Here is a 123,617-nt window from a genome sequence, read left to right on the forward strand (position 1 = left end):
TGCCTCGCCAAAGCACATACATTTTAATGCTGTAGGGAGACAGGTCTCCTTACAGCATTAAAACAAAGTTTTGACCAAATCAACGTTGAATCTTAAATCTGAATCTCGATTCGCCCAACCCTAGAAATGGCCATCACGCTCGCTCCTTTTTGCACTGGAAAGGCCTAGTTCACACTTCAGTTATTTGGTCACTTATCTCCATCAGTTATTGTGAGCTCAAACCAGGTTCAAAAACACAGAATAAAAGGAAATATTTCCATTATACATTATCTCTGTATAGGCTCCACTACTGGTATTGGTTGACAATCACTGATGGAAATAAATTATCAAATAAGGGCTCATGCACACGAACGTATGCCCTCCGAGACATACGGTCCGTGAGCGGGCCATATGTCCCGAAGCGGCAGAGCATCATGAGTTACTATTATACTGTGTGCATTGGGCCATCCGTGGGGCTAATTTCCCACATTCATATGATCATATGAGTGCAGGATATTAGTCCCGCGGGCGGCCCGATGCGCACAGTATTATAGTAACCTATGATACTGTGCGCTCCCGTGTGCACGGTGTGCACGATGTATGCTGCTCCGGGACATATGGCCCGCTCACGGACCGTATGTCTCAGAGGGCATACGGTCGTGTGCATGAACCCTAACTGAAGTGTGATCTAGGTCTTAGACATTTTAGCAACTCAGACCCCCAGGCTTTTTTTGAAAGATCCAATGAGTTAACAAACATTGTGATGGGGACGGCAAGTTTCAGCAAACTTGCACCACTGCAGAAAAGGTTCAAGTTCTTAATTAAAGGCCATCATAGCTCTGGTTGATCCTAAACACTTTGTTACTGGGTGGCGAGATCCTGTGCACAAGTGCGGTAATTGGATCAAGGATCATGAAAAAGGAAAATTAGTTCCTGTGACCCTCATGTGCCGATTTAGGCACACTGGTCTACCCAAACAAGTAAGTGGATAAAGGGGTCACTCTACAGACTGAAGACTGGTAGTTGTAGGAAAAGATGAGCTTTTTCAAAAGGGAGGGCTTTCTACCACTTTTCTACTGACAGTGACCAGTATGAATTGCCAGATGAGGATCACCAGACCCCTGTTCTCCTGTAAGCTGAGAGTCCTCTAGTTGGAATGCCACTTTAAAGACCTAAGTATTATATTTATTTTGTCTTTTTGTTTTACTTGTTTTAACATGTTTGAACATGTGGAGTCACTGTGGGTAGAGATACATGGCGCTAAAAACAATAATAAATTACTAATAGGAGTTTACTATAAACCACCTAATATACCAGAGTCCACAGAAAATCTACTACTAAACGAGATAGACGAGGCGGCAAATCATAATGAGGTGGTTATTATGGGGGACTTTAACTACCCAGATATAGACTGGGAAACTGAAACTTGTATATCTCATAAAGGAAACAGGTTCTTGGCAATAACCAAAGACAATTACCTCTCCCAACTGGTTCAGGACCCGACTAGAGGGACGGCCATACTGGACTTAGTATTAACCAATAGGCCTGACAGAACAACAGACGTGCAGGTTGGGGGACACCTGGGAAATAGTGACCACAAAGTAATAACCTTCCAATTATCATTCAAAAGAGCGTTTCTACAGGGAGGAACAAAAATACCAAACTTCAAAAAAGCTAAATTTAGCCAACTAAGAGAGGCCATAGGCCTAACTAACTGGGATAAAGTCCTCACAAATAAAAATACAGCCACAAAATGGGATATCTTTAAAAGCATCCTAAAATCTCATTGTGAGAGGTACATACCGTATGGGAATAAAAGGTTAAGGAACAAAAAGAAACCAATGTGGATAAACAGAACTGTAAAGAAAGCAATAAATGACAAAAAGAAAGCATATAAAACACTAAAACAGGAAGGTAGCACGGGAGCACTGAAAAACTATAAGGAAAAAAATAGAACATGTAAAAAACAAATAAAAGCGGCCAAACTAGAGACCGAGAGATTAATTGCCAAAGAGAGTAAAACTAACCCTAAAATGTTCTTCAATTATATAAATGTTAAAAAGTATAAATCTGAAGGTGTCGGCCCGTTAAAGAGTAATGAGGGGGGAGTCGCAGAGAGCGACGAGGAGAAAGCAAAGCTGTTAAATATTATTTCTCCAATGTATTCACTGAGGAAAATAAACTGTCAGATGACATGCAGAATGTAAAAATAAATTCCCCATTAAAAGTGTCCTGCCTGACCCAGGAAGAAGTGCAACAGCGACTTAAAAAGATTAAAATAGACAAATCGCCAGGACCGGATGGCATACACCCCCGTATCCTAAGGGAATTAAGTAATGCCATAGCCAGACCCTTATTTCGGATATTTGCGGACTCTATACTGACAGGGAATGTCCCACAGGATTGGCGCATGGCAAATGTGGTGCCAATATTCAAAAAGGGTCCAAAAACAGAGCCTGGAAACTATAGGCCGGTAAGTGTAACATATGTTGTGGGTAAACTGTTTGAAGGTTTTCTGAGAGATGCTATGTTAGAGCATCTCAACGGAAATAAGCAAATAACGCCATATCAGCATGGCTTCGTGAGGGATCGGTCATGTCAAACAAATTTAATCAGTTTCTATGAGGAGGTAAGTTCTAGACTTGACAGCGGCGAATCAATGGATGTCGTGTATCTGGACTTCTCCAAAGCATTTGACACTGTACCACATAAAAGGTTAGTATATAAAATGAGAATGCTCGGACTGGGAGAAAACGTCTGTATGTGGGTAAGTAACTGGCTCAATGATAGAAAACAGAGGGTGGTTATTAATGGTACACACTCAGATTGGGTCACTGTCACTAGTGGGGTACCTCAGGGGTCAGTATTGGGCCCTATTCTCTTCAATATATTTATTAATGATCTTGTAGAAGGCTTGCATAGCAAAATATAAATTTTCGCAGATGACACTAAACTGTGTAAAGTAATTGACACGGAAGAGGACAGTATACTGTATATATACTACAGAGGACAGTATATTGTATATATACTACAGAGCACAGTATACTGTATATATACTACAGAGGACGGTATACTGTATATATACTACAGAGGTCAGTATACTGTATATGTACAGCAGGCTGGTTTTCCAGCCTGCATTTGTGGGAGGGGCATAGGGTACTTAACCTTTCCTCGCTGCATCCATCAGACGTCGGCATTGCGTGGTGCGCATCTCGTGTTTCGGTGACGTCATCCGGGTGCGACTTCCGGTTCCGGCCTTCCCTGTGTAGACGAGCAGCGGCGTCTTTCATCTCCGTGGTAAGCGACTCGGGCCCGGTTTCGTACTGCCGCCCGTCGGTACGTCCGGCCGGCCGGCCCCAGCCTCATGACCCCCCCCCCAGTTCACCTCGCTCACCAAGCTCCCTCCGCACGCCCGTCCTGGCAGCCCCTGCTGATTCCCGCCCGGTCCCTCCCACGTCCGGCACCCTCGTCAGGCTCGAGTGCGCCATCCTCGTTTCAAGTGGCTACCGCAGCTGGGCGCCAGGGGGGCCGCGGGCAGCAGCGGGGGTTTTTTTGCCGTCCCCGCAGCAGGGCCTGCCCAAGTAATCATAAGAAACTTTGTATTATATTGCATTTTCCCATTATGAGCTGTTTTTCTGCACATGATATGATCTGACCAAGCGGCAGCGTGCTGCGGAGACGCGCGCCGGCCACACAAGCTCCTCCTCCTAGCCCGAGGCGGCCTACAGGGGGCGCTGTGCGGTCCAATACTGCACAGGGACTGTGAAAACGGGCATCCATTGCTTCCACCCTGCACGTTTTTCAATTCACGTCTACACACCATTTTGCCAGGAACAGCTCTCCTGACGGGCCAGGCAGTCTCCGGCAGGGTCAGTGACCACCGGAGCACGCCATCACTCCTCAGAGGAGCAGCCCTCACCCACCCCGGAGGGGCTGCACCCAGACGCGCACACGCAGCAGAGTGCCGGGATCCTCTGCTCGGGGCGGGTCCGCCCCGCTACAGCTCCCCCAGGGTTCGTGCACCCGGTTTTCGGTGCCGGAGCTGTGGTGGGGGGAGCTTGCCCAGGACGGATCAGCAGGGCAAGTCAGGCCCCCTTTCCTGGCTCCTGGCACGCTGCACGGCGCAGGCATGTCTTCCACCCTTCACCAGCCCCCCCTCGTCCGTCCATTGCTCCTGGCAAAAAAAAAAAAAAAAAACCTCTCCGTGTTCTGTCACCCTGATCCGTTCAGGTTCTCTTCGTGTCCTGTCACCCTGATCCGTTCAGGTTCTCTTCGTGTCCTGTCACCCTGATCCGTTCAGGTTCTCTTCGTGTCCTGTCACCCTGATCCGTTCAGGTTCTCTTCGTGTTCTGTCACCCTGATCCGTTCAGGTTCTCTTCATGTCCTGTCACCTGATCCGTTCAGGTTCGCTTCGTGTCTCACCACCGGATACGTCAGGTGCGCCTCGTGTCCCGCCTCCAGATACGTTCATGTTCTCTCTCGTGTCCTGTCTCCATGTCTTCTCAGGTTCTGTTCGGGTCCTGTCACTCTTCATGTCCTGCCACCTGATGCGTTCAGGTTCGTTTCGTGTCCTGTCACCTGATACGTTCAGGTTCGTTTCGTGTCCTGCCACCTGATACGTTCAGGTTCGTTTCATGTCCTGCCACCTGATACGTTCAGGTTCGTTCGTGTCTTCTCACCTGACACTTTCAGGTGCATTTCGTGTCCTGTCACCTTTTAGGTTCAGGTTTTCTCGTGTCCTGTCACCTGTTTTTTCAGTTTCTCTTCATGTTCCGTTACCCTTCATGTCCGGGCGCCCGATACGGTCAGGTTTCGTCATGTCCCCTTGCTTGTCAGGCTCAGTTTGTCTCCTTCACGATCCGCACGGATTTTCAGGGCCGGTTGCCTGACTCTCCCACAATCACTCAATGTTTTCCAGTCGTCCCGTCAAGGTCCTTCACCTGTCCTTGTCCACCCATGTCAACTCCCTCCCCACTGTCCTGTCACGCCTTTTTCGGCTTCAACATGCCATCACGGTCAGTTCAGGCTCTTCACCTCTCTCATTCGGGTCCCGTTGGCTCTCCGTCGCCGTCATGCGCGGGTCATGTCGCCTCGCTGGCGGCCACTCTGGTAAATTCCACGTTGACACCCAGCTGAGGCCTCGTCACCAGAGGCATTTCGGCTTTCGGTCTCGTGTACGGGACCCAACCTTTCCAAGTCACCTGTCGAGCAGCTCATGCTCCTTTCTTTAACCGACACGCTCAGGCCATTTCGTTTTCCGGCTTCGTGGGGGCCTCTCGGCCGTGGTACCATTTTCCTTTTCTTCAGCAACCATCTCCCAGCATACCCCGGGGTCTTCAGTGCGATCTTCCTGCACAATTATTCACTCTCGTTAATTCCTGGCCCGCTCAGGTTGTCATTTTTTCTTCCCTCATTCAGGTCTCGTTTCTTCCTGATCATCATCCGCGTAAGTTCCGTTTTCAGAAATATTGTTCAGCGTATCTCTTCACGCAGGTACCTGTTAAATTCTGCCTCGCTTACAAATCCCAGGTTGCGGTTGCGAGGTCTCACCCTCTTCGTGATTTTTCCCGGGCTTTTCGCTTACTCCCAGGTCGCCCCTTTTTCTCCACCCCAAATCCTCTTGACTCCAGGTAAAAAAAATAATAATTTTCGTGGGGTTATTTGCATGAGTTTTGTCACTTCAATTTAGATCCTCCCAACAGGGTCCAGCTCAAACGGGGGCCATCCTTCCCGATACCATGTCCCAGGTGTCTGACATTGAAGACTCGATGTCTATCCCGGAGTCAGCAATCTCCGAGGCAGCCAGCCGTGCTTCATACAGGCACTGGACCATCCCCAGGTTGATCACCGAACTCAAAAAGAAGGGGATCCGTTACTCTGCATCGGCTCGAAAGGCAGAGCTATATCGTCTGCTCTTTCCTGAAACGCCCAGGGCCCCTGAACCACCCAGAGCTTCCAAAGACCTGGTCTCCATGTCGACCATCCAGCTATCATTGACCCAGCTCCACGCAACCATAAACAATCTGGCATCCTCGATTTCGGACATCGACTCACGACTCCAGGTCATCGAGAACAAGGATTCCGCGTCTCCTCCCCCGGCGGAGCCCGAAGCCGTTCCTTCTACTTCCCGGGCCAACCCACCAGGTACAAGTCTTGGCACTCCCGACATCGCCCCCGCTTTCTTTGTACCAGAGAACATCAGGCGGGATATCCTAGCAGGAAAGGACATCAACTAGGCCGTTATCCTGATCTCTACCCACGACACAGTCGAAAATCGGACAATTGCCTGCGGTGACGTATCGGTGGTGCTGAGATCTAAAGACGTCCGACTTAACAGAAAACTCACCATTCCCGAGTTCATGCTGACCTTCAGCTTGTACCGTGACATTGTGTGCTCCGTTCATCCCCACCGCAGGGAAGAACTAGATACCTACCTATACCGGATCACCGAGCTAGGTTACAAGTACGGCGGCTCTGCTTTCTACGAGTACCACCGGTCGTTTTCCGCAAAAGCTGCAGCGGCGTTCCTCCAGTACCAGCATGTCACCAACTGGGCCGTCCTGGATATGGAACTCTTTTGCAGGCATTTTGCCGGCCAGAAAGCCCCGGCTTGTGCCAGCTGCCAGTCTGTCCTCCATGCTTCCGACTGGTGCCCCCATATCTCCAATCCAACTTCTGCCAGACCAACGACCAACTCCAGTGCGCCAAGGTCCAACCCCCTTACGGACAAACTCGGGCGACCTATCACTTTTTTAGGGAAGAACCAAGTTTGCAATAATTTTAATCTGGGTTTCTGCAGTTATGACAAGTGTAAAGCCTTACACATCTGCTCCATTTGCTTTAGGGCCCATCCGCAGTCCTCCTGTTCCCAGCGCACGGCCAAGCGCTCATGACTAGGCGGGGTCAACATTGACCTATTACTCTCCCTCCTCCAACAGCATCATGATCCCAGTTTTGTCCTGTTCCTCAAGCAGGGTTTCTCCGAAGGCTTCCACACAGGGTTAGTCACCCTCCCACAGGTCACCCATGAATGCCCCAACCTTCTGTCTTCTCTCGCGGACCCCGTGGCAGTGGACGAGTTGTTGGAGGCCGAATTGCAGAAGGGCTTCATGATCGGTCCGTTCGCTCAGTCTCCTTTCCTGGTGTATCGGGTCAGCCCCATAGGTCTGGTCACCAAAAAAAACTCAAATAAAAAGAGATTAATATACGACCTGTCTGCTCCTCATGCATCCAGCACCCCCAGCTTAAATTCCCTGGTCCCTTCAGACGAATTTTCAATGCAATACTCTTCTTTGGATGAGGCCATAGAGCTCATCTTACAGGTCGGGGCAGGAGCCTGGTTGTCAAAGGCTGACATTTCTGATGCCTTTAAGCTGCTGCCAATCCTGCCTCACCTGTGGAGGTTCTATGGCATCAAATGGAGGGCTAAGTATTATTTCGCCACCCGCTTGACGTTCGGGTCAAAGAGCAGCCCCTGGCTCTTTGACCAGTTCGCCCAAGCTCTCCACTGGATCCTGGTGAATCATGTCCACTGTCCGAGGGTGATCCATTACTTGGATGACTTCTTGCTCATCGAGCAGGCGGTGCACGCCCCGGACAGGCTGGACAGCCTACTCAACCTGTTCGGCCGCCTGAACGTTCCCGTGGCTTCGGCAAAGGTCGAGGGACCATCCAGGGTGATCACCTTCCTAGGCATCACCCTGGACACTGTCAAGATGGAGGCCAGCCTTCCCCTGGACAAATTAGTCAGACTCAGGGACGCTGTGGCCAGGCTTGTGGGTACCCGCACGGTGTCAAAATTGGAATCTTTATTGGGGTCCTTCAATTTTGCCGCCAGGATCATGCCCCAGGGCAGATCCTTCACCTCTGGCCTGCTCAGACTCCTCCCAACAGCCTCGGATCAGCATGCCCTCGTCCACCCATGCATTGGCAGACCTGGCCATGTGGTCAGTTTTTTTGTCCAGCTGGAATGGCATCTCCCTCTTTGTTCCTCAGTGGAACGATGCCTCCCCCTTGGTGTTCTCTGACGCTGCTGCTTCCCTCGGTTTCGGGGCCATCTGCGGGGACCAATGGTTTGCGGGTCCTTGGCCCACGCAGGTCTCTTCTGACCAGGAGGCTGCCAAGTCCTCCCCCTTACTCGAGGTATACCCCATCATAGCGGCTGCTCACGTCTGGGGGCAGTCATGGAGGGACAAGCCGGTGTGCTGCATGACAGACAACCAAGCAGTTGTCGACATCCTCGCCAGGGGCAGATCCAGCTCCCCCAAGGTCATGCGTCTAGTTCGCAAGCTCACCTGGCTGTCCTTACAACACAATTTCCGTATCATCTGCAGGCACATTGAAGGCAAGAAAAACACCGCAGCTGATGCCCTGTCCCGCTTAAACTTTAATTTGTTTTTTCAGATCATGCCGGGAGCACGGAGAGTCGGGATCACCCCCCCAGGGTTCGAAGACTTGACAATGGACTAGATAAGTACATCTCCGCAGCCCATGGTCTCATCCGCAAGTCACTCTCAGCCAACACTGCCCGGAACTATTTAACGGGGTGGAACACCTTCAGACGGTTTTCACTTCTTCACCCCAGGGGGGACAGGGACAAAGTCTCCTTCGTCCTGGCCTTCCTGGCTTACTGCCACAAGGAGCTACGACTATCCCACAATACCATCAGACTCTACCTAGCAGGGATCCAGCATCACCACATGGTCAGTCACCCCAGTCACTCCTCCTTTTTTTCCTCTCAGGCGGTCAAGGCGGTCCTGAGGGGCATCCAGAAGCTCTCTCCTCCATCCGCTCCCACCAGGCAACCGGTCACAGGGGACATTTTCCAAAAAATTTCGGCCGCCCTAGATGGTAGTCCCTTTGGCCCTTTCAAAAGCCTGGTCCTCAAAGCTGCCCTCTATCTCAGCTTCTACGGGTTCCTCAGGCCTGGGGAGTTCTGCTGCACCTCGGCACGGAACTTAGGGCCAGCAATCGGTCAGCTCCACCGCAGTCTCGACCATTTCATTTTCTTCCTTCCTTCCTCCAAGACCCCCCAAGTCGGTCCGCCAGTGCAGATCGAGTATTTCAATTCATTCAACCCTTGGTGTCCCGTGACAGTTTTTAACCAGCTGCTCTCCGCTCTACGTGACAGAACTCCCGACAGCCCCTTACTGCCTTTTCCCGTGCTCTCACTGACTTCTGCGCAGTTCATCAAACACATCCGCTCCTTAGCCTCGGGGCTAGGTTTTCACGCTGCCTCAATATCCGGGCACTCTTTCCGAATCGGGGCCGCATCCGCTGCTTCCAAACACGGCGTGCCCGCTCACGTCATACGGAAGATGGGACGGTGGCAGTCTTCGTGCTTTTCCCGTTACGTCCCCCATCCACGGGCCGAGATCGCCAGGGCCTTCTCCAGTCTGGTTCTGTAAATTCTCAACCAATAAACTGCCTAAATCCATGTTTTGCCCCCTTTTCTGGCTCACCCGCGTTACATGGCTAAAGGCACACCACTAGCCAAGTTAGGTTCCACATCTCCAGTTCTCCACCTTCGGCCAGCGCTCCCCCGGAGCCTTGACCACAAGTACAGCAGGCTGGTTTTCCAGCGTGCATTTGTGGGAGGGGCATAGGGTACTTAACCTTTCCTCGCTGCATCCATCAGACGTCGGCATCGCGTGGTGCCCCACCCTACCCTCCCTCATCTCCAGTCTCGCTCCAAGCTCAGACTCCCTGGGTTAGCCCCCTTTTCTGGCTCACCCGCGTTACATGGCTAAAGGCACACCACTAGCCAAGTTAGGTTCCACATCTCCAGTTCTCCACCTTCGGCCAGCGCTCCCCCGGAGCCTTGACCACAAATATATATATATATATATATATATATATATATACATACACTACAGAGGACAGTATACTGTATATATACTACAGAGGACAGTATACTGTATATATACTACAGAGGACAGTATACTGTATATATACTACAGAGGACAGTATACTGTATATATACTCCAGAGGACAGTATACTGCTACAGAGGGATCTGGATAGATTGGAGGCTTGGGCAGATAAGTGGCAGATGAGGTTTAACACTGACAAATGTAAAGTTATGCACATGGGAAGGAATAATGTAAGTCACCCATACTTATTAAATGGTAAAACACTCGGTAACACTGACATGGAAAAAGATCTAGGAATTTTAATAAACAGCAAACTAAGCTGCAAAAAACAGTGTCAGGCAGCTGCTGCCAAGGCCAATAAGATAATGGGTTGCATCAAAAGGGGCATAGATGCCCGTGATGAGAACATAGTCCTACCACTTTACAAGTCACTAGTCAGACCACACATGAAGGACTGTGTACGGTTCTGGGCTCCTGTGAACAAGGCAGACATAGCAGAGCTGGAGAGGGTCCAGAGGAGGGAAACTAAAGTAATAACTGGAATGAGGCAACTACAGTACCCTGAAAGATTATCAAAATTAGGGTTATTCACTTTAGAAAAAAGACGACTGAGGGGAGGTCTAATTACTATGTATAAATATATCAGGGGTCAGTACAGAGATCTCTCCCATCATCTATTCATTCCCAGGACGGTGACTGTGACGAGGGGACATCCTCTGCGTCTGGAGGAAAGAAGGTTTGTACACAAACATAGAAGAGGATTCTTTACGGTAAGAGCAGTGAGACTATGGAGCTCTCTGCCTGAGGAGGTGGTGATGGTGAGTACAATAAAGGAATTCAGGAGGGGCCTGGATGTATTTCTGGAGTGTAATAATATTACAGGCTATAGCTACTAGAGAGGGGTCGCTGATCCAGGGAGTTATTCTGATGCCTGATTGGAGTCGGGAAGGAATTTTTATTCCCCTAAAGTCAGGAAAATTGGCTTCTACCTCACAGGGGTTTTTTGCCTTCCTCTGGATCAACTTGCAGGATGACAGGCCGAACTGGAGGGACGGAGGGCTTTTTTCGGCCTTATGTACTATGTTACTATGTTATTATTTTTTTTAAGACTATAATGTAATATTTTATAGTTTTTATGTTTTTGGCTAAGCAGAAGACGAAAAAAATGCAATTAGGCCCTAACATAAAGCAGCAGACATTTGAGATGTGCTTGGTGTTGGTTCAACAGTGTTATATGAGGTTAGTGTAGATCATTGAGTTATAGGTGGGACATTCAATGACGACGTTCCTTCCCTCATAAGGTTTTATGGATTTTGTATCTTGCATTGACGTATCCCCATCAGGATCCAGTAAATATTCTGAGTGCCAAAGAGACTCTGGAAGAGGCCCAACTATTCGAACCATCTACTGGGAAAGACCTGCCGTCTCTTTCCTCATCGCAGGAGGTCTTCATCTGCTTCAAACAGGTTGATGTTCTTGACAGGATATTTATCATGTAGATAACCTAAGCGAGGAATCCACACAAGCTCAGCAGGACTTAGCACATAGAGCGCAATTACCACTTCCCGGGCAGTCTATTTTTTATTAGCCAATACATCTGGGAATCTCAGTGTTGATTGGATTTATGTTCAGGAGATCAATTTTTACATAGGGATTTTTTTTCTATAATTGTTCTACTGGATTTCAGTCAAAAGGAAAACAATATAAAACATTCATGTTTGGATAATGTCCATATAATATTACAGTCTAAGAAAGTGAGTAGATAACCACAGGAGGCCACATGGATGGTGCTTCAAAGTCTAGAGTGATAGATGAGAATATAATGCATCACATACTTGTTCCCATATTGTAGTGGGCTGAGTAAAAAAAAAAAAACAATCAAGGGACAGCACTCATTTTGTTGGAGACCACTAAATTGCCACCAAATTTTTGGTAGAAGGACAACAATGTTGGTGTTCATGGATGCGTCCTCATGAAAGATATCTTCTAGAATCTGTTGGACTGTAGTGGCCTCCACCACCTTAAAGGGGTTATCCAATAGTACAAATACCTCCCACAATGCTCGGGCCCCTCCTATAGACGATACTTACCAGGTCCCCGGCACCCGCGTCCTTTTGGATCCCAGACACTAAAACTTAACCTTTAATACATTTGTTAAAATAATAAGGAAATGTGAGCGAAACTTATAAGGTTAAAACTGTCTGATACCCTATGGCCTCATGCACACGACCGTATGTGTTTTGCGGTCTGCAAATTGTGGATCTGTGAAAAAAAAACACGGGTGATATCCGTATGGCATCCGCTTTTTTTTTCTGCGGATCCGTTTTTTTGCGGATATATTGTAATAATGCCTATCCTTGTCCGCAAACTAGATAAAAATAGGACATGCGCAATTTTTTTTTTGTGGGGCTATGGAACGGACATACTGATGCGGACAGCACATGGTGTGGTGTCCGCAGTTTTTGCGGACCCATTGAAATGAATGGGTCTGCATCCTATCAGCAAAAGAAACGGTCGTGTGCATGAGGCCTAAGAGTGCTGTGTACAATAAGGTGCTTGCAAAGGGCGCAGGCGGGGGTGCACTACCCTGCACTGCCTTCCTTAGGCAAGACTACCCTGTCCTGATTAGCGCATTAACAGTACATTGATTCATGTAGCCATATGCTACTATAGAATAATTTTGCGAGGCTTCCACGGTCCTCAGTTAGATTGTGTACAGCTCAGCACTGGATGACTACTCATATAGTCACTAGCACTGTCAGAGGTATCCAGAAACTAAAACCTAACACCTGCCCCCCCAACATGTTTCGCCAGCTAGTCTGCTTCATCAGGGGGTAATGTGCAGACTTGAAAACGGACGCTGAAGACATGGCTTCTAAAGGCTCCCTCCCCCTTGCACACAGAGGGGAGGACCAATGAGCTCAAGGGATACAAACAGCTGAGTACATGACATATAAAGTGGCCAATGAGACTCCATAAGGTAAGGGGGAGGGAGCCTTTATAAGCCATGTCTTCAGCGTCCGTTTTCAAGTTTTCACTAGCTGGCGAAACATGTTGGGGGGGCAGGTGTTAGGTTTTAGTTTCTGGATACCTCTGACAGTGCTAGTGACTATATGAGTAGTCATCCAGTGCTGAGCTGTACACAATCTAACTGAGAACCGTGGAAGCCTCGCAAGAATTATTCTATAGTAGCATATGGCTACATGAATCAATGTACTGTTAATGCACTAATCAGGACTCGCCTAAGGAAGGCAGTGCAGGGTAGTGCACCCCCGCCTGCGCCCTTTGCAAGCACCTTATTGTACACAGCACTCTTAGGGTATCAGATAGTTTTAACCTTATTTCCTTATTATTTTAACAAATGTATTAAAGGTTAAGTTTTAGTGTCTGGGACAAGAGTGGTTATAAGCCTAGTCAGTTGTTAATATATTAAAAACCCTTCCCAGACAGGGTCCCCTTGTTTTGGTGTTGTTAGTCCTTTGGATCCCTGCATGCCCACCTCTGCATCTCCCCGTCGCAAGGATCAAAACATCCAGAGATGGGGGGAGCAGCAAATAGCAGGCCATGCCGTTGACTAGCCTCCCTATCATTACGGCTGACACTAGGGAGGCTGGTCACTGTCGCGACCTGCTAGTGACTGCTTCTCCCATCGCCGGGTGCAGTGGTTGGCGTGCAGGGATCCAGAGGGGTGCGGGTGCCGGAGACAGGGTAAGTATCATCTATAAGAGGGGCCCAAGCATTGTGGGGGCAATTGTACTATTGGATATCCCCATTAAGGTTTGGTTCTATTTATATGAGTAGTGTTTTAACAGTTCACATCTGAGATCCCCTCTCAGAAAAGTGGGGATTCCAAAATGGCAGTTTTTTCTAACTTAATCTGTCAAAGGAGCGGATCCTGTCTTTTTGAAGTGTAAGGGAACCAGTGGCTTTATTATCTGCATAACTTACATAGTATTGTAGAGCCACACTCACTTCTCTTAATTCACAACTGCGGTGTAAATTCCAGGAGGCTGTTCTGGCAGAGAACAGCCTACCATAATTCTCTGGATCCAGTACTGCCAGTTACAAACTTAAGTTATAATGGGTTCCGGCACAGATCTAGCTGCATTCTGGTAGACAATGTGAAGAATTGACCAGACACAAACCGCTGCATACTGCGGTTTGTGTTCGGCCGATTCCTGGCATTGTCTGCCGGAACATCCTGCCAGAATTCACACCCTAAGTGTGAAACTAGCCTTATATTTAGCTGCTATATGGTATCAGGTGCTCCAGTTTCCAGAGATGAGATGTGGGGCCTACCATATGTTCTGGCCTTCGTGAACCCTACTTGCTTACTCCTATCTCCAGTTATTATTTGTTATTGTACCTTAATACTTTATCTTTGTTTCCAGCTGGTCTTTACTTCTCAAACTCATGCAACCCTGACTTTCCATACTATGGGACCCCCCACAGTGGTTGTCCACCTTGAGTCACACCACATTTGCAGCAGGGCAAACCTGAGGGACACAAACTTGACTACAGCCAAGTCTGGTCACCCTTGTAGAAAATAGTCACCCAGTGGTAGCCAGTCACATCATTTATGCCCTTGATATTTTGTCATGGTCCTGTCTGCTTTCACATGAAGTTGACTCTTGAGGGTTAAATGAGTAAGACCTATTGTCATTTACCCATCATGGGGTCATTGTTGGTGCCAAACAGCTAGACATTCTGATGAGGAGGAAGATTTTGGAATTAGTAAATTACTGTGGAGTAAAGAGAAGAGTTACTACTAGGGATGAGCGAACTCGAACTGTATAGTTCGGGTTCGTACCGAATTTTGGGGTGTCCGTGACACGGACCCGAACCCGGACATTTTCGTAAAAGTCCGGGTTCGGGTTCGGTGTTCGTCGCTTTCTTCGCGCTTTTGTGACGCTTTCTTGGCGCTTTTTGAAAGGCTGCAAAGCAGCCAATCAACAAGCGTCATACTACTTGCCCCAAGAGGCCATCACAGCCATGCCTACTATTGGCATGGCTGTGATTGGCCAGAGCACCATGTGACCCAGCCTCTATTTAAGCTGGAGTCACATAGCGCCGCCCGTCACTCTGCTCTGATTAGCGTAGGGAGAGGTTGCGGCTGCGACAGTAGGGCGAGATTAGGCAGATTAACTCCTCCAAAGGACTTGATTAACTGATCGATCTGCAGCTGTGGATCATTGAGCTGCTGATCCTCAATTGCTCACTGTTTTTAGGCTGCCCAGACCGTTTGTCAGTCACATTTTTCTGGGGTGATCGGCGGCCATTTTGTGTCTTGTGGTGCGCCAGCACAAGCTGCGACCAAGTGCATTTAACCCTCAATGGTGTGGTTGTTTTTTGGCTAAAGCCTACATCAGGGTGAAGCTGTCACACCAAGTGCATTTAACCAGCAATAGTCTGTTTATTTTTTGGCCATATACTACATCAGGGGCAAGCTGCGCCCGTCACCAAGTGCATTTAACCCTCAGTAGTGTGGTTGGTCAAGCTATCACACCAAGTGCATTTAACCAGCAATAGTCTGTTCATTTTTTGGCCATATACTAAATCAGGGGCAAGCTGCGCCCGTCACCAAGTGCATTTAACCAGCAATAGTCTGTTCATTTTTTGGCCATATACTACATCAGGGGCAAGCTGCGCCCGTCACCAAGTGCATTTAACCCTCAGTAGTGTGGTTGGTCAAGCTGTGACACCAAGTGCATTTAACCAGCAATAGTCTGTTCATTTTTTGGCCATATACTACATCAGGGGCAAGCTGCGCCCATCACCAAGTGCATTTAACCAGCAATAGTGTGGTTATTTTTTGGCCATATCCCAGTCTAATTCTGTCACTAAATCCATACCGGTCACCCAGCGCCTAAATACTAGGCCTCAAATTTATATCCCGCTAAATCTCTCGTTACCGCTGTCCTGTTGTGGCTGGGAAAGTTATTTAGTGTCCGTCAAAGCACATTTTTTGTTCTGGGTTGAAATACAATTCCCAATTTAGCAATTTAAAAATTTAGTGGTTTCTGCTATATCAGAGCTATTTGAAATCTATCCCTAAAAGGGTATATAATATTCAAGGTGCACATAGGGTCATTCAGAATAACTTCACACACACCCGCTACTGTGCATTTCCAAGTCTAATTCTGTCACTAAACCCATACCTGTCACCCAGCGCCTAAATACTAGGCCTCAAATTTATATCCAGCTAAATCTGTCGTTAGTGCTGTAGCTGGGCGAGTTATTTAGTGTCCGTTCAAGCACATTTCTTGTTCTGGGTTGAAATACAATTCCCAATTTACCAATTTCATAATTTAGTGGTTTCTGCTATATCAGAGCTATTTGAAATCTATCCCTAAAAGGGTATATAATATTCAAGGTGCACATTGGGTCATTCAGAATAACTTCACACACACCCGCTACTGTGTATTTCCAAGTCTAATTCTGTCACTAAACCCATACCTGTCACCCAGCGCCTAAATACTAGGCCTCAAATTCATATCCAGCTAAATCTGTCGTTAGTGCTGTAGCTGGGCGAGTTATTTAGTGTCCGTTCAAGCACATTTCTTGTTCTGGGTTGAAATACAATTCCCAATTTAGCAATTTCATAATTTAGTGGTTTCTGCTATATCAGAGCTATTTGAAATCTATCCCTAAAAGGGTAGATCATATTGAAGGTGCACATAGGGACATTCAGAATAACTTCACACACACGCTACTGTGCATTTCCAAGTCTAATTCTGTCACTAAACCCATACCGGTGACCCAGCGCCTAAATACTAGGCCTCAAATTTATATCCCGCTGAATTTGAATACAATACATTGGGCCAAATAATATATTTGTTGTTGTGGTGAACCATAACAATGAGAAAAACATCTAGTAAGGGACGCGGACGTGGACATGGTCGTGGTGGTGTTAGTGGACCCTCTGGTGCTGGGAGAGGACGTGGCCGTTCTGCCACATCCACACGTCCTAGTGTACCAACTACCTCAGGTCCCAGTAGCCGCCAGAATTTACAGCGATATATGGTGGGGCCCAATGCCGTTCTAAGGATGGTAAGGCCTGAGCAGGTACAGGCATTAGTCAATTGGGTGGCCGACAGTGGATCCAGCACGTTCACATTATCTCCCACCCAGTCTTCTGCAGAAAGCGCACAGATGGCGCCTGAAAACCAACCCCATCAGTCTGTCACATCACCCCCATGCATACCAGGGAAACTGTCTCAGCCTCAAGTTATGCAGCAGTCTCTTATGCTGTTTGAAGACTCCGCTGGCAGGGTTTCCCAAGGGCATCCACCTAGCCCTTCCCCAGCGGTGAAAGACATAGAATGCACTGACGCACAACCACTTATGTTTCCTGATGATGAGGACATGGGAATACCACCTCAGCATGTCTCTGATGATGACGAAACACAGGTGCCAACTGCTGCGTCTTTCTGCAGTGTGCAGACTGAACAGGAGGTCAGGGATCAAGACTGGGTGGAAGACGATGCAGGGGACGATGAGGTCCTAGACCCCACATGGAATGAAGGTCGTGCCACTGACTTTCACAGTTCGGAGGAAGAGGCAGTGGTGAGACCGAGCCAACAGCGTAGCAAAAGAGGGAGCAGTGGGCAAAAGCAGAACACCCGCCGCCAAGAGACTCCGCCTGCTACTGACCGCTGCCATCTGGGACCGAGCACCCCAAAGGCAGCTTCAAGGAGTTCCCTGGCATGGCACTTCTTCAAACAATGTGCTGACGACAAGACCCGAGTGGTTTGCACGCTGTGCCATCAGAGCATGAAGCGAGGCATTAACGTTCTGAACCTGAGCACAACCTGCATGACCAGGCACCTGCATGCAAAGCATGAACTGCAGTGGAGTAAACACCTTAAAACCAAGGAAGTCACTCAGGCTCCCCCTGCTACCTCTTCTGCTGCTGCCGCCTCGGCCTATTCTGCTGCTGCCGCCTCGGCCTCTTCCTCCGCCTCTGGAGGAACGTTGGCACCTGCCGCCCAGCAAACAGGGGATGTACCACCAACACCACCACCACCACCTCCGTCACCAAGCGTCTCAACCATGTCACACGCCAGCGTTCAGCTCTCCATCTCACAAACATTTGATAGAAAGCGTAAATTCCCACCTAGCCACCCTCGATCCCTGGCCCTGAATGCCAGCATTTCTAAACTACTGGCCTATGAAATGCTGTCATTTAGGCTGGTGGACACAGACAGCTTCAAACAGCTCATGTCGCTTGCTGTCCCACAGTATGTTGTTCCCAGCCGGCACTACTTCTCCAAGAGAGCCGTGCCTTCCCTGCACAACCAAGTATCCGATAAAATCAAGTGTGCACTGCGCAACGCCATCTGTAGCAAGGTCCACCTAACCACAGATACGTGGACCAGTAAGCACGGCCAGGGACGCTATATCTCCCTAACTGCACACTGGGTAAATGTAGTGGCAGCTGGGCCCCAGGCGGAGAGCTGTTTGGCGCACGTCCTTCCGCCGCCAAGGATCGCAGGGCAACATTCTTTGCCTCCTGTTGCCACCTCCTCCTTCTCGGCTTCCTCCTCCTCTTCTTCCACCTGCTCATCCAGTCAGCCACACACCTTCACCACCAACTTCAGCACAGCCCGGGGTAAACGTCAGCAGGCCATTCTGAAACTCATATGTTTGGGGGACAGGCCCCACACCGCACAGGAGTTGTGGTGGGGTATTGAACAACAGACCGACGAGTGGTTGCTGCCGGTGAGCCTCAAGCCCGGCCTGGTGGTGTGTGATAATGGGCGAAATCTCGTTGCAGCTCTGGGACTAGCCAATTTGACGCACATCCCTTGCTTGGCGCATGTGCTGAATTTGGTGGTGCAGAAGTTCATTCACAACTACCCCGACATGTCAGAGCTGCTGCATAAAGTGCGGGCCGTCTGTTCGCGCTTCCGGCGTTCACATCCTGCTGCTGCTCGCCTGTCTGCGCTACAGCGTAACTTCGGCCTTCCCGCTCACCGCCTCATATGCGACGTGCCCACCAGGTGGAACTCCACCTTGCACATGCTGGACAGACTGTGCGAGCAGCAGCAGGCCATAGTGGAGTTTCAGCTGCAGCACGCACGGGTCAGTCGCACTACAGAACAGCACCACTTCACCACCAATGACTGGGCCTCCATGCGAGACCTGTGTGCCCTGTTGCGCTGTTTCGAGTACTCCACCAACATGGCCAGTGGCGATGACACCGTTATCAGCGTTACAATACCACTTCTATGTCTCCTTGAGAAAACACTTAGGGCGATGATGGAAGAGGAGGTGGCCCAGGAGGAGGAGGAGGAGGAGGAGGAAGAGGGGTCATTTTTAGCACTTTCAGGCCAGTCTCTTCGAAGTGACTCAGAGGGAGGTTTTTGGCAACAGCAGAGGCCAGGTACAAATGTGGCCAGCCAGGGCCCACTACTGGAGGACGAGGAGGACGAGGATGAGGAGGAGGTGGAGGAGGATGAGGATGAAGCATGGTCACAGCGGGGTGGCACCCAACGCAGCTCGGGTCCATCACTGGTGCGTGGCTGGGGGGAAAGGCAGGACGATGACGATACGCCTCCCACAGAGGACAGCTTGTCCTTACCCCTGGGCAGCCTGGCACACATGAGCGACTACATGCTGCAGTGCCTGCGCAACGACAGCAGAGTTGCCCACATTTTAACCTGTGCGGACTACTGGGTTGCCACCCTGCTGGATCCACGCTACAAAGACAATGTGCCCACCTTACTTCCTGCACTGGAGCGTGATAGGAAGATGCGCGAGTACAAGCGCACGTTGGTAGACGCGCTACTGAGAGCATTCCCAAATGTCACAGGGGAACAAGTGGAAGCCCAAGGCCAAGGCAGAGGAGGAGCAAGAGGTCGCCAAGGCAGCTGTGTCACGGCCAGCTCCTCTGAGGGCAGGGTTAGCATGGCAGAGATGTGGAAAACTTTTGTCAACACGCCACAGCTAACTGCACCACCACCTGATACGCAACGTGTTAGCAGGAGGCAACATTTCACTAACATGGTGGAACAGTACGTGTGCACACCCCTCCACGTACTGACTGATGGTTCGGCCCCATTCAACTTCTGGGTCTCTAAATTGTCCACGTGGACAGAGCTAGCCTTTTATGCCTTGGAGGTGCTGGCCTGCCCGGCAGCCAGCGTTTTGTCTGAACGTGTATTCAGCACGGCAGGGGGCGTCATTACAGACAAACGCAGCCGCCTGTCTACAGCCAATGTGGACAAGCTGACGTTCATAAAAATGAACCAGGCATGGATCCCACAGGACCTGTCCGTCCCTTGTCCAGATTAGACATTAACTACCTCCCCATAACCATATATTATTGGACTCCAGGGCACTTCCTCATTCAATCCTATTTTTATTTTCATTTTACCATTATATTGCGAGGCTACCCAAAGTTGAATGAACCTCTCCTCTGCCTGTGTGCTAGGCCTAAATATATGCCAATGGACTGTTGCAGTGGTGGCTGACATGAAGCCTGATTCTCTGCTATGACATGCAGACTAATTCTCTGCTGACATGAAGCCAGATTGTCTGTTACGGGACCTCTCTCCTCTGCCTGGGTGCTGGGCCTAAATTTATGACAATGGACTGTTGCAGTGGTGGCTGACGTGAAGCCTGATTCTCTGCTATGACATGCAGACTGATTCTCTGCTGACATGAAGCCAGATTGTCTGTTACGGGACCTCTCTGCTCTGCCTGTGTGCTAGGCCTAAATATATGCCAATGGACTGTTGCAGTGGTGGGTGACGTGAAGCCTCATTCTCTGCTATGACATGCAGACTGATTCTCTGCTGACATGAAGCCAGATTGTCTGTTACGGGACCTCTCTCCTCTGCCTGTGTGCTAGGCCTAAATATATGCCAATGGACTGTTGCAGTGGTGGCTGACGTGAAGCCTCATTCTCTGCTATGGAACCTCTCTCCAATTGATTTTGGTTAATTTTTATTTATTTAATTTTTATTTTAATTCATTTCCCTATCCACATTTGTTTGCAGGGGATTTACCTACATGTTGCTGCCTTTTGCAGCCCTCTAGCTCTTTCCTGGGCTGTTTTACAGCCTTTTTAGTGCCGAAAAGTTCGGGTCCCCATTGACTTCAATGGGGTTCGGGTTCGGGACGAAGTTCGGATCGGGTTCGGATCCCGAACCCGAACATTTCCGGGATGTTCGGCCGAACTTCTCGAACCCGAACATCCAGGTGTTCGCTCAACTCTAGTTACTACTTCACAGCCAGTCGAATGACTCTTCTTTGAGAAAGCCTCCAAGAACCTGGATCCATGTAAGAGACTGATTTATCCTTTCGGTGAAATTGTCTTGGATTTTAGTCAAAAAGCAGAGATTAATATTACAGCCTCAACTGAGGTGTTAGGAAATAAATAAGAATCTAAACATTGTGATGTTGAGAAGCAATGGGGTTTCCTAGACCTCATAGACAGCTCTCAAAATGTAATATATTACTGGGTCCAAGCATTTAGTCAACTTTTTACTAAGATCAGAGTGGTTTTCTACAGGAAAACAAACTTTGACAAGTGCATAACTATAGGGGTTTATAGGTATTAGCTGCACCTTGGTTTTGCTGCCTGAGGAGTCCCAAAAGCCACCAACCACCTAAAAAGAAACGGTGGGGACCGTTATAGACTGCACTGGGGCCTATGAGCATGAAGTTACACCTTTGGCCACCAGTAGTTTCCACAGTGTTTTTTTTAATCCTACATTGCTGTATTTGACCCAGGAGAGAAAATGTCCAATGTAAAGACAGCAGACTATATCTCAGCTTCTTGGAGTCTAGTGAGTGTGACACAGAAGATGGAGAGTGAGATAATGGGGTAACTGCAGTCATCTGAGGTTCTGAGTGGAATTGCCATTAAATGGATTGTCCAGGATTACAGTGGTACACGCCTTCATGGGTTGTGATTGGTATTGCAGCTCATTTCTATTAAAATGAATGAGGTGGACAGAGGTTTGATAAAAACAATCAAGGGACAGCACAGCGCTAAATTTATTTAAATAGCTACCAAATGTGTTGGTAGAACAAACAATATGGTAGTGTTGATGGATGTGTCCCCATGAGAGGAAAATTCTTCTTGTGTAAGAGATATAGTCTGGAATCTCTCTTACCCCCAGAGTTGGATTGTAGAGTGAGCACAAGGGGGCTCCACCACTTTGTTGGTTCTGTTCATATAAGTAGTGTTTTAACATTTCATATCTGAGATATCCTCTCAGGAAAACGGGCATTCCAAGATGGTTGTTCAGTGATCCTATCCAACCTAAAGAGGTGTAGGCTCTCTTTTTACTGTGGACAAGTGTAACTCTGAGTTTGGAAGACATGAGCAATGTTTTTTTCCCCTTCTTCTCTGAATATGACAGAACCAGACACCAGCTGTCTTCTGTTTACTATTTTGATATGAAAAGGGTGACCCAATATTTACACCTGTAGCCTGTCCAGGTTGAACCAAGGCAATATCTTCCTTGAATACAGTTGTCCTTTCTAGCATGTGCATCAGCTTGCCCTAGGTTTCTTCTAAGTTCTCCAGTAACTTTTCACACTTTGGTTCATCGGCCAATGCGTCAGTGACACATTATCTGCACAGAGCTATGGAATATGTTAGTACTATTAAATGCAAGTGACAGATATATAATGTCAATGATAGCAACTTCTTTCTCCAGCATCAACTCAGACCAGAACGTGAAAAGACGGGATGACTTCCAGTACTGAGCAACTACAGCCAACTGAAGTTCTCTTGGGTTCATAATGCATCATAATGAAACCCAGCCAAAGAAAGCTTAAGCACCATGCTGGAGGAACTCCATGATGAGAAGAAAATGTATCTAACTGATCCAACCCATTGTGGTATCGTCAGGTGCCAGAATACACGCAGAGGGACACAGACGAACTACAGAAAACTCAGACCATCCATTATTCCTTACAACACATTGGAAAAGCCAACCACATGATAACAGATACAAATGTTCAATATATTGCGCTAATCACTCCCTATGGATGTTCATGAAACTGTCCAAGGGGTAGATACTTTCATGCTCTGGCTACTATGTAAATTATAGTAAAAAACTTTTCAACCCCTGGATTCCATATCCTAGATTTAGATAGATTTAGATCTGAAACTATGGGTCAGTAGTAGTGGCAGCTCAGAGTCAGCGGGCAGCAGGAAAGCTTGGCATGGACCAGGAAATCTGAGTTTTCTGGATTATCAGAGATTGACTACTTTTGGATCTGGTCTATTGTAAAGAATAAAAGCAGGACATAAATCTCTCAACAAGGAAAAGGAAACTGGAGCTGCATCATTTTGAGTAAATGGCATGGTTGAGCTCCTGCCGAGTATGCCACTTTCTCCATCTTTTCCACTTACAATATCAGATTAAATGAGTTGGCAAGACTAAATACGAATGTTGATACACATCAATACCAAGTGCAATTAGAGTGTATAAACAACTACCAAAGCCCACCAGCCCAAGATTCAATGGCTGAATAATCCTCAAAAGTGACATCATGTTTTCTGAGACGTTTGAAGAGCAGCTACCTCCGATCATTCCATCCCCTTGTCCGAATTTGTACATTACACTTCTCTGCAGGTGGCGACACTGTGCACATAAAAAAGAGGTTCCCAGGTAATAGAAATCGGTATCCGAGCCAAACTAGGGAGATGCAGAGGATTAGAAGACTACATTCACTTCAGTGGTATGGAGCTGCAATACCACACAACACATGGACAGGAGTAGGTTTCTGCCATGTTTTTCTAGTCCTGGACCAGCCCTCGAGGCAAAACCCAAATGGTCATACTACTTAGCAGGACACTGAGGGAGCCTTTATTCCAGTGATTGACATGGGTTCCAGCTCATAGAGTACCATCGATACCATCTTTCATCTCTATGACATCTAAAACACATAAAAAAGACCTACCCAACTTTTTTGCCCTACACAATCCATGAAGAACAATGCTGAGTGCTTCTGACAGTATAAAAATCAGATTCAACCAATTGAAAATGCTTTAAAAAAAATCTAAATGTATTGGGCACCTTTTTAAATTATAATGGGTTAATTATTGGAAACACACAAAGCCGCTTTGGCTTCATGGTGCAAGGTGCATCAATATACTGGCACCATATTACATATTTATTCTCCCCAAGAAATAATGCTCAAAGTAAATTATTGAAAACATTTTTGTAGGATTGATATGGCTGAAATCGGAGGCATACAAAGGTTCAGTAGGCTTCTGTGGAATACATTTTTTGAAAATGTATTATATCTATGGCCAGTTTTTTATCTATGGTCCATATGACAGAAGAAAATAACGCAATGACTTTTTTGAAGTGGGAATTTCCTTTTCATGTTTTTTGTTGTATATATATATTTTTTTTTTATTTTTGGGGGGGGGGGCAGCTCTGTTGTCCACACCTACCACTTTTCAAGATCTAATAGAAAATACCTGAAGATGTAAGTCATCCAAAAATAAAACTGATATTTTTGCTTCTGGCTCACCTGTAGGAACAGAATACCCTCCTACGAGAGTCGAATTATCATCCTAACAGGCGGAAAAACTCCTAAATCTCCCATAAAAACAACTAATTGACATTAATGGGCAATCACTCCTGGGAGGATGACGTTCCTGGCCAGGGCTCACACCATGCAATGTTTTGGATTTTTTGCTGCTCGATATAAATGACATCATTTCCCATAAAGTTGACAATGCAATTTTTCAAAATGATCTGTTTAAGTGATCCAAAAATTGTAGAAGGTGAACTGCAGGTTTCAGCCTAAATAAGGACAATGGTTGAGGGGCAGCAGCTTCCAAATGACAATGGCTCCTAGTCTGTCATACAATAAAAGAATTATCTGCCGTAGTGAAATTGTAAAGGTGAGCGCTGACGTCTCCTATAACACCGGGCTGTAAATAGATGCGTGATAAATAGGCGAGAGTCTTATCGTTGTCTATTCACTGCAGAAAAATACTCTGCAATAGACAAAGGGTCGTGCAGAGGTAGCATTCATTTCCATCCCCTGGTGTTTGGGGAGGTCAGATGCTCCTCTATCACATAAGAGGACACCAGTATTGTAAATTGGACATGGTTTAATGGGGGCCCTGTTATTGATTTTGCATTGGGCTTCAGGAGCTTCGAGTTATGCCTCTGAATAGAGGCCATGTTTATGTCATACTTGCCAACTATCCCAAAAAGGGGAGATCTCTCAGACTCCAAAAAGTGCAGGCAAGTCTCTGTGTAGTCTCCTCTCCTCTTTCCAGGTGCCACCACAGACATAGTACCATAGTTTATAAGGCCGAAAAAAGCCCTCCGTCCATCCAGTTCGGCCTGTTAACCTGCAAATTGATCCAGACGAAGGCAAAAAAAAAAAATGTGAGGTAGAAGCCAATTTTCGTAACTTAAGGGGAAAAAAAATTCCTTCCAGACTCCAATCAGGCACCAGAATAACTCCCTGGATCCCCGACCCCTCTAGTAGCTATAGCCTGTAATATTATTACGCTCCAGAAATACATCCAGGCCCCTCCTAAATTCCTTTATTGTACTCCCCATCACCACCTCCTCAGGCAGAGAGCTCCATAGTCTCACTGCTCTTACCGTAAAGAATCCTCTTCTATGTTTGTGTACAAACCTTCTTTCCTCCAGACGCAGAGGATGTCCCCTCGTCACAGTCCTGGGGATAAATAGATGATGGGAGTGATCTCTGTACTGACCCCTGATATATTTATACATAGTAATTAGATCTCCCCTCAGTCGTCTTTTTTCTAAAGTGAATAACCCTAATTTTGATAATCTTTCAGGGTACTGTAGTCCATCCATCTGAACTTGTTTAGGGAGAGCGTGGTCTGGGGTGTCTATTTATTGAGGAGGTCTGTCCTGTGCTCTGTATTTATCTGGAGGATTGGCCTGGGTTCTGTGTTTATTTAGGAGTCTGGTCAGGGGTCTGTATCTATTTAGGAGTCTGGTCTGGGGTCTTTATTTAGAAAAAGGTCTGAGGTCTATATTTATTTAGGAGACTGGTCTGGGGTCTGTATTTATTCAGGAGTCTGGTCTGCTGTCTGTATTTATTTAAGAATCTGGTCTGGGATCTGTATCTATTTAGGGATCTAGTCTGAGGTGTGTAATTATTTAGGGGTCTGGTCTGGAGTCTGTCTTTATTTAGGAGTCTAGTCTGGGCCTGCAATTGTTTAGAATGTATGGTGTGAGGTGTGTATTTATTTAGTTGGTCTGGGGTCTATATCTATTTAGAAGTCTGGTCTGGGGTCTCTATTTATTTAGAGTTTTGATGAAGGGATCATATGTACTTTTGGTGAGTTGAAGGCTATTTGATAGGGTTAGGCGCTATATAAATGGAACCACCGTGGCATCTTGACTGTATGTCCATAGGGTAGGTCTACTGTCTCCCTCTGCTGGTAGCGATAAAGGTAGATCCTTGCTGATTGGTATAGTCCATGCCTACATTCCAGATGGCTCGCACTTGATGTCAGTAGGTTTATTGGCACAAGGCAGGAGTCCCTTACCAGAATAGAATGCCATGGCAGTGCAGGTAGTGATGCAATACAATGACGAGGTCGGTGGAAACAAGACAAATGTACTTTACTAAAGAAACTTGGCAGATGGTACACACCGGCACTTGCAAAAAGTAGGCACAGTCTTTACAGGCTGCACAGATAGTTTTCCCAAGGCTGCATATAGAAAGGAATAGGCAATGAGATGGTTCCTTTTCCAGTTAATCTATGCAATGTTCCAAATTTGGCCAAAGGGAGCAATTTATCTCTAAATCTCTCTAAATTCTCGAGTTCAGTCAGTATCTCTACAATACCCAGCTTCGAGGTGTAGTCTTCACAGATGGCCGGTCAGTCTCTTTAGCACGGTGGGGAGCTTGAAAATTCTATCCTCAACCACAATTCAGTGAAGTCCAAGGCCAACATACGTGCGTTACCTTCACTGGCTTTTTGCCCACTCAATGTCCCATTAAATGGCCGCTAAACCTTCTATTAGGCACAATTCTTCTCTCCCTGTAACCGCCAGATCTCTGAGAAGCTTTGACAGATGTTCTTCAGTACCTCCTGCTTGAGGTTCTTTTGTTTTGGTTTCGTTTTGTCATCTCGTTTCCTTCTCTCAGCTGTCATCTAGTTGCACTGATTGCATCCCTTTATATCCCCTTCCATACTGCATCACTTTGCGGTTTATACAACTTCCTGGATTGTGCTCACTGCTAGATGTTGTAACTGCTGGTTCCTCAGTTAAGTCTTTTCTTTTATTTGTGTTTTCCTGTTGGCTTGATTCTAGGTGACCCTGACTCCCTCCATATTAAGTGCAGGGAGCCGGTGGTCGTGTCCCCTCACTACTGTAGGGTTTTCAGGTGTCACACAGTCTAGGTACGAGGACATGCATCTTTCTATCATAAAGATCTTCTAGTTTTCTGCAACACCATCCGTGATACTCCCTCAGAGGCTGCACCCTACAGTCACTTTTCTAACTGCCCTTGCTTCATATGGTTAGTGTATCCCTGTCTGCTGCTTCTCCACATGCAAACACCAACTTCTCAAACTGACTACACACTACACAGCAGCTTCTAACTAGAGAGGTGGGACAAGTCCACAATCGGCGACTGTATCCAACGCTGTCTCCTCTATATACAGCCTGTGGGACACAAAGTACAATTTGACCTCTTTAGCAGTAAACCACCGGGTCACTGCATCTCTACTTAGCACTGTCCAGTACACCACATTCTACATAGGTGTGTCTCCATGTGACTAGCTGGCTGATCTGTCCTCCCTAACCTGGCCTATTACAGGTTTCTGAATGCGTGCAGGTGTGATGATTATGTGACGCTATCATCAGCTGCCACTGCCCACGGCTTCCTCCACTGCGGGGGTTGCCGCTCCAATCTCTGTCGAGGTCCCTAAAGTAGTGCAGCAATTCTGAGCGGAATTGGGTTTGTTTGGGCATGGGTGGGTTAATGTAAAAACCAATAGCCACAGTGTACGTAGTGGAAGGCAGCCCTACTTGGGAGATATGTGGGGGATCTATCTCCACACCTAACAATAGCATATCCTCACTTTATGAGGAAGGATACCCCTTTAACTTACATCTGTAACTTCCCCTATGTCTGATCATCCAGTGGACATTACATCATTGCTGACCGGCAGACAAAAACACCAGATCTGCTGAGTATTCGTGTGAGCCATTTCTAACAGGTGTCATGTCTGCCGGAGTCCACCAGGACGTCCTAAAGATGCAAGTCTGTGTTATTCTACAGACCGCTTCCAGGAATAACGAACAAAGCAAACATGGCCGCAGTACAAACAGTCTGCTGTGTAATCCCCCCACTGTCCGGAGGAGCCCCCACATAGAGGATCATGTGGATGGACAGATAGATAGATAATAGATAGACAGAGAGATAGAAGATAGATAGAGAATAGATAATTGCATTTTTGAACATTCAGTAGCTGAACGTTAATAACATTTATATTTGTGATGTATTATAATTTATAACATGTGACACGACCCCCTTAAAAATTACAGCCCCCCTCCCCCAACCCCCACCGCCTGGTTCTGGCATAACATTCTGTGTGTGAGATATATATATATTATATCTGGAGCTGAGCCACCATAATCACACCGGGACGGTCTAGAAAAGTGAGCAGTGGTGCAGAGCAGACCCCAACCTTCCCAAACTGCTAGTTCTCCTTACACATACATACAACAAAGACAAAAATTCCTGTCCTGAAATACTCTGTGCTGCTGCCAATATTCATAAACAGGAGATAATATATGATTTATATAACCATGCCATTCAGGAGCTGTGGAAGGCTGGGTGGCAGTTAGTATTTGGGGTTGTCTATATGGGCGCTTCGATGTCCTCCAGGAGAACGGCAGTAACACACGGCGTCCTGGCTGATATTCGAGCTGTGATATTTGATGACATCGCTACCTCACCGTGTCCTGCTTTCTTGGCCTCCTTCCTCCTGGAACCAACGCCAGATTACTTCTACTTAGGAGGTCATTGTGGTTCCTTGTGAGCACTTTCTCCAAGGCTTAGACATCAGGCCTCCCTAATCATTCGGTGGGTGACAAGCGTGACCAATCCGGGTGCCCTGAACGCGCGCTCGATACTTATAGAACAATTTCCAATTGGATTTGGAAATAACAGTGAAACAATGGAGTCCAAGTATGGAAATAACTGAGAGCCCTTGTGTCTTCCAAGACTTCCAAAGGCCACAAGCCATCTCCTCGCCCAGAAACAGGTCATTAACATGAGTCCTGCGTGGCCGAAGCTTAGAAAGTCTTCCATTTAAAGGGAATGATCTTCTTAAAGTCAGACTTACAGCGAGTTAGCCCCAAATGTAAATATGCCAGTCAAGGGCTTAGAAGAAGTTCTGCTCCACCCTGTAAACAGAAGAAGAGTCATCAAGTGTTCAACCTGACCTGATTGATGGGTCTCACAGAGGTGTCAAGTTATTGTCCTCTGTAAGACTCGCAGTTTGGGAGGGTTTTATTGGGTGTGATTGAGGTTCAACAGGTTGCCATAGAAAGTGTCTCTTTAAAGCAATTTTCCTCACAATGCACTTCTCTAGCTGACTTTAGCATAAGCATCCAGAATTATAGGTGCAACCTTCTCTATGCAACCAAGGAGTAGACTATGCTTTGCACCTTTTTTACACAGGGCCATATTCACAGTTTATGTTACTACAGGTTTTCACTGCAGGATGCAGTATGGTGGGCATATCTCAGTTCTGCCTTTTTGGTCAGGGCTTCAAGGCATTCACTTTCAGGATGATGGCTGCTATGGAGTCTATAAGTTTCCCTTTTAAACAGTTTACCTCTACAGAGTTTCTACATGCACCTCCTCTAAACACTGGAATGCTTTTCTGTGTTTTCTTTCTCCCCTTTGGCTTGTGTTAAGCTTTCTTCAGGGCTGTTTTCTGCTGCCTCAGCATACTTCACTGCCTGGACATCCACTGTCTCTACACTGAATTGTTCTGATATAACCACTTCCTATGCGGACGGTGTAGACAGCACCACCTAGCAACTGGTTGCTTAGGTCTGTTAACTACCTTTTACACAAAAATGTAAAAATACACATTAAATCCACATACATATAAGAAATGCACCTAGAACCCTTTTTGTATTGTAAGACTGCTGTAGCTTTGGGACGCTGGGGGAGAGTTCCTTAGCAAAAGGTGTATCTAGCATTTTAGTTTAGTCTGCTCGTGTACTGACCTCTGCTGCATTTCTGACTCTGATTCTATGCTGCATGACCTGAACTGTGCCTGATTACCATTTTGACCCTTCGTTGATTGTCCTGACTTTGGACTGCTTCTCAGATTTGCTGTCTGCCTTGATCTGTCTTGCCTGATCCTTCGATGCTCCACACTGGTATCTCCTACCTCTATGGCTCAGCTGTCAACCACACAGGGACTACTCCAGGAATTAGAGGACTGGTGATATCCCTGCAGCAAAGTCCAGATCCCTGTATAAAGGTTTAAGAGTGAAAACCAGGTGATTGCCTGGATTGTGCCCTTAGGATTTTCCCAAAGTCAAACCCATGTAGAGCAACCTTTAGTTGAATGTCCAGGTTGTATGACCTAGTGCAGGTGTAAGAGATTCCAAATGTTACGGCTCAGCTTGAGGAATAGCTGACACTAGCAGTGCTGGTGGAAGAGGAAGCCCCATGAGTGTGACCCTAAGTCTGAAGGATAGCCGCCACTAACAGTGCATGTGGAAGAGGAAGCCCCATGAGTGTGAACCTAAGCCTGAAGGATAGCCGCCACTAACAGTGCATGTGGAAGAGGAAGCCCCATAAGTGTGACCCTAGGCCCAAGTTGCATGAGTTTCATTCTTATGTATGTTACATCTCTCAGCTCTTATAGACGGGGAAGCTACATGGCGGCACATTTTTTCCCTGACTGGCACTTTGGCAGGAGTGCTATCAGAAGAAGCAGTTTTCAAGTAGGAAAAAAAGTTTGTGCAGCCCTGAATGTCAGCAGGTCACATCAAGTTACTATCCCATTCAGAGCAGGGTTTGATGGTGTGGTGCCGCCATCACGTAAGAGCCCTAAACTAACAGGGGAGCCTTCCAAAAAAAAAATATATATATTTCAACATACTGGTAGCAGCACCCCCGCCTCAGCGACCCCACACACTGCTGCTGTCAGATCATTGTGGTTACATCTTATCCATTTAATACATAGTAAGAATGGATCCACCTGAAGCGTTTATGTTCTTTATCGAGTGGCGTCATCACAAACAAACGGCGGGGTTATTTTTAATAAATTCCAAACATGAAGCAAATGTTGGGAGGATGAAGGGATTAATAAAAGAACACGGGGAAAGTTTACAAAAAGATTACGATATCGCAGCCATTGAGATGAGGAGCTGCGGATAAGGGGATTCATGTCCCGCGCCATTATTAATTTTAAATCCCTGTTATTGTAAACCTGAGAGATATAAACATTCAAGGTAGAGGTCATTTAGAACAGCAAGGGATTTTTTTTTTTCATTTTTTTTTTTTTTTGGCAAGGAAAATGGTGAGCTGTTTTTTTTTCTCTTTTTATTTATTTATTTTGTTGGGGGAAGCGTAGCATTATGTACTTACAGTCAGCGCATGTTACGTAATCCATATGTGCGCAGTGATCAGATTTGTGTTTACGCACAGATTTTTTTACATTTTTCTTTTAAATTTTTTGTTATAAAAAAATAGAGCAGTTTTTCTTTTTTGGGGGGGGACACAGTACATGAATTTGATCATTTTAGAGCATTTCGAAAGCTTTAAATGTACCAGATGTATCAAATGAAGTCCTGGATAATTTTGCATGAACAATTTATTTTTTTGTTACAAAAAATAGGAGCAGGCAATTTTTTTTAGGGGGTTTCGAAAGTCATATGTGCTCCAGGATCAGATGGTCCAATGAATTTCTGCACAAATTGGTCATAAAATGTGATCTGATCTTCATCTAAGTCCCAACAATAGACAATCACAGTCTGCTTAACCTAATAACACACAAAGAGTTAAATGTTACCATGTTTTTATTGAACACACCATGTAAATATTCACAGTGCAGGTGGAAAAAGTATGTGAACCCTTGGATTTAATAACTGGTTGAACCTCCTTTGGCAGCAATAACTTCAACCAAACGTTTCCTGTAGTTGCAGATCAGACGCGCACAACGGTCAGGAGTAATTCTTGACCATTCCTCTTTACAGAACTGTTTCAGTTCAGCAATATTCTTGGGATGTCTGGTGTGAATCGCTTTCTTGAGGTCCTGCCACAGCATCTCCATCGGGTTGAGGTCAGGACTCTGGGCCACTCCAGAAGGCGGATTTTCTTGGGTTTAAGCCATTCTGTTGTTGACTTACTTCTATGCTTTGGGTCGTTGTCCTGTTGCAACACCCATCTTCTGTTGAGCTTCAGCTGGTGGACAGATGGCCTTAAATTCTCCTGCAAAATGTCTTGATAAACTTGGGAATTCATTTTTCCTTCGATGATGGCAATCCGTCCAGGCCCTGACGCAGCAAAGCAGCCCCAAACCATGATGCCCCCACCACCATACTTCACAGTTGGGATGAGGTTTTGATGTTGGTGTGCTGTGCCTCTTTCTTCCAAACAACTCAACTTTGGTTCCATCTGTCCACAGAATATTTTGCCAGTACTGCTGTGGAACATCCAGATGCTCTTGTGCAAACTGTAAACGTGCAGCAATGTATTTTTTGGACAGCAGTGGCTTCCTCTGTGGTGTCCTCCCATGAAATCCATTCTTGTTTAGTGTTTTACGTATCGTAGATTCGCTAACAGGGTTGTTAGCATATGCCAGAGACTTTTGTAAGTCTTTAGCTGACACTCTAGGATTCTTCTTCACCTCATTGAGCAGTCTGCGCTGTGCTCTTGCAGTCAGCGTTACAGGACGGCCACTCCTAGGGAGAGTAGCAGCAGTGCTGAACTTTCTCCATTTATAGACAATTTGTCTTACCGTGGACTGATGAACAGCAAGGCTTTTGGAGATACTTTTATAACCCTTTCCAGCTTTATGCAAGTCAACAATTCTTAATCGTAGGTCTTCTGAGAGCTCTTTTGTGCGATGCATCATTCACATCCGGCAATGCTTCTTGTGAAAAGCAAACCCAGAACTGGTGTGTGTTCTTTATGGGGCAGAGTAGCTGTAAACAACACCTCCAATCTCATCTCATTGATTGGACTCCAGTTGGCTGACACCTCACTCCAATTAGCTCTTGGAGATGTCATTAGTCTAGGGGTTCACATACTTTTTCCACCTGCACTGTGAATGTTTACATAGTGTGTTCAATAAAAACATGGTAACATTTAATTCTTTGTGTGTTATTAGGTTAAGCAGACTGTGATTGTCTATTGTTGTGACTTAGATGAAGATCAGATCACATTTTATGACCAATTTGTGCAGAAATCCCTATCATTCCAAAGGGTTCACATACTTTTTCTTGCAACTGTATATTTTTTGCCAACCAACCATAAAAGAGGAAAAATTGTGCAGGGAAGTACTTTAAAAATTGCCAAGTAATATGCTCTTTGGAGTAAATGCCCTTTTACTTATGGGTAAACTTTCAGGTGGAGTTACCCTTTAAGTGCCGCTTAGGCTTGTGTGTGGGGCAGGAGGCATGGTGCTGTCACTTGCTTTTGGCAAGTGGAAGTGTTTACACTTTGACTCTTTAGCGCGCTCGTCTGTCGTCCTGATTATAACCGCTCGCCCCTCATCTCCTTATTTGGCGACCTCGCAGCTCAAAGGATTTTACCAATTATTTTCACCTGATTATTTACTGAAATTTCCCAAAATTGAATTAAATGAACACTAATTGTGGTTTGGGTCTGTAATGTAAAATGCACGCCGCGTTTCACGATCGGAGTCTCATTCTGCATAATGTGTCCTTTGTTCCGAGATATTGCAATGTGCTATGTAATAGGGAGCAAGAAAGAACTAGAGTAGGTAATATCAGGATGACGGGGGCCCCAGAAAGGGTTTAGGGCCCCTCTGCTGCTCTACAGAACTTGCAGTCATGGGGAGGCCCAGCAATGAGGTTCTATTATATGGGGCAGAGATACTGACAAAATTCATAGGATGGCTCCTTTATAGGGACGCTCTGGCTGGCACTGTTATGAGGCACTGTGGCGTGCAAGTATGTACTATATATGTATATATGCATGTATGTACTATATATGTGTATATGCATGTATGTACTATATATGAGTGTGCATGTAGATGTATGTATATATGCATGTTGTATTATATGTGTATATACTATATTATGTATGTATATACTATATGTGTGTATGCACTATGCTTGTTTATATGCATGTATGCACTATATACAGTATGGCCTCTACCCTGGATACAATATGAGATAAAGCCTCTACCCTGGATACAAGATGAGATATGTCCTCTAACCAGGATTTAAGATGAGATACGGCGCTTAGCCTGGATACACAATGAGATATGGCCTCTAGCCTGGATACAAGATGACATACAGCCTATATCCTGAATAAAAGATGAGATACAGCCTCTAGCCTGTATACAAGATAAGATACGGCCCCTAGCCTGGATATATACGATAAAATACAGCCTCTTGCCCAGATACAAGATGAGATATGGCCTCTAGACTGGATACAAGATGAGATACGGCCTCTAGCCTGGATACAAGATGACATACAGCCTCTAGTCTGGAAAAAAGATGACATATGGCCTCTAGCCTGGATACAAGATGAGATACGGCCTCTAGCCTGGATACAAGATGACATGCAGCCTCTAGTCTGGAAAAAAGATGACATACGGCCTCTAGCCTGGATACAAGATGAGATACGGCCTCTGGCCTGGATACAAGATGAGATACAGCCTCTAGCCTGGATACAAGATTAGATACGGCCTCTATTCTGGATACAAGATGGGATACGGCCTCTAACCTGGATACAAGATGAGATACGACCTCTAACCTGCATACGAGATGAGATACGGCCTCTAACCTGGATACAAGATGAGATATGGCCTCTAGCCTGCACACAAGATAAGATATGGCAGGGCCTAGTGCTGGACTGTGATAGACGCGTGCTGTTTGAGCTTTGTCTTCAGCCCTTGAAAACACCTTTCCTTGGGTGTATGTGTTTATCTTTTGGAGAATCATAAGACGGGAGAACTCCTCTAGATCCTACTGAACCATAAGACTTGCTAAGTCAACCTATTTTTGATGCTCCCAGACTGTGAGGCTTACTTGGCATGTGGCACTTCCTGAATCCTCAAAGTTTCCCGACTTGTCAGCGCTGACAGAGTTAGTTGCTCATCAACTATGCAGATCCAGTGGTGCAGACGATTGCTGGAAGAAAACTTAGGGTGAGCTCGACCGTTACCATCATCTAACTATCACTAACCTCTGGTGTCTTCCCCTCTGCTTTTAAACATGCTACCATTACACCCATCCTCAAAAAGCCTTCACTTGACCCATCTTCTGTGTCCAGTTATCGCCCCATATCACTTCTTCCGTATGCCTCAAAGCTACTTGAACAACATGTCCATTCTGAACTGTCCTCTCACCTCTCCTCCTGCTCCCTCTTTGACCGCCTACAATCCGGCTTCCGAACCCACCACTCGACTGAGACTGCCCTTACCAAAGTCACCAATGACCTACTGGCAGCCAAAACCAAGAAAGAATACTCTGTCCTCCTTGTCCTTGACCTGTCCTCTGCCTTCGACACTGTTGACCACTCCCTTCTGTTGCAAACTCTCTCATCTCTTGGCATCACTGACCTGGCACTCTCCTGGATCACATCATATGTTTAGCGTCTCCCACTCCCGCACCTCCTCTTCATCTCATTCCCTCTCTGTTGGGGTCCCGCAAGGCTCTGTCCTAGGACCCCTGCTCTTCTCTATCTACACTTTTGGCCTGGGACAGCTCATAGAGTCCCATGGCTTTCAGTATCACTCGTACGCTGACGACACACAAATCTACCTCTCTGGTCCAGACATCACCACCTTACTATCAAGAATCCCACAATGTCTATCTTTTATATTATCCTTCTTCGCCTTTCGCTTTCTAAAACTTAACATGGATTAAACAGAATTCATAATCTTTCCCCATCTTGCTCACCCCCCCAACAGACCTATCAATCACGATCAATGGCTGCACACTCTCCCCGGTCAACCAAGTTCGCTGCCTTGGAGTGACCTTGGATGCTGCACTCTCCTTCAGACCGCACATGAAAGCCCTTTCCACCACCTGCCGCCTCCAACTCAAAAACATCTCCCGCATCCGCGCTTTCCTTAACTTTGAGTCTGTGAAAATGCTTGTACATGCCCTCCTCATCTTCCACCTAGACTACTGCAACACTCTGCTCTGTGGCCTTCCATCTAGCACTCTCGCACCTTCCCAATCTATCCTCAAGTCTGCTGCCCGACTAATCCACCTCTCACCCTATTACTCCTCTGCCAATCCCCTCTGCCAATCTCTTCACTGGCTCCCTATTTCCCAGAGAATTCACTTCAAAGTACTAACAAACACATACAAGGCCGTCCATAACCTATCCCCTCTCTACATCTCTGAGCTACTTTCCCGATACACCCCCACACGCACTCTCCGATCCTCACAAGACCTCCTTCTCTCCTCTCCTCTTATCGCCTCTTCCCACAATCGACTCCAAGATTTCTCCCGTGCATACCCTATACGCTAGAACTTGCTACCCCAACATATCAGACTCTCACCTACAGTGGAATCCTTCAAAAGAAACCTGAAAACCCACCTCTTCAGACAAGCCTACAACCAGTGACCCTGCTGCCTCTATACCGCCATGACCAACTTCACCCGCACCAACTATATCCTTCTCCCATACCATGTAGATTGTAAGCCCTCATGGACAGGGCCCGCTCTCCTTCTGTACCAGTTTGTAACCTGTCTTGTTTATGATTAGTGCAATTGTCTGTATTATGTAAGTATACCTCTTCTCATATGTACAGCGCTATGGAATGAATGGTACTTTAATAATAAATAATAATAATCTGCCACAGAGATCTGGAAGGTGAGGAACCTCCAGAGCTGGTAATATCTTACTACGTCACGGCCTGCCAGCCATCTTGTACTGCCCTGGCACTGACACTTAACAGTTTGTGTTCATTGTATACATAAGGGGCCAGTTCTTTTTGATTATTTGCTTGTTACGATATTTACCTAGTTATTTTGTTTTCTTTTGTTTAACAGCTCTCTTCTTATGTCTACCATCAATGTTTTTACTTGGAATGCAGGGAAATGAATTCACCCTTGAAATGTTCTCTATTCTTTCAGCTCCTAAGATCACATCATGCTGATGTAGTGATCCTACAAGAAACTCATTCTAAGCTAGGTAAGACTCCTAACTCTACCTAAAACCTATTTCTCACAATGGTTCCACTCCTTTTGCTCTTAATCTAAAACCAGAGGAGTAACAATTGCCATTAAGAAGAATGTTTACTTCACTCTGTCTTCATGTATCTCAGACCTTGAGGGTAGATTTTTGTTTTTGAAAGGTACTATCGCACACACAACAGTCACTCTGGCAGGCCTGTAGGCTTCTAACTCTCAGCAGATTCCTTGGTCAGTTAACACCTTACAGAAGCTTTGCTCTTTCCAGGAAGGTATATGTATACTTGGCGGAGATTTGAATGTTGTCTTGGAACCCATATTAGATTCCTCCACCAGCACTAATATATCTCACACAGAAAGGCTAAGGTTCTGAGTGGAGCGCTAGCTTCGGCTGGTATTAGAGATTTTTGGAGTATGTGTTTTCCTACCCAAATGAAATTTACGTATTACCCTGTTACTCACAAATGTTATCAGAGGCTAGAATGCCAGTTTATATCTACTCATCCTCTTTCCCTTATCACTAGAATGACTTTGGGTAACATAGTATATCAGATAATGCTCCTGCTTCTATGACCCTACACGTGGCACCTACATTTTTCGGAGTCCTTTAAAAACAGGGTAGAGAAAGCTTTGTTTAATTATTTTTCCAAAAATTACATTCCTCAACTGTCTCTTACAATTCTCTGGAAGGTGCATAAAACAATTGTCAGGGGAGAGCATATCTCTCTGGGCACATACGTAAAATCTAAGAGGAACAAGGAAATGGAAGAACTCCTTGCTAATATCACCAAATTGGATAAATCACACAAATAATTGCTGGCCCGGAGGACTCTTGCTGAGCATATGGTCTAGAGAGAGGAACTTACTCATCTGCTAAATTTTTATTCCCAGGACAAGATATATCTACAGAGCAACAAAGGATCTAATTCATGGAATTCACGGCCAATCGCAGACAGGACCATATGTTCATTAATTCTTTAGAGGGGTAGGAAGGCCACTGAGACTAGGGATATAGCAGCACAATTTGAATCCTTTTATAACTTGAGTTTCAAGGCGTGAGGGTAAAGATTCTTAAATGTAATTCAATTTGCCCAATCTATGCACATCCCATTAGCTGTATTGTACACAGATGCAGAAAAAGCATTTGACCAATGAGATTGGATGTACATGACCTTGGCTTTAAAATAATTTGGTCTACCCGCCATTTTATTAATTACATTACGGTTCTATACTACAACCCCTCTGCCTCATTTCGTATCAATTTTTTTTCTAATAGTTTTTGAATATCCAATGGGACCAGGCAGGGTTGCCCCCTTTCCCCTCTTTTATTTCTTCTCACCATGTAGACTCTTATTCAACACATTCGGCAACACCCTGACATTAAAGGTATAAAGGTCCGAGGCCATGTTCATTCCACAGCTGCGCATGCAGATGACCTTTCAATACTTTTTACAAATCCCAATATCTCTATTCCAATACTGACCAAGATTTTTGATCGCCCTAAAGTCCTATGGTCTACTACTTCTATAAAGTTTATGGGACTAAACATCTCATCCTCCCCTGAGTCTTGGCATTCTTTAAATGATACACCTTTACTCCAACCGATTCATCATATACTGAAATCCTGGAAAATCCTGGCTAGGCCGCAGGAACCTTATCAAGATGATGATCATTCCCAAGCTTTTATATCTGTATCAGACACTACCGATATACTGTATCTCACAAGATTAGGTTTTTTTGCGGGCCTTCGCACTCGACTTCTGAAATAGGTTTGGGGTACAAACTTTAAAAAGGTCTAAAAAACTAGGTGGAGTTGGGTTTCTGGATATAATTCTGTCCAACTCACCAGAATTGTTGATTGGCACAAGAGTCATGCCCCTAAGCTATACCTACATGTGAAGCAGGAGATAGCTAAGCATTCTCTTATTCAGGCACTGGTTCTTCTATGAATGGGTAGGAATCCTCCTGTTCTGTCCAATGCAACTAAGATTTTTCTGCTTATGTAAGAGGGTGAAATGGCCACCATTGCTTAACCCCTTAAGGACGGGCTCATTTTCACCTTAAGAACCAGGCAATTTTTGCAAATCTGACCAGTGTCACTTTATAAGTGAATAACTTTAAAACACTTTGACTTATCCAGGCCATTCTGAGACAGTTTTTTCGTCGCATATTGTACTTCATGACACTGGTAAAATGGAGTTAAAAAATTCATTTTTATTTATAAAAAAAAAATCAAAATTTTGCAAAAATTCTGAAAAATTAGCAAATTTCCAAGTTTTAATTTCTCTACTTTTATAATACATAGTAATACCTCCAAAACTAAACTAAACTAAACTTAATATTTATTGCCCTGATTCTGTAGTTTACAGAAACACTCCATATGTGGTGGTAAACTGCTGTATGGGCACACGGCAGGGCGCAAAAGGAAAGGAACACAATATGGTTTTTGGAGGGCAGATTTCACTGGGATAATTTTAACTTGCCATGTCACATTTGAAGACCCCCTGATGCACCCCTAGAGTAGAAACTCCAAAAAAGTGACCCCCATCTTGGAAACTACAGAATAAGGTGGCAGTTTTGTTGGTATTACTTTAGGGTACAGATGATTTTTGGTTGCTCTATATTACACTTTTTGTGATGCAAGGTAACAAAAAATAGCTGTTTTGGCACGGTTTTTATTTTTTGTTATTTACAACACTCATCTGACAGGTTAGATCATGAGCTATTTTTATAGAGCAGGTTGTTACGGATGCGGCTATACCAAATATGACAACTTTTTTGTTGTTTGTTTCAGTTTTATATAATAAAGCATTTAAAAATATATATATGTTTTAGTGTCTCCATATTCTGAAAGCCATAGTTTTTATTTTATTTTTTGGGCGACTGTCTTATGTAGGGGCTACTTTTTTGGGGTATGAGATGACGGTTTGATTGGCACTATTTTAGGGTGCATATGACTTTTTGATCGCTTGGTATTACACTTTTTGTGATGTAAGGTGACAAAAAATGTTTTTTTTACACCGTTTTATACATTTTTTTCACGGTGTTCATCTGAGGTGTTAAGTCATGTGATATTTTTATAGAGAAGGTTTTTACGCACGCGGCGCCACCTAATAATTTTTTTTGTGACACTAATATCAATTTTGAAACAAAAAAAAATCATGTTTTAGTGTCTCAATAGTCTGAGAGACATAGTTAATTTTTTTTGGGTGATTGTCCTATGTAGGGGCTCAATTTTTTCAGGATGTGGTGACGGTTATATTGGTACTATTTAAAGGGGCATACGCCTTTTTGATCGCTTAGTGTTGCCCTTTTAGTGATGTAATGTGACAAAAATTGCATTTTTTTTACACTGTTTTTTTTTTTTTTATGATGTCTATCAGATGGGGTGGATCATGTGATATATTTATAGAGCCGTCGTTACGGACGTGGCAATATCTAATATGTGTGTTTTTTCTTTCTTTTTCTTATAAAGTTAGGGCAAAGGTTTTTTTTTCTTTTTTTAACTTGAAACTTTTTTTTTTTTTATTGAAAACACTTTTTTTTTACTTTATTTCTGTCCCACTATGGGACTTTAATTTTTGGGGGTCTGATCCCCTCTGCAATGCATTACAATACATCTGTATTGTAATGCATTGCCTGTTAGTGTATGACACTGAGTCATACACTAACAGGTTACCTAAGAGACGGGCCTGAGACTGGATCTCCTCGGCCCCCGTAGAAGGCAGTTCCCGATGCCATGCAAGGCATTGGGCAGCCTCTGTATGGCATTGGGCTGCCTTGTCACGCATCGAGTTCCCGTTACAGCAGAGCGGGGACTCGATGAGCTCCCTCAAATTCTATGTCGCGGTCAGCACGGACCGCAGCATAGAAGGGGTTAATCCGCAGTGATTGCCGATACGGGGGGGTCACAGGACCACAGGACCCCCCTTGGCATTGTCACAGGGTGCCTGCTGAATGATACGCCCTGTGTCCTTAAGGACTCGGACATCAGGGCGTACAGGTATGCCCTGTGTCCGTAAGAGGCTAAATACGGTTTCTAATTCGATGATGTGGATTTTTACTTGTTAGAGTTGTCATTGTGCTCTTCACCCACTAGAGGCCGCTGTTCCTCCACACAGTTAAAGAGGACCTTTCACCGATCCTGACAATGTGAACTAAGTATACAGACATGGAGAGCGGCGCCCGGGGATCTCACTGCACTTACTATTATCCCTGGGTGCCGATCCGTTCTCCTGCTATGCCCTCCGGTATCTCAGCTCACAAAGTTATGGTAGGCGGAGTCTGCCCTTGTTCTGCTGTAGCGCTGGCCAATCGCATTGCAGAGCTCACAGCCTGGGAGAAAAGAACCTCCCAGGCTGTGAGCTCTGCGCTGCGATTGGCCAGCGCTACAGCAGAACAAGGGCAGACTCCGCCTACCATAACTTAGTGACTGAAATCTCTGCCTACTATAACTTAGTCAGCGGAGATACCGGAAGACATAGCAGGAGAACGGAGCGGCGCCCGGGGATAATAGTAAGTGCAGTGAGATCCCCGGGCGCCGCTCTCCATGTCTGTATTCTTAGTTCACAGTGTAATAATCGGTGGAAGGTCCTCTTTAAGTTTTGCTAAGTATTGGAATATGCATAAGAGGTGGAGATGATGACTCACGCTGCTGCTGCTGTGAAGAAGCAGGAAATGGTGAGCAGAGCAGACATGTCTCAGCAGAGACTGGAAGACAGCATTGTGTGCCCTCCTCATGTCACTGGGACTTGAAGTGGCCAGGGTCACTGTTGGAAGTGACTGATGGCTGTCAGAGATCCAGATGGCATCCAGGAGAGAGAGGATCGGTTCCCGGAAGGCTGGAAGAGCCGTGGAACGGTCGTGGCTGCCATAAGAGGTGAAGTTACTCAGCCTGGAGAAGAAGCAGTCCGCCATTTTGTGAGCTGTCTGAGAGGACATGTGGATCCAGATTCTGTTCCTAGGGATGAGCATCGGTGTCAGGAAGCTGATCAGAATAGAGGGTCAAAGTTACAGATCCTGCAGGATCACATGTTGTGACAGGGACTTTCTGTTTGGTTTGGAGAAACCAGTGGATACAGTACATACTCGGGTCAGTGACTCAGTGACATGGTATTGACTTGCGCCATCAGTCAGGTCTGGTTCCCTGCGGCACAGTATTGACTTGCAGGCTCTGTTGTGTGCGCCGCTGTGTTAGGGTTGTTCAGTTGGACAGGAACAGTGACTCTGAGCCTGGAGTATAGGGTATCTTGTGTGCTTCTATATTGCTGTGTTTGCTACTACTGTTATTGCTTTGTTTATTACTACTGTTAGTAAAATTAGTTTTTTCACAAATGCTGGTGTCTGTGTCGCTTTTCTCATCTGTGACTTCACTGTATCCTGGGGAGCGCTCCCCGGTTCTCGGTCTTACACTTACATGGAAACGTCAGGCACTTCCACTGCAATATGGCCCCACCCGTCTTCATTGCTGGGTCTTGGTGACCTTCTCATCCTTAGTGAACCTTCTTCCTCTTCAATGGATTCTCAATAACCATAAACTTGGAGATGTGCTGGTTTATGGTACCTTTCCTGAGTTAGCTATATTACTTGCCTTATCACATGATTTTCTTACATACTCTCATCTAGCAAAAAACTTTAAAAAATTACTGACACGTGGTTTTAAGCAAAGGGACCCCTCCTGGTCTGAACCAGGTGCCCAACATGCTTCGACACCTAAGGTCATTTAAAAAATAAATAAAATGCTACTCAATCCTCCAGAAGATACGGCTTTTATGTATATTAAGGCGTGGGAAAAAGAACTGTAAATATCGCCTTCTACTACTGGAATTCCATTAGTTTACAAACTCTCTTGCGGCCCCTCGTGCTGTGTGACATTGCAACTTCCTACAAGTTAGCAAAACTCCCAATTCTCTTAATACTATCAATCCCTCAATCCCTTCTAAATACTGGAGATGCTTGGGGCAGATAGGCTCCTACACTCATATCTGGTGGGATTGTGATTTAATTTACATTTTTGGGTCTTCAGTGAGAATTATCTACGATTTGCCCGAATGCATCTGACATGACTCTCAAACCTCTCTTCCTTGCTACCATCCAATCCCACTACATTTAATATATAGCTGTTTCTGGTGGCCAAAGCTATGATCTCCTTGGTCTCCGTATTGGACAGGTTTCTAGGTTAGGGAAACTGAGCCACTGAGATCCTTCCACAGATACATGACCACCTGGAATCCTTAGTTCACCTTTGCTAATGGTCCAGATATGCTACTTTATCTTTAGTGGATGCGTCGCTTATTGTTGGTTTCTTCTTTTTGGTCTGATTTTAATTCCTTGTGTATTGACTATATTCCCTACATTCTCTACATTTTCTTGATGACATCACTTGAGTTTCATTGTAAGAACTTGAGGCCTGTTGGGCTTCGCCTAGGGCAGCCTTATATTTTTACAAAGTAATAATACTGATTATTGTTGCGTTCATGTGATTTTTGTTATATATATTTTTTCAATAAAAAGAGATTTGGTACAAGATGAGATACAGCTTCTAGCCTGGATACAAGATGAGATACGGCCTCTAGTCTGTATAAGAGATGGGATGCAGCCTCTAGCCTGCATACGAGATGAGATACGGCCTCTAGCCTGAATACGAGATGAGATACGGCCTCTAGCCTGAATACGAGATGAGATATGGTTGGTGAAGCTGGTGTCCCAGCTCATCTCATAGATGCTGGATTGGTGGATAAATATGGTGAGTGGGCGGCCAAGAAAGTGTTGTAATCTGGAGGAGACATTCTTGCTAAACCCTTGCTGTGAGCAGGTGAGCATTATCCTGTTGGAAAAATGCCAGTTGGAAGCCCTGCCATGAGAGGAACACATGTTGGGGCCGGATGTAATGCATATATTTCTGAGCTGTTAGTGTCCCTCCTATGACTACTATGGGTCGAATGCAATGGCTCTGCAGATCATCACACCAGTAGTTGGGGCAGTGTGTCACTCTGCAGCAAAGACATGATTGAAGGGCTCACCATGAGGCCTCCATACTCCAACCGAACCGTCATCAGATCCCAAACATGAACCTTGAATTATCACTAAAGACGATACATCTTAAGTCCAGAGCAGTCCAGGTTTCTTATTGACGATACCACTGAAAAAGAAGGTGATGGTGGCTGTATGTCAATGGCAGGACAAATAATAGTGGCCGTGATACCAAATTTCCTTCTGCTAAGTGCCTGGAAATGGTCCAGGCAGAAACAGGGGTGTAATGAAGGGGCCATGTGTGTCTGGATGGTGGACGATGAAACTCTAGAAAACACTTGTGCTTGTCGGCAGATCAAACGTTCCTTTCTACTGGTGTCTGTTGGGGTTGGAACCTGTTCACCATGTGTGCATGCCCTCATATAACCACTGCTCCCAACACATCCTAACAGCAAGGTCAGAACAGCCTAGATGGTGAGCAATTCAGCAAAATGACCATCCTGCTTCTCTTTGTCCAGTGATGCACCTCCTCTTAAAGTCTGTCAACTGGTCAAAATGTCTTCGAGCGCATCATGGAGGCATGTCTAACAGTCAGCGATCTCTCACCAAGAGGTACACTACCCAAAAGTGAGCTCTGAGAGGGCAGCAGCAAAGCACTTTTATGCCCTCTTGTGGCAAGACCCAGTGTGTAATCAGAACACACCTGTAATAATTTACACATCTGCCTGAGACGTAACTGCAGAACGAGTTTTGCAGCAATCTGACATTTCAATCTGAGGGCAGGACTATGTGTGTGTGTATATCTCATTTAAGGTGCTGCTACACGTTTGGGTTTTTTATGCATTTTTTTTATGACAAAATCAGGAGTGAATTGTAAAAGAAGAGAAAGTATAAAAAACAGATACGACTTCTCCAGGTTTTTTTTTTTATACATTCCTGGTTTTGGCGTGAACATGTGAACATACCCTTTCTGTAACTAATGAAATTTGTAATTAATTCAAGTGATAATGGTTTTTACTTAACTACTTTCTCCAGATTTTTCCTCTGCCTGGAGTAATAGGCCTTTTCTTCAGTATTTTCCTTCATTTCTCCTTGGAAAGATGACACCTTATAAAGGACCTGGACAACGTCTCTGTCCACCAGGATTTATTTTCCCTGAAATGCTTTTTTTATGGCACGTGCGGCTGTGACATTTAGAAAAGTATTTCGGAATGGTGACTGGATTTAATGGGTGTCACTCCATAGAGAGGTCTCTACTGCCCTCTGGTGACCGCTTCTAAGATTCATCTTTTCAATACCCTTGTGAAGACGACACCAAATGTTAGATTTAAGTTGTTGTTTTTTGTTTTTTACTTTTGCTGCCCAAGGGTCATTTTTTTGCCCTAATGGATATCTTATCATTTTCATTTTTGCTAGAAAAAGAGGCTAGGGTAGCCAGAGGCGTATTTGTGGTAGGCGACTGGAGTGGGACAAACAAACTTTGTCATAGCATTTAGATACAGGGATAGGACAGCAAATTGAACTTTTGCCCCCAAGTGAAGGAAAGCCTAACTATAACTCTAGGAGTATCTTATATGGTCCAGCAGAAAATGGGACCTTGGTCTGGGCAGATATCTCACCACTCATAGAGGCATGGAGCTCAGGGAAGATGGTGGCCCCAATACCAAACCTAGCCTCTCCATCACTGTTCTCAATATTTGAAATCTACACTTGGGTGGAGGATATTGGTCCCAGTTTTCTACCATCTCAACAGACCTTCCATGTGAAGGAGGAGGAGAGAAGGAAAAGGTGTCTTCAGTTCAACTGATGACATATAAAAAAAAGTATAAAAGGCCCAGACCAGTACAGCAGAGCATTTGTTTTGTGCTGTTGGATAGTGTTGATCAAAGTTTTGATTAAATTTTTATTGCAAATTTTCTGATTGCAAAATAATGAGTGGAGATCACGAATTAGCGAATATATGACGAATATTCGCCCAAATATTGCAAATTCTAATATTGCCCCTGCCGCTCATCACTGCTGTTGGACACCCTGTTATATACAGTTCCCTAATGCATGAATAAAGGCTACTGATTTGACTCATCTGCTAACCTGGGGTCACCAATAGTCATTACTTAAGCTTCTATGTTCATATTGCATAATTCCCTTTTCTGGGCGCTGAGACCCATACTCATGTTTAGTGCTACATGCCAAAGTCCTAGATTCATGGCTGGACTCGCTTCAGCTCCATCCTACGATTGAAACCAGAGGTTGGATTAGCCAAGACCATAAATAAATAATTTCAAGGCCATATGGGTAAAAATGCCCAAGTAAAATATTATGTAGAGCATAAGGATTATAGGCCTTTGCAAGATTCCTTTGTTCAAGACATGTGGGTGGGTCAATCTCCAAGACCTCCATCAATGCCATTAGTCATGTGTTGGGTCTTCCACCATTACCCACAAGACAAAGTTTCAAGATCATATTCCTGAAGCCCCATCATAGTCAACACAACGAAGGCTAAGGATCAGGCACTCCCACCAAAGAATTTTCCAAGGGACCTAAGTTTGAAGGCCAGCCATATACATTGGATATCTGTCAGCTGAACGCTTATTCTGCCAACAGCTCTTTCCCGACCCATGTGTTCTCACTTGAAAGAGTTGACTAAGCTGCTGCCATACTCCTCTGACGACAGCTTATCTGCCAAGAACAAATGGATTGAATTCCAACAGCAAAATCCATCTCTCCCAAGACATCTACTGCCAGATGGTCCAGCCATTCGATGATCCGATGGTCCAACCAAAATCAAAGAGTCTAGCTGACATCTAATGCATATGGGTCAGCTTTATACAGTAAAGGTCCCTAAAGGTCGAGAAGAAAATGGCTTTTTTGAAGCCAAATTTAGAGCCAATCTACCAGAAGGGTTTACTGCTTACAAGTTGGTTTACAAACTACCTATCATACTGATATGTTCTTATTTGTGGGTGGGCCCAAGTAATCCCAGTTTGACACTGCCAAGACACCTCCAATCCAGGAAATAATGAACTCCCTAGATCAGAGATTGATTTCTTGATACAGCATGGCACAACATACCTAGGGTAGACCAATCCTTCAGGCAATGCCCAATAGTACAGCTGACCCACAGAAATCCCTGTAATTTGGGCATCTAGGTTAATTTGCTCCAGGTGGATTTTTAGGTGCTGAGCCTTTACGACATTCTCACTAAGTACATTCCTCTCTGACTAGAGCCCCATCCATCACCCACACCCATAAATGGGGTGATTTGAACATGTCTACAAAACATTGAGATGCAAATCACAGTTTATTCCAGTCTTCTTTTCTACAAGACTCCGCGTTGACCTCTCCTTAACCCATCGCCTCAGTAAAACTACAAGAAAAAGCAAGAACTTAATTTCACAATTTTCTTATCTTCCAAGAAAAATATACCTTGCAGGTTGACGCTCACTGGCTAGGACGCTCTTCCACTTCAATGTCTTCTGCAATACTGTAAATCTTGGAACTCCGAGACCATGTGCAACCAATTAGTATAGTCTCAAGTGCCGAAAGAAGGAACGTTTATTGGAAAATTATGAGCCAATTTAACTGAAAGACTCAGTAAATGTGACCCCCGTAGATCGTCTCTCCACGACTGTACTATTTATTCCCAGTCACTTTCCATACCGTAGCCAGTTAATGGAGCCCTCATTTATAGGGTGTCGGGACAACCTCAATGCCATAAAGAATTGAATTTCGAGGACATTTAGCACATTGTAGAGTTATGTAGACCCCCTGGTACAGACCGAGAAACTAATTTAGATCATCTTGAAGTTGGAAGCAAACATTTCAGACAGGACTATATTTAGATGAAGTTAATCCAACTCTGTAGTGTTGACATTTGGTGGCCATATTGAGCAGGACTACATCCATATGGTCTTGGGGTTGGTTCTTGAAGTTACAAACCACTGCTAGGTTCTCTGCTATGGCTGTGGTGCCGGCATCAGTTCTGGGACCCCTCTTGTCTCCTATCTATGCTACATATTTCAGGACTAATCACTGATAGGAGACTGCAGTGGAGACTTTGACCTGGACTTACCTGGGGCCAAGTCCATTCCACCTTTGCAACCTAATTTAGCCATGTGGTTTAACCCTTAACTGGATCCTTTAAATTCTGCATACCATATATTTTTGTTGGGGCAGAAGACTAAATGGGGCCAGGATGACCTACGTAGACTAGGTAGTCACTGGGGATAGCCCTAGGTAACTATGAGTTCATTTCCTAGACTTGGTAACCTGGGTCTTGTACTGCCCCGACCTTGCTCACAACTCGAAATGTGTCATATAGCTTAACTTCTAACAGCGTTATCATGCATTTTTACCTATTATCCACCCCATTCTGCTCTCAGACAAACTGATGGCATTCCATGTCATTAGCTACACGCAAGACCTGACATGTTGGTGACACTTGGCATGACTGCCACCCAGCCTCCTCTTCCCCACTGTGGTGGAACCTTCATACAACGTATAATTAAATTGAGGCTCTCAAGTGGGGTTAATAAATGAATAATTTTGTGGAATATTAGTCTATCGAGTCCTGCAGATGTTCTGAGGGATTATTTGGGTGGTATAAGTCAATGAATACATTCCATAATAGATGAGCACAGCGTGCCCATCTCTGCTTTATTGTTCCTTTCAAGTTATTTTAATCAGTACATTATATTAGCATGGGGGCATTATAATAGCTGCAGTACAGGATGTCGCTATACTTTTCCTGTATTGCACTTGTCCAGATCACGTAAAGAAAAAGTTGCTTTGTTGGTGAGCAGAGCCTAGCCTTGGATGGGGCAATTGGTGGCAAGCCTATGGCCCATACCAGTACCCAGGAATTGGCAGCTTCGACACACAGAACATATAAATAACAGAATCCGCCATGACCTGGATTGGTTTCCCTAAACGGAATGTCCACCTAACCTAAAGATGTCAACTTTGTGTTCTGAGTCATTCTGATTACCACCACCAGAAGGCGTCAATACATTGAATCCCCTTAAGGACTAAGCCAAGTTTGGTGTATATGTTTTTGTTTTTCCCTCGCAGCCCTGGAAGAGCCGTAACTTTTTTCTTTTTCCGTTGCCATATCAGGGCTTGTTTATACAACGTATTGTATTTTTTGTGGCATCAGTTAAAGAGGTCCTGTCATCAGATACGCTTGGCAGTTGAACATCATGGTCTTGGTCCTATTTTCCTAGGTGCCAAGATTCTTGAGTAAATTGATGTTTTATAATAAGCAAATGAGCCCCTAGGAGTAAAAAAATAAAAATAAAATACATTTCTACAAAAATTACCTTTTTGTCCATTTATGTTTAAAAAAAAATTACCCTGTAAGATAAATAATGTCATACTGGAATATTTCGGACATTTTCGGATACCAGTTTGTATATGATAAATGGGGGCAGGGGGGGAAAGGGTTCGTTATTTTTATATTTGTGGTTTTCTTTGTATATTTATTTTAAACTTTATCAACTGATTTTTTTAGCATTATACTATTACTCCCTGCTCCCACAAGACCCCCCAACTGCCATGACTACCATTCAGCACTTAATTAGTACAGAGCGAAACCCCTTATCTGCCACGGTCGCTATTGACTGTGGCATTCAAGGGGTTAAACGTCCGCAGTCGGAGTCATCGTGTGGCTAATGTGTCAGACAGCCGGCACCCAGCACAGCTCCTGACCTGCCCCATACACTTCATGCCCGCGGGCGGCTCACATGTGAGTCACTCGTCACTGAGGGGTTAAATTTGCTTCACAGGGAGCCGCCATGATGAAGACTTGGCCAAGTGAGAAGAAAACATCTGGCGGGGGTTTTATATGTTGTTTGCAGTAAGATTCCTGGGTGACAATTAATAGCGGAGTATTTATAATCAACCCGGACGGTGACATAAACCTGCCCCCAGGAATCCTGCCCGCGCAGTAGCTAACGACCGCGCTGGCCCTGCGTTCTGTCAGGGCGCTGGGACACTGCCATGCCTGAGGGGGTTTGTATACACAGGGCATGGCTGCTGTACGGGCAGGGGGCTGGCAATGTAAATATTTAATCCCGAGGAAACTGTCCATGCATCTGCCGGAGGTAGCGTACAGCGCGCTCTTAAAGAGCCCCACCTGTTTTATGTACATACCGGGATATGACGCACGACCTCTATGTCAGCCTCGTAAAAGAGGCTCGTGGCATTCAGTACCTCTACGGCTGGGAATGATAACACTAGTGCCGCGTCCTGATGGTAACCGAGTGTTCACCTTTCTGCGGGGACGACAAATGGCACAATCCAGGACAAAATGGAGGGCGACACAGGAAAATTCAATAGGCAGCAAAGGGCGCCATGCGACTTGCAGTATTGCTGGTTTGCCGTGTTTTATATGTAATGTGATGTGTCACATGTGCCGGGTGGGTCTTACACCACCAGCTGGGGCGCCGCAAGATACTGAAGGGCCACCACCAGAAGGCTTCAATACATTAATGACTACACGGCGAGAGGCCGCCGGACTAAAAGTACAGCATGTCCGACTTTTTAGTCCAGCAGCCTCTCACGGCGCACTGCAGGTGAACAGCCTGTCGGATCCGTCCTGCCGCTAGTGTGAAAGTACCCTAAGACTGCTTTCACCAGTTTTTCACCAAATATTGTCACACATGTTTTCACACTGCCATCGACACTGGGGCATGGCAGTGGAGGGTCGCAGGGGTAGGGCCAAATTTACTATCATTTACATCAGGAAACTGACATGAAATTTACTCCAGTCATAGATTTCATAGTTGGCGCACAGACTGGCGGAGGATGCGCCTCATCATGAATTAAAGGGGTTGTCCCGGGAAAAATATTCTACACTTTTCAAACTAGCACCTTGATCTGAATACTTTTGTAATTGCATCTGATTAAAAATGTTGTATAGCCACTGAGTTATTCTGTAAAATGTATCTGTATAGCGCCACTTAATTTCTTATTTCTTTGTCCGGCTCACTCAGATGGCCGCACATGCTCAGTTTCATCCTTCAACTGCCTCCTGAGCTGTGATAGGTAGAGCATGGACACGCCCCCTGAGCTGTGATAGGGAGAGCATGGACACGCCTCCTGAGCTGTGATAGGTAGAGCATGGACACGCCCCCTGAGCTGTGATAGGTAGAGCATGGACACGCCCCCTGAGCTGTGATAGGTAGTGCATGGACACGCCTCCTGAGCTGTGATAGGTAGGGCATGGACACGCCCGCAGAGCTGCAGTGGAAAAGACACTCCCCTTGAGCTGTCAGCTTGACAAATCTAGCAAAGCAATGAAAGAGGAGATCTCTGGATCCATGTGAGGTGCAGGGCTGGTTCTAGATTTGTTAGAAAGAGATTGTCATGGACTGTATGATAGGATGATTTTTATTTCTTACATTAGTCATGGGATAACCCCTTTAAGAGCATTCTCCAGCAACGCAGGGGGTATCAAAGACCTACCTATAACGCTAGTTTTTGATAAATGACCCTCACTGTGTAGTCAGCAGCACTGTGCTTATGCTGCCATCTACTGGCCGATGCTATTATTACTGCTGTATAATATGTGGTGTGGATACACAAGAACCTCTTCATCACTTGAATCTGTTACCAGGTCTATTCTGCCCTATCCGAAGGCAGCATGTACAACAGAAAGGAGGTTGCACAGTTTACCCAGAGTCCAACATTAATAAAAAGTGCACTGGCTGATTTGCAGGCAGCACGACTCTCTCCCTGGAATTTGGGTTGAGAATAGCTTCAGAAACAGGAACTTCAAGAATAAAATATAACTTTTAATTCAAAAGAGTAAAAACTCCATGGCATCCCGCTGCCAGGGGTGCACCACCAATGAGGCCAGGTGAGGCGTTCACCTCAGGCAGCACCAGGCAGGGGCAAAAAGGGGGCAGCGGAAGGGCCATGGGCAATAAGCGCTTTCATTGTGGCAAAGGACTTAGGTTAAGAAATGGGATTGGGAAGGGGGGGCGCCGTTTCAGCAGTAGAAAGGCTAGGTGCACCCCTGCAACGTTTCGTGCACACAGCGCTTCTATCATCTGTCTACCTCATATATATCTATTTAATATCAATCTATCTCATATCTAGCTGTGATGTGCCAGCCTGCAGAGGAGGTGTGAAGGTGGAGAGGATGGGAGTGGTGGAGCGCATAAGGGTCGTAGTACTCACAGCGGCAATGCTACTCCAGCTCTCCCTGGGCCGTGCATGCAGTGAAGGGAGAGGCGCACCCTTGCTTCCACTTGGGGCACACTGGTGTTGGTCTCCTACCGGGTGATGGTTTGGGCTCCCCTTGGTGTTGGTGCATTGTGGGGCGCAAAGCAGTGCAGTTGTCACGACCATGTTTATGGCCGTGACTCCTTGAGAGCCGCATACAGTTGCCCGCGGTTTGTTGTGTCAACCGCAGCTGGGGGCACTTTGCTGTCTGCCTCAAGTGCGGTTGCTGCGGACAACAGGTATGTGTGCGGTTGCCTTGGTTTGTGTGTGTATGTATGCTTTTTGAATGTCTGCTGTGCACTCTGTGTTATGTTTGGTGTGCACTGTGACATTTTCCCTTCACTGTAGCTGCCCGTGGAAACGTTTGGTTTGATGTACATGTGGCGGTAGTGTCTCGGCCTTTTGGCCGGCTCCCAGGACACGACTGCCACACATGTCGTTGTCATCGGTAACAGCTGCAGTGAGTATTTGTGTGTATTTCCCTTTATGTGGTCTCACTACACTTCCTGGTGTTGGAAGGGTTAATTCCCTTCTGTGTGTGTGATCACTGGGTGTGTCTGTGTGGGTGTGACTACTTGGGCCTATAAAGCCTCAGTGTTATCTCCAGTCTGAGGGGTACTTCAGCCATGGCTAGCTGGAGTAGCCTCCTGTCTTATATCACCTGCCAGTGGGGGCCACCCTTGTGGTCATAAGTTTAAGTTTATATGTGATGTTCAGTTTATGTTTCCCTTTATTATTCTGTGCAGCTATGGATCTGGGTTCCTGTGTGTGGATGTGTGTGTGCTGAGTTCTATTTGTATTGTTGTGGACTTCAGCTTGCCTGCACAGGGATCCAGTCAGCAAGGCTGTGGCAGGTGGCTGGAACTAGTGCAGCACCTGCCATATCCATAGGCCTGTATTTGTTCCCCATTCCTTGCAGCTTGGCCAGTGAGACTCCTGTTCCTCCGCGTCCAGAAGGAACAGGTCGTCTTACCCTACTCCTAGTTCAGGGACCGGTCGGAGCGTGAGTAGGGATCCGAGGTTCCTAAGCATGGGCCCTCCTACCTTCAAGGTCGGCCCATGCAGCTAGGAGTTAGGGACGGATTAGGGATGTATTAGGAGGTGACCTGCTCCCTAATTCTTTCTGTCCTGGCCGAGCAGCAGTTAACATCTTCTGGCATCGCACGGCTGAGGATTTTCCCCATCCTCAGCCGTGACAGCAGTGCACTGATGGAGCCGGTCTAGATGCAACTGATGAGTCCCTTTTCTCATAGCAAAAAAATCTTCCCAATCCAGCCAAAGGAGTGCAAATGCTCTCTCTTTCTGTATCCACAGCACTACAATGCCCAGATATGGGGTATAGTCTTTTAACAGATGACCACTCTGTCTCTTGTGTATGGTGGGGTGCCTGAAGTTACTAACCCAACCAAATGCAGTGAAGTCCACAGCCTGACAGGTGCGTTACCTTCAATGGTTTCTTTCCCATGCACTGTTCCTTTGTAATGGCCGATCTACCTTTTGTTAGAGTCAATTGTTCTCTCCTTCAGAGATTGGCACTTATTACAGTCATTTTTGCTGGCTGTTCTGGGTCCTCGGGGCTGGTGTGACCCTGGCTGTTGCTTCTCCTCTCACTTCTCGCACATACACAGCCTACAGACAGATAGGGTGGGGCCGGCCCACCCCAAGCAACTGTATCTAGGGTTGGGAGTCAACCCCTTCCATATACAGCCATTAAAGATTAGAACATGCATAATAAAATCACATTAACCCGCTTTAGCAGTGAACCGCTGAGTCACTGCATCATCTCCTATCTTGTTTCTGATTAATAGAACGCAGCATGTAGGGGCTGTGTGAATTTGGTACATAAGGTGGGCAGGTGTCTCATTTGATCCTCCAGCTCTTGGAAGGAGAGCTGTCCGGGTAGATCCTGAACAAGTAAGAGGACAACTTGAGGGGTAGATGTATTCATCCTGTGTACTGTACTGTTGCTTTACTGTAGTAAGACACCTCCACTCTCCTGCCACATTGGTGTCCACATCCCAGAAGTGTCTCCCCGTGGAAAAACTATGACTGCTGAAAACTTGGTTGAACCGAGATCTCAATGGGTTATCAGGCCGGTTGTCATGAAGAACAGTTATGGAGGCAGTTTTTAAACCCTGAGTTATGTATACAGTGTTGGTGGCGGTAGTCATATCCAGCAGTATATCGGAAGGATCCTGGGATTGTTGGCTTCTTTGCAAACTAGTATCAGATAAACCTCTATAAAAGTGATAAGATCTACATCTAGATCATTGGTCACTTCCATAAAAAGTGCAAACTCACATGCTATGTTTCAGACGAATGCATGTCGTACTTCATCAAGCCAGAAAATCATGGTCAGAAAATCACACCTTGAATGATCTATTGCCGCAGGCCCTGGAGGAGTGGAGGATGGGAGTGGTAGTGGCACTGGCTGCAATAAACATTCAATGCTCACGATGATGTTTCTGAGCAATGACAGAAGGGCACACCCTTTCTTCCCTCAGGGCACACCCTGAGGTTGGGGCTCCTGTCTGATGGTAGTTGGAGTGCCCTTGGTGTTTTGAGTGTTGTACGGGTGCAAGGCAGGAGATGTAGGTGCTGTCACCGGCGAGTCAGTAACTAGGCCAGCTGTAGAAAATAAACAAGTGCAGAATGGGAGTTGTAGTACATTCAACAATATCAAGGCACAGCTCTAAGACAAGTCACAGTGCATTCTGTTCCTAATAACTGTATATAGGCAAAAGGCAATGATGAGGATAATATGAGTAGTAGTCTCCCAGCTCCTTCTTAACACTTTACAACTTTTCTCACGGCAGGCTGCAAATCCTAAAAACAGTCGGCCAATCCGTTATATACCATAAGTGTATACGGTGCCGTTAACTGTCAATCCTTCCACAAGCACCAAAGTCTATAGCCATAATAAGCAAATACCTGGCTTACACGAACGGACTTGTGATCCTTGACAGTCTTTGGATATCTGTCCCTTCTTCTCTCAGGGATTGTCTCCTTCATAGGAATGATGTTTCTCCTTGCCTCCAGTTTCACACAGGATCACGGGCATCTGATTCTCTCACAAGCAAAGCCCAAAATGAACTAGCATCTGCCCTGAATGGCAGGCAGAGCTAGACTGAAGTGGCTGATGCAATGCTACCTCCAAAGCTAGTTCCCTCTGCTGAGTCAGGGCACAATGAACTAACCAGTGCCACCTACAGACCGCATTTGGGAACACATACAAAGCATTAATCATTTTAGTAATCTACCAAATTAACACTTTGCAGGGCCCTGGTTTGGGATAGGGCACTATTACTGCTGAGGACAACTCTTGTACTTGTGCTTACTGCCTGGAAAACAAACACATCAGACCACTGGAGAAGATCTCGGTCAAAAAGTACTTAAAGGGCTTCTGTCACCCCACTAAACTCATTATTTATTTTTTTTTGCCTTCTTATAATCCCTATACTGCGATATATGAATACATAATGTTCATGAATAAAACGTACTTTTATAATATGTAAATCACCTGTCTACCAGCAAGTAGGGCGGTTACTTGCTGGTAGCAGCCGCATCCTGCTTTCATAAAGACGCCCCCTCCTCATGTTCATTGACAGGGCCAGCGAACGCGCTCGTCCGCAGGCGCGAGATCTTGATAGCAGACAGGGCCAGCCAGAGGACGTTCGCATTCGCTGGCCCTGTCAATCAACATGCGGAGGGGGCGTCTATATGATAGGAGGATGCGGCTGCTACCAGCAAGTAGCCGCCCTACTTGCTGGTAGACAGGTGATTTACATATTATAAAAGTACATTTTATTAATGATCTACTGAACCAAAATGACTAATAACATTATGTATTCATATATCGCTGTATAGGGATTTTAAGGAGCCAAAAAAAAAAATATATAGTTTAGTGGGATGACAGAAGCCCTTTAAAAAAGTTCTACCAACATAAACTAAGAGATTGAAGGACAACTTTTTGAATGGCATGAGACGATGAAGGAACTGCAAAATAAAGCCGTCCCCCCTCACGAACTGATAAAAGACCATATTTGTTGTCATAAAAGCCAAGAGGCAAGTGATGAGAAGAGAAGGCGTCACTCTCAGTCTCCGATCTGTTCCGTCTAGAGACGTAAGGCTGAACTGTCCAACAAAAGAATTCATGTGAAGGAGGCGGCGATCGTGGAAGACCCATCAAATGTGCTACAGGAATCGGGAGAAGATCTTGTTTCTGAAACTACAAAGGTTATTTCCAACAGAGGCCAAATAAGTCATGATGATGATGGAACAGATCTGGATGAAGGTCAGATCCCGGAAATACTGAAGACGGATCTGCCTGATATGGTGGCTGGTGTTATGGGAAGGGTCCCATTGGTCAAATCTCATATCGATGGATTGAAACATGGCTGCCAAAAATTTACCTACATTCAGAGACCTCAAAATTACGTTCCAGACAACGCTGATCCAGAAGTATCCGGTATCTTCCACGAGACTCCTGGAATTTATCAAATTACAACATTGCTGGAAAGTGGAGACCAGTGCACTCCATTACTGGGTCAGAGGTGACACGGTCTGTGGCGTGTGGGCACCTATAATGTCCTCCCCAATGCCCAGGCCCCTCAGATAGGTTATACTTACTGCGCTCCCTGGCACCTCCGACGCTCCTGATGCCCGTATGGCCACCGCGATACTAGAGAGGCTCATCCTCGTTGCGACCTGTTATTGGCTGCCCCCCGTCACCAGATGTTTTGATCCACACTACGGGAAGATGCAGGGGCGTCTGTGCGGGGAGCGGGAGCGACACGGGTGCCGGGGAGCAGGGTAAGTATAACCTATATGAGGGGCCTGGGCATTAGGGGGGTCATTATAGGGGTTGGATAACCCCTTCAACCTTCATCTAATTCTTCACTTCGTCTTGTACTCCAGTCACTTGTGACTGTATCACGTCGCTGCTGGTTCAGTGCCACTTTTAGCCAATTGACACCATTTTCTAAATCTCTGCTTGCTTTTTCTGAGATGCAGAAATCATAAGATGCCTCAGTCCTGTCCACCCGGGTGCAGTTTCCTGTGTTTGGCTCACTGTTGGATAGTCTCTAGGCTACTGTAACAAAACCTCAGCTGTGCCAGCAAGTCTAGGTAAGGGAAGGTCTATAAATAATACGTTTCCATTCACTCACAGCAAGCACAGATCCTAAAAATGCAGTGTGACTAGGCTTTGGAGGATGTCAGGCATGGAGTTTAGACACTACCGTAAGAATTTACTTTTGTAAATGTTTATTTTATTATTGTCAATAAAGCTTTGTCAGAATGGGCGGGGACGTCCCATGACCAGGAAGTGAAGCGCCCAGCTGATTGCTTCTCCGGCCTGACAATCTTGACAGCTATTGGCTACTTGCTGCCAAGCAACCATAATACTGTGCGATGATTGGCTGAATCTCTCTGAGGGAGCGCTCGATGATTGGTTGGTGGGGATGTGACAGCAGAGTGGCTAACGCTGATTGGCTGTCAGTGAGGCACATGGTTCGGTGACCTGTGCAGGCTGCGGCGTGTGTATGGGGTTTTCAGGCCTGCTGTGGAGGCGCCTTTCCCGGGTCCTTGTCATGTCCCAGCCCGAGGCTCGGGCCTTCAGCGCCAGGAAGAATAAGGCACCAAAGGAGCCTCTGCGGCACATTAAGAACAGGGCGAGGCAGGAGGCGGGGGAGCGCCATGCCCCGGCCGTGGTCTATGTGCAGGTGGTGGCGGCCGGGAGCAGAGATGCCGGGGCCTCCGTCTATGTCTTTTCCGACCACCGCAGGTGAAGAGTCCGGACCGAGCGGGCGGCCTGGAGGGGTCAGTGTGAGGAGGGCGGGGGCGCTCAGCTCTGGGGGGGAGTCTGGTCTTGGCACAGCTCTGGGGGGGGGAAGAGTCTGGTCTTGGCACAGCTCTGGGGGGGGGGGAAGAGTCTGGTCTTGGCACAGCTCTGGGGGGGGGGGAAGAGTCTGGTCTTGGCACAGCTCTGGGGGGGGGGGGGAGAGTCTGGTCTTGGCACAGCTCTGGGGGGGGGGGGGGGGAGAGTCTGGTCTTGGCACAGCTCTGGGGGGGGGGGAAGAGTCTGGTCTTGGCACAGCTCTGGGGGGGGGGGAGAGTCTGGTCTTGGCACAGCTCTGGGGGGGGGGGAGAGTCTGGTCTTGGCACAGCTCTGGGGGGGGGGGAGAGTCTGGTCTTGGCACAGCTCTGGGGGGGGGGGAGAGTCTGGTCTTGGCACAGCTCTGGGGGGGGGGAGAGTCTGGTCTTGGCACAGCTCTGGGGGGGGGGGGGAGGGGGAGTCTGGTCTTGGCACAGCTCTGGGGGGGGGGGGGGAGTCTGGTCTTGGCACAGCTCTGGGGGGGGGGGGGGAGTCTGGTCTTGGCACAGCTCTGGGGGGGGGGGGGAGTCTGGTCTTGGCACAGCTCTGGGGGGGGGGGAGTCTGGTCTTGGCACAGCTCTGGGGGGGGGGGGGAGTCTGGTCTTGGCACAGCTCTGGGGGGGGGGGGGAGTCTGGTCTTGGCACAGCTCTGGGGGGGGGGGAGTCTGGTCTTGGCACAGCTCTGGGGGGGGGGGGGGAGGGGGAGTCTGGTCTTGGCACAGCTCTGGGGGGGGGGGGGGAGTCTGGTCTTGGCACAGCTCTGGGGGGGGGGGGAGTCTGGTCTTGGCACAGCTCTGGGGGGGGGGGGAGTCTGGTCTTGGCACAGCTCTGGGGGGGGGGGGAGTCTGGTCTTGGCACAGCTCTGGGGGGAGGGGGAGTCTGGTCTTGGCACAGCTCTGGGGGGGGGAGGGGGAGTCTGGTCTTGGCACAGCTCTGGGGGGGGGGGGGAGTCTGGTCTTGGCACAGCTCTGGGGGGGGGGGGGGAGTCTGGTCTTGGCACAGCTCTGGGGGGGGGGGGAGTCTGGTCTTGGCACAGCTCTGGGGGGGGGGGGGAGTCTGGTCTTGGCACAGCTCTGGGGGGGGGGAGAGTCTGGTCTTGGCACAGCTCTGGGGGGGGGGGGGGGGAGGAGAGTCTGGTCTTAGTCACTTAGGGATCACTCCCGGACACTTCTTCTATTTAACCCTATAATGTCTCCTTTCTCCAGGTATCTCTTCAATTGCGGGGAGGGGGTGCAGAGACTGATGCACGAGAACAAGTAAGAGGCCGGGTACGAGTCCAGGGGGTGGGATTTCGGTCATGTGACCTGCAGCCGCTGATTGTCCTATGTTCTCACTTTTCAGGGTGAAGCTCTCGCGCCTCGATAACGTGTTCATCACCAGAATGAACTGGGCGAATGTCGGAGGACTGTCAGGTGGGTGCATGGACCCCCCCCCAGGGGACAGAGGAATGGATGGGATTGGAAGTGGGCGGGGCAGAAGGCTATTGCTTGATGAATATTCATTAGTTGTGGGGTCTCCGCCCCTGATGAATGCTCTCTGGTTCCCCCGTAGGTGTACTTCTGACCCTGAGGGACGTGGGCCTCCCTAATTGTGTGATCTCTGGGCCCCCACAGCTGGTAAGTTCTCCTGCCCCGGTATATGTACTGATAGAAATCGGGTCTAAACAAGAAGTGCTGCAGTGTAAAGCATGGGCAAATGAGAGCAGCAGCCTGAGTCTCTGATGAGCGAGGGCGTACATTTCAGCTTTTCTCAGGGTCAGTGGATGGTAAAGCTAGGCTGGAGTCATGGGTCACAGTTGTGTTCTAATGAGAGCAGAGCTGCAGTGTAAAGCATAGGGGCCAGAGCAGAGACCTAGGCCTTTGATTAGATGGCAGAGGAATATCAAATGATCATAAACTCCTAAGCCGGACTCGCTGATTATAGCTGTGACCTAATATAGAGCAGACATGCAGTGTAAAGCATGGCAGAGGTCCTGCTGCCTGCCATGCTTTGCTGTACATTTTAAAAAGTTTTATTTTTCCCGCACAGGAAAAGTATCTCCAAGCGATTAAAACATACTGCGGTGCGATGGATGGCCTGACCGTAGGTAAGACCACAGAGATGGGGGCGAGAGGGAAGCAGAGGGTTCAGGTACTACATCATTAATCGCTGTGCTGTTCCGCAGACGTGCGTCCCTACACCGATCCCCTCTACAACGATGAGACCATGTCCGTCACACAAGTGCCCATCTTCAGTAAGTCGTGCCCTCCTCCCTGCCTGATATTGTGTGTCCCGATGAGTCTTTGCAGCAGCTGTAAAGTGAGCAGCTCCTGTTTTAGCATTTTGTGGTGTTTTGCTGGCATCTAGTGGACATTATGAGAATTGCAATTTTTTTTAAAATGTATCATTGCAGGCAGCGTGAGCCCCCCGAGTTCCCCTTCTCCTGATGAGAGTCACTCAGACGCCAGACAAGGAAGGACGTCCCCCGGTATTATGAGAAATCTGGGTGGTAGTGGTCGGGGTTACACAGGGGAAGCTGTGTAACAACCAGTATGGCTGCCACAGCAGATACGAAGTGGGTGTATAGTAAGCGGAGTGGTCACCATCCTGGGGCTGTGATGCCCATACTGGTCGTCACCCAGCTTTCCCAGAACATGACATGAATAGGATTAATCGTAATAATTTCTTCCAGATTTCAGGACGAGACCCTCGAGCAGATCCCCTCTCTGTGTGATCTCCTACGTCTGCAAGGTGAGAGGTCCCCGGGAGATCAGATCTGTAACTGGCCAAATCTGCAGCTGCTCCAGACTAAAAATATATTCAAAACTGAAAAATCTAGGAGGCAAATTTAAAATGCATATAAAAAAGACATGAAGAAGATGAGACGCAGCAGCGAGCCAGCTCTACATATAGCAGAACATCCAGTGACCGCTCCCGTCATGTAGATCTTCTCTTCTCCTCCGTGTGCCCAAGACCATCCTGGTGTCCCCACAGTGTCATCCTGCTGCCACTCCCAATGCTGTACCCCCCCCAATGCCCCAGCATCCTGGTGTCCCCACAGTGTCATCCTGCTGCCACTCCCAATACTGTACCCCCCAATGTCCCAGCATCCTGGTGTCCCCACAGTGTCATCCTGGTGTCCCCACAGTGTCATCCTGGTGTCCCCACAGTGTCATCCTGGTGTCCCCACAGTGTCATCCTGGTGTCCCCACAGTGTCATCCTGGTGTCCCCACAGTGTCATCCTGGTGTCCCCACAGTGTCATCCTGGTGTCCCCACAGTGTCATCCTGGTGTCCCCACAGTGTCATCCTGGTGTCCCCACAGTGTCATCCTGGTGTCCCCACAGTGTCATCCTGGTGTCCCCACAGTGTCATCCTGGTGTCCCCACAGTGTCATCCTGGTGTCCCCACAGTGTCATCCTGGTGTCCCCACAGTGTCATCCTGGTGTCCCCACAGTGTCATCCTGGTGTCCCCACAGTGTCATCCTGGTGTCCCCACAGTGTCATCCTGGTGTCCCCACAGTGTCATCCTGCTGCCACTCCCAATACTGTACCCCCCAATGCCCCAGCATCCTGGTGTCCCCACAGTGTCATCCTGGTGCCACCCCAATACTGTACCCCCCCAATGCCCCGGCATTCTGGTGTCCCCACAGTGTCATCCTGCTGCCACCCCCAATACTGTGCCCCCCCAATGCCTCAGGTACTATACTGCTTAAAAAATAGTGACCCCCCGTAGACATAATTGGGGTCATTTATCAAACTGGTGTAAAGTAGAACTGTCTTAGTTGCCCATAGCAGCCAATCAGATTCCTGCTTTCGTTTTTTGATAGCTCCTTTGGAAAATGAAAGCTGGAATCTGATTGGCTGCTGTGGGCATCTAAGACAGTTCTACTTTACACCAGTTTGATAAATGACCCCAAATATCCCTATAGTGTCCATAGCAATGATGGTGCCCCCGTAATAACAGCCTGTATTGTGCTCCAGGTAATAATGCCTGTAGTATATTTATTCAGTTACTCTCTCCTATAATAGATGCGCTTTGTTAGATCCGCTCACGGTATCAGTGATAGACGGTCACTGTGTGATGCCAATGTCGATGGCAGATTCACAGCTTAGCAGTGGTTTATACAGAACAATTCCGAATATAACATTTATAGTCCCATGATTACAGAATGTTCAATGTGCCACGTCCAGGCACATCCTCGGGAACCCAGCACCCCTTGAAACGGTGAGTTACTCCAAACAGATAAAAGGGGTACAACTGTTCCACAGCCTATAAGGGGTCAGTCAGCTGCCAGCGCCCTGTTTCTTGGCACATTGAACATTCTGTAATCGTGGGACTATAAATGTTCTATTCGGAATTGTTCTGTATAAACCACTGCTGAGCTGTGACTCTGCCATCGACACTGGAACCACACGGTGACCGTCTATCACTGATACCGTGAGCGGATCTAACAAAGCCCATCCATTATAGGAGAGAGTAACTGAGGCCGCAGAGATGTTTTAATGTATATTGTAGACATTTTAATTTATTGATATTTTACCATTTTGGTTGCCATTTGGAGCGCTACGAAGAACAGCGGCTGATAACAGGGAGCCATAGCTTGCCTTAAGTGTTTCCATCTCTCTTTCAGCTTCACGACAGAAAGGGACACTTCCTGGTGATGAAAGCAAAAGAAATAGGACTTCCCGTGTACGTATCTCCCCGGAGCTCTGTACTTAATTCTCTGGCTGCAGAGCTGAAATCTCCCTGCTTGTTCTTTGTCCGTACAGAGCTTGCCCTAGTGATTTGCATCTCCCACCCCATGAGGTAACGCCAGTATTTTCTCTCACATAGAGGGACACGAGAGATCGGACCATTCATAGCAGAACTGAAGGCTGGAAGAAGTGTCACCTATGATGGCAAGGAGGTAATGAGGAAGGCGGGGCATATCGGTTTTGAGGCGGGCAGGGAGGTAACGAGGAAGGTGCAGCATCACGGTAACGATGCAGATGGGGCTTGGAGGTAACGGGGAAGGTGGAGCATGGTGGTAACAAGGAAGGTGAAGCATGGTGGTAACAAGGAAGGTGAAGCATGGTGGTAATAAGTAGGTCAAGAAGGTAACGAAGAAGGCGAGTACGAGGCGGGCAGGGAGGAAATGATGCCGGTGGGGGCAGGGAGGCAGGTGAGGGCACAGCGGCAGGGAGGCTGTTGGGGGCACGGCGGCAGGGAGACGGGCTGGATCAGAGCTGTTATGGGGCGTTGTCCTCTGTGTCTTGACGGGTGTTTTGTCGGTCCCAGGTCTCCCCTGCAGACGTCCTGAGCCCTGATGTCCCTGGACCGGCCTTCATCGTGGTGGAATGTCCGAGCGACGATTTCATAACTCCTGTCACTGAGAACGTGGCATGGAAGAGGTGCGATGGTGGCCACTTCACCGGGGGGAGTGGGGGCAGGAACATGTGGGTTTAGGGTACCAGCCTTTTTGGAGATGCAGAACTTATTTGGTATTTTTTTTTCAGGTATCAGGAAGGCAAAGCAGAAACCGCGGCGGCTTTAGTAATACACATGACCCCCGAACATGTTCTTAACCACAGTATCTACCGGCAGTGGATGGAGAGGTGAGGACATAGGCGTAATGAGTGTGTACTACTGCAGATGCACCACCAGAGGGCAGCAGAGTTCTGAGTATTGACATCTATGGCTCACTCTGCATTGCTAAGACATGTCATTGAGTTTTCACTCAATTTTCAAGATCTCTGCTTTCTCTGAACGGGAGCAGACTTGTTTATATCCAGAGGCTGAAAACCCTTTACAGACCTAGCAGCTGTGAAAGGTGTGACAGTCTGTAACCTAAACCTAGCAGCAGCACAAATCTCTCCCCTGCCCTGATGGTTTGTTACAGTGTATCAGTGCAGCAGGAACGTACCCACTTCCAAGCCTGGCTGTATAGCTTCAGATCACATACCACACCCATCAGCTTTGTGGGCAGGACTTAATCGGGGCAGATTTTCAGCCTGTAGATGTAAAGGTGAATGTCCTCATTCACTGACGGGAAGCAGAGATCTATTTGCATTTTATAATAAATGGTGTTTGAAGGAGGCTGTTCGCCTTAAGGTGAACTTGCACTGTGAGGAGTATAATATTGCCTGTGTCCCTCAGGTTTGGCCCTAGCACCCAGCACCTTCTCCTGAACGAGCACAGCTCCACCGTACATAACCTGAGTAGCTACAAGGTCCAGAGTCAGCTGCACCTGATCCATCCAGACATCTTCCCCCAGCTCCCGGAGATCCGCCCCAAGGTGACGTCACTGGGCTCCGCTAGCTTGCTTTCTTTCCAGTTGAATGTGTTCGATACTCATTAGTTTTCCTGTTTCTGTGCAGGATGAAGCTTCTCATGTGCCCGGGGTGAGGGCGGAGTGTCTCCTGAAATACCAGCTGAGGCCCAAGTTGGAGTGGCAGAGGTGAGTGGACGAGAATATGTAGACCCAGCTCCTCAGAGGCGGGACTCTGTGAAGTGCCAGCCAATCAGCCGCATCCCTTCCTCTGCCTCTAGGGAGTGTAAGGAGAGGAGAGGGGGGTGTATTACACTCTTTGTGCGCTAATTTGTTGTGTTTTTTTACTGTCGCAGAGATCAAGTCGTGCAGAACCAGACTTCTGAGTTTGTGAAGGAGGCCATGGAGCTGCCCGGGTTTGGGAGGGCACTGAAGGAATGTCAGCGGCTCCTGCAAACAGATGGCACGCCGGCAGAGGATGGTCAGTAAAGGGGGATACCTCCCAGACCTCTATAGGTGACTGATTGGTGGAGATCCCCTCGGGGTCCCTTCTCCTGTTGGGTCATGTTAAGTTTTTACCTGTTTGATCCTTTTGGGTTTCACCTTGAGATCTTCCCACATGCTGCAATAGACGTCCAGCTTCTGATCCGGTTCTTGGTGTTCTGCAGGGGTTAATGTGCAGTATCCGGAGGTTGTGTTTCTGGGAACCGGCTCTGCCGTCCCCATGAAGACTCGTAACGTCAGCGGCACCCTGGTACATGTCAGGTACTTAACGGTCTTCCCTATGTGAGTGGGGGGGGTCACGTCCTGTTTGTATGCAGAGCCTCCCCACGTTGGTCTATGTACTTGGTGCCGCTGTTCTCTTCCTGTTCGTCATTGCTGCCTCCATCTTTATTTAACTCTTGCAGTCCCTCCGCCGCCATGCTCTTGGACTGTGGAGAAGGTACCTTTGGCCAGCTGCACCGACACTACGGAGACCGGGTGGACGAGGTGCTGAGCCGGCTCTCTGCAGTCTTCATATCCCATATTCACGCCGACCACCACACTGTAAGCTCCCACTCTGGCTGCTCGTCCTCGGGGGTGTAGCGACTAATGCCGGGTAGTAACCGCCTCCATTTCTCCTCTCAGGGCCTCCTCCGCGTGGTGCTGGAACGAGAGCGGGCGCTGGTAAGTGTACGGTCATAATAGGATTACACTACCGGTGATAAGGGAGCAAGGAGAGCAACAGCGCCACCCTTAACCATCGACTGTGTATGGTATTGCATCTCAGCCAGTAATTAGTATCGATGACCTATCCACAGGATCGGGCATTACTATCAGATCAGCGGGGGTCTGATAACTGGGACCCCCACCGATCAGAGAGGTTGGGCACTGAGTGAGTGCTGCAGTCTCTTCCTAGACCAGGTGTACGCAACTCGGCCCTAGTGGAGCGAATGGAGCTGAGCTGCAATACCGAGCACAGCCTCTGTACAGTGTATGGCGCTGTGCTAGGAAAGCTGTTGGAGCCCGCAGAGCCTCAGGGGTGCGGCCAATCCTGAGGATAGGTTATCATTTGCCGGATAACCCCTTTAAGTGGGCAAACTGCAATGCAACACCAGTCACCACCTTTGGACAAGAGTGGCGCTGTTTGAGGCAGAAAAATGCAAACCCTGTTTTTTTTGTTTTGTTTCTTTTCTTTCTAATTTCCTAAAACTTAAACTGGTCACAAGACACTAGAGCAGGGGTGAGCAACCTGTGGCACTGTAGCTGTTGTAAAACTACAACTCCCAACATGCATACTTGCTCTGCTCTTCTCAGCACTCTCGTAGAAATAGAGCATGCTGGGAATTGTAGTTTCACAACAGCTGGAGCCCACCCCTGCACTAGAGCAAGGGATGCATGCAGATGTTGGGGGGTGGGCTCCAGCTGTTGTGAAACTACAATTCCCAGCATGCTCTATTTATTTCTACGAGAGTGCTGAGATGTTGGGGGTGGGTGAGTGGCAGTAACATGGCTGCAGCAGTTATTTTTGTTTGTCCCGGCCCCAGTTACATTGTGCTTGCTGCAGAGCATTGCACAGCGTTCACTATATCAGCTTTACAGATACAGGAAGTGAAGTGCACTGCTTCAGGGTCCAGGACCCTACAGTCCTGCAGGGGCCACATGTTGGGCCCCGCTACTCTTGAGTCTGTATAATGTTTGCATGTATCTTGTTGCAGGCGTCTCTTGGGAAGCTGTTCAGCCCCGTGCTGGTCATAGGACCCACCGTAGTCATGACCTGGTTAAATCAGTACAACGACCACTGCCAGGAGATTCTGCACAACATCAGGTAGGGGGCGCATCGCAGTCAGATGGGGGTCCTACACTGTCCCCTCAGCCGTAGAGGGAGCTTATAGAGAGCAGCCCTCGGACCCAGCCTGCCCATGTTTTCCATGCCCCTGTAGATTTACATGGCAGTCGCTCTCTCCTCTGTCTGTCGGGGGCTGGACCTGCTCGGTGGAAAGTGGTTACAAAGAGCGACCCTCACCCTGGAGGACCCGTCCTTTATGGGCATCGTGTAATGCTTTCTTTCCCCTGTGGAGGCGCTGCAGGGAAGGTGAACACTCAGATTACAGCTGATTGCCGCTTTGTAATCGGCTTATTGTCAGGGGACCCCTCTAACAAGTGGGGGGGGTTAGCCCAAAGCTGAAGACCCGGTGTGTATACTGTACAGTCATCTTCTTCCTCTACAGATTCATACCATCAAGGAACCTGACCGAAACCTCGGAAGTGGACTGTCCCAAGACTCGAGGATTGATTGAGTCACTTCTAAAGACCTACCAGTTAGAAAAAGTATGTTGATTGTACAGCAGCCTTCTGCTAAGTCCACTTGTAAAGCGTTGTGTACTCCACTCGCATCCAGAACTGCATTTGCCGTTCTCTTGGCTACACCGGTCTCTCAAGTGCCAGTAGAATTGTAAACGCAGCTCTGGATGTGATTGGAGTTTAACACATGATGTGACATTATCCTCGTCCTTCCAGTTTCAGACCTGCTTTGTCCGTCACTGTAAGAACGCCTTTGGCAGTGCGATTGTCCATAAGTCAGGCTGGAAGCTGGTGTTTTCTGGGGACACCATGCCCTGCGATGCCCTTATCAAGATGGGTAAGGTGGCAGTGTAAGCGCTGGTGCTCACCGTCCAATCACCATGTGTCAGGAAATTGCTTTATAGTGATCATGGAAATCTTGTTTTATCAGGAAAGGACGCCAGTCTGGTGATCCACGAGGCCACGCTGGAGGATGGCCTGGAGCAGGACGCCATTGAGAAGGCGCACAGGTACAGTGGTGGTGGTGTAGCAGAGCTGGGCCAGTGGTACTTGTACAGCGCTCATCTAACACGTCCTTCTCTGTTTACAGCACAACCTCCCAAGCCATCGGCGTAGGAATGGAGATGAACGCAGAATTCATGATGCTCAATCACTTCAGTCAGCGGTACGCCAAGCTCCCCCTCATGAGCGACAGCTTCAGCAGCAAGGTCGGAATATCCTTCGATCACATGAGGGTGAGTCGCGTCTTGAGACTTTAGGGCCTTTGTGTGATTGGTTGAGATTTCCAGAATCGGGGTTTACAGTTAGAATTTTCTCAGTGCAGGGAAGGCCTGTGCCCTGTTTACCTCGGGTCTTATACTCCATTCACACCCAGAGCTGCATGTACTTGGCAGCTGTCTGCATTCATTGCTCAGACACACAACTTACTTAGGAGCTGCGGTGGCTGAATGGATGGTCGACGGCAAAACAGGGTTGGGACATTGATTGGCATATTGCTAGGATCTGCCATCAGTGTCAAATAGGTGCGGGTCCCGTCTCCAGAATGGGGCCCCCAAAGTGAAGGAGAGCATACCACTCACACTTGACCACCTTCTATTGATTTCTATGGGACTTCCGAAAATAGGCAAGCGAGCACACTCAGCTACTTTTTGAAAGTTCCTCAGAAGTGAATGGAGAATGCACTGCGCGTGTGCGACCCCCACCCTCCGTTTACCGCTAAGGGACGGCCAGAAATAGCTGGGCTGGTGCTTGGCTGTGAATGGAGGATGGCTGTGCATGCGCTGTGCACTAGCCATTCACTTTTATGAGATTTTGAAAATAGCAGAGTGTACTCGCTTGGCTATTTTCAGAACTCTGGCCGACGCACATGGTGGCCATCCCGCTCCCCTGCCTGCGCAGTATGCCGCTTGAATTGCAATAAAAGCAACCAGCATAACCATCGGTGAGTGCCGCGTCTCTCTCTATTTATCCATTTTCCCATAGAAGTGAATGGAGAGCATGCTGTTCATGCGCTTTCCTTCACTTCTGGAAATAGGTTCGGGTCCCACCTCTTGGACCTGCTTCTGACATTGATGGCATATCCTTGCAATAGGTCATCAAGGTCTGAGATGAGCCAACTCCTTTTAAAGGGTATGTCCACACCTGGCTGAGATGTTGCAGAGGATGAAATTCCTATGCCATATATTCAGTTTTTTGGGCAGAATTTTCCTCTGCATTTTCCGGCACATCTAGACAAGCCCTTTTATCTCCCACAATGCAGCGTTATCCGTACACATCCTTGACACCGGCCAAGAGGACCTACAGGAAATCGGCAGCGTTGTGAATGCAGCACTGGGTGTAGCTAGAGCATATTTAGAAAATCGCTAATTCTTTAAATTGGGATTGCACCTCTTTCTTGAGGCTGTAAGTGCAGCTCTGGAGGTGACTGGAGTATAAGACATGACGTCATTTAAGTATAGATCGTCATAATCACCTTGATCGCTATGTTTCAGATCCGACTGAGCGACTTGAGAACCCTCCCTAAGCTGATGGGTCCTCTCAAGGCTCTGTTCGCTGAAGATCTGGAGGAACTGGAGGAGCGGAAGCAGAAGAGAGAACTGCGACAACAGGAGCCGGAGACTGAGTCCAGCGACTCAAAACCTGTCCCCACCGTGAAGCGGGACCTGGATGACGCCAGCGTGCCGGCCGATGTCAAGAGGTTAAAAGCCAACTGAGCGTCAATCGAGTGGTGAAATATCTGAGAGGCGCGTCACAGGTCATGTGATCCCAGGACCAAGGGATCTGCAGAGGAGAGGTCCAAGCCCACCTCGCATGTACCGAAACGTTGGCGCTTTTGACTTTTTTTTATTTTTTTTCTCCACCTTTGCAGGCAGGTAGGTGTCAGGGGTGAGACGGAGAGCTCATGGACACGCCTGAAATCTTAAGGATGCTGCCAATGTGACCAGCTCGGGGTCCCTGATTCTGAGGGTCCATATGTACGAGGCCTTAAAGGAGTTGTGCCGAGAAGTATTTATCATAGGGTTATATATTTCATTCTTAGAATTTATTTTTAATAAAGTCTTAACATCTAAAAACAAAAAAAAATCCATATTTAGCAACTTAACCCCTCCTCCTCCTCCTCAAATGCAATAACCCCCATTAAAGTGGTCATTATGGCCTAACCATAGACTTGCGTGGGAGGCTTCTACCTCCACCACCATGGAGACATAACCGGCGGGTCCGCTGGATCCTATTGACAGTGCCATAGAAGTTATTCTAATGCCTCGTTAAAGTCTGCAGTGGTTTTGCGTACACAGCTCCTAATACAGATCTGTGTCTCCATGACTACAGACTACGCTCACTGTGTAGTCGGACCCTGTTCCCTTCCTGGGCAGAGGGTGGAGTAATACATGACTCTAAAATCTGACTACGTGGGGTTTGGTTTGTAATGTGTAACCATAGAGACACACAGTTCTGCATAGGAGCTGTAGACACACAACTGTTAGGCTCTAAAGGGGTTATCCTGCTAAATATTATGATGGCCTACCCTCAGGATAGGGGAACGACTCCTGGGAGCCGCTGCACTCACTGGGACGCTTTTCAAGCACAGCGCCACACATTGTATAGTGGCAGTGCTTGGTATTGCAGCTCAGCCATATTCACTTCAATGGGGCTGAGCTGCAACTGGGCCGTGCTGTATGGTGACATCACATGGCCTAGGAAGAGGCTGGCCTAGGAACAGCTGATCAGGAGGGGTCCCCTGCTTAGGGCTCATTCAGACGGCCGTACGTTTTTTGCTGTCTGCAAACAGTTTTTATTTTTATGGACAGTTCAGCATGTCCGCAATAAAACAGATTGCATTTATTATTTTTGCGGACCCATAGACTTCAATGTGGCCACGTCCTGATTTGCACTGACAAGTATGGAACATGTTATATTTGTTTTGTGGAGCCATAAAACGGAATAAAATGGCCCTATAGAAGTGAAACACGTATTTCTGCTGCTGAAAAGCAAAATATCAAAGACTTTTTTTTTTTTTTTTAATCTAAACACATGAATGTGACCCTATGAGTTATTGTGCCCGGATGCAAATACAATAAAGGGCTTGTTTGGGTTGTGACTGTGCCCAGTTTTAAGTGTCACCTCCACGCTGTCCGATCCAGATGTAAAGCTCCCATAGTGTTGTTGTGTTGGGGTCCATTCAGACATCTGTAGAATGTGTCCGCACCCACTCTGCAATTATCCGGAACGGGTGCGGACCCATTCATTCTCTATGGGGCAGGAATGGATGCGGACAGCACACAGTGTGCTGTCCGTATCCACATTTCCAGAGCACGACCCCGGAAAAAAATAGAACATGTTCGAATAGGCAGTTCTATGGGAGGAGGTGTGAATGTACCCTTAGGCCTCATGCACACGACTGTTGTGTGCATCCGTGGCCGTTGTCCGTTTTTTTTCGCAGACCCATTGACTTTCAATGGGTCAGTGGAAAAATCGGAAAAGGCACCTTTTTGCAGCCGAGGCCGTGATCCATGTATCCTGTCCGTCAAAAAAAATATGACCTGTCCTATTTTTTTTTACGGACAACGGTTCACGGACCCATTCAAGTCAATGGGTCCGTGAAAGAACACTGATGCACACAAGATTGGCATCCGTGATCCGTGGCCGTAGGTTACTTTCATACAGACGGATCCAAAGATCCGTCTGCATAAAAGCTTTTTCTGATCTAAGTTTTCACTTCGTGAAAACTCATATCCGACAGTATATTCTAACACAGAGGCGTTCCCATGGTGATGGGGACGCTTCTAGTTAGAATACACTACAAACTGTGCACATAACTGCCCCCTGGGTTAATTTGTACTATCATATCCCCCTGTATGAGATCAGGGCTGCCAGGCAGCAGTGTGCGGCCCCCCTCCCTATTGTAATAAATTGTTGGTGGCACAGTGTGCGGCCCCCCTCCCTCTATTGTAATAATAGGTCGGTGGCACAGTGTGCGGCCCCCCCCTTCCTCCCTCTATTGTAATAATTTGTTGGTGGCACAGTGTGCGGCCCCCCTCCCTCTATTGTAATAATAGGTCGGTGGCACAGTGTGCGGCCCCCCCCCTTCCTCCCTCTATTGTAATAATTTGTTGGTGGCACACTGTGCCCCCAACCTATTATTACAATAGAGGGAGGAAGGGGGGGGCCGCACACTGTGCCACCAACGATTTATTACAATAGAGGAAGGGAGGGGGGGGGGGCCCCCCCACTGGCCACCAATGATATTCAAACTGGGGGGGGGGGGTCTGCCCCTTGCTGCCTGGCAGCCCTGATCTCTTACAGGGGGATATGATAGTACAATTAACCCCTTCAGGTGCGGCACCTGAGGGGTTAATTGTACAGATCACGGCCCCTTGTAAGAGTTCGGGTGCTGCCAGGCAGCAGGGGGCAGTCATGTACACAGTTTGTAGTATATTCTAACTAGAAGCGTCCCCATCACCATGGGAACGCCTCTGTGTTAGAATATACTGTCGAAAATGAGTTTCACGAAGTAGCTCATATCCGACAGTATATTCTAACATAGAGGCGTTCCCATGGTGATAGAGACGCTTCAAGTTAAAATATACCATCGGATTGGAGAAAACTCAGATCAGATGGTATAAAAGGGACTCCAGACTTTACATTGAAAGTCAATGGGGACGGATCCGTTTGAAATGGCACCATATTGTGACAACGTCAAACGGATCCGTCCCCATTGACTTGCATTGTAATTCAGGACGGATCCATTTGGCTCCGCACGGCCAGGCGGACACCAAAACGACTTTTTTTTTTCATGTCCGTGGATCCTCCAAAAATCAAGGAAGACCCACGGACGAAAAAACGGTTACGGACCCCGTTTTTGCGGACTGTGAAAAAATACTGTAGTGTGCATGAGGCCTTAGGCTGAGTTCACACTTCAGTTATTTGGTCAGTTACTGGGAGCTAGAAAATGTCCTCCTGTTCTGCCGTTTTTGACCTGCACCCGGTTTTGGCTCCTAATAAATGACCAAATAACTGAAGTGTGAACTTGGCCTTACAGAGGGATGAGGTGGTACCTGGTATCCAAACCAATCGACTACCCACCAGTAATTGGTGGTCTTGATGTGTCCAGTTTTTGGTCCAAGACTTACTGTGTGACAGGCTATACTCTGAATGCCCCTAGGAAGCCCACGAGGACATGGAAGGGTTTCCTCGCTCTGAGCGGAAGCTTATCCCTTTCCGTATCTTTTTCGTAGCCACAAAGCAGACGTTCACTAACACCAGGAACCAGCCTGCCCTCCACTACATGATTAAAGGGGTGTTCCAGTAATGAGTTATCACCTATCCATTGGCTAGGGGAGAACTGTTAGATCGATGGGACCCGCAATGATCATGGGAACGGGAGTCCTGTGTCCCTGCTGATCCATTGATTGCCGTGTGAGTACAGCACTGCCATCTTCGCCAGCCCTATAGAGCTTGAAGGGGTTCTCTGGGAATTAAGAAAATGAAAATACTTATTTGTTACTTCATTATAAATATATTACCAAATACCTTTCATTAGTTTTAATGGCTCATTTTGTCCAGGGGAGCAATGACTAGGAGAAACAAAATGCCCTCCGTCCTATTAGTACACACAAAACCTGTCCTAATCAGACAGGAGGACAAGTTAAAGAGCTGCGCTATCTTCCTCGTCAGGGATTATGAACCTGAATACAGTTTAATATGATCTTCAGATGAATCTCTGTAGGGATGGAGTTCATGAGGAGACATGAAGTACAGAGAGGAGGTCGGGGTGTAGATAATGAGCAGCAGTACTTGTATGCAGTCTCCATTACCACAGTCTGTCCTGTTCCTCTCTGCACTTTATTTCTCCTCATGAACTCCATTCCTACAGAGATTCAGCTGAAGATCTTATCTGTATTCAGGACCATAATCCCTGACAAGCAGAGAGGAGGATGAGGCAGATCTTTACCTCAGTGTTGTGAAGTTACTTGTCCTCCTGTGTGATCAGGACAGGTTTTGTGTGTAGTAATAGGACGGCAGAAATTTTATTTCTCCTAATAATTGATCCCCAGAAGACAAAATGAACCACTAGAAATGAAATGTATTTGGGAATATATTTATACTAAAGTAATATTTAAGTATTTAGATTTTCTTAATTCCTGGAGAACCCCTTTAAATGAAGTGACAGTGCACTTGTTCCATCTCCGCTCCGTACATACGGAGGGACACAGGATCCCTGTTCTCGCCACTGGCGGGGCTCCACCAGTCTACCAGTTATCGCCTGCCCAGTGGATAATGAGAAGCAGGGCATTGTACACACTGTGAATATTTGGGACACTTGGATCACGTACACACCACACAAGACCCCAGAGAACCTACAAGCTCCTTGCAGAAGTGGCCCCTGCTGGATCCTGGTGCTTTAGCGATATATACGCCATGTTCTGGTCCTAACAGACTTTCGTAGTTTTATTCGACCTCCCTGTGTCCGACCATCACAAAAATAGTCGACCCCAGGAGAAAAGGGAGCTTTTATAATGAAAATATCACAAAATACACAGTAACATTAGAATCCTAATCTGCTGTATATGTAATACATTTATAGGTTTCATACTCCAGTCACAGCCAGAGCTGCAAGTGCAAGTCTTCTATCCATCAGCGCTGGACTGTAGAGGACAGCAGAGAGAAGTGAAATCCTGTAACCTGATCTAATGAGGAACCAGCAACATTGTGAATGCAGCTTTGACTGTGACTGGAGTAGAAGACGAGACGTAGCTCAGAAGCAGTAATCACATTGAAAGCAGTAGACTTTGTCAGGATATATGGGTGGTTAATTCTTGAAAGGTGCAAATTAGCAGCTTGATTGTTCACCTCGTGTACATATACAGCGTCTCAGAGGAGCGCCCCCAGGCTCCCTATACCTGCCACTAGGGGGCGACTTCTATATGGCTGTAATATAGGAGCCATATACCAAGGAAGAATTGGGATAGTAGTTGCTCCTAAGGGGGCATACACCTATGGAATCTGCCTCCCACACGGGTGAAGGTAAAGTATTTGGTCCATGCAGCATTTTCTGCATAAGGGTATAGAGTAAGTTAATCTATTGTAAAGAAGCGGTTCGCACCCCCTAACTTTTCCCTACTTGCATGGGATGATTTTATTGGGTGGTGCCCCTAAATAGCCCCCTATGCAATCCCTTTAAAGCAAGTCAGGCTTGTCAAAAATATAGGGGTCACCCATCGTCCCTAATGCTGGGTTCACACCTAGGCGTTTCTCAAACGCGCGTTTCTATGCGCGTTTTTGTCGTGCGTTTTATGCGCGTTTTTTTTAATAGTGAACACGCGTTTGACGCGCGTTTGGGTGATTGACAGCAGTGTTGTCCAAAGAGTCTATGGCCCAAACGCGCCAAAAAAAGCTCCTGTACTTGTTTGAGCGTCGGGCGTTTTACAGCGCGATCGTACGCGCTGTAAAACGCCCAGGTGTGAACCCTTCCCATAGGGAATCATTGGTTCTTGCCTGTTGTGCGTTTTACAGCGCGTAGGAACGCGCTGTAAAACGCTCAGGTGTGAACCCAGCGTAAAGGTGCACTATGCATGTGCGGATTATAAGAGGGCATCACTGAACTGGAATGTTTTTCCTAACATTTTTACGTGTTATCCCCACACCCCAATAATTGTGAAACCTTGTCTGTTCTGCCACAAGATGGCAGTCTGAATACATCTCATATTGACGATTTGGAGAAACTTAAATGGGTTGTCCACTCTGGTCATTTTGCAATAGGGTAACTCACTCGGGACCTCTGCCCCCTTCATCAGGCCTGTAGAAAGGAACCACAAGACAGCTCCTTTAATCTTACACTTGTATTACTTCCCACAATCCTCGATCTTCACCCAGCTGTCTTTATAGACCGTATCCCACCCCACCCAGAATGCAGCATGGAGGGGCTCGGTAAAGATGGCGGAGAAGGTGTGGAGGTGTTTGATGGGGTCACTGAGCTCGTAAAAGGATAACTGCCCGGCCTCATAATCCAGCCATATCCTTAGCCGTTGGCATGATGTGTCTTGGAAGACGCTGACTTCTTCACTATCATGTATGGCTGAATATTCGCTAATGAAATATTCCAGAGCCCAGGACCGGTCGTTACTGCCAATGACTGAGTTAGTTTGAGCCCTGTCTATGCTGGGGTAACATACACCAACCCTCCACATCCCTGATCCGCTTCCCTCCATATCCCAGTAATGTACCCCCGAAGAAAAACTCTGCCTGCTCAAGATCTGATTACACTTGAACCTCCCGGGAGTTTTGGGGAGATCATTTTTGCGTTCGGAGTAGGCTGCCACTTTCAGGTCGTCTGATATATTTATATAATCGCCGGCCGTGTCCACGTCCAGGAGGATGTCTGTTGGAGGCGGCATATAAATGCCCCTCCGCGCGCCTCTCACAATATCATTTAGGGCGTGTAATGCATTCGAGATTGGATCCATACACAAATCATCTGCGACATTTCCATCTTCCCTCATCCTTTTCGCTGTCGGACCTTTCTCAGATGTCACGTCGGAGTGAACCTTGGGACCGTGGTCTTGTAGGACAGCTACTGGATCGGTCATGTGACAAAGCGCTTCAGTATGCCGCATCGACGCGGATATCCCATCTTTCTTCATCTCCAACTGTCGGATCAGATCAGAGGCAGTCAGCAATGCTTGCTCTTCCTGCCTGGAGACCTCCATCAGGACTCTCTTCTCCAGATCTTCCAGCTGTCTCCTTATGTCTCCAAACATGGCGGATATGTCCTTTGTTGTGCGAGTTGCTTTATAGTGGATGTTTCTCTTGCGTTCCTCCAGACTCTGTACATTTTTCTTCATCTCTGAAATCTTCGATTCCAGTTGTTGCAAAATTTTGAACAGCTGACTCCTCTTCTTTTCGGAGGCTTTATCAAGTGACTCCACCTGGTGTCCTCCATGCTCCCCTTGCAGTCTGCAGGACACACATATAAGCGTTGAGTCCTCGGAGCAATAATATTCCAGGATCTTTTTGTGGACAACACATTTCCTGGTGTTCAGAGCTATGCCGGGTTCACAGAGGATGTGTTCTGGAGACTTGCTGTGGACTCTGAGGTGGTCAGGACACAGAGAAGCTTCACAATGCAGACAGCACTTAACAGCAGGGACTGGAGTATGAATGCAGTACCTACAGAGGACTCCACTGTTCCCTTCTGGCTCAGCAGACTGGAATCTCTCTGCTATGTTACGCAGAGTAACGTTCCCCTGCAGGACAGGGTGTCCCGTGAATCTTGCTCTGCAGTCAGGACAGCTGTATCCTTCATGATTCCCTTGTATATCCAGCACACCATTGATGCACCCCCGGCAGAAGTTGTGTCCGCAGCTCAGGGTGACAGGATCTGTGTAGATGTTCAGGCAGATGGAGCAGATCAGCTCGTCCCTCAGATCTACAGACGCCATCGTAGTCAGCAGGAAATGAAAGTGAACTTCCTGCTACCTTGCATCTGCAGCCTTGTTGCTTTTAAAGGGGTATTACACCTTTTGAGAGAAGGCGGCCGCAGACACAGGATAAACATCATCTGAAAGGCCCATTTCAACAGATTTTTCCCGATTGTTGGCCGTCAGTCGAAGTTTGATGTAAAGGCTTAGATTTATTGGGCCTGTAGTTGGTCGCTAACTTAAAGGGGTACTCTGAGAATCCAGTACTAGGTGGAGAGTAACAAAAAATGTTCGTAAAGGGGTTATCCAACCCCTATAATGCCCCCTCAAAATGCCCGGGCCCCTCACACAGAGTATACCTCACTCCCCGGCACTTCTGATGCCCGCACAGCCACCACTGCCTCCTTAGCATCACCCGCGATGCTAGGGACGCTTGTTCCCGTTGCGGACTGCTATTGGCTGCACATAAACCCCTCCCCCCCCCGCGCGCCACAGGGAGATGCAGCGCCATCAGAAGCGACACAGGTACCGGGGAGCGAGGTAAGTGCAATCTGTGTGATGGGCCTGGGCATTTTAGGGGGCACTATAGAGGTTAATAGCCAAAAAAAAACTTGGCTTCAGCATGCCATGGTGGATGTAATGCTAACACAATCACGTTTTTTTCTTTCCCTGCGCCTCTGAATCTGCAGCAATCGCAGAGGTCACGAAAAATGTTCTAAAGTTTTCATTGTGCCCCCCTCACAGTAGTTATGCTCTCTCTGTGCCCCCTTCACAGTAGTAATGCTCTATCTGTGCCCCCTTCACAGTTGTAATGCCCTCTTTGTGCCCCCCTCACAGCAGTAATGCCCTCTCTGTGCCCCTTCAAAGTAGTTATGCCCTCATTGTGCCAACTTCGCAGTAGTAATACCCATTGTGTCCCCTTCATAGTAGTAATCCCCATTCTGCCCCCTTTCACAGTAATAATGCCCACTCTGCCCCATAACAGTTATTCCCACCCCCTTCACAGGAGTAATGACCTCTGTGCCCCCTTCACAGGAGTAATGACCTCTGTGCCCTCTTCATAGTAGTAATGCCCATTGTGCTCCCTTCACATTAGTAATGCCCATTGTTCTCCCTTCATAGTAGTAATGCCCATTGTGCTCTCTTCACAGTAGTTATGCCCATTGTGCCCCCTTAGTAGTAGTAATGTCCTCTGTGACCCTTTGTAGTAGTAATGCTATTCATAGTAGTAGTGCCCATTGTGCCCCCTCTGTATAAAAATAAAATAAAAAATTGTGCCGTTCCTGAAGCTCACATCCAGCTCTCCCCCTGCAGGCACAGATCGCTCTGCAGCCCTGTGTAGGAGGAGCACAGGTAGATTCCTGGGCTGCAGAGTCCTGCCACACAGGCCGGCAGCGCAATATGTGCCTGCAGGCTGAATGGTGGAGCAGAGCTGAGTGACAGGACCGCAGGCACCTGGTGCAGATGTAACATCCCGAAGTATGTTACCAAACTCTTTATCCCCGCTACAACATGTTCAGTGTAATTTTATTGTCCATCTATATAATTATATTGTCATTAATGTCATTTAATGTATTTCTAGGCCTGTTTCATATATTATGCTGTAATTTTCCTGTACACCAGCAGGTGGCAGCAATGTGTGATCAGGTCCATAGCCAGTTTAGTATTGCTAAACTGGAATAGTTCATTCCAGTTTTAGCTTCCCCTCTTCTGTGAGCAGAAGTGGGCTGGTCCCATGTCCTGTCTAATGGGGAGGAGAAGGAAGTCTAGTTAGTGTACCAGCCACCCCGGCTCAACTAGTCAGGCCCACACCAAGCATAAGATAGACAGAGCAGAAGATTCTCCAGGCACATAGTATAGCTGCAGAAGAGATATTGATCCCTGCCATACATTGCTAATACCTGCTGGGACCTAGAAGACTATTGCTGTAACTCGTGTGGGTTAATGCTGCTATCCAGTAAAGACAAGTTTGAATTATATCACAAGTCTGGATCTCATTTACTGCTACCAAAGTTCAAGTACTCCTTTTAACAACAATCATCATTTTATTGCAACTGAGCCAGTATCCAGGAGTCCAGCCGTACCCAGGTAGGAGACACCGTTGACACTACCCAGAGACCCTATCCCCACTCTGGCATTCCTCACCTGGTACGTGAGTTATAACATCTTAGAGGGCCCTGCTACAGTACCTGCGCACATTGCAATTGGCGTCACAAACAACTCATAGACTTATACACATCTATCCTGACCCACAGAATAGTTGGCCACCGTACCACGCCCCGGCTCATTGCACAGACAGTCACTTCCCCCCACAAGGCACTTACTAATGTATTGTGATTTTTCCATAGTGCAGGGCCTTTGCTAGGGTCTCAAAAGATCCGGGGCCCAAGCCCCAATTAATATGGCCCAGTTCTCTAAATCGCCATCCCCCCTCTGTCCGCATTTTGCTGTACTTGCTATACAGCAGCACATACCTGTCACATCCAGAGCCTCCCAGGTGAAGTCTCCTCTGATGTAGATCTTCTCATCATCTTCTCCATTTGGTCCAGACAACTTCTTTCAGCTGTTCCTCATCTCAGAGTGCAGAGTGTGACACACGGACATCTTAGCTACCTCACTTTTCTATCATCATCCCCAAACCTGGAGTCCCCACACTGTTATCCTGCTGCTCGCTGTGCTCCCCAATACCACCCTAAAGAAATATCAGTGCCCCCCATAGTAATATTGCTCCTCATAGTCCCACCAATAGTAATTCCCTTCTAGAATGCCCTCATTAGTAATACTGCCCCCTACAGTGATAATGCTCCACAATAGTACCTCCATTAGTAATACTGCCCCCCCCCTACAGTGATAATGCTCCACAATAGTGCCTCCATTAGTAATACTGCCCCCTACAGTGCCCAAACAGTGATAATACTCCACAAGAGTGTCCAATTAGTAGAAGAGCCCTCCAGTATTAATAATACCCTCTGTGGGGACTGGCTCTGGTAGACAGGATTAGTGGACGCAGTATAAAGTCAACAAGTTCTTTGGATCAAAACAGTTCAGTGTTTTATTCACACAAGTGACAAAACAAACAGTGATATTCAAACAAAAAGTCACTTTGCGGTGTTGGTGGTAATTCACACCATGCAGCAATTCTGCCTCAAAGAGTCCTTGCTGACAGCAGCACCAACCTGTTTTGACGCCAAACAGGTAGCAAGCCTTCATCCAGACACCAGGCTCCCAGATCCCAACACAGAGACCTCGCTTCTGAGCCCAGCTGCCTATTTAAGGACAGCCAGGTGCTACCAAAACCCGGATCGGCATTTAAAATCTGGTCCGGTATTTGACCTCACCTGGCTGTAAATCAGCCCAGCAGCACATGCTGGGAGGAAAATACCTGTTTTCCCAGACCAAACCTCTCACTGTGTCACATACCTTCCCCCTTTGTTCAACCCTGAGGGGGTGAACACACGCCAGACAGTGTACCCAGGACAGGGCATCAGCGTTTCCCTGTAACCGGCCTGCCCTGTGTTCCACTGAAAACTTAAAGTTTTGTAGGGAGAGAACCCAAGGGGTGACCCGGGCATTTCTGTCCTTGGCCTGGCTCATCTACTTCAGAGGGGAATAGTTAGTCACCAGGCGTAATTTTCTCCCCAACAAATAATAGTGGAGAGATTTTAGTGCCCACTTGATAGCCAGGCACTCTCTCTCCAATATACCGTACCTGGTCTCGGCTGGGGTGAGCTTACAGCTGAGGAAGACAACGGGATGCTCCTACTCGTTGACTTCCTGAGACAGTACAGCACCGAGGCCTACTTTGGAGGCTTCGGTCTGTACTATGAACTCCCTATTGAAGTCGGGCGTCACCAAAACAGGGGAGCCGCACAGGGCCAACTTCAAAGTGGAAATAGCCTCTTCCGCCCGCTCATCCCAGCGAACGTCACTGACTTATGTCCCTTCAAGAGTCCTGTCAAGGACGCGGCTAGAGTAGCAAAGTGGGGAACAAACCTCATGTAATAGCCCACCATTCCCAGGAATGACTACTTGCCTAGTAGTGACAGGTCGGGGCCAATTCCATATCGCTTCTATTCACTTGGGATTTGATGACTCCAGGTACTTAGTCTCTTCTAACCCTATCGCACATTTTTTGGGGGTTAGTGGTTAGGCCAGTGTTCCGAAGGGAGTCCACTACAGCCTGCAATTTGGGTAGGTGACTTTCCCAGTCGGTACTGTTGATGACAATAGCCAAAGCGTACCGACGATGTGGACGAAGTACAATGTCCACTAGTCGCTGCAAAGTGGCAGGGGTGCCATGCAGACCAAAGGGTAAGACCTTATATTGATACTGTTCTGAGGCGTGATGAAGGCAGTTTTCACTTTGGCAGCCTCTGTTAAGGGCACCTGACAGTACCCTTTCGTGAGGTCCAAAACAGAAAAATACCGGGCTTGTCCTAACCTCTCGATGATCTCATCCACCCGGGGAATGGGATACGCATCAAATTTGGAAACCTCGTTAAGTTTTCGAAAGGCTTTACAAAACCGCAACGTCCCATCCGGCTTAGGTATCAATACTATAGGACTGGCCCACTCACTTTTTGACTCCTCAGTGACGTCTAGCTGCAACATTAGCTGCACCTCCTCCGATATGGCTTTTCGCCGAGCCTAGGGCACCCAGTATGGTTTTAATCAGACTTTTGCCTGAGGCTCAGTGACAATGTCATGCTGGATTATGGAAGTGCGTCCAGGGAGGTCCGAGAACACATCTGTGTTCCGACTAACAAACTCCCTGGCCTCCTGAGTCTGTTTAGGGGAGAGGCTGCCTCCTCTCTTGCATCAGACAGAGGGGCCAGTACCTCTTCTCCTAGAAAACCCGGCCGCGGGACGTCTTCTGTACAGGTTTCCCTATCTTTCCATGGTTTGAGTAAATTCACATGGTAAACCTGCTCCGGCTTTCAACACCCTGGCTGGTGTACCTTGTAGTTTACATCTCCAATTTTCTCTAGTACCTCGTAGGGCCCCTGCCACCTAGCCAGGAACTTACTGTCCAAGGTCGGCACCAGAACCAAAACCCGATAACCCCAGTTAAAGATCCGGACCCGAGCCTGCCGATTATAGACCAGACTCTGGGCTCGCTGATCTGCCTCCATATGCTCTCTAACAAGAGGCAACACTGTCTCTATCCGATCTTGCATCTGGGTAACGTACTCAATGACACTTTTATGTGGAGTGGGTTGTTGTTCCCACGCCTCTTTAGCCACGTCCAAGAGACCGCGAGGGTGTCTGCCATATAGCAGTTCGAAGGGCGAGAACCCGGTAGAGGCCTGGGGTACCTCTCGCATTGTGAACATAAGATAGGGCAGAAGGAGGTCCCAGTCCTTCCCATCTTTAGACACTACCTTTTTCAACATATTTTTTTATGTTTGGTTAAACCATTCTACCAGACCGTCCGTTTGCGGATGGTAAACGGATGTCCGTAGTTGTTTTATGTGCAGGGGTCCCTTGGTCTGTCAGAACCTCTTTAGGTAGTCCTACTCGGGAAAACATCTCCATTAACTCCTTAGCTATGAGTTTGGCCGAGGTATGTCGCAGTAGGACCGCTTCCAGGTACCGAGTGGCATAGTCTAGAATGAGTAAGATGTGTTAATGCCCTCTCGCGGACCTCTGGTGGACTTCGGTACTGGGCTTATAAGGTCCATAGCTATTCGGCCAAATGGTACTTCGATAATCGTGAGAGGTACTAGGGGACTACGGAAATGTGGCTTGGGGCTAGTTATCTGGTAGGTCGGGCAAGACTTACAAAACTCTTCCACTTCTTTGAATATGCTGGGCCAGTATAACCGCTGTAGAATACGATCCTGAGTTTCCCAGGGTTCTGGTCTCCCCCCTGAGCCGGGTCACTCTGCTAGGGTTACCCCTGTCTCACGGGTATCAGTCACTCTCATATCAGGCCTTAGTGCCAGGAAGTCTCGTCCTATTATGAGTTCATAATGTAAATTGGTGGAGACGGCCACCTCGCGAGTCCACCTGCCGGCCACCGTGGACAGAGACACCAAGGTGGTGGGATAGTCCTTTAAGTCTCCATAGATGCACACAACCCAGACTTTTTGGCCAGTATACTCGGCGGGTTGCACCAGGGACACCAGACTCCCTGAGGCCAGCAGAGCTACCACTCGAGTGTCTCCCACTTCCACCTGGCACAGGTGGCTATTGTCTATAGTCTCTGGGGTACCTGTCGCACACAGCTTCCTGGCATACAAGGAGTGGCGGTAGCCATAGTTAGTATCTATGGGTTCTCCCCGATGGGGACAGTGGGCCCTTATTTGGCCAGGCTCCTGACACCACCAGCAGACTATCGGAGCTAGGTCTGTAGGGGGTATATCCTGGGCAGGTTTTGCTGGCACCAGTCACCGGGTCTGGGGTGGAGATTTCCGTGGTTTGACTGCCCCGCTCCCAAAAGAACCTCCCTGTAGAGTCCTTGTAGCCTCATAGAGCTCCACCAGGTCGACCATCTCAAGGGCATTACCATGAGACACCTGGCCGATCCAGTGCTGGAGAGGGTACGGCAAAGCCCTTCAGAATACATCAGCCAATAGACAGTCCAGCATAGCAGTGGAACTCGGCACGTCAGGCTGCAGCCATTTTTGCAACCGGTGTAACGGATCATAATACTGAGGTCTCGCACGTTCAGCTGGGTTAAACTCCCACTGATGCACCCGCTGGGCCCAGACCAACACATTCACCCCTACTCTTGCCAGAATCTCACCCTTTACTGTCGTGTAATTGGCCGCTTGATCATCTGGTAAGTCCAAAAACAGCTGCTGGGGTCCAGATGCCAGGAACAAAGCGATGACCTCAACCCACTGATCTCGTGGTAGTCTCTCCCTCACGGCCACCTTCTCGAACACCGCCAGATATGTCTCGACATCGTCCGAGGGGGTCATCTTAGGGATCGCCGCACGGACCGCTTTTCGGGCATCGTGGACGCTCTGGGATGCTCCTGCCCCTTGTAAAGCCATCACATGTAACAGCAGCTGTTTTTTTTCCTGCTGCTGCTTATTGGCCTCTAGCTATTGCAGATTAGCCTCCACGAGGGTTTTCACGACAGCTTCCATTTTGTCGAGAGATACATCAAACCAGTGAGAATACAAACCGTAAGACATACAACCGTGCCCGGGAAAACTAAAATATATTGGCCTTCAAGCCAGCCTCACTGCAGCGGCCCGCATCCTACACCAATTGTGGGGACTCACTCTGGTAGACAGGATTAGCGGACACAGTATAGAGGCAACAAGTTCTTTGGATCAAAACAGTTCAGTGTTTTATTGACACCTCACAGAGCCCCCAGTAGAAATAAGGCCCTCCTATTGTTCCCCCAGTGGTAATAACGTCTATAATGCCCCCAGTATTTATACTGCCCCCTACCGTTACAATGCTCACCCTAAAGTACCCACAGTATTTATGATGCCCCCTGTCACACCATACAGTCCCATCACACCATCTATCCTGTCCCCTCCAAAATACAGTCCCATATAAATACCATCACTCCACTCCCTTCTGCCCCTCCAATATATAGTTCCATGTAAATAACACTATTTCCCTCCGCCATAGAGTCCCATGTAAATAACATCACACCATCTCTTCAGCCCCCTCCAATACACAGTCCCATGTAAATAACATCACTTCCCTCCCTTCAATATACAGTCCCATGTAAATAACATCACACACCCCCACTAGCCACCTCCAATATAAATAACATCACCCCCTCCAACATTCAGTCCCATGTAAATAACATCACTCCCTCCCACAGCCGCCATCAACATACAGTCCCATGTACATAACATCATCCCCTCCCCAGCGACCTCCAACATTCAGTCCCATGGAAAAACCATTACTCCCTCCAACAACCACCATCAACACACAGTACCATGTAAATAACATCACCCTGTCCCAACCACCTCCAACATGTAGCCTCATGTAAATAACATCACCCACTCAACATTCAGTCCCATGTAAATAACATCTCTCCCTTCAGCCCTAACATACAGTCCCAGTTAAATAACTACAACTCCCAGCATTGCTCTGACTCTCCCTTCACTTACCTCTCCTCATGTAGCAGACACAGCTTCTTGCCCCAGGACTTCTCTTCACTGCCCCCCTCTCCTGCACTGGTCACATGATGGTGACATCATCGCAGGTCCTTCCCAACCACTGGCTGTTTTGCTGATCACAAGACCTGTGATGTCACCACAGGTCCTTCAGCTCTTCCAGTGCATTAGAGTCAATTGTATTGCCGTCCTGAGGATGGCAATACAGTTGTATCTAGCAGGCAGGTAGGACATTCGGGGCCTGGGACAAGACATCAGGGGCCAAGGCCCCAAATGTTTTAACCTAGCAACGCCCCTGCCATATTGCCTCCTTTACTGGCTTTATTCATTTTTCTATTACGTCCACCCTGCAATCCAAACAGCCGTGGTCATACTTGCACACTATAGGAAAATGCACTGGCCTCTAGGGTGGCTGGGACTGTGGAAGCGCGCATAGTCTCAATGGGGTTTTCCCACAAATTTAAACTTTTTTTTAACTTATTTTGACGACTTTATTTCATGCCTGTGGATGGGAGGCAGCTCATCAAACACCTGTATCTTCCACGATGAACTGCAATTAGCCTAACCTCCTTCTCCCCTGCATACAAAATAGTCCTTCACATATAGCCCTAGAGATACACATACTATGTGATACCCCCACAATTTCATTCTCTGCTATGGAGAGATATAGATTCTATATATTTTTATGCATTTAGAAGTAGAGGTGAATGAATGAAAGGTGTCTGGGCAACTTCACCTACTTCTCTATGGTGGCACTGAGAGGAAGACCCTCTAACTCATCTGCGTTCCAGCGGTCATCACTTTCTCATCAATTTAGCAGTACGAGACCTTGAATTTTGCAGTACGGAAGTTTTAGATTTTATAGGAACCATTTTGAGGTGTATGCAATGTATATACTGTGTTTTTACTGCAGCTCTCACCCTCCTCTAGCTCACACTAGATTGCAGCTAGAGCATGTGACTCTAGCTGCATTCGTGTCTGAAAAAGTCCTCTGAAGCAACCCCTCTGTGCAGCCACATAGCCTGGGCTTGTCTCATTGTGGATGGTCCTGATCATGAGAAGGAGCGGTACTATGCATATTGGTCCATTACTCTATTCCCTTCCATAAGGCTAACACAGTGTTTCCCAACCAGTGTGCCTCCAGCTGTTGCAAAACTACAACTCCCAGCATGCCCGGACAGCATTTGGCTGGCACAGCTGGAGGCACACTGGTTGGGAAACACTGGGCTAACAGATGATACCTAGCATAGCGATAGCACGACAAGACCAAATTAGTCATTTAATCTTTATTTTATTTTTTATATAAATTCAGTTTTATAGCTCAGACATGCTTTACCATCATCCTGGCCTCATGAACAACCTCGTATTACAGATGTACAGTTGCAAGAAAAAGTATGTGAACCCTTTGGAATGATATGGATTTCTGCACAAATTGGTCATAAAATGTGATCTGATCTTCATCTAAGTCACAACAATAGACAATCACAGTCTGCTTAAACTAATAACACACAAAGAGTTAAATGTTACCATGTTTTTATTGAACTCACCATGTAAACATTCACAGTGCAGGTGGAAAAAGTATGTGAACCCTTGGATTTAATAACTGATTGAACCTCCTTTGGCAGCAATAACTTCAACCAAACGTTTCCTGTAGTTGCAGATCAGACGTGCACAACGGTCAGGAGTAATTCTTGACCATTCCTCTTTACAGAACTGTTTCAGTTCAGCAATATTCTTGGGATGTCTGGTGTGAATCGCTTTCTTGAGGTCATGCCACAGCATCTCAATCGGGTTGAGGTCAGGACTCTGACTGGGCCACTCCAGAAGGCGTATTTTCTTCTGTTTAAGCCATTCTGTTGTTGATTTACTTCTATGCTTTGGGTTGTTGTCCTGTTGCAACACCCATCTTCTGTTGAGCTTCAGCTGGTGGACAGATGGCTTTAAGTTCTCCTGCAAAATGTCTTGATAAACTTGAGAATTCATTTTCCTTCGATGATAGCAATCTATCAAAGCAGCCCCAAACCATGATGCCCCCACCACCATACTTCACAGTTGGGATGAGGTTTTGATGTTGGTGTGCTGTGCCTCTTTTTCTCCACACACAGTGTTGTGTGTTTCTTCCAAACAACTCCGCTTTGGTTTCATCTGTCCACAGAATATTTTGCCAGTACTGCTGTGGAACATCCAGGTGCTCTTGTGCAAACTGTAAACGTGCAGCAATGGTTTTTTTGGACAGCAGTGGCTTCCTCTGTGGTATCCTCCCATGAAATCCATTCTTGTTTAGTGGTTTACGTATCGTAGATTCGCTAACAGGGTTGTTAGCATATGCCAGAGACTTTTGTAAGTCTTTAGCTGACACTCTAGGATTCTTCTTCACCTCATTGAGCAGTCTGCGCTGTGCTCTTGCAGTCATCTTTACAGGACGGCCACTCCTAGGGAATGTAGCAGCAGTGCTGAACTTTCTCCATTTATAGACAATTTGTCTTACCGTGGACTGATGAACAGCAAGGCTTTTGGAGTTACTTTTATAACCTTTTAAAGCTTTATGCAAGTCAACAATTCTTAATCGTAGGTCTTCTGAGAGCTCTTTTGTGAAAGGCATCATTCACATCAGGCAATGCTTCTTGTGAAAGGCAAACCCAGAACTGGTGTGTGTTTTTTATAGGGCAGGGCAGCTGTAACCAACACCTCCAATCTCATCTCATTGATTGGACTCCAGTTGGCTGACACCTCACTCCAATTAGCTCTTGGAGAGGTCATTAGTCTAGGGGTTCACATACATTGTCCGCCTCCACTGTGAATGTTTACATGGTGTGTTCAATAAAAACATGGTAATTGTGTTATTAGTTTAAGCAGACTGTGATTGTCTATTGTTGTGACTTAGATGAAGATCAGATTTTATGACCAATTTGTGCAGAAATCCATATCATTCCAAATGGTTCACATACTTTTTCTTGCAGCCGTATGTTGTACATAGGTCTATTATGGCAGCTGTAGCCTATTGTAGTCCTATGCTATATCTCTGTACCTCATATTTTTTATGTGGGTACATGGAGGTTGTGGTAAGTACCACATGGCTGAACACGGACTCCCTATGGGTCTGAAGGGTCTTTGAGTGCTCCATAGCTAATTCTATCTGTGTGGCCCATTGGGGTGGCTTTTGTAATGACATTTTTGGACAAACCCTTGTTTTCAAATCCACTGTTCATATAAATGGGGATAAGCTGAAATTCCATCTACAAAAAGCCGATCCAGGAAGACTCCTTTAATGTACACCCTACAATGAGGCCTCGCTCACACAGATCAGTTTAGCCCTAAATTTACTGAAAGTTAAAAGTACAAACCAAAGAGATTTCATAAAAAAAATGTATAGAAAGCAAAGTCTAAAGCAGATGAGGTTCGTAGATAGAATTACAACTGTGGATGGAGTGCGGTTTCTTTTTCTAGTAGCTTTGCCTCTATTAAGTGTAAATCACACGATGTACCTCCAAAGCATGGTTGCGATCATGATTTGTAACCATGAGGCTGTGTAGCTGGTCCCTCGTTTAAAAAAATTCCCCTAAGTCTAGGTGAATTTGGTTCCTTTTTTAGTGAATTGGAGGGAGCTGGGAAATAACGGTCATCTTTCCAGCCAGCTGGTCTAGATTTTAGATTTCAGTGTAGGGTCACCACCATGGGGTTTGTATCACCCAATACACATCCAAATGTGCATGTACTGAAAGTATATTTATTACTATTGGCATGATGACTTTCGGCTTGGTCTGGTGGGACGCCAGTTGAGTAGTTATGGAAAGGTGACAACCATTTGACCTGGCTACAACTGTGCATAGAGCTGTTGTCACTCTCCTCCCTCCAGGCATTGGTAGCTCATAAAAAGTACATTACTCAGAAAAGGGGGGGGTGACAAGCACCAGATAAAAATTCTGCTAAATGAATGGGCAGCACAATAAATGTTTTATTTTTTTTTAAAGCTTATGTCTTCTCAGATTAGTGTTATAAATGTGACCCTTCTACTTTAGTATTCTAACCCAGTCATCCCATACACAAAATGCAGCGTGTAAAGGCTCGGTGAAGGTGGCAGTGAAGGTATGCAGATATGTAACAGGGTTGGTCAACTCAAAAAAGGACAGCTGCCCACCCTCGTAATCCAGACATATTCTCAATCGGTGACAGGAGACCTTGTGACTTAGTTGCATCTCCTTACTGTCATGTAGCACTGAATACAGATTATTATTGTATCTCCGCAAGCACCAGGACTTGGTGTTTTCTCCAAAATATGAGTGATCTCCTTTTCTTTCTACACTGTCGTAGCCGACTCCGATCCTCCAGGTCCCCGATTCACTGGTTTCCACTTCCCAGGCGTGTAGTCCAGAGGAGAAGCTCTTGAGGCTGAGTACTTGAGGATAGTACTCAAATCTCTTGGGATGATACTGTTTTATTTCTGACCTTGATATAGTTGATAAGTCACCTGATATATCGATGTCCTCACTAGCTGTGTTTACATCTAAAGATATAGCCAAAGCATATTGCCCATGGGTTTGTGTCTTCACACCAGCTACAAAATCAGATAAACCTGTGTATAATCTCTTTGAGATAAGACCTACATCCACATTACCTAGGTCATCAATGTCGCCATGACTTGTGTCAGATGTATCTTTGTTGGGTTCCTGCTCGTGTAGGATACTAAATGGATCGGTCATGTTACACAGTTTTGTGATGTGATCCATCCTGTAGGTCAGCATTTCCTTCTCCATCTCAAGCTTCTTGACAAACTGAGTGACTGAGACCGACACTTGCTCTCCTTGCCTGTAGATCTCACTAAATACTTTTTTCTCCTCATCCTCAAGTCGTCTTCTAATATCTTTAAATATTGCAGCTGCTTTATCGATTTCATTGTGGACCTTTTGTTGTACTTCTCTCTTGTGCTTTTGAAGTCTCTGAATGTTTTTCTCGTTTTCTTTACATTTCGTGGTCAAATTACTCAAAACCTTTCTTGATCTCTCTTTTTTCTCATCCGAGACTTCTTTCATTGTTTTAATTTTGTGACCCTTGTGGTCACCATCCAACCTGCAAGCCACACAAATAAGAGTCGCGTCCTTTGTGCAGTAATACTCCAGGATCTTCTTGTGGATGGAACATTTTCTGCTACCCATGTTAGTGGTGGGTTCGGCTAAAATATGTTCTGGCGACTTGTTGTGGACAACCAGGTGACTCGCGCACAGAGACGCTTCACACAACAGGCAGGTTTTAATGGCTGGCACTGAACACTGGATACAGTAGGTGCAGAAGATTGGTGCTTGCACCTCTTTAGGTTGAGTAAACAAGAAGCATTGAGCTATGTTACTTAAAGTTGTGTTTTTCCTCAGAGTTGGACGTTCTTGAAAATCTTCTCGGCAATCAGGACAGGAGTAATTTACAGACTGCTCCTGGGTATCCAGCACCTGATTGATACAGGCCCGGCAGAAGTTGTGGCCACATCTCAGGGTGACAGGATCTGTATAAATTCCCAGGCAGATGGAGCAGTTTAATTCTTCCAACAGATCAGCAGAGGTCATGTCTGGGGAAAAAACAAAAAAGGCAATGTGTCAGGAGTTTTGGGCAGCGTGAAATTTCATCAGGCTCTTAGGTTACGAACATTGATGTTTTACTTTGAAACACAGGAGTGTTTCAGATAAAAGAGTTCAACGTGAGCAGGAAAATGTGGAGAAGTCACAGGAATGGCTTGCCTCCAGCTTTTTCTCTGAAACTTTACATGTCCCCACTGGGTTCCGCTTAAAATACAGGAAATGGCAGGAGATGCCTACTGAGCCACTTACTGTAGCAGTGACCTACCTCTGCCAGAGACTGGCATCACCAGCAATGCACAGATGGCCTCTTGCTGCTACAACACGGCATCTACAAGGAGACTGAGCTAGCGGTCCAACAGCACCCCTGCGTCTATGCGGAGTCCTATTGACTTTGGGCCACAGACATAAGCCACCTGCACACATTGCAGAATAAGTGTGTTTTTTCAGTGCAAATTCCCATGCGGAAAACCCTCAGCGTAGTACGGTACCAGAAAAATGTATGAAGTTTTATGTACAGTTGTGTGGAAATTGACCTGTCGAACGGATTTCCAAGTCTGCAGCATGTCAATTAGGTTTGCGGTTTTAGGTTCAGATTTCACCCTTTTCCAATGAAAGGTAAAATGTGGAAAAACCACATCAAATTCACAAAAAAAACCTCTGTGGATTTTGATACGGATATGCTGCAGAAACACATAAATCTGCACAGAAATGCGTGAGACAAGTCTTAATGAATATGAACCAGTCTTACAAGAAAACAAGCACTAGAGACCAGACTTAAACCAAATACGATTAAGCTGATTTATTAAAGGGGTTGTCTCACTTCAGTAAGTTGCATTTATCATGTACAGAAAGTTAATACAAGCCACTTACTAATGTATTGTGATTCTCCATGTTGCCTCTTTTGCTGGCTGGATTCATTTTTCCATCACATTATACACTGCTCATTTCCATGGTTACAGATCACCCTGCAATCCATCCAGTGGTGGTCGTGCTTGCACGCTATAGGAAACAGCGCCAGCCTCTCTAGTGGCCGGGACCATGGGAGCGCACATAGGTTAGTGGTTTTTACTATATTGTGCAAGCACAACCACCACTGATGGATTGCAGGGTGGTCTGTAACTATGGAAACGAGCAGTGTATAATGTGATAGAAAAATGAATCCAGCCAGCAAAGGAAGCAATATGGATAATAACAATACATTAGTAAGTGCCTTGTATTAACTTTATCTACATGATAAATGCCACTTACTGAAGTGAGACAACCCCTTTAACCACTTCACATCTGGGCCATTTGCCCCCATCCTGACCAGGCCTAATTTTGCAAATTTGACATGTGTCACTTTTTGTGGTAATAACTTTGGAACATTTTTACTTATCCAAGCCATTTAGAGATTGATTTTCTCGTGACACATGTACTTCATGCTAGTCATAAATTTGAGTCAATATATTTCACCTTTATGAAAAAATCCCAAATTTACCCCAAATTTTTTAAAATTAGCAATTTTCTAAATTTCAATTTCACTACTTTTAACCACCTCAGCTCCCCTAGCTTAAACACGCTTAATGACCAGACCACTTTTTACACTTCTGCACTACACTACTTTCACCGTTTATTGCTCGGTCATGCATCTTACCACCCAAATGGATTTTACCTCCTTTTCTTCTCACTAATAGAGCTTTCATTTGGTGGTATTTCATTGCTGCTGACATTTTTACTTTTTTTGTTTTTAATCGAAATTTACCTAAATTTTTGCCCAAAAATGACATTTTTCACTTTCAGTTGTAATTTTTTTTTTAAAACGACATCTATATATACATTTTTCTCTAAATTTATTGTTCTACATGTCTTTGATTAAAAAAAAATGTTTGGGTAAAAGTTATAGCGTTTACAAACTATGGTACAAAAATGTGAATTTTCACTTTTTGAAGCAGCTCTGACTTTCTGAGCACCTGTCATGTTTCCTGAGGTTCTACAATGCCCAGACAGTAGAAAAACCCCACAAATGACCCCATTTTGGAAAGTAGACACCCTAAGGTATTCGCTGATGGGCATAGTGAGTTCATAGAACTCTTTATTTTTTGTCACAAGTTAGCGGAAAATGATGAATTTTTTATATATTTTTTATTTCCTTACAAAAAGTCTCATTCCACCAACTTGTGACAAAAAATAAAAACTTCCATGAACTCACTATGCCCATCATGAAATACCTTGGGGTGTCTTCTTTCCAAAATGGGGTCACTTGTGGGGTAGTTATACTGCCCTGGCATTTTAGGGGCCCAAATGCGTGCAAAGTAGTTTGAAATCAAAATCTGTAAAAAATGGCCGATTAAATCCGAAAGGTGCACTTTGGAATGTGGGCCCCTTTGCCCACCTAGGCTGCAAAAAAGTGTCACACATGTGGTATCGCCGTACTCAGGAGAAGTTGGGGAATGTGTTTTGGGGTGTCATTTTACATATACCCATGCTGGGTGAGATAGCTATCTTGGTCAAATGCCAACTTTGTCTAAAAAAAATTGAAAAAGTTGTCTTTTGCCGAGATATTTATCTCACCCAGCATGGGTATATGTACCATTTTTTACACATTTTGATTTCAAACTACTTCTCACGCATAAGGGCCACTAAAATGCCAGGGCAGTATAACTACCCCACAAGTGACCCCATTTCGGAAAGAAGACACCCCAAGGTATTTTTATGATGGGCATAGTGAGTTCATGGAAGTTTTTATTTTTTGTCACAAGTTAGTGGAATATGAGACTTTGTAAGAAAAAAATAAAAATCAGCATTTTCCGCTAACTTGTGACAAAAAATAAAAAATTCTAGAAACTTGCCATGCCCCTCACAGAATACCTTGGGGTGTCTTCTTTCCAAAATGGGGTCACTTGTGGGGTAGTTATACTGCCCTGGCATTTTAGGGGCCCAAATGCGTGAGAAGTAAAAAATCCCCTGTGAAATCCGAAAGGTGCTCTTTGGAATGTGGGCCCATTTGCTCACCTAGGCTGCAAAAAAGTGTCACACATCTGGTATCGCCGTACTCAGGAGAAGTTGGGGAATGTGTTTTGGGGTGTCATTTTACATATACCCATGCTGGGTGAGAGAAATATCTCGGCAAAAGACAAGACAACTTTTCCCATTTTTTTTTATACAAAGTTGGCATTTGACCAAGATATTTATCTCACCCAGCATGGGTATATGTAAAATGACACCCCAAAACACATTGAGTACAGCAATACCACATGTGTGACACTTTTTTGCAGCCTACATGCGCAAAGGGGCCCAAATTCCTTTTAGGAGGGCATTTTTAGACATTTGGATCCCAGACTTCTTCTCACGCTTTAGGGCCCCTAAAAAGCCAGGGCAGTATAAATACCCCACATGTGACCCCATTTTGGAAAGAAGAAAGTTCATAGAATTTTTTTTTTTGGGGCACAAGTTAGCGGAAATTGATTTTTTTTTTGTTTTTTCTCACAAAGTCTCCCTTTCCGCTAACTTGGGACAAAAATTTAAATCTTTCATGGACTCAATATGCCCCTCACGGAATACCTTAGGGTGTCTTCTTTCCGAAATGGGGTCACATGTGGGGTATTTATACTGCCCTGGCATTTTAGGGGCTCTAAAGCGTGAAAAGAAGTCTGGAATATAAATGTCTAAAAAGTTTTACGCATTTGGATTCCGTGAGGGGTATGGTGAGATTTTATTTTTTGACACAAGTTAGTGGAATATGAGACTTTGTAAGAAAAAAAAAAATCAATTTCCGCTAACTTATGCCAAAAAAATGTCTGAATGGAGCCTTACAGGGGGGTGATCAATGACAGGGGGGTGATCAGGGAGTCTATATGGGTTGATCACCCCCCTTTAAGGCTCCATTCAGACGTCCGTATATGTTTTGCGGATCCGATCCATGGATGCGTGGATCCGCAAAACACATACGGACCTCTGAATGGAGCCTTACAGGGGGGTGATCACCCCATATAGACTCCCTGATCACTTCCCCGTCATTGATCACCCCCCTGTAAGGCTCCATTCAGAGGTCCGTATGTGTTTTGCGGATCCACGCATCCATGGATCGGATCCGCAAAACACATACTAGTGACAGATTCCCTTTAACACATTGATGGTTAACAGCCAAACAAAACTCAATATTTATTACCCAGATTTGGCGGTTTACAGAAACACCCCACATGTAGTCATAAACTGCTGTATGGTCACACGGTAGGGCGCAGAAGAAAAGGAACTCCACATGGTTTTTAGATGCCATGTCCCATTTGAAGCCACCCTGATGCACCCTTACAGTAGAAACTTCCAAGAAGTGACCCTATTTTGGAAACTAGGGGATAAGGTGCCAGTTTTTTTGGTACTATTTTTGGGTACATATCATTTTTTGATCATTCATTATAACGCTTTATGGGGCAAGGTGACCAAAAAATTGGTTGTTTTAGCACAGTTTTTATTCATTTATTTTTACAGCGTTTACCTGAGGGGTTCAGTCAAGTGACATTTTTATAGAGCAGATCGTTACGGATGATGTATACTTTTTCTTATTTAAGTTTTACACAATAATATTTTGAAACAAAAAAATAATGTTTTAATGTCTCCATGTTTTTTTTTTTTTTTTTTTTTTTAGAGATTTTCTTATGTAGGGGCTAATTTTTTGCAGGATGAGGTGATGGTTTTATTGGTACCATTTTGTGGGACATGCGTCTTTTTGATCACTTGGTGTTGCACTTTTTGTGATGTAAGGTGACAAAAATAGCTTTTTTTTTTTACGGTGTTCACCCGAGGGGTTAGGTCATGTGATATTTTTATAGAGCTGGTTGTTACAGACGCGGCGATACCTAATATGTATACTTTTTTTTATTTATTTAACACAATAATAGCATTTTTGAAACAAAAAAAAAATGTTTTAATGTCTCCATGTTCTGAGAGCTATAGTTTTTTTTATTTGAGAGATTTTCTTATGTAGGGGCTCATTTTTTGCAGAATGAGGTGACGGTTTTATTGGTACCATTTTGTAGGACATACGCCTTTTTTATCACTTGGTGTTGCACTTTTTGTGATGTAAGGTGAGAAAATTAGCTTTTTTTTTATGGTGTTTATCGGACTCGGTCGATCATGTTATATATTTATACAGCCACGGACGTGGCAATACCAAATATGTCAAATTTTATTTAATTTTTTCTATTTAAAAAAAAATAATTATATCCCTTATTCGGGGATTTTATTTTATTTTTTAACACTTTATTTTTTACATTTTTTTATTTGACATTTTGCGTTCCCCCATAAGGTCATACAAGACCTCTGGGGGACATTTAACTTCACTTTTTTTTTTTTTTCCACTGTTGATTTCTTCTGTAAGGTTACTTTCACATTAGCGTGGGGCTCCGCTTGCGAGTTCCGTTTGAAGGCTCTCACAAGCGGCCCCGAACGGATCCGTACTGCCCTAATGCATTCTGAGTAGATGCGGATTCGCTCAGAATGCATCAGTCTGGCACCGTCTGTCCTCCGCTCAGCAGGCAGACACCCGAACGCTGCTTGCAGCGTTCGGGTGTCCGCCTGGCCGTGCGGAGGCAAACGGATCCGTCCAGACTTACAATGTAAGTCAATGGGGACGGATCCGTTTGAAGTTGACACAATATGGCTCAATTTTCAAATGGATCCGTCCCCCATTGACTTTCAATGTAAAGTCAGGACAGATCCGTCTAAACAACTTTCACACTCAGAATTTTTTCTAAACTATAATGCAGACGGATCTGTTCTGAACGGATCCCAACGTCTGCATTATAGGAGCGGATCTGTCTGTGCAGATACCAGATGGATCCGCTCTGAACGCAAGTGTGAAAGTAGCCTAACTGGGGCTGACATAGTAGCCCCAGCTACAGGAGAAATACACCCCCCAGAGAGGCTGTACAGCCTCAGTGCAGGGCTGATCGAGGTCTGTGAAAGACCTCACAGCTCCTGTACTCTCCCGGCCCCGGCGATCACATTACTGCCGGGCCGAAACAGGAAGCGCACTCGTTGAGCGCTGTGTATACAGCGATCTAGAAGGCAGAGCCAGGGACACATGGGCACTGTCCCTGCCTTCTCTAAGGGTTGCCCTGCTGTCACCGACAGCGGGCAACCCGATCTGCAGCTGCACAATTAGCGTGCAGCTGCGATCTCTGAATGGAGGTTTTAAAATGTCCATTCAGAGATAGAGAACCACCTCCCGGACATTTATAGTCTATGGGTGGTTAAGGTATCTTAAATTTGAGGCAATTTAAATACGCCAGTCTTTTTTTTTTTTTTTTTTACTACGAGCTTAATAATTGTGCCCCAGTGAGTATACACGGTCTTATGTAGATTTCTTCAGAGTAGTTTCATTGGATCAAAAGACACTGACCTGCAGCATTTTTCAATCCATCTAGCCGACAGGTTAAGACGGTGTGCCGAAGGGGACACTGGGTGCAATGCATCCTATTCTTGCACTTGGCCTTGCCGTACAGTGCAGCTTTGGGCCACTGGCCATTAGTAATCACACCCTTAACAGCTAGAAACTCTCAGGCTGCGTCCATGTTATGCTGGCGTGCAGCGCTGAAATCTGAGTTACAAAACAGCAAATTTACCATGGTTTTGCGATGCGTTTATTGGCTGTGCAGGTTCTCTTTGTTTTTCACCTGTAACAACCATAGCGCACATGTGAACTCGCTCCTGCTAATTAAAAACACCTGGGACAAATGATTGTAAGTTCTTGTGAGCAGGGCCTCACTCCTAGTGTTTTAGTTAGGCCCCATGCACACGGCCGTGTTTCACAGCCGTGTGCGGGCCGTGGAACCGCGGCCTGGATCCCTCCTGAGAGCAGGAGCGCACGGCGTCACTGGTTGCTATGACGCCGTGCGCTCCCTGCTGCCGCCGCAATACAGTAATACACTGGTATGATCTATACCAGTGTATTACTGTACTGTGCCGGCAGCAGGGAGTGCACGGCGTCATAGCAACCAGTGACGCCGTGCGCTCCTGCTCTCAGGAGGGATCCAGGCCGCGGTTCCACGGCCCGCACACGGCTGTGAAACACGGCAGTGTGCATGGGGCCTTAGTTGTAACTTGGTGATGTCTTTTGATCCGGCTGATTCAGCATTTAGAAGCTGCACATGTGACTCCACCTTACCCTCTGGTATGAGGAACTGCTGATTACTGCACTGCAGAACTTTCGTTTCCAAAAATAAAAATTCTCGGAACTTGCTAGATAAAAATATTAAATAAAAAAAATATTTATTAACCTCTTTCGTACCGGGCCACTTTTCACCTTAAATCCCAGGCCGATTTGTGTAAGAACTTTGAAACGCTTTTACTTATCTAGGCCATTCTGAGAATGTTTTCTCGTGACACATAGTACTTCATGAAAGTGGTACATTTGAGTCAAAATATTGAATTTTTATTTATAAAAAATTACCAAATTTACCCATAATTTGGAAGAATTTGCAATTTTCAAAATGTTAATTTCTTTGCTTTTAAAACAGATAGTGATACCTCCTAAAATAGTTATTACTTTACATTTTCCATATATCTACTTTATGTTTGGATCATTTTGTAAATTACATTTTCTTTTTTTGAAGACGTTAGAAGGCTTGGAAGTTTAGAAGCAAATCTTGAAATTTTTCCGAAAATTTCCAAACCCCACTTTTTAAGGATCAGTTCAGGTCTGAAGTCACTTTGTGAGGCTTACATAAGAGAAACCCCCTATAAATGGCCCCATTTTATATTCTACCCTCAAGGTATTCAAAACTGATTGTACAAACTTTGTTAACCCTTCAGGTGTTCCACAAGAATTAAAGGACAACAGATAACATTTCAGAATTTTACTTTTTTGGCAAATTTTCAATTTTAATCTTTTTTTTCCAGAAACAAAGCAGCCAAACAAAACACTATATTTATGGCCCTGATTCTGTCGTTTACAGAAACACCCCATATGTGGTCGTAAACTGCTGTACGGGTACACGGCAGGGCGCAGAAGGAAAGGAACGCCATATGGTTTTCGGAAGGCAGATTTCACTGGTATAATTTAAAGTTGCCGAGTCACATTTGAAGACCCCCTGATGCACCCTTAGAGTAGAAAATCCCAAAAAATTACCCCAATTTGGAAACTACGGGATAAGATGGCAGTTTTGTTGGTATTATTTTAGGGTACATATGATTTTTGGTGGGTCTATATTACACTTTTTGTGAGGCAAGGTAACAAATAGCTGTTTTGGGACAGTTTTTATTTTTTGTTATTTACAATGTTCATCTGAAAGGTTAGATCATGTGGTATTTTTATAGAGCAGGTTGTTACGGACGCGACAATACCAAATATGACTTAGGCTGGGTTCACACCTGAGCGTTTTACAGCGCGTTCCTACGCGCTGTAAAACGCTCAACAAGGAGAAACCAATGCTTCCCTATGGGAATGGTTCACACCTGGGCGTTTTACAGCGCGTACCATCGCGCTGTAAAACGCCCGACGCCCCAAGAAGTACATGAGCTTCTTTGGGGCGTTTTGTTGCGCGTTCCCGTACATAGACATTCGGGAACGCGCGACAATGAGCGTTCGCTTGTATCTGTATGCGCGATTGTAAACGCCGGTACAATCGCGCATACAGAGAGCTCCTTTCGGAACACTCAGGTGTGAACCCAGTGTAAATTCCAAATTTGTTTCAGTTTTACATAATAAAGCATTTTGATTTTTTTAGTCTCCATATTCTGAAAACTATAGTTGATTTATATGTTTTGGGGCGACTGTCTTATGTAGGGGCTAATTTTTTTCGGTATGAGATGACGGTTTGATTTGTACTATTTTAGGGTGCATATGACTTTTTGATCGCTTGGTATTACACTTTTTGTGATGTAAGGTGACTGGCTGAATGTTTTTTTGTTTTTTTTTTGTCTTTCTTCCTTCAGGTGTTCACCTGAGGGGTTAGGTCATGTGATATTTTTATAGAGCCGGTTGATACCTAATATGTATCCTTTTCTTTTTCTTCCTATTTTTCTTTACTTTATTTTGGGAAAAGGACGCTTTTTTTTTTTACTTGAAACTTTAAATTTTTTTGTAAAACTTTATTTTTTGTCCCACTCTGGGACTTCAACTATTGTGGGTGTGATCCCCTTTACAATGCATTACAATACTTCGGTATTTTTTACACAGTGTAAGGCCTCATGCACACGACCGTTTTTTTTTAAGGTCCGCAAAAACGGGGTCCGTAGGTCCGTAATCCGTGACCATTTTTTCGTCTGTGGATCTTCCTTGTTTTTTGGAGGATCCACGGACATCAAAAATGAAAAAAAATAATCTAAGTCAAGTTTGCCATTGAAATGATAGGAAATAACGGACACGGATCACGGACGCGGATGACAATCTTGTGTGCATCCGTGATTTTTCACGGACCCATTGACTTGAATGGGTCCGTGAACCGTTGGCCGTGAAAAAAATAGGACAGGTCATATTTTTTTCACGCCCAGGAAACGCGGATCACGGATGCGGCTGCCAAACGGTGCATTTTCCGATTTTTCCACGAACCCATTGAAAGTCAATGGGTCCGCGAAAAAAAACGGAAAACGGCACAACGGCCACGGATGCACACAACGGTCGTGTGCATGAGGCCTTAGGGTCCATTCACACATCCGCAATTTTGTTCCGCATTTTGCGGAACGAAATTGCGGACCCATTCATTTCTATGGGGCAGCACGATGTGGTGCCCGGATACGGAACTGCAGATTCGCACTTCCGGGTCTGCAATTCCGTTCCCGAAAAAAATATTGCACGTCCTATTCTTGTCCACAATTGCAGACAAGAATAGGCATATTCTATTAGTGCCGGCAATGTGCGATCCGTAAAATACACACGGATGTGTGAAAGGACCCTAATACAGGGGGCTGGATCTCACAGGCGGTCACAGAAGGCAGCCATGAGGCCCCCGGGCTGCATTCCCTGCCATCAGGACCCCGTCACAGCAGCGTGGGGACCCGATGGACATCGGGACCCATCAGGATACTGCATGTGCCGCAGTCAGCGCAAGAGTTAATGCGCCGGCATCGGTGTTTTCAGAGATGCATACAGCAGGGGTACGGCTATCAGTGACTGCCGAACCCCTGCAGCTGATTGGGCGGGAGCAGCTCCTGCGCCCACCCAATCAGAGCGCAGTAGCTGTATGGCGCTGGGATTTCTGTCCCAGCTTCCAGCACTGTACATGTACAGCGCTGGTATCCTATGGGTTAAATTGTCACGCCTCTTTTTAATTTTCATTTAATGAATAGAACCGCTCTTCAAAAATTAGAGCTTTACTGCAGAAGGAGTGTGCATAGAGTTCATCTGGTGCCTTTTAGTTCAAGAATAGAATGCCAGAGCTGCAATAAGGACTGACACACAGGCAGGGCAGTACTACAGAAGAGAGGCAATGTAAATTCTGTATTGTGTACATGTGGAAATCCCATATGGGCAGTGTCATGGCTTTCATTAGTAGTTGTGGACAGTATCTGAATAGAAAAGATCTCAAGGTAGAGGAAGGAATGATAGAGGGTCACATCAAGTCTAAGCCTCCCAACCCCAAATACCTGTGTCTGTTCTTTTAAGACCCTGACGTGGATCGCCTTCAGATTCTGTTCAGTGCAGATAAGAAGTCAAATAGAGGAAGAAAAAGAAAGTAACAGGAGACAAACGCCTCCCACATCTGATGTGTACACAGGAACGCCTGCCCCCGGATCTGTCACTGCGTCCTAGCAGTTAGTGTGTACTCACGCTGCCTTGTACACTCAGCACAGACACAGGGAAGTATTGTAGAGATACTGTAGTAAAATTAGTAATAATAGGATATATGTGCTGCCTTCCGACTCAAGCAAAATGACAGGTAAAATTCTTACACTTTGGTCTTCAGACAGCACAGAGCGGGATATTTTGTCTCTTATACTCTACTGTAGGACCGGCTCAACTAGAATGATAACTAGGAATTGGTATGATTAATAAGAGAGGGCTCATAGCCTCCCCCACAGACAGGGGTGTGGTTTAAAAAGGGTTCTCCGGGATGACCTATCCTTAAAATAGCAGATTAATAGGAGACCAGCGAGGTCCAGCTCCCGACACCACCACAGATCAGCTGTTTGAGGAGGCCACAGCGCTCCCATGAGCACCACAGTCTCCTCGAAGCTTAAAGGGAAGCTGTCACCGGGATTTTGGGTATAGAGCTGAGGACATGGGTTGCTAGATGGCCGCTAGCACATCCGCAATATCCAGTCCCCATAGCTCTGTGTGCTTTTATTGTGTTAAAAAAAACGATTCGAAACATATGCAAATTACCCTGAGATGAGTCCTGTAGGTGAGATGAGTCAGGGACAGGACTCATCTCAGGGTAATTTGCATATGTATCAAATCGGTTTTTTTACACAATAAAAGCACACAGAGCTATGGGGACTGGATATTGCGGATGTGCTAGCGGCCATCTAGCAACCCATGTCCTCAGCTCTATACCCAAAATCCCGGTGACAGGTTCCCTATAACGAGTTGTGCCCAGGCCACCTGACTAATTAAAGTGACGTATCACGTGGCCTAAGCACTCACAGAGCACAGTGGCCTCTTCATACAGCTGATCAGTGGGGGTCCTGGGAGTCGGACCCCTGACAATCTCATAATGATGATAGGTAATCAATATGCAAATCCCAGAGAACCCCTTAGCATGGGGTGTTATTTCCCACTAATGGTGTAAATATATTGGGGTACCTTTACCAAAACCGGCTTTTTACATGAGTCATAGTTTTCCCCTTTCTGCCATTAAGATTAGTCAAGAGGTGTACGCCTCGTCATAAATTAGGCACCTCGATGACAGTCCTTGCGTCTGGCGAAAAAACAACTCCTGGCCCTGGCGTTGTTTGCCAACATTTACTCCTAGAAACAGGTGTAAATGTTAGTAATATCGTGGATGAAATCCACTGGAGAGATCTGCAGCATAAAATGACATGCTGCAGATTTCAGATCCCTACCACAGGTCAACTTACGCTACAGTTTATGTGCGCAGCGTGTGCATGAGATCTGTTAAAATCTCAACCACTTTGCTGATACTGTACAACACCGCGGGTTTGTCACATGAAACTTCACAATGGCAGATCCTAATCAGTCAGATGTGGACGTAGCCTTAGGCCTCGTTCACATTTCTGTTTTTTAACTGATGTGTGCTGTCCGCATTTTCCACAGACAGCACACGTACCCATTGATTTAAATGTATCTGTTCACATTTTAATTTTTTTTTTTTTACTGGCCGTGGGTCAGTAAAACAAAACAAAACAGGGACATGCAGTACTTTGATCCGTAATGCAGACCAAGCACACACATTAAAGTCTATGGGTCTGTAAAAATCACTGACAACACGGATGGCAACCGTGTTGTATCCATTTTTCACTGAAGACTGATAGGAGATTCTTTGTAGATTAAAGGGGTTGTCCCACTTTGCTGTTTCAATCTTACCAGCAGTAGATGTCCTGATAACTTCCTGGTTCGGCTCCTGTAGTTGAGTGAAGGCCACGCCTCCTCATGACTCACCCTGAGAGCTCAGTCCTTGCGTGCTCGTTCATGTGGATGAGTCATCCACATGGAGCCGACAATGTATGTGAGGTCCCCCCCCCCCCAGTATAATAAACATTGAGTGCGGCCCCCCCCAGTATAATATACATTGAGTGCGCCCCCCCAGTATAATATACATTGTGCGCCCCCCCCAGTATAATAAACATTGAGTGCGGCCCCCCCAGTATAATATACATTGAGTGCGCCCCCCCCAGTATAATATACATTGTGCGCCCCCCCCAGTATAATAAACATTGAGTGCGCCCCCCCCAGTATAATATACATTGTGCGCCCCCCCCAGTATAATATACATTGTGCGCCCCCCCCAGTATAATATACATTGAGTGCGCCCCCCCAGTATAATATACATTGTGCGCCCCCCCCCAGTATAATATACATTGAGTGCCCCCCCCCAGTATAATATACATTGAGTGCGCCCCCCCAGTATAATATACATTGTGCGCCCCCCCCAGTATAATATACATTGAGTGCGCCCCCCCAGTATAATATACATTGAGTGCGCCCCCCAGTATAATATACATTGAGTGCGCCCCCCCCAGTATAATATACATTGAGTGCGCCCCCCAGTATAATATACATTGAGTGCGCCCCCCAGTATAATATACATTGAGTGCGCCCCCCCAGTATAATATACATTGAGTGCGCCCCCCCCAGTATAATAAACATTGAGTGCGGCCCCCCCCAGTATAATATACATTGAGTGCGGCCCCCCCAGTATAATATACATTGTGCGCCCCCCCCCAGTATAATATACATTGAGTGCCCCCCCCCAGTATAATATACATTGAGTGCGCCCCCCCAGTATAATATACATTGTGCGCCCCCCCCCAGTATAATATACATTGAGTGCGCCCCCCCAGTATAATATACATTGAGTGCGCCCCCCAGTATAATATACATTGAGTGCGCCCCCCCCCAGTATAATATACATTGAGTGCGCCCCCCCCAGTATAATATACATTGAGTGCGCCCCCCAGTATAATATACATTGAGTGCGCCCCCCCAGTATAATATACATTGAGTGCGCCCCCCCCAGTATAATAAACATTGAGTGCGGCCCCCCCCAGTATAATATACATTGAGTGCGGCCCCCCCCAGTATAATAAACATTGAGTGCGGCCCCCCCCAGTATAATATACATTGTGCGCCCCCCCCCCCAGTATAATATACATTGAGTGCGCCCCCCCCCAGTATAATATACATTGAGTGCGCCCCCCCCCCAGTATAATATACATTGAGTGCGCCCCCCCCCAGTATAATAAACATTGAGTGCGGCCCCCCCCAGTATAATATACATTGAGTGCGGCCCCCCCCAGTATAATAAACATTGAGTGCGGCCCCCCCCCCAGTATAATATACATTGTGCGCCCCCCCCCCCAGTATAATAAACATTGGTGGCGCAGTGGGAAGTGCCAATGAGGGTTAAAAAAATAAATAAAAAATTAACTCACCTCCTCTAATTGATCGCGCAGCTGCCGGTCTCCTGTTCTTTCTTTAGGACCTGTGAAAGGATCTGTGGTGACATCACTGTGGTCATCACATGGTACATCATATGATCCATCACCATGGTAATGGACCATGTGATTAGCTCAGTGACGTCACCACAGGTCCTGAAGCAAGAACAGGAGACCGGCAGCTGCGCGATCAATTGGTGGAGGTGAGTTAATTTTTTATTTATTTTTTTAACCCTCATTGGCACTTCCCACTGCGCCACCAATGTTTATTATACTGGGGGGGGGGGGGGCCGCACTCAATGTATATTATACTGGGGGGGGGGGGGGGGCCGCACTCAATGTATATTATACTGGGGGGGGGGGGGGGCGCACTCAATGTATATTATACTGGGGGGGGCCGCACTCAATGTTTATTATACTGGGGGGGGGCCGCACTCAATGTTTATTATACTGGGGGGGGGCGCACTGCGCCACCAATGTTAATACAAATGCAGGAGGTGGGTGCCGGAGTGAAATAGCCGGCACCCGACCTCTATGATAGGGGGCTGTGATCAGCGGCAGTTAACCCCTAAGGTGCCGCTCCCTGTCATAGAGGTCGGGTGCCGGCTATTTGATTCCGGCACCCGCCTCCTGTATTTGCGCATGCGCGGACGTGCGCGTACTCGTAGGAATGGAGAGGCGGTCCGATAACTTGTTCAGCTGTTGTGCGCAGGCGCGGCACAGCGATACGGCCGGACGAAAGAGGCCGTATCCATGGGATACCGAAATCAACAAAGGGATCGCATAACAGGATTTTTTGTAAGAAAGGTAGCTTTTTGATTATGACATAGATAGGAAGATATGTTCTGTGGGGGTAAATACATTAGATAAAACCTATTTAATGAAGTGGGACAACCCCTTTAAGGCATCTTTCACACAGGCGTCATGGTTTTGGGCCAGATAAGATGCGGGTGCGTCGCGGGAAAATGTGCGATTTTTCCGCGCGAGTGCAAAACATTTTAATGCGTTTTGCACGCGTGTGAGAAAAATAGGCATGTTTGGTACCTAAACCAGAACTTCTTAACAGAAGGTGTGTAGACTGTATTATTTTTCCTTATAACATGGTTAAAAGGGAAAATAATAGCATTCTTAATACAGAATGCATAGTACAATAGGGATGGAGGGGTAAAAAAAATAAAATAAATTTAACTCACCTTAATCCACTTGTTCGCGCAGCCCGACTTCTCTTCTTTCTTCAGGACCTGGGTAAAGGACCTTTGATGACATCACTGTGCTCATCACATGGTCCATCACCAAGGTGATGGATCATGTGACGGACCATGTGATGAGCGCAGTGACGTCACCACAGGTCCTTTTGCTCCTGCACAGCAAAGATGAAGACACAAGAGAAGCCAGGCTGCGCGAACAAGTGGATGAGGCGAGTTAAATTCTTTTTTTTAACCCCTCCAGCCCTATTTTACTAAGCATTCTGTATTAAGAATGCTATTATTTTCCATGTTATAAGGGAAAATAATAATTATCGGTTCCCCATCCCGATAGTCTCTTAGCAACCGTGCGTGAAAATCGCACCGCATCCGCACTTGCTAGCGATTTACACGCAGCTCCATTCACTTCTATGGGGCCTGCGTTGCATGAAAAACGCACAAAGTAAAGCATGCTGCGATTTTCACACAACGCACAAGTGATGCGTGAAAATCACTGCTCATGTGCACAGCCCCATAGAAATGAATGGGTCCGGATTCAGTGCGGGTGCAATGCGTTCAACTCATGCATTGCACCCGCGCGGAAATCTCGCCCGTGTGAAAGGGGCCAAACACAGGTTACAATAAATTGATTTATTGGGTGACCACTATTACCTAAGACAATCAACTAACTAGTGTGGGGAACCTTGTTAAAACTTAACAATAAGTAAGCATTAACCGCCTCCCGACCATGTAACGCACGGATGAGTCCGGGAGGCGGTTGATTTATTCCTCCTGGACGCATCCGTGCGTCATCTCGCGAGAGGCGAGATTTCCTGTGAACGCGCGCACGCAGGCACGCGCGTTCACAGGATCGGAAGGTAAGAGACAGGATCTCCAGCCTGCCAGCGGCGATCGTTCGCTGGCAGGCTGGAGATGCGATTTTTTTAACCCCTAACAGGTATATTAGACGCTGTTTTGATAACAGCGTCTAATATACCTGCTACCTGGTGGTCCCTTTTGCTTGGATCGACCACCAGAGGACACAGGTAGCTCAGTAATAAGTAGCACCAAACACCACTACACTACCCCCCCGTCACTTATTAACCCCTTATTTACCCCTGAACACCCCATATAGACTCCCTGATCACCCCCCTGTCAGGCTCCATTCAGACGTCCGTATGATTTTTACGGATCCACGGATCAGATCCGCAAAACACATACGGACGTCTGAATGGAGCTTTACAGGGGGGTGATCACCCATATAGACTCCCTGATCACCCCCCTGTCATTGATCACCCCCCTGTCATTGATCACCCCCCTGTCAGGCTCCATTCAGACGTCCGTATGATTTTTACGGATCCACGGATACATGGATCGGATCCGCAAAACACATACGGACGTCTGAATGGAGCCTTACACCCATATAGACTCCCTGATCACCCCCCTGTCATTGATCACCCCCCTGTAAGGCTCCATTCAGAATTTTTTTTGGCCCAAGTTAGCGGAAATTTTTATTTTTTCTTATAAAGTCTCATATTCCACTAACTTGTGTCAAAAAATAAAATCTCACATGAACTCACCATACCCCTCACGGAATCCAAATGCGTAAATTTTTTTTGACATTTAGATTCCAGACTTCTTCTCACGCTTTAAGGCCCCTAAAATGCAAGGGCAGTATAAATACCCCACATGTGACCCCATTTCGGAAAGAAGACACCCCAAGGTATTCCGTGAGGGGCATGGCGAGTCCATGAAAGATTGAAATTTTTGTCCCAAGTTAGCGGAAAGGGAGACTTTGTGAGAAAAAAAATAAAAATAAATCAATTTCCGCTAACTTGTGTTTTTTTTATGAACTCGTCATGCCCCTCATTGAATACCTTGGGGTGTCTTCTTTCCAAAAATGGGGTCACATGTGGGGTATTTATACTGCCCTGGCTTTTTAGGGGCCCTAAAGCGTGAGAAGAAGTCTGGGATCCAAATGTCTAAAAATGCCCTCCTAAAAGGAATTTGGGCCGCTTTGCGCATCTAGGCTGCAAAAAAGTGTCACACATCTGGTATCGCCGTACTCAGGAGAAGTTGGGGAATGTGTTTTGGGGTGTCATTTTACATATACCCATGCTGGGTGAGAGAAATATCTTGGTCAAGTGCCAACTTTGTATAAAAAAATGGGAAAAGTTGTCTTTTGCCAAGATATTTCTCTCACCCAGCATGGGTATATGTAAAATGACACCCCAAAACACATTCCCCAACTTCTCCTGAGTACGGCGATACCAGATGTGTGACACTTTTTTGCCGCCTAGGTGGGCAAAGGGGCACACATTCCAAAGAGCACCTTTCGGATTTCACCGGCCATTTTTTTTTACACATTTTGATTGCAAACTACTTCTCACACATATGGGCCCCTAGAATGCCAGGGCAGTATAACTACCCCACAAGTGACCCCATTTTGGAAAGAAGACACCCCAAGGTATTCCGTGAGGGGCATGGCGAGTTCCTAGAATTTTTAATTTTTTGTCACAAGTTAGCGGAAAATGATGATTTTTTTTTTCTTACAAAGTCTCATATTCCACTAACTTGTGACAAAAAATAAAAAATTCTAGGAACTCGCCATGCCCCTCACGGAATACCTTGGGGTGTCTTCTTTCCAAAATGGGGTCACTTGTGGGGTAGTTATACTGCCCTGGCATTTTAGGGGCCCTAATGCGTGCAAAGTAGTTTGCAATCAAAATGTGTAAAAAAATGTTCTGTGAAATCCGAAAGGTGCTCTTTGGAATTTGGGCCCCTTTGCCCACCTTGGCTGCAAAAAAGTGTCACACATGTGGTATCGCCGTACTTAGGAGAAGTTGGGGAATGTGTTTTGGGGTGTCATTTTACATATACCCATGCTGGGCGTGATAAATTTCTTGGTCAAATGCCAACTTTGTATAAAAAAATTGGAAATGTTGTCTTTTGCCAAGATATTTCTCTCACCCATCATGGGTATATGTAAAATGACACCCCAAAACACATTCTCCAACTTCTCCTGAGTACGGCGATACCAGATGTGTCACACTTTTTTGCAGCCTAGGTGGGCAAAGGGGCACACATTCCAAAGAGCACCTTTCGGATTTCACCGGTCATTTTTTACAGATTTTGATTTCAAACTACTTCTCACGCATATGGGCCCTTAAAATGCCAGGGCAGTATAACTGCCCCACAAGTGACCCCATTTTGGAAAGAAGACACACCAAGGTATTTTGTGATGGGCATAGTGAGTTCATGGAAGTTTTTATTTTTTGTCACAAGTTAGTGGAATATGAGACTTTGTAAGAAAAAACAAAACAAAAAAAAACATCATTTTCCGCTAACTTGTGACAAAAAATAAAAAGTTATATGAACTCACTATGCCCATCAGCGAATACCTTAGGGTGTCTACTTTCCGAAATGGGGTCATTTGTGGGGTGTTTGTACTGTCTGGGCATTGTAGAACCTCAGGAAACATGACAGGTGCTCAGAAAGTCACAGCTGCTTCAAAAAGCAGAAATTCACATTTTTGTACCATAGTTTGTAAACGCTATAACTTTTACCCAAACCATTTTTTTTTTTTGCCCAAACATTTTTTTTTTATCAAAGACATGTAGAACAATAAATTTAGCGAAAAATGTATATATGGATGTCATTTTTTTTGCAAAATTTTACAACTGAAAGTGAAAAATGTCATTTTTTTGCAAAAAAAATCGTTAAATTTTGATTAATAACAAAAAAGTAAAAATGTCAGCAGCAATGAAATACCACCAAATGAAAGCTCTATTAGTGAGAAGAAAAGGAGGTAAAATTCATTTGGGTGGTAAGTTGCATGACCGAGCAATAAACGGTGAAAGTAGTGTAGTGCAGAAGTGTAAAAAGTGGCCTGGTCATTAAGGGTGTTTCAGCTAGGGGGGCTGAAGGGGTTAAAATAGGCCCATGTCATGAATAGAAATGTAAACAGAAAACTCACTAATCAAGGAGAAAACAACATTAACAAAACACTGTGCCCGATTCACAGCACCCTTGCAGTTAGGGTTGGGCGATATACCGGTATCATGATATACCGCAGTAATAAAAAAAACTGCGATATCGCTGTTTCCTAAATACAGCGGTATTTCGTGATGTCATAGAAGCGGTCATGTGCGCTGAACGCTTCTAAATCTGTGTCTGCGGCCACCCGCCCGCCCCAGCATGAACCGATACTGGACATTTGCAGAGTACTTGTACTCGTGCAAATGTCCCCGATACCTGCTGGCCGCTTGCGGCAGCGGCGCTCTTAGCAGTTTGGCCGGCGTGGGGGAAGGAATTCTGTGACTCGCATTCCCAGCACCTGACCTCTGAGAGGACGCTGTGATCCGCGCAATTTACCCCTCAGGTGTGGCACCTGAGGGGTTAATTGGGCGGATCACAGCGTCCTCTAAGGGGTCGGGTGCCGGGAATGTTCTTCAGTCTCTGCATTGGTGGCAGTGCGCCCCCCTCCCTCCCCAGTATTAATCATTGGAGGCCACAGGGTCATCCCCCCATCATTGGTGGCAGTGGGCTGTTCCGATCGGAGTCCCAGCAGTGTAATGCTGGGGCACTGATCGGTTACCATGGCAGCCAGGAGTCATGCTACTGACATCCTGGCTGCCATGGTATGTTAGTGAGCAGTATTATACTCACGTGCGCCGTGGCCACCGGGCGCTCCTTCTTCTCATAAGTCTGTGAGGCGCATTGCTAATGCTATAAGCATTAGCAATGCGCCACACAGACAGAAGAAGAAGCGCCCGGTGGCCACGGCGCACGTGAGTATAATGCTGCTCACTAACATACCATGGCAGCCAGGACTTCAGTAGCATGACTCCTGGCTGCCATGGTAACCGATCAGTGCCCCAGCATTACACTGCTGGGACTCCGATCGGAACAGCCCACTGCCACAATGATGGGAGGGGGACCCTGTGGCCACTGCCACAAATGATTAATACTGGGGGGGGGGGGGGCGCACTGCCACCAATGATGGGGGGGACCCTGTGGCCACTGCCACCAATGATTAATACTAGGGGGGGGGGGGTTTGAGTTACCAGAGGGGGCTGATAAGAGGGAGAGGCTGGGAGGCACATGAGAGGATAATCAGAGGCTGGGGGGGGCTGATCAGAGGCTGGGGGCTGTTTTTTTTTTACTTTTGGCTGGTCAGTGGTCACAAAATAAATGTGTTATTTATTTAATTGTTATAATTGGTATCGGTGAGTACTTAAATAAGAGTATCGGTACTCGTACTCGGCCTAAAAAAAAATGGTATCGGGACATCCCTACTATAAACCATTCGTTCTGGTACAGAATTAACCCTGTAATATTTTTGTTGTTACTAGAAGTCAATTGACTAGTTACAGATACCCGAAATGGTGAAAAATGACATATAAAAGTATAACAATTAACGTCTCCTTGTGACTGCCCCCATACAGTATAACGCCTCCTTGTGGCTGCCCCATACAGTGTAACATCTTTGTGGCTGCCCCCATACAGTATAACGCCTCCTTGTGGCTGCCCCATACAGCGTAACATCTCCTTGTGGCTGCCCCCATACAGTATAACGCCTCCTTGTGACTGCCCCATACAGTGTAACATCTCCTTGTGGCTGCCCCCATACAGCATAACGCCTCCTTGTGGCTGCCCCATACAGCGTAACATCTCCTTGTGGCTGCCCCCATACAGCGTAACGCCTCCTTGTGGCTGCCCCATACAGTGTAACGTCTTCTTGTGGCCCCCATAGAGTGTAACGTCTCCTTGTGGCTGCCCCCATACAGTGTAACATCTCCTTGTGGCTGCCCCCATACAGCATAACACCTCCTTGTGGCTGCCCCCATACAGTGTAACATCTCCTTGTGGCTGCCCCCATACAGCGTAACGCCTCCTTGTGGCTGCCCCATACAGTGTAACATCTCCTTGTGGCTGCCCCCATACAGTGTAACATCTCCTTGTGGCTGCCCCCATACAGTGTAACACCTCCTTGTGGCTGCCCCATACAGTGTAACATCTCCTTGTGGCTGCCCCCATACAGCGTAACGCCTCCTTGTGGCTGCCCCATACAGTGTAACGTCTCCTTGTGGCTGCCCCATACAGTGTAACATCTCCTTGTGGCTGCCCCATACAGTGTAACGTCTCCTTGTGGCTGCCCCATACAGTGTAACGTCTCCTTGTGGCTGCCCCATACAGTGTAACATCTCCTTGCGGCTACCCCCATACAGTGTAACGTCTCTTTGTGGCCCCAAGTGTTTTTTCTTCTAAATTGGCATTTATCACAATAAATTTCCTAATATCGTTATCGTGGGAATATTTTGGATATCGTCCAACCCTACTTGCAGTGTATATCACAGCGTAACTCAACAGGACCAGGAGAGAAGGTAATGTATAGACTTAAAAAGAGGTTAAAGGGACACAATGCCGGGTCTCTTACCCTAGGAGTCCCTACAGCTCCCTCCAAAGTATATCTTCCTATATGTAAAAACACAAAATGCAATCGCACACTGCAACCAGCACTCTGCCCTGCCTTTATGCTGGATGTTGAATAAGGCATTGGTGTACATTTTGGCCAAAGCGTAATAAGCCACTCACCACGTCAAGGTCGCCTTCATGAGTGGTCCCTAACACTAGTTCCTACCTTTTATGGGCCATGACAGCCACATAAAGTCCAGGGAGCGCAGGTACAGCATGCACGCCAAGCACACTCTGCTTTTAACCCCGTCCGGTGCCATTACAGCTTTCATCGGATCCAGGGATGCAAGTACTCACATGCATGCTGAGCCCACTTTATACTTCTCCTGGAGCCTAATGGCTACTGGTAGGTGCTGTATAAGCAGACTCAGTTTTATACTGACTTTAAAACCAGCCTCCAGGGGGCAGATTAACTGGACAGGTGTGCTTGACTGCTTGGAGATCGCCACGCCTCCAATACGTACTCTCTTTGTAGTACGTATTGGAGGCGTGGCGATCTCCAAGCAGTCAAGCACACCTGTCCAGTTAATCTGCCCCCTGGAGGCTGGTTTTAAAGTCAGTATAAAACTGAGTCTGCTTATACAGCACCTACCAGTAGCCATTAGGCTCCAGGAGAAGTATAAAGTGGGCTCAGCATGCATGTGAGTACTTGCATCCCTGGATCCGATGAAAGCTGTAATGGCACCGGACGGGGTTAAAAGCAGAGTGTGCTCGGCGTGCATGCTGTACCTGTGCTCCCTGGACTTTATGTGGCTGTCATGGCCCATAAAAGGTAGGAACTAGTGTTAGGGACCACTCATGAAGGCGACCTTGACGTGGTGAGTGGCTTATTACGCTTTGGCCAAAATGTACACCAATGCCTTATTCAACATCCAGCATAAAGGCAGGGCAGAGTGCTGGTTGCAGTGTGCGATTGCATTTTGTGTTTTTATCTTCCTATATGGCCCTGGTGGTCCCTTTGGAGTACGGCGATAACTGCCCAGCTTCGTCAAAGGGAAGAAACAGAGAAAATCAACACTCACACCAACTCCACAGTGTTCCAATGCATTTCAATGGCACTTCTATGCCTGTTCTTGTTTATTTTTTTTTAGCAATTGCTAAAACTTTTATGCACAAAATAAACGACAATAAACACACTTCTGTACTACTCTTTATGGAAAATTGTCACAAAATCCTCCATTATAGGAGCAGAACAAAAAAAAATAATGGAATGCATTCTGAATGGAGAGCATTCCGTTCAGGATGCATCAGTTCAGTCCCTCTTACGTTTTTTGGACGGAGAAAATACTGCAGCAGGCGGCAGTTTTATCTCCAGCCAAAAATACTGATCACTTGCCGGAATTATCCGGCATTAATTTACATTGAAGTGTATTAGTGCTGGATATGGCATTAAGTGTTCCGGAAAAACGGATCTGGCTTTCCGGTCTGTGCATGTGCAGACCTATAAAAATGAAAAAAAATAATGCGGATGCGGTAGTTCAATGCGTTTGTCAGACAGATCCACACCCGGATCCGTCTGACAAATGCCATCAGTTTGCGTCCAGATTGCCGGAGAGCTCTCCAGATCCAGCCGCCTATCCACCGGACCCGTTGACTATAATGGAGTCCGGCAGAGATCGGACCGCTACCTGGTAAACCTGCCGAGAATCAGCTGGACAAAAAAAGCTGCACGCTGCTGTTTGCGTCTGTCCGATTCCCAGCATTCTCTGCCGTGGATGTGACCATAGCCTTACAGTTCTCCTGATGTCCTGTGCAGACCCCAAACCTAAGGACACAAGACGCTGGTCTGACAACATGGCTCCTCGTGTAGACAGTGGCGTCGCCAGGGGGGGGGGCCAGAGGGGGCCATGCCCCCCCCTACATCATGATGGGCCCCCCCAACTAAAATGCGCCCCCCCCCCAAAGTGAGCCGCTGCCGGGCACAGGGAGATGAGCGCTTCCATTGCGCTCATCTCCTTACTACTGCCTGTGCCAGCGGCGGTGCAGGGGAGGGAGAGGCATGTCCCTTCCCCTTGCTCTGATAGGCTGCAGGCACTAGGCCGGCAGCCTATCAGAGGCCGGCGCAGGCGGCGCGATGACGTCATCGCGCCGTCTGAGCCATACAGCGTGGGACACAGGCCAGAAGAGGCCTGCCTGCATCGCATCGCTGACACTGAGGTAAGTATGTGTTCTTTTTTTTTTTTTTTTTACAATAGTGATAATATATTGTGGCACATGATGGGGGGTGGGGGGGCTTACTTAATAATGGCACATGATGGGGGGGGGACTTAATAATGGCACATGATGGGGGGGGACTTAATAATGGCACATGATGGGGGGGGACTTAATAATGGCACATGACGGGGGGGGGGGGACTTAATAATGGCACATGATGGGGGGTGGGGGGGACTTACTTAATAATGGCACATGATGGGGGGTGGGGGGGCTTACTTAATAATGGCACATGATGGGGGGGACTTAATAATGGCACATGATGGGGGGGGACTTAATAATGGCACATGACGGGGGGGACTTAATAATGGCACATGATGGGGGGGGACCTAATAATGGCACATGATGGGGGGGACTTAATAATGGCACATGACGGGGGGGGGGGACTTAATAATGGCACATGATGGGGGGACTTAATAATGGCACATGATGGGGGGGACTTAATATGGCACATGATGGGGGGGACTTAATAATGGCACATGATGGGGGGGACTTACTAATGGCACATGATGGGGGGGCCTTAATAATGGCACATGATGGGGGGGACTTAATAATGGCACATGATGGGGGGGACTTAATAATGGCACATGATGGGGGGGACTTAATAATGGCACATGACGGGGGGGGACTTAATAATGGCACATGACGGGGGGGGACTTAATAATGGCACATGATGGGGGGGACTTAATAATGGCACATAATGGGGGGGCTTAATAATGGCACATAATGGGGGGGGCTTAATAATGGCACATAATGGGGGGGGCTTAATAATGGCACATAATGGGGGGGGCTTAATAATGGCACATAATGGGGGGGGCTTAATAATGGCACATAATGGGGGGGGCTTAATAATGGCACATAATGGGGGGGGCTTAATAATGGCACATAATGGGGGGGGGCTTAATAATGGCACATAATGGGGGGGGGACTTAATAATGGCACATGATGGGGGGGACTTAATAATGGCACATGATGGGGGAGACTTAATAATGGCAGATGATGGGGGGGGGGACTTAATAATGGCACATGATGGGGGGGAGACTTAATAATGGCACATGATGGGGGGGAGACTTAATAATGGCACATGATGGGGGGGAGACTTAATAATGGCACATGATGGGGGGGGGACTTAATAATGGCACATGATGGGGGGGACTTAATAATGGCACATGATGGGGGGGGGACTTAATAATGGCACATGATGGGGGGGACTTAATAATGGCACATGATGGGGGGGGACTTAATAATGGCACATGATGGGGGGGACTTAATAATGGCACATGATGGGGGGGGGGGACCTTAATAATGGCACATGATGGGGGGGGCTTAATAATGGCACATGATGGGGGGGACTTAATAATGGCACATGATGGGGGGACTTAATAATGGCACATGATGGGGGGACTTAATAATGGCACATGATGGGGGGACTTAATAATGGCACATGATGGGGGGACTTAATAATGGCACATGATGGGGGGACTTAATAATGGCACATGATGGGGGGACTTAATAATGGCACATGATGGGGGGACTTAATAATGGCACATGATGGGGGGACTTAATAATGGCACATGATGGGGGGACTTAATAATGGCACATGATGGGGGGAGGGTCTTAATACTGGCACATGATGGGGGGGCTTATTACTGGCACGTAATGTGGGGCTTATTACTGGCACGTAATGGGGGGCTTATTACTGGCACGTAATGGGGGGCTTATTACTGGCACGTAATGGGGGGCTTATTACTGGCACGTAATGGGGGGCTTATTACTGGCACGTAATGTGGGGCTTATTACTGGCACGTAATGGGGGGCTTATTACTGGCACGTAATGGGGGGCTTATTACTGGCACGTAATGGGGGGCTTATTACTGGCACATTATTGGTGGGCACTATAGGGGCATCTACTGAGGCAACACAAAGAAGGGGTGTTTTATATGGGGGGGCTCTGTACAGTAGCATTTTATACTGGGACACATTATGGTGGGTACTATGGGGAAGGGGGAGAGGAGTACTATGGAGTCAGCTACGGGGGCACTAAGAAGGGGTAATTTATACTTGCAAAATTATGGGGGACACTGAGGGCATCTTATACTGGTACATTATGGGGGGCACTAGGAGGAAGGGGGAGAGGAGCACTATGGGGGCATTTACTGGGGGCACTATATAGGGGTATTTTATACTGGCACATTATGGGGGACATTAGCTCAACTGGGGGCATTACAAGGGGGTATTTTTGCACTGTCACATTATAAGGAGAATTATTTCTACTGGGGGGGACATTATTGTGGGCTTTATTACTCCCCCATGGTATGACCCCCTAGTAGCAGCACCGGCCTCTCCCTGCTCTGCTATCCCTCTGCCCCTTCTCCAAATCCTTATTATGAAATCTTTCTCATTAGAATAAAACACAACATCAGCTCCACCGAGCCCCCGGCCAAAGTGTGGAAGTGGCGACTGAGACCCCCAAGGGCCAAGCCAAGTAACTGTGAGTGTTCATGTGAAATATGTTTATGTTATAGACATATAGCCTACACTGTGCCACACAGTATACCGCTACACTGTGCCACACAGTATACCGCTACACTGTGCCACACAGTATACCGCTACACTGTGCCACACAGTATACCGCTACACTGTGCCACACAGTATACCGCTACACTGTGCCACACAGTATACCGCTACACTGTGCCACACAGTATACCGCTACACTGTGCCACACAGTATACCGCTACACTGTGCCACACAGTATACCGCTACACTGTGCCACACAGTATACCGCTACACTGTGCCACACAGTATACCGCTACACTGTGCCACACAGTATACCGCTACACTGTGCCACACAGTATACCGCTACACTGTGCCACACAGTATACCGCTACACTGTGCCACACAGTATACCGCTACACTGTGCCACACAGTATACCGCTACACTGTGCCACACAGTATACCGCTACACTGTGCCACACAGTATACCGCTACACTGTGCACACAGCCACACAGTATACCGCTACACTGTGCCACACAGTATACCGCTACACTGTGCCCACACAGTATACCTCTACACTGTGCCACACAGTATACCTCTACACTGTGCCACACAGTATACCTCTACACTGTGCCCACAGTATCCTCTACACGTTGCCCCCACAGTATACCTCTACACTGTGCCCCACAGTATACCTCTACACTGTGCCCCACAGTATACCTCTACACTGTGCCCCACAGTATAACCTCTACACTGTGCCCCACAGTATACCTCTACACTGTGCCCACCCCCACAATATACAGTATACCTCTACACTGTGCCACACAGTATACCTCTACACTGTGCCATACAATATACCTCTACACTGTGCCCCTAATATACCGTATACCTCTACACTGTGCCCCACAATATACAGTATACCTCTACACTGTGCCCCACAATATACAGTATACCTCTACACTGTGCCCCACAATATACCGCTACACTGTGCCCCAGCAATATACAAGTATACCGCTACACTGTGCCCCCACAATATACAGTATACCGCTACACTGTGCCCCACAAATATCAGTATACCGCTACACTGTGCCCCACAATATACAGTATACCGCTACACTGGCCCACAATATACAGTATACCTCTAAACTGTGCCACACAATATACAGTATCCTCTACACTGTGCCCCACAATATACAGTATACCGCTACACTGTGCCCCACAATATACAGCATACCGCTACACTGTGCCCACACATATACAGCATACCTCTACACTGTGCCACACAATATACAGCATACCGCTACACTGTGCCCCACAATATACAGCATACCGCTACACTGTGCCCCACAAGATACAGCATACCGCTACACTGTGCCCCACAAATATACAGTATACCTCTACACTGTGCCCCCCACAATATACAGTATACCTCTACACTGGCCCCACAATATACAGTAGACCTCTACACTGTGCCCCACAGTATACAGTATACCTCTACACTGTGCCCACAATATACAGTATACCTCTACACTGTGCCCACAATATACAGTATACCTCTACACTGTGCCCCACAATATACAGTATACCTCTACACTGTGCCACACAATATACAGTATACTCTACACTGTGCCACACAATATACCTCTACACTGTGCCACACAATATACAGTATACCTCTACACTGTGCCACACAATATACAGTATACCTCTACACTGTGCCCACAATATACAGTATACCTCTACACTGTGCCACACAATATACAGTATACCTCTACACTGTGCCACACAATATACAGTATACCTCTACACTGTGCCACACAATATACAGTATACCTCTACACTGTGCCACACAATATACAGTATACCTCTACACTGTGCCCCAATATACAGTATACCTCTACACTGTGCCACACAATACAGTATACCTCTACACTGTGCCCACAATATACAGTATACCTCTACACTGTGCCCCACAATATACAGTATACCTCTACACTGTGCCCACAATATACAGTATACCTACACTGTGCCACAATATACAGTATACCTCTACACTGTGCCCCACAATATACAGTATACCTCTACACTGTGCCCACATATACAGTATACCGCTACACTGTGCCACACAATATACAGTATACCTCTACACTGTGCCCCACAATATACAGTATACCTCTACACTGTGCCCACAATATACAGTATACCTCTACACTGTGCCACACAATATACAGTATACCTCTACACTGTGCCACACAATATACAGTATACCTCTACACTGTGCCCCACAATATACAGTATACCTCTACACTGTGCCCCACAATATACAGTATACCTCTACACTGTGCCCACAATATACAGTATACCTCTACACTGTGCCCACAATATACAGTATACCTCTACACTGTGCCCCAATATACAGTATACCTCTACACTGTGCCCCACAATATACAGTATACCTCTACACTGTGCCACACAATATACAGTATACCTCTACACTGTGCCCCACAATATACAGTATACCTCTACACTGTGCCACAATATACAGTATACCTCTACACTGTGCCCACAATATACAGTATACCGCTACACTGTGCCACACAATATACAGTATACCTCTACACTGTGCCACACAATATACAGTATACCTCTACACTGTGCCAACAATATACAGTATACCCTACACTGTGCCCACAATATACAGTATACCTCTACACTGTGCCCCACAATATACAGTATACCTCTACACTGTGCCCCACAATATACAGTATACCTCTACACTGTGCCCACAATATACAGTATACCTCTACACTGTGCCACAATATACAGTATACCTCTACACTGTGCCACACAATATACAGTATACCTCTACACTGTGCCACACAATATACAGTATACCTCTACACTGTGCCACCAATATACAGTATACCTCTACACTGTGCCCCAATATACCCTCTACACTGTGCCACACAATATACAGTATACCTCTACACTGTGCCCACAATATACAGTATACCTCTACACTGTGCCACACAATATACAGTATACCTCTACACTGTTGCCACACAATATACAGTATACCTCTACACTGTGCCCCACAATATACAGTATACTCTACACTGTGCCCCACAATATACAGTATACCTCTACACTGTGCCCCCAATACAGTATACCTCTACACTGTGCCCCACAATATACAGTAGACCTCTACCTGTGCCCCACAATATACAGTATACCTCTACACTTGCCCCACAATATACAGTATACCTCTACACTGTGCCACACAATATACAGGATACCTCTACACTGTGCCACACAATATACAGTATACGCTACACTGTGCCACACAATATACAGTATACCTCTACACTGTCCCACAAATATACAGTATACCTCTACACTGGCCCCACAATATACAGTATAGCGCTACACTGTGCCACACAATTATACAGCATACCTCTACCTGTGCCCCACAATATCACAGTATACCGCTACACTGTGCCCCACAATATACAGTATACCTCTACACTGTGCCACACAATATACAGTATACCTCTACACTGTGCCACACAAGATACAGTATACCTCTACACTGTGGCATAGTATCCTCACAATATACATATACCTCTACACTGTGCCCACACAATATACAGTATACCGCTACACTGTGCCCCACAATATACAGTATACCTCTACACTGTGCCCCACAATATACAGTATACCGCTACACTGTGCCCCACAATAATACAGTATACCTCTACACTGTGCCCCACAATATACAGTATACCTCTACACTGTGCCCCACAATATACAGTATACCTCTACACTGTGCCCCACAATATACTGTATACCTCTACAACTGTGCCACACAATATACTGTATACCTCTACACTGTGCCAACAATATACAGTATACCTCTACACTGTTCCCACAATATACAGTATACCTCTACACTGTGCCACACAATATACAGTAACCGCTACACTGTGCCCCACAATATACAGTATACCTCTACACTGTGGCCCCACAATATACAGTATACCGCTACACTGTGCCCCACAATATACAGTATACCTCTACACTGTGCCCACAATATACAGTATACCTCTACACTGTGCCCCAATATACAGTATACCTCTACACTGTGCCACACAATACAGTATACCTCTACACTGTGCCCACAATATACAGTATACCTCTACACTGTGCCCACAATATACAGTATACCTCTACACTGTGCCACAATATACAGTATACCTCTACACTGTGCCCACAATATACAGTATACCCTACACTGTGCCCACAATATACAGTATACCTCTACACTGTGCCCACAATATACAGTATACCTACACTGTGCCCCATATACAGTATACCTCTACACTGTGCCCACAATATACAGTATACCTCTACACTGTGCCCACAATATACAGTATACCGCTACACTGTGCCCACAATATACAGTATACCTCTACACTGTGCCACACAATATACAGTATACCTCTACACTGTGCCCACAATATACAGTATACCGCTACACTGTGCCCACAATATACAGTATACCTACACTGTGCCACACAATATACAGTATACCTCTACACTGTGCCACCAATATACAGTATACCTCTACACTGTGCCCCACAATATACAGTATACCTCTACACTGTGCCCACAATACAGTATACCTCTACACTGTGCCACACAATATACAGTATACCTCTACACTGTGCCCACAATATACAGTATACCTCTACACTGTGCCACACAATACAGTATACCTCTACACTGTGCCACACAATATACAGTATACCTCTACACTGTGCCACAATATACAGTATACCTCTACACTGTGCCCCACAATATACAGTATACCTCTACACTGTGCCACACAATATACAGTATACCTCTACACTGTACCACACTATAAACACTATACCTCAACACTGTGCCACACAATATACAGTATACCTCTACACTGTGCCCACAATACAGTATACCTCTACACTGTGCCCCAATATACAGTATACCTCTACACTGTGCCCCAAATACAGTATACCTCTACACTGTGCCCACAATATACAGTATACCTCTAACTGTGCCCACAATATACAGTATACCTCTACACTGTGCCCCACAATATACAGTATACCTCTACACTGTGCCCCACAATATACAGTATACCTCTACACTGTGCCACACAATATACAGTATACCTCTACACTGTGCCACACATACAGTATACCTACACTGTGCCCCACAATATACAGTATACCTCTACACTGTGCCCCACAATATACAGTATACCTCTACACTGTGCCCCACAATATACAGTATACCTCTACACTGTGCCACACAATATACAGTATACCTCTACACTGTGCCCCACTATACAGTATACCCTACACTGTGCCACACAATATACAGTATACCTACACTGTGCCACACAATATACAGTATACCTCTACACTGTGCCACACAATACAGTATACCTCTACACTGTGCCACACAATATACAGTATACCTACACTGTGCCACACAATATACAGTATACCTACACTGTGCCACACTATACAGTATACCTCTACACTGTGCCCACAATATACAGTATACCTCTACACTGTGCCACACAATATACAGTATACCGCTACACTGTGCCCCACAATATACAGTATACCTCTACACTGTGCCACACTATACAGTATACCTCTACACTGTGCCACACAATATACAGTATACCGCTACACTGTGCCCACAATATACAGTATACCGCTACACTGTGCCCCACAATATACAGTATACCTCTACACTGTGCCCACAATATACAGTATACCGCTACACTGTGCCCCACAATATACAGTATACCTCTACACTGTGCCCCACAATATACAGTATACCTCTACACTGTGCCACACAATATACAGTATACCTCTACACTGTGCCACACAATATACAGTATACCTCTACACTGTGCACACAATATATACCTCTACACTGTGCCCACAATATACAGTATACCTCTACACTGTGCACACAATATACCTCTACACTGTGCCACACAATATACAGTATACCTCTACACTGTGCCCCACAATATACAGTATACCGCTACACTGTGCCCCACAATATACAGTATACAGCTACACTGTGCCCCACAATATACAGTATACCTCTACACTGTGCCCCACAATATACAGTATACCTCTACACTGTGCCCCACAATATACAGTATACCTCTACACTGTGCCACAATATACAGTATACCTCTACACTGTGCCCACAATATACAGTATACCTCTACACTGTGCCACACAATACAGTATACCTCTACACTGTGCCCCACAATATACAGTAATCT

The 123,617-nt window shown here is 46.5% G+C and overlaps 3 protein-coding genes across 5 annotated transcripts; 1 reads left to right on the plus strand and 2 right to left on the minus strand.

Annotated features, from left to right (window-relative positions):
* Positions 1 to 57,895: 57,895 nt before the first annotated feature.
* Positions 57,896 to 70,857, plus strand: ELAC2 (elaC ribonuclease Z 2). Of its 2 annotated transcripts, none has more exons than XM_044296320.1 (24): positions 57,896 to 58,226; positions 59,487 to 59,537; positions 59,623 to 59,693; positions 59,833 to 59,897; positions 60,310 to 60,367; positions 60,446 to 60,514; positions 60,674 to 60,748; positions 60,953 to 61,011; positions 62,894 to 62,952; positions 63,097 to 63,169; positions 63,541 to 63,653; positions 63,759 to 63,857; positions 64,399 to 64,537; positions 64,620 to 64,699; positions 64,867 to 64,991; positions 65,179 to 65,275; positions 65,419 to 65,557; positions 65,639 to 65,677; positions 66,709 to 66,818; positions 67,222 to 67,321; positions 67,511 to 67,631; positions 67,725 to 67,803; positions 67,884 to 68,028; positions 69,286 to 70,857. In XM_044296320.1, exons 2-24 carry the CDS (start codon positions 59,524 to 59,526, stop codon positions 69,505 to 69,507), a joined length of 2,151 nt encoding a protein of 716 aa, XP_044152255.1. In that variant the 5' UTR covers positions 57,896 to 58,226; positions 59,487 to 59,523; the 3' UTR covers positions 69,508 to 70,857. The 2 variants fall into 2 exon arrangements, with proteins under 2 accessions (XP_044152255.1, XP_044152254.1); XM_044296319.1 differs by having other exon boundaries at positions 57,897 to 58,191; positions 69,286 to 70,856.
* Positions 70,858 to 75,229: 4,372 nt separating this feature from the next.
* Positions 75,230 to 84,137, minus strand: LOC122940618 (E3 ubiquitin/ISG15 ligase TRIM25-like). The gene is made up of 2 exons (XM_044297270.1): positions 84,084 to 84,137; positions 75,230 to 77,262 (listed from the first exon to the last, which is right to left on the minus strand). The coding sequence occupies exons 1-2, from the start codon at positions 84,135 to 84,137 to the stop codon at positions 75,637 to 75,639; spliced, it is 1,680 nt and encodes a 559-aa protein (XP_044153205.1). The 3' UTR covers positions 75,230 to 75,636.
* A 4,055-nt stretch (positions 84,138 to 88,192) lies between these two features.
* LOC122940757 (E3 ubiquitin/ISG15 ligase TRIM25-like) lies at positions 88,193 to 103,357 on the minus strand. Of its 2 annotated transcripts, none has more exons than XM_044297495.1 (2): positions 103,329 to 103,357; positions 88,193 to 90,858 (listed from the first exon to the last, which is right to left on the minus strand). In XM_044297495.1, exon 2 carries the CDS (start codon positions 90,854 to 90,856, stop codon positions 89,312 to 89,314), a length of 1,545 nt encoding a protein of 514 aa, XP_044153430.1. In that variant the 5' UTR covers positions 90,857 to 90,858; positions 103,329 to 103,357; the 3' UTR covers positions 88,193 to 89,311. The 2 variants fall into 2 exon arrangements, with proteins under 2 accessions (XP_044153430.1, XP_044153429.1); XM_044297494.1 differs by lacking the exon at positions 103,329 to 103,357 and adding an exon at positions 101,429 to 101,543.
* Positions 103,358 to 123,617: the final 20,260 nt, after the last annotated feature.

The sequence above is a fragment of the Bufo gargarizans genome, chromosome 6 (genome assembly GCF_014858855.1).
Source record: "Bufo gargarizans isolate SCDJY-AF-19 chromosome 6, ASM1485885v1, whole genome shotgun sequence".
Classification (NCBI taxonomy): Eukaryota; Metazoa; Chordata; class Amphibia; order Anura; family Bufonidae; genus Bufo; species Bufo gargarizans.

Excerpts from the sequence above, each read along its gene's own strand:
- ELAC2 (XM_044296319.1), top strand. The coding sequence starts at position 57,950 with ATGGGGTTTTCAGGCCTGCTGTGGAGGCGCCTTTCCCGGGTCCTTGTC. Across the intron at positions 65,558-65,638 it reads TTCACGCCGACCACCACACT|GGCCTCCTCCGCGTGGTGCT; the intron begins GTAAGCTCCCAC and ends TTCTCCTCTCAG. Across the intron at positions 66,819-67,221 it reads GAGATTCTGCACAACATCAG|ATTCATACCATCAAGGAACC; the intron begins GTAGGGGGCGCA and ends CTTCCTCTACAG.
- LOC122940618 (XM_044297270.1), bottom strand. The coding sequence starts at position 84,137 with ATGACCCCCTCGGACGATGTCGAGACATATCTGGCGGTGTTCGAGAAG. Across the intron at positions 77,263-84,083 it reads CGGTGTTCGAGAAGGTGGCC|GAAGTTCACTTTCATTTCCT; the intron begins GTGAGGGAGAGA and ends GCAAGGTAGCAG.
- LOC122940757 (XM_044297495.1), bottom strand. The coding sequence starts at position 90,856 with ATGACCTCTGCTGATCTGTTGGAAGAATTAAACTGCTCCATCTGCCTG.